Source organism: Phalacrocorax carbo, chromosome 1 (genome assembly GCF_963921805.1).
Source record: "Phalacrocorax carbo chromosome 1, bPhaCar2.1, whole genome shotgun sequence".
NCBI classification, from domain to species: domain Eukaryota; kingdom Metazoa; phylum Chordata; class Aves; order Suliformes; family Phalacrocoracidae; genus Phalacrocorax; species Phalacrocorax carbo.
This window is the reverse complement of record NC_087513.1, coordinates 151136402-151257780: the sequence shown is the minus strand read 5'-3', so window position 1 is coordinate 151257780 and position 121379 is coordinate 151136402. Positions and strand designations below refer to the sequence as shown.

At 42.8% G+C, this 121379-nt stretch overlaps 2 protein-coding genes across 2 annotated transcripts; one reads left to right on the top strand and one right to left on the bottom strand.

The window, feature by feature from the left end:
- The first annotated feature begins 800 nt into the window (after positions 1 to 800).
- On the top strand, positions 801 to 71325 carry TMEM255B (transmembrane protein 255B). Its single transcript, XM_064446145.1, has 9 exons — positions 801 to 810; positions 1963 to 2105; positions 7092 to 7154; positions 25947 to 26036; positions 52387 to 52467; positions 56392 to 56477; positions 59520 to 59679; positions 65895 to 66038; positions 70630 to 71325. Exons 1-9 carry the CDS (start codon positions 801 to 803, stop codon positions 70795 to 70797), a joined length of 945 nt encoding a protein of 314 aa, XP_064302215.1. The 3' UTR covers positions 70798 to 71325.
- Positions 71326 to 74893: 3568 nt separating this feature from the next.
- GAS6 (growth arrest specific 6) lies at positions 74894 to 118200 on the bottom strand. Its single transcript, XM_064439926.1, has 15 exons — positions 118083 to 118200; positions 117439 to 117605; positions 102795 to 102819; positions 101965 to 102027; positions 95437 to 95559; positions 93751 to 93870; positions 91752 to 91877; positions 90562 to 90683; positions 89675 to 89793; positions 89088 to 89277; positions 83515 to 83679; positions 81810 to 81978; positions 79986 to 80158; positions 78945 to 79173; positions 74894 to 75482 (listed from the first exon to the last, which is right to left on the bottom strand). Exons 1-15 carry the CDS (start codon positions 118150 to 118152, stop codon positions 75331 to 75333), a joined length of 2013 nt encoding a protein of 670 aa, XP_064295996.1. The 5' UTR covers positions 118153 to 118200; the 3' UTR covers positions 74894 to 75330.
- Positions 118201 to 121379: the final 3179 nt, after the last annotated feature.

Sequence of the window (121379 nt, the reverse complement as noted above, 5' to 3'; positions counted from 1 at the left end):
AGTCGGTGAATGAGCTCATGGATGGGAATCAGGAAGTCTCGGTCAGTGCAATATTGCCACCGGTGCACTGCTGTGGTGGCGAGCGGCACCTGTTGTTCTTTGACCTTCAGCAACCCCACAACAGAAGGGTCCTTTGAGAGACCAGGCAAGGTACACAGCTGTTTAATTTCCTCCGTCTCCAAGGCAGATACACCAAAAGCCAATTTGTATACTTTTGGGTCCTTGAAATACCCCCTCCTGAGGTAGTCTATGCCAAGGATGCACAGAGCCTCTGGGCCAGTCACAGTGGGGTGCTTTTGCCACTCATTCCCAATTAGGCTCACTTTGGCCTCCAATACAGTTAGCTCTTGGGATCCCCCTGTCACTCCAGCAATGCTGATGGGTTCTGCCCCTATATAGTTTGATGACATTAGGGTGCCCTGTGCACCAGTGTCCACTAGAGCTTTATACTCCTGTGGGTCTGATGTGCCAGGCCATCGGATCCACACAGTCCAGTAAACCTAGTTGTCCCTTTCTTCTACCTGGCTGGAGGCAGGGCCCCTCTAGTCCCGATCATGGCATTTGCAACTCACTCATGTGAATCAAGAGTCTCTCTATTAAGCTCAGAAATAAAACCAGCACTTCTACTCCTCTGTCTGGGGACCTGCTCACTGGAAACTGGAGCAGCAGCTTTCCTGGAAGAACCTCCCTGAGTGATTGTTCTTCCTTGCAGCTCACGTACCCGTGCCTCTAGGGTTGAGGTAGGCTTGCCATCCCACCTCCTCATGTCCTCTCCATGGTCATGCAGGTAGAACCATAGGATGGCCCGTGGTATGTATCCTCTCCTTTGAGCAAAAGGACGCTTATTCCTAACAGCTGGGACACTACTCTGTAGTGGTGGGGAGTACGACATATGTTCTTTGAGTTGCTGGACCTCTCGGGATAGTTTCTCCACAGCAAAGACAAGGGAGGAAGAGATATGTGCTTCATAATCTTGGAGTCTATCAATCACATCCACCACTGTTGGTGCCTCATGAACATCCCATGGGCCAGTCGGGGTCAGCTGTCTTGGCTGTGGCCCCGCCCCTCCCGGCCCCCTGCCCACGTGGCAGAGCATGGGAAGCTGGAAAGGTCCCTGACTGCCACAGGCACTACAGTGACGAGAATTAACTTTCTCAACCAAAACCAGTGCACAGAGTTACAAGTCTGAAGTCTGTTTTCCTCTCCTGGCCATGTGAACTGGTTTCGTTAAAAGAACTTTTAACCCCATACCCTTGGTGAAGAACTGTGGTTGTAGCTCAGATATGCCACCAGAATAACAAGGTTAAGTGGCTTGAAGCAGGCTGAAAGCAGTAGATGCACCTGCTGTTTTTCACTTTGAGGTATCTGAATCCAAATCCCAGTGAGGATGAATGTATTTCACTGAGCAGCTACTGCTTAAATAGGTAGTCCCATATATCATTACCTGATCAACTGTATTACAACTTTGCTTCAGAGATGCAGATTGGTTTGCTTACCACAGCAAATATGAAGAGCACGTTCATTTCCATGATAGCATGCAGAGCTTCCACTAATCTTGTTTAAAATACAGATTTTTATGTTCTGTCCAGGTAGAGTCAAATTGACACTTCATGTAAGTAAGTGTGTAAGACCTGTAGGGTCTGATTTATGGATGTGAGCAACACTTAATTATAAATGTTACTGAAGACGAGGCATAATTATCACTGTCACTGACTTTCAGTTCAGCTTAATAAAAACGCACCTGATACATGTACGAAATGTGTATGCATTAAGCTATGCCGAGCTCTAGCTAACTGTGGTTTCTGATTCCCTCTGATGTCTGTCAGCTCTTCTCCTTAGTGGGAGAACAACAGTGGGTTAACAACAGAAAAGATTGACGAAAGAAAATAATTCATTTCTTTGTATTTGTTGTGCCATGATTGCAATGAAAAGCTGTATTTTTTTCCTTCCCACTCCATACAGGACAATTTGCAAAAAGGAAGAAGACTTCGCTTTGGTTCACAGTCGCTCTGCTGGTAGTGTCTGTTTTCATACTGACCATAGGTCTGGCAGCTACCACAAGAACAGAAAATGTTACCGTGGGAGGCTACTACCCAGGCATCGTTGTGAGTAAAGAAACCTATTTTAGATTATTGGGTACAACCAGATCAATTGTTATCAGCTGGATACGGGAAGCTCTGATTGATTTAAAAAAAAAATAGAAAGAAAAAAGATTCAGTCCTGTTGCACTTCACAGGAGAGAGATACTCCTTTGTTTTGATCTAGTTCTAGTGTGTGACGAGGTAGGGGGGTAAACTCTATTTCTGAAGTGCCCCAAAGGGGAGGCTGTTAGGGGGCAGAAGGGGGTCAAGGTTGCATTGTATGCTGGGCTCAGGGGCCCATGTGAGAACCTGTGCTTTGCTTCCTACTGGTCTCTGTTAAATGGGGGCATATCAATGACTGGACAGTAGCACAGGATAGTTTTAAATGACCTTTTAGAGGTTTACCACATTGATGGCAGAAAGAGCCACTCCACTCTTGTGTCTGTGTGCCAGGAATTCTGCTGGGTCCATCTCAGGGATGGACCTGTGATGGACATTGCAAGAACGCCCTGCAGATGGGCATATGGAAGCTTCTCCCTGGAGTCTACCTAACATCTTGTGCAATCTTGCTGTCAGTCCTCTTGCACAAGATCCCCTTCTGAAATCCTTAGCCTTGTTTTTGCATTCGGAACAGACCACTTAAACATGTTGTTGCACTAGGGACAAGGTTCAAGTTGTGTCTGCTTCACCCTGTGGTGCCTCTGTGACTTCTGGGGAAGGGTAGCCCTGACAGCCAGTTCAAACCCCATGGCCCCTTCTGATCTCAGAAGAAGAGACCAATCTTATCCAAAAGGGTGGAAACCCCTGGAGTCAAAAAGTGTTTTAAGATACCTGGGCTGAGTTTTAAAAACAGACGAGTACGGGCAGCAAATAGATGAAGGCTCCTATGCCCCGTTTGGTCTCCCCAAACCAGCCAAGAAGAGGCAGAGGGTGCAAGGTAAAGAAACAAACTCATGTACTTAGACACCTGCTTAGGTATGTGGCTCCATCACTACCAAAATATGTTGTAAGGCACTGTTATTTCTTGTTCTCTGTGGAATGAAATGCCCAGAGAAGAGGGATATGTATCTTTTAATACTGTGCACATATTTTTGCATTGCCATTAATAATTTGTGAGTTAGAACTGTTCCTCCTAAGCAAGGCCTCTTACATCTTAGTGTCATGCTGAGAACAGGTCTTTCAGAAGGATAATTTTGGGATAATGATTTATAAGGAGTGGTGTTTTAAAAATAGAACAAAAAGTAGTTCCAAGAATAAAACCTTAAAAGAATGAATTTTCCTTTCATTAAGCTAAAATAGATAGATTAATACTGATCAAGGTCTCTTCTTCTTCTGTAATTTGAATTAAAATCTTTTAGAAGACCGTATTAGCTGCATTCATTCCCTTGAAAGAACTTTCATTTTTAAACTGGTGTCTTTAATAAGTGTAATAGGTAATAAACCCACATGCACAAACCAGTTTATTTCAGCATTTAATATCTTTTAGAAATAACACAATGTCTATTCACTCAGCTGAAAAATATGATCTACTAAATAATATTTTTTTTAAATCTTGGAGTCATTAATAGGCAGATAGAATAGCTAGAATTTATCAGAACACTTTGAAAACAAACCTTTTTTTTAATAATTTCCCTCCTCAAAAGATTTTTGGAGGTAATTAATTTTCATGAAATTCAGAATTCTTCTTGTGCACGTGATGGGTTATTGAAATAACTGAGGAAGAGTGATGGGTAATTGTCAGTGTAAACTTCCTCAATACACTAAATATCCCAAACGCTTAGCAAGAGTTAAAGGTGCTACACAAACCTTGCATTATATCATGCCAAAAGCCTGGTCAGAGGTATATGACAGCACTGCTGTGTTCCTGCCTCATTGCTAGAGGTTATTGACTCCAGTGCAGCATTGGCAGATGGTCTATGGGATGGCCTCTCCTCCACCTCCATGCAAAGTCAGCCACCTCTTTCAGAATAGCTGAATAACCCTCAAAAGCTGCCTCTTTTTTCCACTGACAGTAGAGGGACCTTAGAAAACCAATGTAGCACTGGTCCCAAACTTTTAGATGCCTAATGCTAGAGGAGTGAATTTGATACTAATATTTAACTGTTGGGCTCAAAGAAAAAGAAAGATTGTGAGGACAGACGGTGTTAATTACAATTGAAAATGAGGTCTAGTTCTCATAGAATTCAGTAGTAAAATATTAACTTCAGAGCTGGTAGGTGAGATCTCAACCTCTACCAACCTTAGGTAAGGGATTTTGGTCTTAAAAGCCATGTAGAATTAGGCCCTACCTTCCAACCACCTACAAATGTGAATAAGACTATCCACTCACATGGACTGACTTGCATCTAGAAGCATTTGCAGATCAGGGCTTTAGGGCTAGATCCATAGTATCATCTGGGCTTCTGCTTAGTTACCATTGGCTTCAAGAAGAGTTAGGTGTCTTAATTTCTCTGCATATGTGGTCACTTGTTATTTGTTTTGGAAAAAAGCATTTTTCTAAATACATCTTTATAGTGGTAGGTATTATCTGCATTTATGCAACCAGAGTAATTTAACATAAAATTTTTCTGTGTGTAGATGAGTTAGTTTAATGTTACGCTTTGCAAGGTGTCTGCATTTAGTAGATTACTGCGTGATCATCAGTCTGGATTTAGGGCTATCTTTGAGAACAGGCTGCAAAGCCAGAGTTGGAGCTTCTTCTTATCCTAAGTAAGTTTGCAGACAACACCAAGTTGGGTGGGACTGTTCACCTGCTTGAGGGTAGGAACGCTTTGCAGAGGGATCTGGACAGGCCTAGACAGTGGAAATGGCCTCAAGTTGTGCCAGGGGAGGTTTAGACTGGATATTAGGAAAAAATTGTTCACCAGAGGGGTTGTCAAGCATTGGAACAGGCTGCCCAGGGCAGTGGTTGAGTCACCATCCCTAGAGTTATTTAAAAGACATGTAGATGTGGTGCTTAGGGACATGGTTTAGTGGCGGACTTGGCAGTGTTAGGTTAATGGTTAGACTTGATGATCTGAAAGGTTTTTGCCAACCTAAGTGATTCTAAGATTCTATGATTCTTCAACCTCACTTCCTTATAAATATTGTTTATACTTAAATATCAAATGTCACTTCTCTATGACTACCACTTGTATTATTTTCATTTGCTATTTGTGTAATCTTTCAACCAGGAGTCTACAGGGTCTGATTGTCCCAGGCACCATACTGGCCTGGACTCCCAGAGTTCCCAACCCAAATAGCCTATTGTCTAAACAGACAAAAAAAGCAGCACATGTGACCCCAAACCAGTCTCGTGATCTCTGTCTGTGGTTTAATTGCCATTGTTCTGTATTTGCTAATTTTTTCTTCACATAAATAATATTACTCCGCTCTGTGTCCCCTGCATCAGCCATAAATGGGACTTTATGGATTGTTCCCATTGGGATGAAAAATGGGGCTTGGAACCAGGTGTCATTCTGATGTAGTTATCTTAATTTACAAAGTTGCTGTCCCCTGAACAGAGTGTCCTTGCTCACGGTTCCAAGTCTGTCTTCTATTCAGCTGTCAACATGGATGGACTTGCGTACTCTTTCAAAGTCTCTGCTTTTAGTCCTTGTGCCTTCCTTTCACATAAATCTCCCCAAAGCACTCAAAAGCAAATCTCCTTTCCCTACATTTGCTTTCTTGAGAGAGAGTGACAGATTCCTGTTGTGATACTGGGAGAGTAAAGTGCTTGCAGGAGATTTGCTTTCTGCTCTGAGCAGTTGTGCATAACAGCAAGGAGTTCACGGACATTGCTCAGGCCCTTGGCTGGGACGCATAGTCCTTAAAAACTTAACTTGTGCTGGGAGGAGCAGCTCTGAACCAGCTTCAGGGACCTCATTCCAGAAAGGGGCTTAGATTTCTTAGCAGAAATGTCATGCCCTGTCCATGGGGTGGGTTTGGTGGGAGCTGATGGGGTGACTGGGCATGTGTCTAAGCAGGGAGGAGTGTCAGCCATAGTGAAGAGAGGAGCAAGGAGCATGGAAGTGATGCATGACTGAGACTGAGGTGACCACAGGGCAGTGTGTGGCCAGGCAAGGCAAGGAGGGAGCTCTATGGAAAGAGCCTGTTGACACCTGCACTCGAGATCTGGCTGCTTCCTAGTCTGTGGCCAGCTACGTCTCAGGTGTGTGGCACCAAGGAGACCCCTTTTCTCCAAGCCCATGTGAGCCCAGTGGGAGTCCTGACTCCGGGAAAGTCTGATGGAAGGCTGGTCTCACCTGTTGCTGCTTTACCTCGTATTAACCATGAACCCAAGGAGTTTCTACCTCTCAAAACCTTCATGGGCCCATCATAAGGAGGGAGCTTTTCCTGCCATTCTGGTGTTGAAGCAGCACTGGTAGGAACAGTAAGGCCAGCTTACTCCAGCATCCCTTCTTCCTCTCTCTCCTGTGGCTGTTGGTGCTGCAGCTGTAGTGTGTTGAAACTAACTGTGCTGGTCCTTTTGGCATTTTAGCAAGAACTTTTTCTGGGATGTGTGATAGTGTTTAGTGATGGAGTTCATTAAAAACAAACAAACTCAGCCCTAAGTGTTTGAACTGGGGTCTATTGCGTGGCAGCAATACATCCGTTTTTTGAGGAAAACCATTTGTCGGAAGTTGCCTAAAGCTTTGCAGTTTTCCAAAATAATGATGTATGGGCTAAATGTAAGTGTTCTTTTCTCCTACTTTGCTTAATCTTTGCTTTATGCTGTGTAAAACTATATGTGTCTATGGTAAAGTAGCTAGGTTCTAGAAGAGTATGCCTGTACAGGCTTCCAATTACTACATTACAGTTTTGCTCTGAAATATCGAAGAGCTGCAGTTCTGGTCATTCCCCACCACATTATATGATTTATGTCCAGCAGTAGCTTCTACCCTTTCCGTTGACCTACCCCAGTTAGCCCATCTATATGATACATCAGTTCAGATATCACTGTAATGCTTTGGTATGTTGACCAAATAAGCTGACCTCATGTGTTTCTGTTGGTTTTGTTCTTTGTCTTAGCTTGGCTTTGGATCTTTCCTAGGGATTGTTGGCATCCACCTGGTAGAGAACAGAAGACAAATGGTAAGCGACAACCCTTTTTATTTTCATTTTTTCATATCAGAATGTCTTAAAAATGCCAAAAGTAGTGATTTCCAGTTGACTTGAAACTGCTGCATCTGCCTCAAAATGTTAGTCTTTTAGTCTTTTGTTTCACCATTTCTGATAAGTTGCAGAGAAATATGAATTGGTCTGTGACTTTATCTGTACAGGGCAAGGGATGGCTTCACTTCTGACAGAAGCAGTCTGGTTTTTTTTACTGAATTACTTTCCTGCTGGTTTAATGAGTTGAATCAGCCCAGGGAAGGGTCAGATGAGTGCCAGAGTTTGGCCAAGATGACATAACTGGGAAGGGGATGGGAGGAGAGACAAAACGCATAGGTTGTGGCAGCTTAGGCAGCAATGAGCCACACAGTCAGATCAACCATAACAGGTGATCTCATCCTGAACAAGAAGTTTAAGTCAGGAACGCTTTCCTGAAACTATATGTTTTAGAAGAAGGAAAAACCCAGAGCTCTTGCTATCAAGATTCCCTGGCTAGGTCAGACAGGATTTCATGACACTGCATGGTTTGTTTTCAGATTTAGCTTGGTTTTACAAACACCTTGCTTTTATTTATGTGAGGAAGTCATAGAAAGTCTTTGGGGGTAAAGGAAAGTGTGTAGGACTGGATTTGTGGAAAGTCTTACACTTTCCTTGCTCTTGGCAAAAAATAGGTGTATCTTGGTTGAATAACAGCATGCCCAATGTGCACTTTACAGTAGACTGATTATAGTCAAGCATCATGAAATATGATTAATTTAATAATGCAGAGCCTTCACTGGTATAAATAAAGAGTGGTGTTAAGCTCAGAGGAGGAAATGGTGGATTTACTTTGCTTTTTACTAACAAGTAACTACTTTACTTACAAGTAGTCTGTTGTGCTTTCCTCTTCTTCATAAACTTACTTTTGTTGTCACTGTAGGCAAATTTCTTTCATGTCACTGTTTTTACATTGCCTTTAAGTTTCAGTGATGTATTTGGAAGTATTCCCCTGTTTTTAACTTCTGTTTCTAGCTGGGTTTCCCAAAGGAATGAGATTTATAAAGCCATGATGTCTTTCTGTGTCTTTCTCTGTTCCCCATTTCACTTTTTTCAACATGTTGACCAACTTCAGGCAAATCCAGCAGGGAGGTAGAGACTTCAAAGGTGTGCAATTCCTTCAAGTTTTCTGAAAATTCACAAGTGGATAGAGGAGAGGATTATGAATTAGTTCCCCCATGGTGCTACAGGCTGCAATGTCAGCTCACCTCTTATTAAACACTAGAGAATCCAAATGGGACATGACCTGTGAGACAAAAATCTGCACCAGGCCAGGCCTCATTAATTTTGCTACTACCAAACCAGCTTATTTGCTTTGAAGAACTATTGCCCCTGATTTCCACATCAGAGACCAGGATGAACAGCAGGTTCCAAGTTGCAGACTCAATGGTGGGCAGATAAAAATAGCTTTGACTTCCACAGCATTCATGCTACTTTACTAACAGGCATAACATTTTAGGTTGTTTTATCGTTCAGTTTTCCTTTAATCTGCCTCTTAGTTTTCTATTGCTTCTTGTCCTTAGCAGAAAGTAAAATGGCTGAAAAGGACATAAGGTGGGTAAGCAGCAGTTAAACCGTGTAATAGTCAAAGTGTTGCATCATTTACACAAGGACCGTGGAGAAATAGTGTCCAGTATGTTTGGTATTAGTGCCTGTTTGCATTTCCCAGCATGGAACAAGGAAAACTGCTTTCTGCTAATAACACTTAGTGATGATCTGGCTGTTGAAAGATTGGATTTCTGGGGAACAGACCAATAAAACAACTAGGACGTTTAATTATGCTTCTTGCCTTGAGTACCATCCACATTGGGCTAAGACTTTTAACACTCTTTTGCTAAGGCTTAGCTGCTTGTTTTCAGATGTTACAGAAATGAGATTGAAAGGGTTTATGTCATACTACAACTGAGAGCAGTAATTATTCCCTGGGGTGTAACCGAGTATATTCAAATGAAAGGGTTTAGAGCAGCTTTAACAAATTTGCAGCCATCAGTAAGATTGTAAAGACTTACATAAGCACGGATATGTAACAGAAATGTCATATTCCTGTAACTAAAAATTCTGTGCATTGCAGCAGGACAAAAGGGAGTGGGAAGGAAAATAAATTGTTTACTCAATTGCTTCTATTTTAACTGGACCTCCTTTGAGCAGTTACTGCAGTATAATTTGAGTTCAACCCAGTGTAGCTCTGACAGTTGTCTGGCCCCTGTAATGACTCAATACTTAATTTTTTTAAAATTGAAAATTAATATAGATTCAATTACACTAGAAAAAAAACCATCTATTTTAAATTGACCCTTTCTCCATAAATCTTTTCTCTTTTTGTCTTGAAGTTCTATTTCCTTGTGACCTATCCTCTGTAAATCCAGATTTATTCATGGTTGATGAAATGTGAAGTGTAATATAAAATATGTAATGCTTAGAAGAACTAGTCCAGCAAATATCCAGCACTCAATAAATGCAAGCACGGGGTTTGAGAAGGAAAACACAGTTTGGCAGAATGGACAATGGTTTGTTCTTAAAACACAACATTAATAATGTTGCACCTCTTTGACCTTGTCCTTGGCATCCCAGGGCCCACAGTGGGAGTTCAATGTGCTGACCAAGGTATAACCCTTAATTCAAAGGAACTGCTGTCCGCAGAAGCCGGCTCTGCCTCATTGACTAGCATGATTTCACTTCAGCTCTTAGCATTCGTGCTTGGCTCTGCTATTGCAGAACTTTGCAACAGTGGAACAAAATTTCCCTTTGACTAAAGATTTGCACTGATTTGGGGATGTTTTTAACTGGCAAACAGAAGAAATGGAAGAACAATGTGTTGCTGTCCCTTTTTGCCTCTCTCGCCTCCTGCAAAGCAGGTCATAGATCGAAGAACTGAGTATAGCTGTAAGTTGTTTCGTTCCAAAGGCACACTTAGTCCAGCCAGATGGGTGGAAAATATGATACTGCTCAAACCAAATGGATTTGTTTGTAAGACATGAAGGGTCCTTGCTTGTTTGCTCGCTTGCCATCTCCTCACATTACACTACAAAATATTTCCAATTAGAAAACAAGCTGAAATGCTTGCTGAAATTGCAATGCTGAAATTGCATACAGAGGTGGGGAAGGCTGGATCCGTGGGGGGTTCATGGCAGCGGAGCTGAGCTGAGACCAGTAAGCAGTTTTGAGGGTGTGCTGTAAAAGGTTTCATCTCAGATAAATGTGGAGGTGGCATGAGCTAGCACCCAGAAATAAAGCACTCGTTAAATGTGCAATGTTGATAAGACACCATGCATGTTGTTTTAGCTAACCCGATGGATAAACCAAGCACTGGCTCACAGTTTCCACTCACACATCTTTCCAATGCCAGTCTCATCAAGCCATTCACAAGGCTGAAAATGAGCATGCTGAAACTGTGGTGCCTGAAAGAGTGGTGGAGGTGCAAGGGGACCATAATAACTGTCAGGGTTTTGAACATTTGCAGCATCACAGTGATGCCTGTGAGAGCTCCTTGGTAGGGTCGTGGGAGTCACCCTGACAGCAGCGCTGCTGCAGCAGAGCGGCAAAAGCAGGAAGGGCGTGGGAGGAGGTGCAGGAGCATAAAGGACACAGAGAGGATGGGAAAGGGTGAGAGAATCCGGAGTGACCCCTCTTGAGGTGTCAGTGCAAACCTTGGTACTACTTACGATGAAGACAGTTGTCTGCAGCAGGTCTGAGTCTTGCTTGTTTTTTCTTCATGCTAATTTTCTTGCTGACATGTCTAGGACATACTCAGATATAAATCTAATGCTTAGCTGGCTCAACCTGGTCCTTCACTTGTTCAAAGAGATGGTTGTAGTGATTTTAGCTGAGGAGACATTGCTTCTGACAAAAGTGGAATTTGAAAAAATAAGGGAGGTTAAAGCATGGAGTTCTGCACACAAACAGAAAAAGCAAAGCTATTTCTTCAGACTTCTCAAGGGATGCTAAGTTTAGGTGCCTTAATATGCTTGCTTCCTGATATCTGTCAACAATAATTAGATTTCAAATTAAGTGCTGAAAAGTAACTATAGCAGAATTTGGAGAAACAAAGCAATAATTTCCTCTTCTGTTTTTAGTTGATAGGATTCCCTGACAGTGCATGTGTTCCTACCATGTGTTGAGATATGTGTGAGGTAGTGTTTCAGTATTACCTCTGATTATTTTCTTGCCACTAGAATTTGCATCTGTTCCAGAAGAAAAGCTCTTTTCAGAATTATAAGTGCCAAACCTCTTTCACTTTTCAATCCTGATATGTCTTGTAAATCAATTGTGTCCATCAGAAAGTGCCCACTGGACATCTTGTGTAAAGGTGGTGGTTATTCATACATACACCAAAACAAGATATGGATACCTACTCTGCTCTGTTCAAACATACTGTGCTTCATCTACTTTTTCACGCAAAACAAATATATGAATATCCTGGAAGAAACTGGCTTTAGTGCAGATTTTGATCAAAAATGCTAATTGCTGATAGATTCCATATCACATATTAAGCTAATTAAAGCAGCTTGTTTACATAAAGAGAAAAAACATTACCATTCTGTAGACCTCCTGAGACTATCTTTGATGTTCCTGCATAAATAAATGGAAGAAGTCTTTATTGTAGTGCAGGGGAAAAGCAGATAATGTAAAGGCAATGGCTGTCATTACCAACGTATTATTTCTCTGTTGAACTCAAGCTTCAGAGAAAGTCAACAGCAGTTATTTTTTTCAGTGATTATTTTTATGTGCTCATATTTCACAGAGTTCAGGGAAAAACAATTAATGCTGATATAAAAATTATAATAATGGAACAAATTAGCGATCGTCCTTGTCTTGTTTAGCACCTTTATAATCATTAAAACTGAAAAGACCTATTACTGCCTTTTCAGTCATCAATGTGCACTAGATTTTGTGGTGTGATCTAACTGTGCATTTTAGAAACAGACAAGGAGATTTATGTGAAGATACAGGTTGACACTGACAGTTGTATGAGCTCGAGCATGGCTCTTCTTAGGATGTGCATTCCTTTCAAAATACAGCAGCATCTTAGCTGGAAGATGAAGCAGTTTATTCTTTGAGCTTATTCATCTTCCTGCACTTTTGTGCCTAGCTCTTAGACCCCTGGAATGTGGTGCCCTTTGGAGGCATCTCGTTCTCTCCTTAGATTCTGGAAAGAGCCTTGAAGGGTGATTTAGACTAGACTCTGGAGTTTTAGACAGCTAAAATATGGTAAGAAGAACCCCATATTTATATTTCTCTTCTACAATACTGAGGAGATTACGAAAGATATCATACTATAACTCTGCCCGGTTTTGAGTTCAGAGCAGAGCAGCCTATGTATAGACTGTCCAATCTCCTTTTATGCTATAAACGTGGTGCAGTCTTGGGTATTAGCTGCCTTATTTGGCACAAATCAGCTTTGCGACCCCCTTTTAATCCTTTTTGGGAAGGATTTTGAATGGGGTCTATGCATAGTAGGTCTGGGAAATCTGTGTTATTCCTTGTAATGCAGGAGGATATTCAGGAAAGTCCTGGATAGAAGCAAGACAAATACCTGGAGATGTTTTGAAGGCTCAGTTGTTTCAGCTGCGGAGGAGGAGGACAGGTGTATGTCTGTGGGTATGAAAGCACCATCCAAAGTGAAGGCAAGTGAAAACAAAATAAGTAAATTCTATGGCCCATAAAAATGTAAATACTTGAAAAGTTGTTTATAATTTATTTTAGTTAGCATAATATTGAGGGACATTTTGCTGTTATAAGTGTGATGTATTCCATAAATGTGGGACCAAGTAAAATATTTGGGATTTTTTAAAATGCAGTTCTTTGACCTTGTGCATTTAAAGTGAGGATTTCCAATTTCCAATAAATATAAATATCCACTGACACAGAGAGGTCTTCCTTTCTCCTCTTTCCTCCTTCCTCTTTCTTGCCAACTCCTTCTTCTCCTCTTTCTTGCCACAGCCAAAAATAGTTTCCACTGGATTAGTGAGTTAAAAGGTTCATAGCCAAGTGAGCATCAGACACAGCAGAAGTAAGTGGTGGGTGCTGCATGGCTGAGAGTAGAGAAGAGTCTGTAGGAGGAGGGAACAGGACTTGTCCCTTTTGCTAGGAATAAAGTGTTATGTCAGCTCACGATGCTGTGAAACCATCATCCAAGTGCTGTCAGGGAGTTAAATGCCTGAAGTTAAATAGTATAAATTTCCTCACAGTGTCTTGAGAACTTTGACATTCAGGGACTCAAAGACAAAAATAAATGCTCTCATGGTGTGAATTACCAAAGGAAGTGTGGGGGATGTTTCAGCTCTTCTCTGCCTAGTTCCTTATGGATTGGCATTTCATGTCATGTGTCTATAGGTCTATGCTTTCAGATTTTACCAGAGCAGATTCATCACCTAGTCATGCAAATACTTTTTTATATGTAAATATTATAATACATAAATGTACTATGATATTAGAACCATATAATATATAACATGTAATAAATGTTCACATATACATATGTATTTACAGCTGACATGTGCTGGCAAATACCTGGCATAATGACAAAAAAGTCTATGCCACTATGCCACTGACATTGTCTTTATTGTGCAAAGTGCTTTTTGCCCTCTTTATAGATGCCATCTGCCAAGATGTTTTCGCTAGTAAAGCTGTAATGGGAAATACAGTCAGGTCTGTAGCAGTCTTTCTGTTCCATCATCAGGGCTGTGTCTGGCTGACATACCTAGAGAGATGCCACCAAGTATGTCCAGCTACAGCCTAGAGTAGTTCTTTCGCTCTCATACAACCCTATGCTGGTCTGTTGGTTGTATCAGTCCTAGGTCTTGCCCACCCAAGGTCCCCTAGCTTGTGACCCAACACAGCATTAGCTCAGTCTCAGATAACATGTTTTCACTGTTACCATTACTAGAAAGAAACGGAAAATGGATTAAAAAGGGAAAAATTTAGCAAAAGGAAGACTTTGGCTTCTATTTGGAGGAGCTTTCTTGGCAACCAGAATGGCTTCAGTTTGCTCTGGAAGCTTAAATTCTATAAAAACAGAAGGAAGATACATATCTTTATACATATATATATATCTATAGATATATGTGTATGAATATATGCATGCACCAGCACAGCCTATTTTTGACACTCCAGTGTTTAAAGGCTGGCGCTGTTCTTTTGAGTCAGAGACTCAAGCCAGCAATTCAGTTTAAATCCTCCCATTTTATTAAGTAAAGTCTTTTGGGATGTGGTTCCTTTAAAACCTGTGCTTGGAAACAGCACACAGAATTAAATGCATAATGGGACACTTTTTAGCGGCCAGTTTGTTTTCTTGTGCTGTTTATGTAATGAAAGCATTAGTGTCACACAGCTGAAAACAAAAGTAAACTTTATGACCTATGAAATTTGTTTGTGGAACAATAAATAAATCGATTACTCTCCCTAGCAAGCAGGAGCAGGGGATAAAGAGTCTTGATAAGGAATCTGAGAGAAGTGCTCATGTGTGCAAGGTGCAGAAGGTGAGGTGGGGTGTGCCCTATGAAAAGGACAGGCATTTTCCAATTCTCTTTTTGAAGAATGAGATAAAATTAAATGGGTGAGTATCCCTGTTGGCCAGAAAGAATCTTCTACTCTCTACAGGTATAACTTTACTACATGAAAGCTTGTAATTTAATTGTAATGCATTTCTGATAAAGAGTATGTGTGAAACCAATGCAGTTGCTGTAATGTGAAAAGATTTGTAAAGATGCTAACACACTTTGGTGTAAAAAAAGTTCCTGCCGCTAAAACAGTGTCAGCTGTAGTAGTCTTGATCTATGTCAGTTCCACCATTTTTTACCAGGAAGCATAAACTTTGATGGCACATCGTGTGCTATTTATTTCTGGTTTATTGTTCTCATCCTGCTCTGAACAGCTGCCTCTGTTTAAGTGATGAAATGAGCTTGTTCCATTTGAATCAATAAAAGAGCATCCATGAAAGGAAGTATGTGATGGGTTCCTCTAAAGTCAGCACTGCTGATCAGTGAATCTCAATTTATGTTTCACTTTCGTCCCCTTTCTTTTTAATGCTGTATTTAGTTTTTGCTTCTTGACTGTATTTGCTACTCTTAAATCTGTAATAACTTTTAACCATTCTTAGATAAGTGCTTTTGTTGATGTTTGCAAGGGGCAATTCTTACCCATTTGAAGTGCTTATTGGACTAAGGCTTGCTTAGGCTGGGTCCAAAACCATTAACATTCGTCCAGCTGTGAAATCCAGCTGGTTATTTTTTCTTCTCTGTATAATATCACTCCATCTTTATAAAATCCCAGGCATCCTTCTCTCTTTCTACATTATTCCCCTCCCTGCCTTGCAAGCCAGGCAAGTGACTGAAGGAAAGGACTGAAGTAAAGAGAAAGCAAATATCAGGGCAGCCAACATCAAGGGGATGAAAGAAGTATTGACAAGATGTTGGTTTTGGCAGCACAGATACTTCCTTGTTTAGGCTCCTTCTATAGCCAGCAGGAAAAAAAAAAAAGATATGATTGGAAGGTAATTCATCCCATTCTACAGTAGGTGTAGAGGGTATCTGGAAGCGTCTGGCTCTCCGTTGACTAGAGAGGAGTGCAGATAACCACCTGAGACAAATACCTATATTTTAAGTAGCTGGACTTATGTATGATGAAACCTGCCCCTTAGGAGAGTTTACTTAGCAGCTTCACCACATTAAAAAACCCACTCTTGGTACCACCCAGCAGCATGGATAGGAAATACTGCTTCACTTTGATGGAGCACTGCAACGTTTCCCTTTCAGAAATACATATTGAGGCTTCACTCCCTTTTACTTCTACTGAGCAGAGCCTAGCTGATTCCTGAATACAGGCCCATCTGCTTTGTGAAGGCATGCTCTTCCCGTTTTTGGTATCCCCCAGTCTATACTTATATCTGCACAAATTAATCAAGTCAAATGCTCCACTAATTTTGGACTCAAAAGTATTCTGGAATCAGTTTGTGTGATTTGCCATAGAGTATGGCAACACATCCCTATGAAATGAAAAGCTAAAAATCATAGAGACATGAAAAGATGGAAGTGAATGAAAAAGTACGTTGCCAAAAGACAGCTCCTGAAACAAAATAATAATCTGGGGGTGACAACTCTGACAGTAACTTTGGAATAGGGAGACAAGGACTCACAAAACCAGGAGAAGATGGTAGAGAGCAGAGTTGCCTTTAAAAGCACCCTACATCTGAACTGCCCTTGGGAAGCCTCAGTGCCCCCCTACCTACTACTAAGATGAAACAAGGGGAAGGGATTAATCATGTAGCCAGTACCCTATCTGATGGGCTGAAAGAAAAATAGAGCAGCTATTTAAACAAATCTCTTTAAAAGCAGCTAAAACATGGGTGGAGCAGAGCATATGTATTACACCTGCTCAGACAAGAGAGGGTCAATGATTAGGGTGGTTGTTTCAGCTCAGACTAGGAGAAGATACAGCAGTGCTGTCTGAATGAGTTGAGATGTGATGCTGCAAGAAGGAAATCTGTAACTGTCTGTTAACGTCTACTGGGATATGAACAGGGGTCCTCAGATACTGTGGGGGCTTTAATGAGCATTGATAATAAAATTAACCCTGCCCCAGGAAATTTTAAAAAAGGGACTGTTTTGCGTTGCCTTCTGTTTCTTGTCTTGGAAAATGTTCGGTACAGTTCAGTCTTTCTTCCAGCATTGTTTTAGCAATATCTGCTGGACTCCAGTAGCTGGAACTCTCCCAGACTCCCAGGGGACCTGACAGTGCACCATCACTGGTGACAATTTTAACTGAATCAAGACAAGCATTTACTCATCAGTGAATGAATTATCTTGAATTTAATATGTGTTCATTTACACGTATATCAAATTCATTCTAGGATACTAGTGTAGCAGTCACTCCAGTTTTGAAGTCTAAGTGCACAGAAACTGCCTGGTATAGGTTATTTCATTCAGTAGGTAGGTCATTATAGTGAAGATTTGCTCATAAAACAATTTGAAATAATTTCCTGGCTGTTTTAGGTCTGGTTTTGTAGCTAATATTAGATTATGAGAGAAGAAAGAATATATTAATCAGGTAACCCTTCTCAATAACTTTGTTTCATGTTTCATAATGGCTATTGATTTAATTCCTGGCATTCTTACATTGCTTGAAGATAAAAATACAGGAAAATTAATCTTTATTTTTTATAGCATCTTTCACAGAAAGTATATCTCCAAATGCTTTACCAGGTTAAAAGGAAAGATAGGATAAATCACAGAAAGAGTAGGGCAAAGTGGATTGGTATAAATTAAGGATTAATGCACAAGAGAGCATTTCCAGAGGGTGAAGTCAACTGAGAGACCTAGACTGGGGAACTATCAGAGTTAACATACATGGTTTTTATTTGGACAGTAAAATGTTAAGGCAAAATGTTTCCATGCCACTTTTCTAGATGAAGAGTTGCAAAAGAGTTAAGCTGCTGTAATCAACACCTGTGAGGACAGCACAGCCGCTGCTAGCTGTCAGGAGCGGGGGAAGGAGGATGGGAGAGATGCTCTATGCGTGGGTGCCTGGGGAAGCCTTGTGGGGAGCTTAACAGCAAGGGTACTAAGGAGCAGTTTTGAACCATGGGTTTTCAAGTCCTAAAGAGAAATGGCAAGCAAAGATGGCTGCTTGGGAGTGGCTGATTCATATAGGGTGATACCATTATGTCCCTATTGGACAAGGCAGTATGTAAATAGGCCATAAAGGAAACTTTCACAATTCTGAAATAAAAACAAGAATTTAAAACTAATAGAGGCAGGGAGAGAGTAATGAACATGCTGATGGATGCAGAAGTAATAATAGATGGACACTTCTGGAATAGGATGCTGGATTGTAAAAACTATTAAGAAAACCAAAAGTGATGGAGGAAGAAGTTGAGATGCGTTTTTTGTTTAGTTTCAAAACAAAAATATTTGTTTTGAAAAGGTGTAGCGAAGTGAGACTGAACCAAAGCCAGTTAAACATTTAGTTAGTCACAGCTTGTAGGGAAATTTGCTAGGAAGAAATCATTGAACATGTATGGAGATATCCATAGTAGAGTATCTGCAGCAGAGAATCCAGTGCTAATACTAGCAACAGAAAGAAAAGCAGAGAGCATCAGTACTGCCCATTGACTCAGGTAAGTGTATTTGTAAATGTGCACTGACAGCTATGCAGTATTATGCATTTAGGGAGAATGCTATATGGACACCTGCTAATTTGCAGAGTTCCCTCAGGCCTCGGGTACTGAGAGGAACGTGCAGCAGACCAGAAGATGGCTGGTCACCATCTCATGCTTCCCACCATGCAGTGTGGCACTGCTGCCTCCCCCCACCCATGACAGCCTGGGCGCTGGCTGTTGTGTCATGTTGGGTTGCTCAGCTCTGCCCGCTGAGAGATGTCACAGAGCTTGGAGAGATAATGGCCTGTATGGCAGCCAGTACATGCTATATCATTATGTACATTCCTCCATGGGAGCTCGGCTGTGAGCCACCTCGTGTCGTGGGACCCAGCACACCTATCACACAGCCCTGGCGTGTGTCGATAAGCTCAGATGCTAATTTCCCCCAATTCTATAACTGTCATATTGCAAATGCAAATTTGCAAATTGCAAATGTGCCATGGCAAATGGCACAAATAAAGTTCCCAGTAGCTCAAGAAGTCTGTTTACCTGACCAGTAAAGAAACAGCCCCTGTCCTAAAGATCTCCGTGCATGTCTGGAGGAGCTGGAGTAAGCGGACTCAGATGCCTGTGCTCCCTTTCTTGTCTTACTGAGCTGTGCTGCGTAAGCCCTCTCGGGCTGGGGGAGAGCTGGGACTGTTAAGTTGCCCTGTTGCATTTCCTGACCACAGATACTTCTGTGGTCCCTTGTGAGCAGCCTAATTGATGAACTATCTGCAAAAGCTTAGCATCGTCACCACTGGAAGACAAAAAGAGAAAGCAATATGCATTAACTATGCCTACATATGATATAAATTAGCTGTGAGTTTCTAAGGTGCAACAAAAGATATTGTGAATTCTGTCCTTCACCATTCTGCCCTTCATGATATGGGTCAAGAAAAAAAGAAATTCTCTGAATGAAAATGCTGCCTTTATTTTGAAAGTGGATTTCGATCTTGTTTTTTCTCCTTGGCATAATAATTGATACCTCTTCCTCAACATTTGTTTATCTAAATAATTCTGCCCTTTTATGCATGTGAGGTTGCTTACATTTCTCATGGGACCCCTCCCCTGCCTGTGTTACACCAACTGGCCTTTTCGTATTGCTTTTTTTCTTAATTATCCCTGACAATGATGAAAAACGGGAAACTTATTCACAGGCAGTGAAACAAGTGTCTCCTTGACCACAAACAATAAAATAACCCCAGTCTTTATCATTTGTTCATTACAGCTAAAGCCTAGCTTTTATTTTGATAATCCCTAGGAGTGCAAATTACATTAAATAGATTAGACAATATAACTGTTGCTGCCAGCACTTCTATCTCCCTCCCTTCTGTCTTGGCCACATGGTCCCACCCTCTCACTTCCACTGGGTCTAATGCTCATCTCTCCTTACAGTTATCTGATTTAACTCATTTGGGGGGACCGATAGTTTTCTGCCTAGTGGGTGTATTGCCCTGCCTCGCTGTGGGTTTGGCCAAGCACAGGATCTGGTATGCAGGGATGCACCCCTTTGGGGGAAAGAGCAGGAGAAAGGACTGGACAGCAGGGACCAAACTAAGGACAGGAGAGCAAGACACCATTTCAGATGGCAGTGGGCAGTCACATAGGCTCAGGTCTTTGCCCTGCGGTGCTATTAGCAACAGTGAGAGGGAAGAAAACCTGAATCAAAGATCTGTGTTGTTGCTGATAATATTCAACAACGTATGGCTGGACTTGCTGAATCCAACAGTGATGATACCATGGAAAGGCTGTAGGTTTCTAATTTGGTCACTTGATCTAAACACAAGACTTTATCCAAATACCTTACAACATCATGTGTGCAGCATCTCTGTCTGAAGGCCTTCCTGGTAATATAGGTATCTGCTGCAGGCATTGGCTACGTTATTCGGTGTATTACATTCAGGAGCAAGTTATCTGTTTATGCACGGGTTCCCAGTCGTTGTCTTCCTTAGCTGTACCAAAGCTAGTGCTCTTAAAACCAAGAGCATTTATTGTTTACTTTTTCTTCGCTCTTTCATTTGGAAGCCAGCTTAGGAAATAGTTCTTCAGGTGCAGGTTGGCCAGTTATAAAAGTCTTTCATCGTTATGAATTCGTGTCATTGTAACTAGTGCTATACTGGAATAGGCATTAATGAATAACGAACATGACATAATCCTGTCACCTGCACTGTGACAACCTTCCAGCAGAGCCTCAAGTACTGCTGTGCTATTACTGAAGAACCAGCCTTTGTAAAGAATAGGTTGGCAGGCCATAAATTGTAAAGCACATTACCTGGTGTAGTGAGAAACCTCCTAATTAGCCCAGTTGTGAAAACTGACATAGTAGGAGCCTTGCCTGAGCTTAATTTTCATCACAGCAGCAAAACTTCTGTTTCACGGGCAAGGGAAAAAAGTGGCCATGGTGGGAGGGGAAGGGGCCACACAGGAGAGGGCTTTCAAATTAGAGAAAATGAACTCACAATTGAAAGTACTCTTATGCCATCCCACTTCACGGGCAGCATTTAGTTAATAGTAGCATCAGAAATGCAATCCAATGAGTTTGTCTTCGTATCGTGTGCTATTAATCTACAGCCCTGCTGAGGTGCCGTGATAACAGATGCAGCTCCTGGTTGAGATTGCACCAGGTGTGGGAAGTCATTCTCTGTTTTGGATTTGTGACATAGTTTTTGTAAACTTCTGCTCTTACATCCTCATCCTCAGCATACTGAAAAAATGCGGCGGATTTATCTGAGCCTATACTATGTTTAGAGCTTGGAGACAGGGAAACCAAACCAGTAAAAAGGCCCAGAGAATTAAATTGTATTTTGGGGGATGTAATGTTAGGGGCAGCCTGCAACAAACTACCCCATGCATTTCTTTTCCAAATATATTTGCTTGAATCTGTGTGGGGATAAAAAGGGCTTTACAAACCTGTGGCATAACATTTACACAGCCTTTTGCAAAGCCTTCACCTTCCAATACAAAAGGTATTGGATGACAGTGTTTCTCAGTTTACATTGATGAGGGTAGTTGAAATTCTTCCTCTGTCTGGAAGAAAATCCCAGGGGGACTTGATCAGCACAATGCTTGGAGACATCAGAGGCTGTGCAATGTGAAAATATCCATTTAGCATGAACAAAGTGAGTCTGTTTGATGTAATGTAACTTATATCTGATACCAAGGTAATTTAGAAAACAAAAATTCATGCGTTTTCCAAAGTCACAGATCTACTTAGTCTAAATTGAGAGAAGGAGGCATCTCACACAGCACCTGGTACCAGAATTGACTGTCACTGTCTAAGCGGTTATGCTTTTTGACTGAAGACAGGTAAGGGCTAAATTAGAGCCATGGGGAAACCAGGTATGTGCGAGAACAGACACCTGGAGCCTAGCAAGCCTCATAGAGGTGTTTCACAGGGATGTTGGAAACAGCCAACAAGGTTCCCACCTGTAGCAAGCAGATGCTTATGCGTGGGGACCTGAGGTGTGGTGATTATGTGAGAACGTGGCTGCAGCCAGGGTGGCCATGTCAAACTCTCTGTTGGGTCTGGTCTGTGGCCAACTCTGAACTCCAAAACCATGCCTGGGAATCATTGTGGGAGACTGTCAGTTGTAAAGTACGTGTGCCAGGTGTATTTCTGACAGCTGAATAGAGTCCATGACCAACTTCCGTGGCGTGGGTGTCCCCTGGCTCTGTTGCCTTCACTAGGCTCTCTTGCACGGGAGGGTGACACAGTGCAGCCAGTGGTGCTATATGCCTGCTGAAGGACAAGGGGTTGTTTAAGACAGGTGAATTCTGCAATAAAATGCATGCCTCTTCCAAACGAAGGCAGCATGCAAGAATTTAGCAGTCCAGCCTTTCACTAGGTTTGCATTTTTGAGTGGTTTTGTATTTGTGTGACATGACTGAAGATAACAGCTCTCCAGTTAATACTATGTGCAAAAGTCCCTCATTCTTACTGCTCATTTGCTCTGCTTTTGCTAAAACACCTCTGTTAAACAACTGGCTTCTGCTTTTGATTGTTAGGCACACACAGTACAGTTTTCACGGTTTAATAGCTGGCTTCATGGTTCCCTTGTAAATAACCAAACTACTGTATTCTGTACCAGAACCAGGAGTAAACACGTTCTGATAGTAACAGCTGTAGAAGAGCCTGGCTGCAGAGCAATGGAACAGCAAGAGCAAAACTCTTTCTTGAATAACTGTTAAAATATGTTGTTATAAATAATGAATAGTTTTCCTGACAAAACATACTGCTATTAAAAATGTAGATGAGATGATGTGATGGATCAGTATTTTTTAAAAAGTGCTATTTCTTTAACCTATTAGTAAAAATTCTCTATGTTTAAATGAGCTGCACTGCTTTTCTTTCTTGACAGTGCTAGGCTCGTGAACTCACAACTCCAGCAATCACCTGCCACTCAGGAAAATTAACTTTTGAATTTACAACAGCTCTTCATTTGGCTGTATTTGCTGCAATTTTTAGCAGTAATTAATTTTGTACTTTATGTGTTTCTCACATTCTTAATAAGCAATGGGAGGTTTGAGAGAGAATGTAAATCTGTAATTTTATTTTAAGGATTTCTTTGCGTCATTCTTGTATTATTACTCCTTTTATCATTCTAATACATAGAGAAGTCAATTTAAGTCATAAGAAACCCTAAGTGTCACTTTCTTCTACTTCAGCATTGTAATGAATATTACTTCAGTCAAGAAATGGTCCTCTTCCTTTCAAAGGGACCACTCACTGAAATAGTTGCTAGTAGGCATGGATAAGAACAGCAGACTGGCTGATAGCCTTTGACTTGCAAGGTACTCCATGAATGGGTAGATGCTCACCAACATGACTGAGGAGTGAAAAGCCAAGTCCATAGCTCCTGTCTATACTATCATTTACTGTGCACCTTTATATGCGGTCTCTTATAGCTATACGGTGAAACGGACTGGCCAGCGTACTCATTAGGTGATTTAAGCTATCTCCATGAGTGGGAAATGTTGGTTTGGGGGTTGTAGATCATCAGTAAGTTGCTCATGTGTGAAATGAAAAGCCACCTTGAGGTCAGCTTCCAGTAAATTCGTCCTGAGCTCAGGCAATTTGGAAACACCTGGCTAAGCCCACTAATTATTTGATTGACTGCTGTGACTTGAAAAACAAGATAGAGGTATCAGGCAATAATGACTTGAACTGAACTTTTGAATGCTGCTGGTTTTTCAAATAAAAAGGTCAGGGTCTGTAGCAAATGCAGCTGCCACAGAGTAGCACAGGTCACTGGTCTGCAGTGATAATAGCTCTCCATAAGGAGCCCACAACCATCTTGATCTGATGAGTTGCATGCCAAAATCTTTAGACAAACAGATTCAGGAGACATGACCCGCCATACTGGGGAACTGGGGGATGGCAGAGGTTGAAGGGCAATGCAGCCAACAGTGCTTTCCTAAGGTTTCTGCCTCCTTACGGCAGGATGGATCAGGCTGCAGCGGGGGATGCAGCAGGTTCCCATGATCAGCCAGTTCCGTCAGCCTCAGCCACTTCCATGTGCCCCTTTCCTCCCCACGCTGAGGATTCGGATCACACAGCAATCCCTGTGGCAGTGCTGGCTCACCTCTGATTATGTGATCTAAGAGCCATGACCTAATGAGAGATTAAAAGAGTGTATCAGAAAGCATTTGAAAGCTGTGATTCTTCTGCTTTAAAGTTGTACTTTTTGCTGGTTCCCTGAGAGCTCTTATTTCCAAATGTTTGATATTGCTTTCATTTGTGTGTCCAATGCTGTGGGCTTATAAGGCTGTAATTTCTTACCTGCCCAATATGCATGTTTTTGAGGTGGTCACTAATGCTGTGTCCTCTGTTGACACTATTGACATTGTACTGTTCTTAGCCTAAGATAAAGAGTCCATTTTTCAAGTGGGTTTGTGATGCCTTACAAATTTTGCACATGTGAAAACAGTATTTAGGTAATGCGGATATGAATTTTGTATAGGCAAAAGGGATATATGAACTGTATGGATGTAATTTTGGAAATCTATACCTGAGCATTTCTGAAATACATGCTGCGAAGGAGCAATTAATGACCGGTAAATAACAAAGAGATTCCAAATTCTTAACTGAAACCCTGGTCCATGTGCTCTATCAATTAAGGATGCCGTTCTGTCAATTTTCAAGGAAATTTTTTAATCTGTTGCAGTTATTTACTATAACTTAATACTGTTGTAAACTAAAATTAAGCTATTATATAGGATGTTTCTGAGGGTTCCTCTTGTGACATCATGTCAGAAATGCCAGAGAGATGAGAGATGTACATTAAATTATATTAAAAACACAGCTAGAGAGTGCATGCTAGGTTCACCTTATATCCTGCAGGTACCCACTCATCCAAACTCGAGGTGCAGAGTCCTCAAAATCACAAAACCCTCTAATCTCAGTGAGGAAGGAGTGACAGCACCTCTCCCTCATCTGACGGTGTTGGGGCTAATGAGCCCAAGGGGAGCACCTTGCCAGGCGTACACAGGGTTTCTCTTTCAGGACTCACTTCATCTCACCTCGCTCACAGCACTACATCCTTCAGACTTGCCCTCAAAACAAGTCAGTGCCATCACAAGAGTGTGTGCCAGCAGCACGCTGACTGGTCTCTGATGGAGATGCATACCAGTGCTCAGCCTTTCCGAGTCCTGTTGCTCTCTTCAGAGTAAATTGGGCCTTAAGCTTGCAGTATCTGGGATTGCGCTAGCCCTGCAGCTGTTGCTAGAGCTGCAGCGGTAGTCATCCTCTGAGATAAAGCAAGTTCGGCTAGCAGGGGACTCGGCATGCCCAACCTGCACGGCCTTTTTCCCTGAGCCCTCCATACTACTACCACTTGTGCTAGAGCAGTGCTGTAGCGTTACGCCATCCACAGTCCCGTTGATGAAGAATTAATAATGCTTAATGTGTGAAGCATCTTGGGAGGTAAAATGAGATCTGAAGCTATGGCTGGTAGGCTGTCAAAGAGGCTGCTGTGTGCTCCGCAGCTGGGGACGTGTACTGAGCTCTGCTGTGCTCTGCCATGCCCACTCTGAGGCTGGGAGCCCAGTAAGGGCAGGGGCCAAAGCAGCACACCCCAGCCCTTCCAGAGGTACCAGTCCTATGAGTCTCTGATTTTTTGTGGCATAGGTATCACAAGCTATCTGGCATGATAAAAGCTTTCTGAGAGTTCATGGGCTAGTTATTAACTTACTACAATGTCTTTATCTGTATGTGTGAACTACTACCACTGTAGTAAAGCTCTAGAGACTGACGTGAGCCAACAGGAACATGGCTTTTTGCCATGCTCCCTGTGGACACCACTGCTGTTTTACTAAATAAGTTGATTTAGAATAAATCACCATTGAATTTAATAACTCTTATAGATGACCTAATTTTCTCTAGAAAGATTTAAGCTTTCCTAGTAAACTTGATGGTATGTCAACCTAGCATCAAGGATTTCTGCCTTTTTTCTTCTGCGTGTCTGGCATCCTGCCACACTGATCTAAAGTGAGTTACAGCAGGGGGAAACGCCATTTAAGAATACTAGAAAAATTAGTGAAATTGTTTTACTTAAAGAATTCTATTGAAAACATTACTCAATCTGTTTTTCTCTTCTCAGTTAGTAGCCTCCATCGTGTTTATCAGCTTTGGCGTGGTAGCAGCGTTCTGTTGTGCAATAGTTGATGGAGTGTTTGCAGCACGACATATAGTAAGTACAGTAATTTTCTGTCATCTTTCATTTTTGATTACTTATGTCATTTCTAGAATGAAAGCGTTTTCTTTTGGTTTATGTCTAGCAGCATATTAGTTTTTCTGAGAGTTTTTTTTGCTGGAGAAATGTCTTTTAGCAAAAAATCAACAGGAAAGCCCATCATGCCAATACCTGGAGATGGTGCCAACTGCTTATTCATCTCTCAAGGAGTTCCAAATACAGAGGTGATGTAAAATGATGTAATGACAGGCGTGCTAAAATGCATACCTGCTTAGGAAAGAAAACACACTTCAGCACCACCAGCATTTGTTTCCTTTTGCACAAAGGCTTTGTGGGCACAGTAAGGATTTGGAATGCATCAGACGGTGATGAGCACCAGAAGTCTCGATGGGATCTTTAGAGGGAAGTGGATTGCAACAGCACAAAGGGAACATTTTGTTGGAGCAAAGACAGCAGAGGAAATGGCAGGCTTTGATTAGAGGTAGTGTGAAGGGGGAACCTACTGAGTGACAAACAACCCAAAATTCACCATCTGCCTGTCATCAAAAGGTGGGTGGGTCACTTAACCAGAGTGACTAGTGTTTCCAGTGGGTCTTCAAAACCCAGTCCTCCTTCTTCCCCCAAACCTATTGCCATCTCTGCTTCAAAAGAACATTTATAGGCATTTACAGTACTGTAGCAGCAGTAGCGTTACTAGTAGTTCATTACTGTCTGTGAGTGCCTAGGAGTCTTTCTCATGACCTTCTTGTGTAAGCGCTAGACAAACTTAGAACAAAGGGGTTTTTTTATTTTGGCTCACTGAGTTCAAATTAAAATATTAGACAAAAAGGATCGATAGAAGAACAGGGCAAACTGGGTTGTGGGGTCATATGAATTTGCCAGTTGACATGTTAGATATGTGTTTGCTGTTCTATCTTTTGTGATAGAATGCCTAAAAATCAATCTAAATCCAACGTTTTAGCTGAGCTTTGATTTCCCAAAGCATCAGGAAATAATTAGTTATATATTTTAATAGATGCTAGAACTCAGATGTAGTGTGCTGCATAATACAGCAAGTATGATGGTATATGACCCCTTCACTGCTATGAAATATCATGGGCCTGTTCATCTTTATGCTTATGTTCATTGAGGGGCAGCGTAACATCACTGACATCAGTTAATTTTTGGTTAGCAAATGCATCAGAATAACAAGGCTTTGGATCACTTGGAGCATAAAACTGTAAACCGCTTTCTTTTTTACTGTTATTGAAGAGGACTTTAAACCAAATGTGGGCTTCAGAACCTCACATGCATCGCACAAGGAAGGAGACATCTGTTGGTATGAACAGCCGAGTTGTGCAATTTGAGCATGAATAAACAATGGTTTGTAATCACGTTTTGTGCTAAACAGACCCTGCATTTACTCAGATTTGCCCTGCTGTTGGTCTGGATGACACTTAGTATAACTGTCTCTGACTAGCATGAGCCCAGGGAGCTTTTCCATGGGAGCTACTTGAAAGAGGAGAGGAGCAGATTCCTATTTAGGTTTTCTGCTCCTGAAAATTCAGTGGTTGTGCCCCAGACAACCATTGCTACTTATTCAAATACTGGACCTGTCTCCTAATTTCCCAGGAACCATACTTATTTTTGTCCTGCTTGGATGTGACCGTTAGAAAGTGTTCAGATGGCACTTGTACAGTCTTACACCTTATAACTGCAATGCAGCCATGCAGCCACAGTCCCCCCACTGCTGAGGTTAGACATGATCTCACCTTCTCTGAGGCGAGTTACTGTGTCAGAGGGCAGTGTGTAATGCCCCATCTCAAACACAGAGACAGGCATCGCCCCTGTCATCTTTCTACCTGTTCCCTTTGTCAGTTTGCACCCTTGGCTTTAAGTTTCTTTCACATACATTACTTAGCTGTTCTAGAAACAACACTGCTTCCCATCTAAATCAAACAACAATATCGTATTCGAATATTATTGTACCCTTTTATCTGAAGAAACAAGATTTCATATGTAATACCTAGAGTTTATATTCACCTCCTCTTTATTGCAGCACAAATAGCTGCATGTTTGATGTGTCATTATGGACTAAAAGTGATTCAGCTCGTTGCAGTGCTCTCTGGGGAGAAAGTGTGCCAGTGAGTTGTCATAGAAGAGCACGAAGACACAAACTCATTGCACTCAACCAAGAAAGCATCTTACAATCTTGGGTCCAGTTCTGTACCTGGTTAAGTCAGTGACTGGATATGACTGCATAATCTGTGCAGAGCTGGAGGCTAGAAGGGGCTGGTCACCATCCAGCCATCCCTCAGAGTGCTGGAGATGTGCAACCCAATGACAAGAACGTACTTCAGTCATGACATGGCATACTTCATGGAAATCCTTTTCCAGCTGTTTATGCTTGGGCCAAGTTTTATCACATCTGTCTCTTTTGGTCTCCTTCACATATTACAGAACAAAAAAAATGCTTAGTAATACTTTTTGTGGGAAAATTTGCGCATCAACATGGTCACACTCACTTCACCTCATTCTCGTCCTGTGTCTCATAAGAAGCTTAATAGGATCAGGTGAAATAAAGGTTTACATCACCTAATTTCTCTGACTAACACACCTCAGGAAATCTGTAGGGGTGGTAGTTCAAGTACGCTCCCAATATGATTTACAGGAACTGTGGAGCCTTATCAAAAGAAGGTGTGTCATGCAGACTACAGTGTCACTGCCACTGCATTACATCCCCTTTGCATCACAGCTAATTTCCTTCAGGGAGAGCACTAACACCACGTTCAGTCCATTCCCCGTAGGCCAATACCGGCCGTTTTCAGAAATGTGTTGTGCTGTTGCTACTTTGGCCCCTGCCTTATAAGGGATAACTGCTGGAGAATGGCACTAAACTGTCCTTTGTTCAGGGAAAGGACAAACTTATGGTCTGTCAGAGCAGGTGCCCAGGTCTACACTGAAGCCATAAAGTTTTCTTGAGGAGAAGTTGGGCGGTGTTCACTTTTATGTCTCTAGTATCAGGCTGCTGATACCAAGGCTCCAGGTCCTTTTTCTCCTGGAGGGGGAAGTACTAGCTGAAGCCAGGCAGGCTTCAGATTGACAACAAATACAACATCCTCCTTCACATCAGTTTGGAATAAGAAATGTCTCCTGGTTTTCCTTTTATTTTTAACTTCATTCGAGTTGGTAGGGATGTGAAGAAGGCAAATTACATTATTATAGATTTTTCTTAGTGTGTGCCTGCTGTTGAATGGAGACTATTACTGTTGCACATTTTTTTTCTGCTCTTGCAAGACTGTGGCTAGAATAATAAAATACTGTCTCTGCTTTATTTTCTTCCCAAGAAGGCATAAAATTGACAAAAATTCTTCCAGGAAAAGGATGTATTTTAGAAAAGAGATATTTAAATTATTTAAGACTCATTTAAAAACACTTTGCTTAATGGAAAGCTCTAGAGCACAGTACTTATAAAATTAAGAGCACTAAAGGAAAAGTAGCTTGATTTAAAGTAGCAGTAGCTTATTTTAAAAATAATGCAAATGTAATTTACTGTGTAAAGTTAATTTCACCATTGGTCCCTTCAGCTGCACTTTTCACCTTCAAAAAAAAAAAAGGAGCCAGATTCACATGAAACAAAACAAAGCTGGAATTCGTGTACAGTGATGTTATTTCAGAAAAATAATGTGATCATAGGAATCAGTTATCCGAATTTGTGTTTGCTTGAGATGTTTTGCTATTTAGCAGATGAGAATAGCCCAGTTGTGCAACAGCTAATGGAGATCATTTAACAGCCTCCTCTCAGGACACATGGAGACCCCCTGTCCCACCTCGCACACATTCATACCTATTACCCTCCTATCCACGACTGCAAGCCTTGGCCACATAATCCTTAGCTTTGCAGGTATCCCCCAGGCCAGAACCTAAAATAGCCAGCAGCAAGAAATACAGTTATGAAGTGAGGACATTGCCTGCAAGAGCTTCCTTAGAAGGTTAGGAAGACGACAGGTAGCAAAAGCATGGGCAGGTATTTTAAGCTGTGGAGACAAATGCTTTGCATCATCGTTTCACTTGGCCAGCTGGGAGTCATGGAACATTGGTACTGACACATGGCCAGTTGCATTTTCCTGAAGTATGTGATAACAAGAGACTCTGACGTGCCTGAAAGCTCTAGGAGAAACCAAGGGCTCAGGCAGAGGAAGTCCTCTCTGCTTGACTATAAGAACTGCTTTTTGATCTTGTTGAGTGGAATTCACAGATCGCATCTGGACAGATTTATTAGAGGAGATTCACTAAAAAGAAAAAGCAGAGCTGAAGAGCTTGGGATAGTACCAATGAGAACACGAGAAATTGCAGTGAAGGGCTCACTGCAATTTCATACCAGTGAAATTGCAGCTTGGGATGGTTGCCATAATCCTTTCTCTATGGACCTTTTTTGCTTTGTCTTCTCTGTTACAATTCTTCAAGTAGTTCAATACAGCAACAAATATACCCCTAAGCCTTCCTTTCTCCTCACTGAATAAGCCCAGTTCCTTCAACCCATCCTGGTACATCCTGTTCCTCATTCTTCTGATCATTTAGCAGCCCCCTGCTGGTCATATTGTAATTTGTCGAGGTCTTCCTTACATTGGAGAGGGGTTAAAATTGGACACCACACTGAGATGTGGCCTCAGGAGCATTGAGCAAAAAGGAATAATCACTTCCTCCAGCCTTCTGGTGCTGGTTTGCTCATGCAGCCCAGTACACAGTTGATCATCACTTTTGCAAAAGCACCCTGCTTGTCCACAAACACATCCATTTTTTTCTTTGCCAAGCTGCTACCTAGTCAGCTTGAACTGTAGCCTGGGGTTTTTCCAGCCCAGATGCAGAATTTTACATTAATGCTGTAGAAAACTAACAGATACAGTCAAAGAATTTGGATTCACATTCAACTATTTTTAAAGATGCACTAGATTTCTAAATTTCTATAACCAACATAAATTAATTGCCATTTCATTACCATTTTTGGCTTTCTTTTAAGCATGAACTGGGCTGAATTTTCTGTGTTTATAAAGCTTTGATAATGACCCTTACGTACCTCATCATTGATTACGGCTACGGTCTCTTAGCTGAAGTTCTATTTTAATGCAGTTTATGGTCAGGCATGAACTTGCTTTGAAAGGAAGGGATTTTCAAGAGACTCTGATTTTATGTGGTGCAATGAAGTGATAGTATAAATATACAGATCAGAACTGCTGCACATATGCACTGTCCTGTCCCTTTGTGCTCGGAGCTGCGTTCCTCTGCCAGGGAGAGCTGTAATGTCCAGTGAACAGCTCAGCCAAGGGCTGTATAGCTAAAGTGTCTTAGAAGTGCTTCCAAGCAAATTATTTCGGGGGCCTCTTAAAAACAGCCTCCATGTTTTTTATCTGGGTGTGTTGAATGAACACGTCTTTGAATGAATGTTTGGATAGTGTATTGGGTGGTGACCCTCCGAAAGATTATAAACTGCTTACAACTTCTGATTCTGAATGGTGAAGTGACAAATTGGCAGAATAATCAGATGCACTTCAGGTTAGCTTTTACAGGTAGCCAACAACATGGCTTACTTCTTTACTTTATTACTAGCAGTTTGAGAAAATACTATGATGAGGTACTGTATTAAGAGCTGAAAGGTGAAATGGACTATGCTAAGGGAAATCATGTTACAAGAGCCTGAGGAGAGGAGCATCTTACTCTGTTGTTTTCCAATTTCAGACCTCTATTTTTATACACATAGACCCTAATCCATTCAAGAATTTTCTTAAGTGTCCACAAATAAGAAACTGGGAAAGAGGTGGAATGTTAAATGTTAGTAAAACTGGTCCAGAGAAAGGAAAAAATCATTTATCCATAAGATTATTCTGCCCATGATCACTGGGGGTTTGCTCATCTTCACTAGAAAGCACAAACACAAATGGTTGCTTTGTTTATGGAGATCTGGGGACTTTTTTATTCTTACTACAGACTGTCTTGAACCATAGTAGTGAAATGGCAGAGGAATAAGAGATCATCCAAATGTTTTTTGTGATGTAGGATAATTCTGTAAACAGTCATTATACTGAAGGAGTCTGGATCCCAACTGTAGTGCCTCTGAGATAAAAACATGTTGCTGTGTCTTTGAAATCATACACTCTATATACATACATACAATAAGCGATCTCATCTAGATGAATTATTTTAATGTGACTGCAGGTATATAGAGGAGAGGCTTCTTGGTGCCTTAGGCGTGACATCACTCACTGGAAGCAAAGGATCAGATACCATCCTGCCTAAAAGCAGAGACAACATGTTAGATTCTGATTTACAATAGCAGATTCTCACAAACTGTTCTTAATACTTCATATGTACAAGAATTGGAACAGAAAAAGGGTCAGGCTTCTTCACTGGGCTCCCAGTTTACACTTTTTCTGACTTTATGTCTATGTGCCAGCTTTACATTGATGACTGAAGTTATTAAAACTCATGTAGGTGTTAGGAGGATATGTGTATATGGACAAGGAGGGTGCTGTGGAAAGGCAGAGTTGCTTGATCATCATGAGATCTAAAATGCACATCAAACCAGGCAGTGTTAAGTTGTCCCTTGGATCCCTCTCCTCTTCTGCAAAGCCACTTCTGTGTCACACGGACTTAACTTCATTTTCAGCTGATCTAGTTTCTTCCTCTTGATAGTGGTGGCTTAAGGAATTAATTAAAACAGAACATATCATCAGACATTGAGCCCTGAAATGAACCTGTCATTGAAACGGAGGACACTAAAACACTTATCCCTAGCATGGGATCTTCACCCACATGGTTTAAGTGCAGCTTGTGGACTTCTGAAGTGTATCAGCTGGGTAATTACCTATAGATCTGGGAATTTGATACTAACCTTGAGATATTTGTCTTCTCTTTATGTATGTTAACTCAAAAGACTTTAATAAGAGTGGTATTATGTAAACTCACCTTCTGGGAAGCAGAGAGGGGAAAATAGTCTTTCATCTGGGGGATGCTGATGCAAATTGGGCTCTGGTTGGTAGAGCTCAAAAGCTTCTGTACTAAGTAATATCAACATGGCGACACCCATCCAGTAAAAAAAGAACTACATTATAAAACTGCAGTCCCAGCCAACCCTGGCAAAAAATAACGAGTGGGTGTGGGTTTTGGTTCTTTCAGCTTGCCCAAACGATTTAGGTCAGGGCTGTTTTGCATTGTACCTTTCTGTGCTACAGAAACCACATCAGGTTGTGTTGAGTTGAGGTTGAGATCAGGGAGTTGAGTGCTGTTTTTTCCTCACAGAAAGCATGTGTAAAATACTCTTAGTTATGTGGTGTTTTATGCCTTTAGACCAAGACGCTGCAAAATCACCATGACCACTTGGTGCTCTGGCATCCCAACCAAGGAGAGAAGCTCCTGAGGAGAATAGAGAAGCTACATTAGCACTCTGAGGTTTATCAGCCTCAGCAAACATCAGCGCTTTCAGTGTTTTACAGGTTACAAAGTACAGGTCAGCTGCCTGCAGTAAAATACTTGTGGGATTTTAAATAAGGGTGGCTGTCAAAAAGTGGCACCCTCCTTCCCAGGTTTCATGTTTCTGCCTCACCTCTTCTGCTAAGGCGCAGGAACCTTCCTAGGGCAGACTGAAGGGAAGACTCACGCCGTGTGCCTTCCCCCTGCTAGCCTGGCTGCCAGCTGGATTGTCCCATCCACTTTATCTCAGGCAGACACACAACTGTCGGTGCCAGCCCAAGGCAAGACGTGGGGAGGGGTAGCTGGAAGCTGGAGAGAAGGCAGGACCAGTTCTTGGGGCTGCAGTGTTCACTTGGTTCAGCTTCAATCCAGTGTTGAGCTAAGTTAGAAGTGATGAATCCAATGATGACTGAAACAATCAAACATTATGAGACCTCAGCTTGGAACGTCAGTTAGTCAGAGAAGTACAGTCTGAAATGTCATGAAGATTTGATGATTTCCAGTGTAAGCGCAGGACCCCAGGCAGGGATGCCCACTCAGCAGCGAACTGCAGGTTCCCTGCTGCTTCCCCAGACCTTGGACAGAAGAGGCAGGTGCTGCATGTGAGCACTCAAGAATTGATGCCACCATCTGGTGGCTGCATGTGCAACAGCTGAGAATGTCGATCCTCTTCCCATCTTTGAAGCTTCTTGTGCAGATTACAGATACCCAGTCAAGAATTACAACAGGGGTGCCCAGCAGCTTCACTGACAACCACTGCATTTTACTACAGGGTGACTTCATAAGCCCATGGCATGTAACATGACTTGCCGTCACACCCCAAAGCCTTGCACACCTCAAGCCAGATCTCCTAAAAAGCCATTTGAAATGTTCTGAGGAAACCTGTCAGCCCTTCCTTTGAAGATAAAAACCAAATAGTTGTATTCCATGTCTAACGAAGTTGTTACCTTGATGACTGGTGGTAGAAAATGCAACTCAAAGAATAAGTAATTTCTCACTGCGGTTAAGTTAGCTAGCTTCTCTGAAGAACACTAAACGCATTTTACTTTCTCCGTGCTGTTACATGAGGCAAAATTACAGCTAATTACTTTTAATTCAATTTCCGTCCTGTATGACTCATTAATATAATAGCATATACCATAAAGGGTTTTGTTGTGGTTTTTTTTAAGCAGAGTGAGCACTAAATGTTCACAACTGAAAACTATCACTAGCTCAGTAGTGATTTTTATATTGATGGTCCACTGAGGTGAAAAATGTTTTTTTGACAGATTTCTTAAATACAAAGTGCTTAAGTTTGCAAGCAATGCATGTTGAAGCTAATGGACAACTATTCTGCAGGATTAAATACTAGCATTAGACCTTGCATCTGACACTGAGATGGGAAGCACAGACTGCATTCCTACAGAAGCACTTAATTACAAGGGGGGATTAATTCTTTTTTATGGACCTAGTTTAAGGATTGGAGCAAAGGAGGACTCTTGCAACCAGCCTAAGCCAATCTGCTAAAAATTTTCTTTTGTACTACAAGATGACCACATTCACATAGCAGTTATGTTCATGCATCCAAATGCAACTGAGTATAATTTAAATCAAAGGCTGAATACTCTTCTTTGAACATTACAATCCAGATGGTAGAAGAGCTCCTCATACTGGATAGGTCTCCAGCATAATTGAGAGCCCTGGAATGAGTTAGAGATATCTACAGATATCTGGTGCTTCCTGCTAGATCAAAGCCTGGAAGCTCTGCTTTGCTGTTGGTTCTGGCAAAATCACCCACTTTCAGGTGAATATCTCCCCCACGGTAACTACAGTTATATTGGTGCTGTTGTAGGTTATTGTGTTTTTGCCAGAAGAACCTTCCTGGGCCAAAGGAGGGGATTTTGGATACCTTTTTGCCACACTAGTATTTTCAGGAGCAGAGTAGAGAAAAAGGACATCCTAGCTCTAGGATGGAGACACTGTGTTTTGGAAAGCAGCGAGTCTAAGGAGGGATGAAACAGCAATGTGGTAAAAAATCTGAATGTAAAGTAATCTTCTGGGGAGATACTGTAGTTAATTGAGCTAACACAACCAGTGAATTAGTGGACAGTAGTGTCTACTAGCAAGAGGAAGCTGAGTGCTGAGTTACCCATAATGAGAGGTATTTTGTAATGTATTAGTGGCCATGTCTACTCTGCTGCAATTGAATAAACTCAAGCATCAGACCTCTGTCTAATGGTTAGCTGCCACTTCAGCTCAGTTTCAGACCACCGCCACAAGCTCTTCAACACAAATCTGAACTGGAGGGATAACACTAGGCTGTGTGGGTGTGAGCGCTGTGGATGAGACCATGTGGCCTCAAGACTGGAGACTGGCTTTTATTTGCCAATATAGGTGTCGTGTGGGACCATTGCTGGATTACTGACTCCAGCTCTGGTGTTTCTTTGTGCTTTGCAAAGGACATTATCAACTGGGAAGGAGTTCAAAGAAGAAAAATCTGAAATTTGAAGTGGCACCTTTTAGCAACAGTACTCAGAAGTTTGATTTATTTTTTTTGTCAAAGAAAAGGTTGAAAGGTGAATTGATCTTGGCCTCTCTAAAGTATCTACGTAATCAAATGTTGTCTGATAACAGAGGGCTTTTAGTCTCTTGTGCAAAAGCACAAGTAGGTGCAGGGGGCTGAAGTCAATGCCATGAAGCAGACACAGTTTTGACAATGATGAATTATGGGAACAGCTTTGTCAAGAGTATGGATGGTTCTCCGTCACTGAAATATTTGAATCCCAAGCTTCTTTTTACATGCTCTTGTGAACCTTATCCAGAAGTTATGAACTTGATGCAGATGTCTTGGGGTGAAATTATTTAGCCTATGTTATTCAGAAGGTCATTATAGAGCAGGGTCTTCAAAGAAGAGTTCTGTGAACTATTTTATGGTCATGTGGAAACTCTATTGCCTCTCACCAGCAGGTCTCTCAGTGTGGTGCCAGGACCTGTCTCCTGCTGGAAAACATACAGGGGTTTACAAATTAAAAACAGCTGAAAACCATTTATCAAGATTTCTGATCCAGGTTTGCTGGTCTTCAAATCTGTAAAGGAAATGCAATCTTTAACATGAACATAACTGAAATAATATCTCTACTCAAAACACTATTCCTCAGATATTGGATAACATACAAGACAACCCAATGATGAATATATTGGATGCATCTAAGGGCTTGAGAGCAAAACTGTCATTTTGCTAATGTTATCTGGGCTAGAGTGCAGAGAACTTACACTGTATGAGGGACAGGGGATGGCTTCATGGTTTTTGTCCCCAAGAATCTTCAGTCTGATATTCCTCTGTTTCCGGACAGGTACATACTATGCATACAGCCTGAATATATTAACATTACAGAGGAGCTGGTAGGATGGTTTGATTTTGTTGCCAGGTATTTTCCAGTAAGAAAAATAATGGCAACCCTTTTTTTGGAGAATGTCTTACAATCCCCCCACTCCAGTTTGCTGAGCCTCTCACATTGGCAGGGACAAAGCCCTCTGGCTATACAGCTCCTCTTTGTTTGGTGCTTGGTTTTTTGGGGTTTTTTTTCTGGTTTTTTTTTTCCACTTAAATTCCTTTCAGGTTTAGCTGAGTTGCAAATTCTTTAAAATTCATTTTTTCTTCCCTGCTGTGACTTGTTTTCCTGAGGGAAAAGGGTTGGAATTGCACCAGCCAAATACAAATGTCTAAACTATTAGGCACTACACACATTGTGTTTAGATGCCAAAGAGCAATTCACTTGTAGATGGGAAGGAAAAAGAGAGATTCCCTGTTCATTTCCCAACAGCATCTCTCTAGATCTACCACATGGTCTCCTCATGCTGTTCTGCAGCCCCAGGACAGAGGCAGAGAGAAGGCTGTTTCAAGCCTTCCCGGCTTTTCATCTGCACCACTGTGTAGGACAAAAGCCCTAACTCTTGGCAAAACCGACGACTGATCCAGCTTCCCCTAGCCCTGTGACACAAACATTGGTCCATTGGCTTCTCTCCCATGGCTCACATTGAGATCCCTTGTTAATGTCATTAGTTTGGTCTTTCAGGCTGCAGTAATACAGTTCTGAGGTAAAAATTCTTTAAAGATGCAGTAAAGGGCATCTTGCTACACTGCATGCAATGGGGTGGGAGGTAGACTGCTCTTTCATTTTGAATTAGGAGTTTGAACTCTCAGAAGACATAAGGGGAATGACCCACACATCTGAGTATATAAAAGCTAATGGTTAAATGCCACTGCCATTTAATTACATCATCCTGTCTCACAGAGAGCACAATGTCAATGCACAACAGGGCAGAATTTTCAGTGCTTTGGGGTGATAACAAATCTGGCACTTCCAATTTCTTTGGCTCTGAAAATTAAATAATTTTCTTCTAGCTTTGCTTCCAGTGTAATTAGATAGGTGCAGACTCCACTGAGTATACTGTAAATGAACTCCAGAGATATGGAGGGAAATTCTACCCATTTTACTCACCTTAATAATTATATTATTTGTGCAAGACATAATATGAGATGCGAGACAGTGAGCAGGATTTGATCCATGTTTAAAATGGCATTGGTATTCTAGTTGACGTAGATTATAGTCTTCTGCATTTGTACATAGATTATGACCTTCTAAAATCTACATCTGTTTCCATAGATTATAGACTTCTTCATCTGTGTAGCTTCTATACATCCAAAAATCACTTGGGGGGGGGGGAATTTGTTTAGCAATGTAGAATAGAAGCTTGGATCAAGGGAGATTAACTGTCTACTTCCATCTTTAACCTTACTTTACAAAGCACTAGCCATGATGGAATTTATGCAAAGCATACAAAGCAAGTTAATTACAGTTTAATCCTAAAAAAAGGGCTTGCAGTCTGCTCTGAAAAGCATAATCTACTTCCCTCTGATGTGCTGCCAGCAGAAGATAATTTCCTTCATTGTTTCCTATTCTCAGAAATGTTTCTAGACTATCAACAGATGTTTCTGTTCTATGAAAAAAATTGAAAGCTAGTACATGGATACATAGAGGGGAGAGGGAGTAACCACCTGCAGACTTCAGACTACAGCAAAAATATTTGGCATTTTTTTCTATCATTTCTCAAAGGAAAAGCAGTGCTTTGAGTTGCCCTGTGCAGAAACTAGTTGAGTAAAAAAATGGGGAAGGTGCTGTTTATTCACATGGATCTCAATCAGTAAAGCACATAAAAGTCCTTAAATTCTACTAGAGTAAAATTTTAGGATATTTAAGTATGCTGCATTTTGCCCTAGCAAAAGGTTTTAAAAAGCCAGAGGTTTTATTTGTTTCACCTTTAAGAAGAAACCATGATTAGTATGAATAGTAATATCATGTAGCAGGAACTTCTCTCTCTGTGAGCGGATGATTATTCAGTTGCAAATAGTGTCCATGAAAAGTATGTTCCCAGGTATTCAATAAAGTTTTTATTATTATTAATTATGGCTCTGTTAAGAGCTTATTAAAATATGTGTTGCACCAGTGTTGATAGATTATGAAAGTTCACGCTTGTGATATATTTATTTAGCCTTTGATGAGAAATTCCAAGTTTGAAAACATATGTTTTTAAGATATCATAGTCAATGGAATTTTTTACCAAACCTACTTAGGATTTCCTTGTGTGTATGTATCAGTGCAGTTCTCTCCACACTCCCAGCCAGCAGTATATCCAGTGGCTTTTTGCCTCTGGAGTACTGAACACCATGTGTTTGAATATCTCTGATCTTCTGAATTGCATGTGAGCTTCAAAATGACAAGCCAATGGAGATGGGGAAGCGCTTATTGCACCTTAGCAATCAGGGTATGCATGAATCATTTTACTAATTGTTTAGACCATCTTAATTTCATAAATCATGTCTTTCTGTTCTTCCTGGGGATTCTCTCATGGACTTCTTACTGTCTTTGGGGCCTAGTCCTGCAGTTCCTTCCATTTGGATGAGCCCTGTCAGCCTGGCCTCTGTTGTGCTGTGATGTGTGTTGATGAGGGTCTTCCCTTTACAGGGATGATGGGGAGCTTTGATGGCAAATTGCTGGGCATAAACACCTAATTTCTTTGTGTTTTTTACTCAATACCTAGCAAAAAATTTCATACATGAAGTTGTTATTACATTACTTGGATTATAATGGGGATATTTAAAGGTACCTGTCAGTGGTGTGCCATGCCTGGAGAATTATAATCAAAACTGCAACATTAATTAAACCTCCAGCATTTTATTTGTATATGTAGATATTCAATATATATACTGCTCAACTAGATGCATTTCATTCAGCCTCTTTTCCTTCTCTTTAACATAAAATAAATCCAAAAAAGCATTATAAATGTAAACCCCTCATTTCAGTCAGTAGGATACTCAGTTCAGATGTGTAAAGGTTAGTGTGGCAAAATGAGATTTCCTGCAGTAGTATGCTTAGAGACTTATATATTTCTTACATATTCTGATAGCATTAAGGCAAAAGGGAGGAGACGGGTTGTATTTCATGTATTTGAGTTACAGTACCAGAAACAGAATAAACAGTTCTTGCATTCTTGTGGAAAAGTTAATTACTCACATGGCACAACATCATTATAATCAAGACAGAGCAATCAGTTCATATAACAAACCCTATAATCAAGGTAATGTAATCAATGTAAGTAATCATCTGTAATAAGCAATTAAATCTCTAACTGCATCAAGCAATAACTAAAATTACAGTCTTGAATAATATTGGCTAATTGCATCATTAGAAACTTGTGTAAAAGCCAGTGGTAAATCTAAGTTTTTAACTCTGCAAAATAGCTGTTGCAGGTATCATGGGAAGGTCTGCAGCCTCATCCTGAGAGATATTAGCTAGCAAAACTTGACTAAAGAAAAGCAGTCATATTCCAGGCTTGGATTTGCCAGAGGTCTGGGGTATTAAGGCAGGATTAGGCTTCTTCGCTGGTGCCTTGTGTGGCCCCAACTCCCCAGTACAGCCAGAGTAACTGATGACATACTGGTTTCTAGTACAGCAGCCCCGAGCAGACAGGCACGGTGTCACTCAGCAGCTCACCTCTTTTCTTCCTGCCACCACCTACACCTGCATCAGGTAAAAGGCACTGGGGCTGCTGAACCTCCATGGGGATGTGCAGAGGAGTCAGCCCCCACTTCTTTTACTTGTCCCACTGCACTGCGTATGCTGGTGAATGAAGGCTGATGGGCCTCTCCTCCTGCATTCATGCCAGGAAGAGTGCAGCCAAAAGTCACTGAATGAAAAAAGGGTATTTGAAGAGGATTCAACCTCTCTTAATAGAACTATATCCATCTGAGAACAGGCCTGTCTGTCTACATCAAGAATAGACCTGTCTGTGCTCATCGTCTAGCAATGGGGCAGCTACAGCATCTGGAGGCTTTTCATTTGACTGTAGCAGTACTACCAGCCCAGAAATCTCCCCCAAATAAGGGAGAGTGAGACTGAGGCTACCACTACAAAACATTTTAAATAGAAGAAAAATCAATGAGGAAATACAAAGTAAAACAGATTCATGTATGCATGTTCTTCAGCCTTGACAATATACAGGTACTCTGAGTATTTGCTGGTTTGAAAGAGCTGAAACAAATATCTAGTGTTCCCAAGCATTAAGAGAACAGGATTCTGTAGATCTAGTATTTCAAATTAAATAGAAATCCTAAAAAGAGCCCTTGGAAAGCATAGTGTGAAGTAAATCTGGTTTGTGAGGGTGAAGAAGTGTTTAAGCCACACCAGCTGCTTTTCCTATTTTCAGCACTGGAGTTGGGTTATTTCAGCGTTGCAGACGAGACAAACAGGGTCCCTAGGCAGGAGCCCAGCATTTCTGGAGGAAGATTAGCTCATAAGTTAAGTTCATGCAGAGCAGACAGAGAAGCATGAGGAAGGGTAAGTGGTGACTGCAGTCGAGTGAAATTCGCAGCATGACCTCACCCAAAGTATGTAAACAAATACTGTCCTGACTGCCTCCTAAGTATTTACAAAACTGGGAATGTGTTATTTGCACCAGGGGGTCACTAAGGTCTTGTAGTAACAGTCGGGGTATGGCATGGACAGAAGCATTCCATCTCCCTGTCTCACTCTACATCCCTTTGAAGAGTTGCTCAACTGTACATTTGGGAACCCTTGACTTTGAAGGCAGAAGCAGTACATGTAGAAGGTGAATCAACACACACTAGCCAAGTCTGCTGCTTAGGTCAAAAGAACATGTGAAAATCTAATTCTACGGCTTATAGTTTCTTAATATAGTTTGCTAATTATTGGCTTAATTTTGAAAAAATGGAAAAAAATTTGAAAATATTCTATTCCTGATGTTCCAGTCCATTGTAGCCCTTAGCAGTAGGATAACCTCAGGGCTAGGCTGGTGCACCTAAGTAAGACTGTGGGAGTCCAGAAATGGCTTGCTCTTTGTTTTTAGCACTCACCCTTCCAAATCCCAGACAGCATGCACTGTGCACTCCCTGACGTCCCGGGACTTTCTGTATTGTTAGTCATTGTGATGGTCTCAAGAGGACAAAACACAGAAGAAAAAGCAGGAAACAAACACTGGTATCACAGGGGAGGAAAACTGCTGAAATGCAGAAATGGCAAGACTTGGAGGCCCACTTGATAAAATAAAACTAAACTGTCATTTGGATTCAAAAGCTGATGGTGAGCTTGGTGGCAATGAGACAAAAACTGTTAATAAACCCAGGAAAGGCTCTCTTGGTGCATGGTCAAAATGTGAAGCAGGTAGGAATTATCAAATAATCATTTAGATTGGAAAAGGCCTTTCAGGTCATCAAGTCCAACCATAAACTTAACACTGCCACGTCCACCAGTACAGTTCTTTTTCTTCCCATAACTGTACTTTCCCAACTTCCTTTATTCTGAATAAAATTCAGATATTTTTTTTTTACAGTTCCTGTCTTTCAGGCATTTCTCCATAGTGTTTGGGACTTTTATTTTCTATCATCTGGACTTTCTTTCAGGGCCATAGTTTTTTAAAACCTGGGGATTTGTAGCAACCACAGCATCCCAGATTGCTGTCAGCCAAATACTTACAGCCAATTTATTATGTATTTTGAATTTCTTAATAAATGAGAGAGACAGAGATGCAATGGCTCTTTCAAGTACCAGCCCCTTTAGCATCCCTGGCACTGACTGAAAGAGTACTTCTGCTCAACCCAGTGCAGCAAAGACCAGGAGCTGATGCCTGGCACTCCCATAAGAGCAGCCCCTGACGTTGATGGGAGAGAAAAGAGCCCACTGAGCCCCATGGTGGTGGTGGGCAGCCCCAGGGCACTGGCCAGTCCAAGGAGGCACCTTTTCCTGTGGGAGCACATGCTCCCTTGTGCCCACAGGCTCCTGCAGTTAGTCAGTGATGCCTCTCTTCACAGCTGCTCTCTGAAATGCAAAGAGTATTAAAATGATGCCATTACTTACAGAAGTAAATGTCAATGAAGCATGTAAGCAGTAGATTTTAGTAACTACCTGTAAACTATGTGTACAAAAATTTAACATCTCATGAATTATGGGTAAGGCATTCTGTTGTTCTACCAGGAGGTTAAAGATTCTTTATCAAGCATAAGCAAAAACGTAGCTCTGTAAGAAACTAGCCAGCTTAAAATGGTTATTGTAATTAGTTTATTTTCTTTTCCATCAGTTGATATGGGTTCAATATTTAGAAATCTGGAATTGGGGAGTTCGGGGGGGGGGTGTATTATTTCTGCTCCTTTCATAGAATAGTGAAATTATACAAAATAAATTGTTTTCTGAAAGCCTCTTCTGCTCCAGAAATTACAAACTGAAAACTGAATTGCATGTTTACCTGCCAACAAGTAAAAGCCCAAAGCAATTGTCAAAAAACCCCACCCTTGTTTCTGGTTCCAGAAGGTATAATCGTACGCTTTATGTGGGAGTTGCAAGGCTGGGGAGCAGAGAGAAGTATAAGATGGTTTGTTTCTTAAAGTTGATACCCCCTCACCACAGTACTGAGGATACTGACCTGTACCTTAGACTCAGATGTTCCATAATACCCATCTTGTCACAGCCAATATGGAAGCTGTTCATAAAATTTTAAAAATGCACCTTTTTTTTTGTTTATGAGTGAAAGCACAAAAGATGTTTGTATTAATCACTCCTATGTATCCCTGGGATCTCCTAGCAGTGGTCTTCCTCAGGAGACACCCATCTTATTGAGAATGTTTTTGAAAAAGACTGAGAAACAGCTCTTGGTCAGAGACAGGAATGACAAAAGATCTGTAGCATTTCCGCTCATTATTTGTAAAGGGTGGGATCCCATCAGTTTTAGCTCAGGTCTTCAGACAGTGGTCCAGTCTGCCTGCTTTCCCAGACACCTAATATGTTGGCACCTCCTTTCATGAGATTCTTCTGTCTTTTGTGTGAAAACTCTCAGATCCGTATGCTCCCATGTGCTATGTGCTGTGAGACAGTCAATGTGAGGCAGACACAGATACCTATGGTTCCTCTAGCCCTCCAGAAAAGCATAAAATCTATTTGCTAATAACATCTATTTGTTCATATTTGGATGCCTGATTTCAGAAAGTTAGCAGAGGGCCTGATCTTGAAGGGAGTGATAATCTCCAGAACACCCAGCTGTTGGCAGAGGGCTGAGCTGGCACTGAAGGGTTACGTTTCGGTTTGCTTTTAGGATTAAACTTGAAAAATCTTGGCAGCTCCCTCTCCTATTCATTGCTGGCTATGCTGTAGATGGAAAAGACCTACAAAAATATTGTAGGAAGAAAACAGAAAATTAGAAACTTCAAATTAATGAGCCACTAAAAACATTAGCCTGGTTTTGGACTTCTCAATTTTATCTATATTTGTCATTTACATGTGCCCAGGACTGTTCTGTGGTCCCCAGGCCAACTGGCATGGTGGAGCCCACGTCCTTACTCTTAAAGTCTCTTAGAGCCACAGGCAGCATGGCAATGTCCAAATTACTTACTGGGAATGGTTCTTGGCCCATGCTAGTTTCCAAAACATGCCCAGAAATTATTTTGGAAGAGTAGTAGTTTGCCCAGGCCAAGGCCATCGCAGGCACAGTTCTAACAACTTAATGGGCTAGGTGATTGAGTTTCAGGCCTGAGAACATTCCCTGGCACTGATTAATCTACACTTCTATTGATGCAGCCATGGAAGCTAAGATTAAATAAATACTGAAATTGGAAAAAATAGCCTTCGCTATATAATTATCTCAATAAAGTTTTAGCCATGTTTTGTGTCTGTAAAGTATGGCATACATTTCAATCAGTACAGTTTATGCTATATCTCAGTTTTCGGAAAGTGGACTTACACATAAGGGAGATGGAATTTTCCTTATGTTATCCAAAATATATGTGTTCTCCAAGGAAACAAAACCTGGAATAGAAAAACCTACTTTCGATACCCCAGTGAAGAGCCATACAACCTCCTCCCCTACAGACATTGTATCAAATCCACCAAAGATACTGTTCAAAGAATACTTTCCTTACATGAATAACGTATTGCAATGCTCCCACCATCAAAGGTAATGTGGTTTTTTTATTGTATGCTCTTAAAAGAAAGCAACCAACCAAACCAAAACCCTCTATATTTGGACCAAATCTCCTCTTTCTTGGCATAAAGCCTCCCCTCTTAGCCATCTGTTCATCACTCCCTGATTCTAATACATATACAAGCAAAATATTGAAATAAAACCCATGCAAGATCAGGGACTGCTACAGTTCGTTCTGTAGCATTCAAGGCTGAGCAATTCTGATTTGCCTGAAATTAAAGGGAATTACTGGATGTCCGGATTTTGACACCTCTGAAAATTTTAACCCAAAGTCTAGTATGACTAATGTTAGGTCTTGTAGGAGCCATGAGAGTCAAATCTCAGAAGCTTGTGGATGTTCTTCAGTAGCCTGATCTTGATCTCTTTCTGCTGAATTCGGCAGCAAGCCTGCTTTTGACTTCAGTGCATCAAGTTGTCATACTGAGTGCCGCAAGTTCAGAAGTATTTCCCAGCACAGCATATTACATGATCAGATTTTACCAGGATCAGCCATTGTTACTGGAACAGAGCTATGCAATACCTCCCCTAATCTGTAATAGTATTATATGATAAATAGTGCATTCCCCTTCTCTGCTTCTTTGAGTAGCTCTCTTTAACTGGAAATGGGCAGGTGGGAAAGATCTGTTCATTGGAGCTCTGCTCATATACACAGCGCACAAACACCAGTGGGCTGGCAAAAAGAGGAAGAATTCTGTATAAAAATGTAGTTGCATGCTTGAGTTTGTTTACTGATATAAAGAAAAAATGGCTGGGTTTCATTCAACCCTTCTGAGCACTGGAAAATATGATTTCTTAGCTAATTGTGCTTGTTATTGTTGCTGTTATTTGTTATCTGTGTTACCACAGAGCCTAAGAGTGATAGTCATCTTTTCTGCTCTGTGTCTACATAGTCAGGTCTTTCTTATTATATGCTGATGCTATTTTTACTTTATGTATGAATGTGTTTGTGTATAATGGGCAGATACAGTCAGATTGCCATCAGTCTAAGTTTAGAAAATGTTTTTTAATATAACCTTACTTATTTCTATACAATGATAACTGGTGATAGAATATTGTTGCTATATACTTTTAAGCCCCTGATAATAGATGAAATATATATATACACTTACATATATAATATGTGAAAGTAGCTCTGTCTCTACCAGTATTTCTATAAGCAGTAGAATCAAATGGAATCAAGGTCTGGTAGGTATCTTATATTATATTATATATCCTATACACAGCCTGCAGTGAGCAATATAAAAATATAAAGTATTTTCTGAGCAGTCTGTCAGGAATACTTTTATAGCTTTGAAGTATATCTCATTTGTCTTTGTTATCAGAGAGGCCAATAAAATCCAATGGGTGTTAATGCAGTGTGACATACTGTTGGATAATTTTTAAGCTCTTTTTAATGTCTGTGTGGTGCCTTATTCATATAAACACCTTAGTATAAGGTGTTTCATATAAACTCCTGTTTGTCTACCCTAATAGGCGGACAGACCACAACACCTCTGTGGCATGAAAATCTAATTCAAACAGCAGCTTTTACCAGTGCAACCTTTCAACATCCCAATGTACCTCTACTTAAAAGCTGCATGCTTTAGGTGTTGAGTTCTGTGGGTGTCTGGATAAAGTCAATGTTACCTAATCTCTGTTCTTTTTATACACTCAATCATCACTTATTTGATTTAGGGTCGCCAGACTGATTGAACATACAAATGCATTTAGAAGAACAGACTGAATGCAGAAAGCTGGGTTTACTATTGCGGCAGGCTTGCTTTTCAGAATTAGGTGCAAGAAGGAGAGTACTTGTTTGCTGTGATTGTGCATGCAAGCTTATTAACTATATTCACAGTGGTTGCTTCCATGTCACAGCTCTGACCTTTTAGCTGCACAGCAATATGAAGTGAAAATAGTGGGTATGGATTAATCAATCACCTCTCTCCTCAGGGAACAGTGCTGCTTCCAGTCACAAGCGTGCCTGTGCTAAAAGACCAAACCAATAAAAGGACCAATTTCTTTTTTAAGAGGAAGGAGCTGTAAAGGGCAGGAAAGCTGTGTGATCAGGGCCAAGGTGAGGCTCCTCCTGTACTTGATAGAGGCAGGTTAGACAGCTTTCTCACTGCCTTTAACAAGATACAGAGTTGTCCAAGGGGAGGATTAACATTCGGGGCCATACACAACCTCCTGGTGTGGTGTGGTGGTGTCACTCATCAGCATCCTGCAGTAAGGGCATGCATTCCCAGAAGGTAAGGTGAGGGAGCACCTGTCTCCAGGTGCAAAGGTATATTTGCTAGGTTGGCAACCTGTGGTACTTTGAGAGGACTTGTTAGTTTGCTCATATCCTGAAGTAGGCTCTGACCCTCTTCACGAAAACAGAGTTGCTGAGGCTGGGCGGCACCTCTGGAGGTTGTCTAATCCAACCCCGCTGCTCAGAGCACTGCCAACTAGAGCTGTTTGCTCAGAACTGTGTCCACTTGAGCTTTGGGTACCTCCAGGGATGGAGACTCCACAACCACTCTGGGAAACCTTTCCCAGTGTTTAATCACCTATAAAGTAAAAAAGTTTCTTCTTATGTTCGAAGGGAATTTCTTTTATTTCATTTTGTGCCTATTGCCTCTTGCCCTTTTCCTTGGCACCACTGAGAATAGTCTGGCTCCATCTTTACTTCCCCATCAGTTATTGATACACATTGATAAGGTACACCTGAGCCTTCTCTTCTCTAGGCTGAACAGTCCGAGCTCTCAGCTTCTTTTACAACAGATATTCCAGTCTGTTAATTATCTTCATGGTCATTTTCTTCACTCACTGTAGTATGTCCATGTCTTTCTCATACTGGGGAGACCAGAACTGGACCCAGTATTCCAGATATGTCTCACCAGTGCTGAGCAGAGGAAGGATCACCTCCCTGGACCTGCTGGTGATGCTTTTCCTAATACACACAAAGATACTGTGGGCCTTTCTTGTCACAAAGGCGCATTGCTGGCTCATGTTTAACCTGCTGCCCACCAAGACGCCCAGGTCCTTCTCTATAAAGCTGCTTTTCAGATGGTCAGCTGCCAGCCCTTTCTGGAGCATGGGATTATTCCTCCCCAGGTGCAAGATTTAGCATTTCCCTGTGCTGAATTTCTTGAGGTTTCTGTGGGCCATTTCTCCAGCCCAGGTCCTTCTGAATGATAGCACAATCCTCTGGTGTTTCAGCCACTCCTCCCAGTTTTGTATCATCTACAAGCTTGCAGAGGATGCACTCTACCCATCATCCAGTTCAGTAATTAAGGTGTTACACAATATTGTCACCAGTATTGACCCCTGGGGTAGACCACTATTGAATGGCCTCCAGCTGGACTTCATGTCACTCATCTCAACACCATGACCCCAGCAGTTCTGCCAGCATTCAGTCCACCTCACTGCCCATTTATTTAGCCTGTACTCTATCAGCTTGTCTGTGAGAGACTGCCAAAGGCCTTACTGAAGTGAAGAAAAACCACATCCAGAAGCTCCACTCATCCACCAAGCCAGTCACATCCATGTAGAAGGCTAACAGGTTGGTCAGATACGGTTCTCCCTTTGCAAATCCATGTTGACTACTCCCAGTCACCTTCCTGTCCTTGAGATGTTTGGAAATGTTTTCCAGGATTATTTGTGCCATCACCTTCCCACCAGTGTCTCATGCCCTGGATTCTCTTTCTTGACGTTCTTGAAAACAGGAGTGACATTTGCTTTCTTCAAGTACTCAGAAATCTTCCCTGAACACCATGACCTTTCAAAGCTAACTGAGAGTGGCTTTGCGTTGACATTGAGCCTCCTCGTGGGTGCATTCCATCAGGTCCCATGGACTTGTGTATCTCCAGTCTGTTTAAACATTACCTAACCTGGTCCTCCTCCAGCAAGGGTCTTTCTTGCCCCAGATTTTCCCACTGGTCTCGTTTGAAGACTGAGGCATAGAAGGCATTGAGTACTTTGTCCTTTACCATGTATTTTGTTATGAGGTCATCTGCCTCATTCAGTAGTGTGCCCATATTTTTTCTAATCTTTCTTTTGCTGCTAGTACACCTGTAGAAGCCCTTCTTGTTGCCCTTTGCAGCCCTCGCTGAATTGAACTCCAGACGGGTTTGGCTTTCCTAACCCCATCCCTACATCCTCATATAATTTCTCTATTTTCCTCCTTGGTGACTTTCCCCTGATTGCACTCCTTGTACACTTCTTTTTTGTGTCTGAGTTATATCAGGAACCCCTCGTTCATCCAGTCAGGCTTCCTGCTGCCTTTGCTTGATTTCTTGCTTGTTGGGATGAACTGATCTTAATCTTGCAGGAGGTGATCTTTGAATATCAACCACCTCCCCTGGACCCCAGTGCTTTCCAAGACTGTATCCCATGGGATTCTTCCAAGCAGATCCCTGAATAGGCCAGAGTCTCCTTTGCTGAAGTCTGGGGTTGGGATCCTGCTTTTTTCCCTGCTTTCACCTCTCCAGATCCTGAGCTCCACTGTCTCATTATCAGGGCAAGGATGCCCCTGAACTTCACATCTCTGACCAATCCTTCCTTGTTTGTAAGTATGAGGTCCAGCAGAGCTCCTCTCCTTGTCAGCTCCTTCATCGTCCAAGTTAGGAAGTCATTGCTAATGCTCTCCAGAACCCTTCTGGATTACTTGTGCCCTGCTGTGTTGTCCCTGCAGCAGATACATTGTGTCTCCCCCAGATGTCAGGGTAAAGTCCTTTACTACTTTGAAGTAGTAAAGTAATTAAAGTACTCCATGAGCACGTGGGCCTGTGAGTGCAACACTTCTTCCAGTTGTCTGAAAAGTCTCATCTACTTTTTCCTGATCAGGAAGTCTATAGAAGACACCCTTGGTCTGGCCTGTAATACTGACATATAAGCTCTCAGCTGGCTCATCTGCCCCTAGGCAGAGCTCTGTGCATTCTTCCTGCTTTCTGTCATAAAAAAGCAACTCCTTTTTCCATCATCCTACATGTCATTCCTAAAAAGCCTGTATCCATCCAGCGCTCCAGTCCTGTGAGCTATCTTACCACATCTCTGTGATCCCAATGAGATCATTGCCTGTGACTGCACACAAACCTCAAACTGTTTTTCATGCTGTGTGTTAGTGTACAGACAATTCAAAGATTGCTAAGCTTCCCAGAAAAGGGGTGAGAGCTTTCCTTGTGCTGTCCTATGGGTTCTTCCGTATTAATGTGCATACACTTGAAATGGGCCCTATTTAGCTCTGTTATGTTGTTTATGAGATTTCTCTTGTCCACATCACCCTGTTCACTTTACTTCTCTCATTGGTCCACTACTTCCTCACTTGATAGTTGGTCCTCATCTCCCTCCCCTCTTGCTCCTAATTTAAAGCACTCATCACCAGTTATCTAGATTGTAGGCAAAAATGCTTTTGTCCTGATTAGTCAGGTGGATCCCATCTCTTCCACGAAGTCCTTGGTCATGAAAGATACTCTCATGGTCATAAAAGCCAAATTCCTGTTACTGACTCCAGATGCACAGCCAATTCTTGACCTGCTGGATCCATCCAACCCTCCTCAAGCCATTTCTCCTCACCAGCAGGACTGAGAACACTGCTTGGGCTCGGTGCCCTTGACCGTTGCCTCCTTCCAGGATCTTCCAGGATCATACTGAAAGTTGTTATTGTTGTGAATATGGTGGACATCAGTTCTTCATGGATTTGCTCTTCATGACAGAAAAAGCCATTTCTACTGCTCACTCCCCTTTTCTCTCATTTCATCACCATACAACAGATGAAATCAACATTGGAGTATGATATTCTATGAAAGAAGGGCAGCACAGCCTTTGGCTGATCCTATACTTGCTGTGCTAGCAGAGAAACTACCACCCTGTTAGTCCTCCCAACCAGATCTGTCCCTGGAAGTCATGCCTAAAGGCTAATGCTTTCCCAGGCCTATAGAAGAATGCTGCCTTAGTTCAAGACATGGCATGCTGTTCGTGTGGTATTTGCTTTTCCTCTAGAGAAAAAGAGTTACTGAAGCATTTTTTCTTACTTGTGTGATATAAATATTTTTGGATGCAGGAAGCTAACCTTTTCCTAACCCTTGGGAGTTGGTGTCTAAAATTCCTTGCGTTTGCCAGGGTAATCAGAAAGGCAAAGAAGCTAATGGATGAGCTTTATTCATTGACCTATGTGCATTCCTGCCTAGCTCTGCATTTTTACTGATGATGTATTTTGGGTCAGCAGATTTATACAGTTCACACTTCATTATCCAACAAGCATAAGATACTCAAAGTGATCTTAAGTAGTGCAGATCTTTCGCAATTTCAGGGTTATTCCTGGATGGGTCATAAAGCTTTAAAATGCAATGAAAGTTAATCAGCACAGATTTCTGCTAACAACTTAAGTAGTCATTTGCTTGTAAGTTAGCATTCAAAGAGGGGACAGCACATAGTGGGCTTCAATCTTCTCTCTTGGAAGTGGTCCGACTGACACACTGGAGAGCATCTGAGTGCTTTTGAAGGCACAGATCATGACCTAGGACTAGATAAGTGGCAGAAAGTTGAAAAAGACTTCCTTTGCCAATGTAATTAATTCCCACACTTTGCTTTGGAGTAGACATCTGATCACAGAGGACTCTTTTGTCATCAAATCCTCCCTAGGCAATTATGGTCTAGTCCTGAAACTGGCCGAGGTGTGCAGCCTCTAGCCTTAAAGTGGCCGTTCGCCAAGTTTGGAAACACACATCTTCCATCTGGCCAAGGATATTTCATTGTGTTCTTCCTTTATATCAACTTGTGGGAACTGTTACAAGCAAAATATGAAATATGAGCAGTGAATGCAATAAGCATAAATGGAAAATAACGCGAAATCAAACTTAGTGCAAATTATTTCCCCTTTATGCCCTCATTTCTTCATCATTCTTTGTTTTGCTTTTGGGGTTTGAAGTGTACAGTAAGTGGAATGCTTGAAGTATTAGCTATTTTACTTTGTTTTCTGTAGGGACATTGTTGAAATCCTTTAAAAAGCAAGTCTTGTATCTTGAAGACAAACAGCAAAGTAATTCTTTCTGCTAGGTAAGAAACTGTATGAGAAAGAGTGACTGGACCACTCTCATACAGCAGTACGATTTGACGTCAGGGAAGGAGCGGTTAAATGCCAGGGGTGATGTCTTCTTAAAAGAGGTGACTGTACAGTGAAGAATAAATGACACTCACATAGCTTAGTGGCAGAACAAGGAAGGAAGATGTAACCCTGTTGAGAGCCATTCTGGAAAGAAAACCAACATGGGGGTGTGTGAGCTGCTTACCCAAGTGTCTGCATTGGCTACAGCTCCCCAGAGCTGTAAGCATCTGGCATGGGGACATGGGACACGGTACCTTTGCAATTCCTCCAGACCAAGTACTTTCTTGGCTGTTTTTCTCTTTACAGGAGCCCAGACCTTTGTATAACAAAAGGTGCCAGTTTTATTCAAGTGGTATAGGATTCCTGTATGATGCTTACCAGACAGAGGTAAAAAAAACTCATCATATGTTTGTTTCTGCTGTGTTTAGAGGGGCTGGGGAGGAGGGAGGCGGTGTTTGAGAGCATGTCTGTACATGTAGGTCATGGGTTGATAGAAACCCTACTGTTTTTTCTCCCACAAGTGACTCCCTACTTGTCCAAGCCTCTGATGACTACAGATCATTACAACCAGTGAGGTTTTGAGTTATCATCAGTGTTTCTATCCAGTACATTCCTCTGGGACTGGAATGATTCCTAGTCCATCTATACTATATAACTGTCTGGAATGTATTTGTCACATTGGCATCTTTCCCTAAGGAGGTTTTTGTAGACTTCAAGTGGAATAGGAAATATCTACATGAATCCATTTGCATTGTCCAGAAGACTTGAAATCTTCTCTGTATTTATCCAGCACGGGCCAAGAATGTCAGCGGTTTGAATGCCGCTTTTTTATTACCTCAATGATATTAACATGCTCGGAAAAGTGCCCATACCCAAATGGCTAGCCTCCTGAGAAGTCCAGATTTAGTTTCTTTTCCTATTTTTCATTTTATTATTGTGGTAAATTGGTGAGAGTGAAAGGAAATCAAGCAGAGCAGGATTGAAAACAGCTAAACAGCAGTATAACTTACAAAAAGCCAGATGTCCTTCATCACCATTCCTCCCATGTCTAAGAAAAAGTGTACAGGGAATGTTACCGTTAATAATTCCAGACAGCTTAGCAAAGTATATTACCAGGTTAAGCAGCTAATAATGCTTAAATCTTGCTGCTCCGGCACCCTGTTATTGATTCCAGAAGATGCATGACAAAAATATTTCATTAGCGTCTGTGCCTAAAGATCTACCCAGGCAAACTTATGATCTGTGACAATACCCTTTTCTATAAGTTTTAATCCATCCTCTTCTAAAGTGTGTATGCACACTCAGACACAGACATGGCCTGAGAAATGCTTCTGATTACTGTAATAAGCATGTAGCTGGCGTCACACTGACCACAACACCCAGCAGGTGACCCCAGCCTCGGGCTTCTGGCCAGACAGGATTCCCCAGTTCTGCAGATCCTGGGAATGTCTAAAGTTGGGCCACCCAGAGCTCCTTGCTCTATTCTGGCAAAACCCCCATATCTTTTAAGAGCATAGTTAGTTTGTAATAATGTTCTTGTCTGGTTGTCCACTGATCTGGAGTCAGCAAATGCTAATTCAGAGTTAATGATCCATGGCATTTGAACTTGGCTTTCGCTTTTCCAAAGTTAGCCAGCTAGTGAGCATGGGACATGTGCTGCATGCCAGGTGAACACCTAACTAGGAAAGCAGATTGTTTACTGAGTGCAAATTTCCTTTTAATTGCCATCTCTAGTCTGTGAGTGGTCTCTAGCTCATGTAGTTTGCCCTATTTCAGTTCTTCTCTTTGCTCAAAGCAGAAATAATTTGATTTTCTTGAAATTACCATGAGGTGAGAACATCTCTTCAGTTGGTGCTGAGGGGATAGACAGGCACAAACAGCCAGAACATGAAAAAGCTAAATGTCTGGTCACTGAAATGAAATAATAGGTCTTGACATGCAGAATACCCACAAATGGCCCGTATCCACCTCCCTTGCTCACACCGCACAGTAATTTGTTTATTTTGGTTTATTCACTGTTCTCCTAAAAAGGAGTGTCTTGCTCTTTGCCTGTTTTAAAAATGCAGTGATAAAAATAGACAACTACAGTAACTCCCTTGGCCAATAATACAATACGTCTCATAGCCTAGAAGCAGCTAAAAATATGTTTAAGATCTTGTCGATCTCCCTCTTTAATACTTCTAGCTATCTACAATAAAAAGGGCAAACTGGCCTTATTGATGCTCAGAGAGGGGAAAAACACTTTTATTTCCTATCAGCAGTGGTCCCCAAAGCCATGCATCAGAAAAATCCACCTTTTTAGCAGCCCACTCCAATCCCAATCATCCATGTGTAATGGGAAAAGGGTATTTTAACCATGCAGGTCCTAGGCCATTTTGACTGCATACAGGTAGTCAAAACCAAAGTCTTAAGTTACGCTCAGTGCACTAGGGCATCCCCGCAAAATGGCTGTGTATTGCCAATGGCTGCGGATGCATTGGCACACTCTGCTCCAGGATCAGTTTTCTGACTGCTTTGAGAAGTAGCCAGGCGTGATGTTTCAGTCACTTCTGAGATGGATCTTGATTGAGCTGATGCAGTTATTGACGGCAGCACACTCCTCTTCTGCAGTAAATTGCAGCTCACGCTGAAGACAGCTGCAGCTGAATATGACTTAAGGCCAACAAAGCCCTTATGGGAAATTCCAGTAAGTTCTGACACAATAGAACAAGGTTGATGAAGCGAGGTCCTATCTCAGGGTGGGATATTCTTGTGACAAGTGGAATGTGTCTGTATCAGGCTGTGAGCTCCAGTTCCAGATTGCAACTTATACTGAGACTGTCCTTTCATAACCTAACTTTCATTTTGTATTAGAAGAGCTGATTTGTGTAAGACACTAACCACAGGTTCAGCCTTGTCCTGGGCAGCAAAGCAATCCCAAGGCATCATTTTAACTTTAGCTTTGTCACCCAACTTCCACTGCTCAAGCAAATCCTGGTAAAGACAAGCGTGGCAAGTCTGAGACCAGCTGCAAGATGAACTTTCTCTGGTGCTGAGTGTGTGTGTTCAAGGCTTTCCTTTTTGCTGTGAACAAACACGTGGGAGTACAGAGTCGACAGCAGTGGCAGTTTTCACACTGAAGAGGATACACAGATCCAGAACAGGGGAGCTGAGAAACATCTAGTTTAACAACTCCTGTGGAGACTGTCCCTCAGACTAACACATTCGTGGCTAAGCCGAACTGTCTGGCAGAAGCTTTTCAAAAGCAGGCATGTATTCTTAAGCATGCTCCTTCTGTTTTTTCATTATGAGGAATTTTCCATTCAATAATGCATTTTTTTTGCATTTTGTGAACAAAATACTTCTTAGTGGTTACAGTACATTTTTTTTCTATCAGAATAGAAACTATAGAAAGAATGTGTTTTCTGACCTGCTAACTTTTAAAACCTGACAGTTCTCCAGCATTTCAAAGTCAATAAGATTAAAATCTCAGGAAAAACTAGCCTTACATATAAAATATTTCAGTTGGTCTGTAGTGCCAAATAGAAGTGATTAATGTTTACCACACTTAAGGAGTCATTAAAATTATTACTTGTCTGGATGGAGAGTGGCTTACATGTGCCTACCTTTATTGTTCTAACATCTGTCCATCCCTGCAATTGCTGCTCACACAAACAAACCTTTTCAGTTTTCTGTCCAAGAGCCTGCAGTAAATGGCAGTAAAGTGACAGTAAAATTTGCTGGACTGCCTGGATCTTTTCAGAGCGGCTTTGTTTGCGGGTTTGGAGATTGTTCTTCTTGTTGTTGTTCCTAATTATTTTCTTCTTCAAGAGGATGTTACTGAAAGGAGAGAGCTCCCATTTATTAGAAGCTGTTCAGATGAATTGGCTTCCTTGCCCATTTCCCCACTACAATGGACTGGTATTCCTATCCAGTTCAGTGGCTTGCGGTGGTATATCTCTTAGGGCCCATGGTCCCTGCATCACAGCCATAGGGATCTGCATCTCAAGCTGCAAACTCTGGGTCTTGGCAAAATACACCAGGCAGTGCAGCAAAGTGCTTGAAAAGTCAGGCAGCCCTGGCTGCAGGTCAGTGCTGGGGACTCTGGGTTCCATAGTGCAAATGCCCCAAGACTCAGGGACTGATGTCCCAAATGAAACTCCTCAGGGATGCCCTTCTGCCCTGCAGTCATGGATTTTGGAATCTCAGGATCTTTCTGCACAACAGGTAATAAAACCTGACACCGCAGTAGCTGCTTCTTTGCGGTCAATAGGATGATTCTCACAACACTGAAACACTGAGAATAAAAGTCAGTCTCTTCTTTCTTGGCAGGTGACATGCTATACCTTAAACAGCAAGTGCCAGCTGAAAGTAAAGAGTAACACATGCTATTGCTGTGACCTGTACAACTGTGAGAAGTAAGTACCTGTGCGCAGTCAATGGCCTCCGACGAATCCTTGGGTTTTTGTCCCTCCTCTTAAACGATAGGGAGAGGTGCCCTTAGGCCTGGAGAAGCCACACAAGAGGCTTGTATGCTGAGCAATCCAGTTCCTCTGTGGTTCAAATCCTGATGCCAGCAGAGAAGAGGTCAGGGGTTGCATATTAGTGTTGGCATTATTTCAGTTTCTTTTTCTTTAAATATGTCCATAAGCTCTTTGTTGTGTGATCAAAATCAGCCATAGCCCTGTCAAGATTTACTGTTGATCTTGTAATGCAATTTTTCCATTAGATTTAATGAACACTTTTTTTTTCCCCTACCACACTGGGGGAAACAAAATGAATAGCAACATGGGTGTCCATGAGCAGAGATTACGTTGTAGGCCTATGCAGAGCTCTTTTGTTAGCAACAGCCTCTGTAGGCGTGGGATTTTGCTACATTCTCATAGGCTAGATACAGAGGGTCTTGTGAGTGTTTTCTGAAACTGTCCATTTGACTTAACCATTACGAAAGCGTGAAATGTCAGAAGATAGGAGAGAAAAAGTGTAGCTATGCTTACAAAGATCAGCTGAAGGTCAGCACAGGGTTGCCATGCAGCGATTTAACAGGAGTAAAAAAGGTGGTTAGGAAACTATATCACAGCAAAGTCCAAGGGTTTATAATGTGGAAGACAGGTGAAATGAACTCGCACAACTGACTGGCCACCTGGCACACAGAGATTTCAGCTGCAAGCAGCATCATGTCTTGCCACACACAAGAGACTGGGGAGTATTTCACAGAGCAGTTCTTCTGCCTGACTCACCGTCTGCACACCTCACTATCATCTTACCATGCACTCGCAAGCAACCTCTGCAACCTGCTACAGCTCACCCAGTCACTCTTCCTTCTTTCCCTCTATGTATTTCTCATCTTTCTTCCTTCCTACGACTGCTGTTTTATTTTGGTTTTGCCTCCTTTTCACATGCTAGCAGCCCTGAATAACCCCAGTCCCCTGTAAGCTCTGGCTAGCATGCTGCCAGGCGTGAACATTTTAGGTGTAGGGGAATGAGGCTGATACAGTGAGGCTTCTACACACAGCTTCTGCATGAAGGAGTAGCTCTTGCCCAGATCCTGACTCAACTAGAGAAGCAAAATGAACTTTGGCACTAGAGGGAAGTCTTCTATGCAATATGTATTTCTGATGCACGCAAGAGACACAAAGTGAGTGCAGGTCTGTGGAATGGATTTAATCTCCCTGTGAATGATAGAGTCTTTTGCTTCTGTAAGAAGTGTTAAATCTGGGCATGATGGAAGTATACAAAACAAATAACATGGGAAAGGTAGAGTATGCACAACTTTGGTGCCTTTTCTATGATAGACAGATGATGGGACAACATAGTTGCAATGCAGTGTGTTTGTACTGAGAGTGCTTTCTTCCATGGTACACAACTAACTGCTGCAGGTTAACACTGAATTGAATACAGAAAAGAACAGGGGTCTTAAAGGGGTGAAAGCATTCAGAGTTACCAGGTAAAGTGACTGAAACTCTGTTCCTTAAAGCATAAGGTAGAACCAAGGAGAGATCAGGAATACTCCCCATCCAGATGGAGATCCTCAGTGTCATTTTTCTAAGTCATTGGGTTTGTCTAAGCACCTGGGACTGATCACTGCTGTGACAATATTCAGTTATATAATTAAACATGCGTTCTGCCATTGTCAGCAATCCACAGTGGACAGCAAGGTCTTAGGGCACCAGCATGGACTAATCCAGAGTAAAGAAGCAGTCTTGCTGCACTACAGACTCAGCAATTCCTGTTCATGGGATGGTTAGAGAGAAGTAGGAGGAGACGCAGTCACATGAAGTGACTTGGTGTCAACCGTGCACTATACAGGTATGCAGGCAGGATCGCAAGTCAGATTTCCTCAGCCTCCTGGCAGCTGAAGCTAAAGGTTTATTTAGTTAAGCAACATCTGGGCTCATTATAGGGCCCAAGTGAACTCAACAGTAGCAGATCCACAATGCCAAAACCATGACCCACAAAAAATTATTGGACATCTCCAGGTATGACTGTGTTTGGCTTGGTTCTTCCCAGAAATGTTATGGGTTTTTCCACGTTGCTACCTTCCTCTGCAGAGCTTTCCCTAACCACTGTCTCCACTGCTGCCCTGTGTGCTGGGGATGGAGGAACAGAAGAGCGAGCACAAACTGCTCACTTCTGGTTTCCACCATAATCTGATGGCAATTTCCTAACAGTGCAAAAACAGACTTGGCATTTAAAAAATCTTTCCAACTCAAGTAACTGGTTTGGGAGCTCATTAGCGGTCTAGCATTAAGGCAGGTACTGGAAAGAACTTCAGGAAACTTTGGTTACAAATTTTGTAGTAGGACGTTTCTGACTTTGGGCAAGACAGTGAGGATTAACTTCACAACATGCCTGATTTACAATAGCCAGTGCAGTGTAGAAATATGAACAAAGATTTCTGGATAGTACAATCCATAGTGAAAAGGCACATCATTATACTGTACTGAGTTGCATCCGTTAATTTGGAACCACAGACACCATAAACAAATGTAGCCAGCTGGCAAAATCTCCCTTCCTGTGGTTGAATTAATGCTTAAGCAACTTGCCTCCCCCAGTTTCATAGATGCCAGGAGATTTCCAGGTGAGCTAGGAAAAAAAACAATGCTAAGCATACTTTAGCTGGTAGCTAAATGACAAGGGCAGCATCTGTGTGCCAGGACTATGCCTGTGTTCAGAGAACCCGAGTGAAAAAAAGGAAGAGTCCCTGCTGGTGCACACCACCAGTCAGCCAAGATAGGATTGGTATTAGTTGGACTACGTTTTTAATGCTGGCATTAGCAGAGCCAATTTTTTTCTACAGTAGGGCTTTCTCCAATTCATCTGAGCAGTGTTTGGTGGGAGTGTGGATGAACTACTTTGCCAAAAAGGAAAGTAAGCAGGAGGGATTCGGATCCTCTGGGGCTCTGTATTTTGTGCAAAACCATTCTCACCTCAGTGATGTTTTCTGCATTCCCTTTCAGTTCAGAGCAGTCCTCCAGCTACTATGAATTTCTCGGTGTGAGCAGCTGTCAGGACGTGGTTCACCTGTACCGGTTGCTGTGGTCCTCCACAGTCCTCAACATCATCGGGTTGTTTCTGGGGATTATTACCGCAGCCATTCTTGGGGCATTTAAAGACATGGTAAGGCTCACAGTCTTTTGCCTTATGTGAGGGCTTCTGTGCTTGTTAACATTATCAAATGGGTTAAAACCAAGGAAGCAGAAGTGTATGAAAGAGGCACTTTACACATATTTCCTGTGTGATCTGGGAGGCTGGAGTCATATCTTTAGGCTAAGCTGTTGCCAGCTGCTCACAGCTAAGTAGGTCAATCCTGGTCAAATACATGAATGGAAGGGAAAAAACACGCATCTGTGTGAACAGGTGCTGGTGATTTTCTTGGTGGCATCTTTTTTACCTTCTAATTCAGCATTGAACATGTGGGCCAGCACAAGTGTTCAAGGATGCTGGGCTGTAGCTACCACGTAAAATACAAGTCCTAGGTGTGACTATTTAATCTTACGAAGTTCTTTTCCCAAGAATGGGGATTAACTCTGAAGTACCAGTTAAGATTTTATTTAAACGGTTGTATTCAGGTAAAATTAGCCTCCTCTTTTGTTTCACTAAGGTGTGCCACCCTCTAACTGCTCCCTGTGCCACACCACCATGTTTTGCTGATGTGAACCACTTCAGAAGAGGCTGGGTGCTAGGAGGGATGCTATAATACAGTGCTTCATCTGCCTAGATTTTCTGACATGTTAAAGGGTGAAGTAGCTGTTCCTGGGATTATCAATGTCAGCGGTCATGTTTGCTAAAGCAGTGCCTAAAGACCATCCAAGTGGCCCATGATCTACTAGGCACTCAGAAGAGTAGATGGTCCCAGCCCAAAATGCTTCCAAACTAAATGGGCAGAGGCGTGGGGGTGGAGGTGAAATGCAGGAGCCGAAGGGAGGCGTGATAGCAGCACAGATCACCTTAGATCCATGATGTTTCTGGTGACTATTCCAGAGGAGAAAACTAAATAGGAAGACAGGTGAAAGGAAAGAAGAGAGGATGGAGCAGGGAAGAGAAAGCAAGAGAGATGGGTGAGATGTACACCAGGGCGCAAACGAGAAGGAAGGGGCTGCTCAGAGCTGGCACCCAGTGAGCCAAGGACCCAGTCAGACTGGAGGCCATCCCCACACTGCATCCCTTAGCAAGCATGTCCAGGCTATCTATCTACAATATGTGTTGGGTGCTTAAAACCATGTGACAGAGCAGGGCCATATGATTTACTTGAAATTCACCTTTGTTAAGAGTTGCAAGATGTTTGCTGGAAATATTCTTGTCTCTAGCTGAAGAAGTCATTACCCCACTCTACTCAGCGCTTGTTAGGCCACACCTGGAGTACTGCGTACAGTTCTGGTCCCCTCTATACAAAAAGGATGTGGACAGGCTGGAAGGGGTCCAGAGAAGGGCTGCCAAGATGATCAAAGGATTGGGAAGCCTGCCATGTGAGGATAGGCTGGGAGAACAGGATTTGTTCAGCCTTGAGAAAAGGAGGCTCAGAGGGGATCTCATCCCCATGTACCAGTACTTAAGGGGCAGCTACAAAGAAGATGGAGACTCCCTTTTTACAAGGAGTCCCATGGAGAGGACAAGGGGGAATGGACACAAGTTGCTCTTGGGGAGATTCCGACTGGACACGAGAGGGAAATTTTTCATAGTGAGGACAGTCACCATTGGAATAATCTCCCCAGGGAAGTGGTTGACTCGGCCACATTGGACACTTTCAAGAGTCGCCTGGACAGGGTGCTGCGCCATCTCATCTAGACTGTGCTCTTCCTAGAAAGGTCAAACTAGATGATCCCTGAGGTCCCTTCCAGCCTGTGATTCTGTGAGTCTGTGATTCTGTGTGAAGGCAAACAAGCACACTGAGCCTTTGCATGTAAGAAATGTGCAGCTGAACTGTACTTTGTGTGAGGGGATTGTTGCAAGGAATTGATAATAGCAGCCAGCCAGTAAAGAGTTGCGGCTGCCTGGGAGGGAGTGGAAGCAGCTTTCCCAGCTAAATTCATCCCTTCCCTGTGAGAGGAGCAATGACAGAAGGGGAGCAGAAACAACCACAGCGGGAAATGAGGGGAAGAGCAACTACATGAGGAAGGGAGAGCAGGCATCATCTACAGTACGTCCTTGGTAGAGCACTGTAGCTTTCCAGTGCTGCTAAGTATTTTCGCTTGCCTAGGAGATGGGTGCAAGTGCCTCCACCAAGGGCAGCTGTGGGAGTTGCTAGTGCTCCCCTGAGGTGGGGAAGGGTGCAAAGAGGCAGCCTGAGTCCATCTAATCTGGCTTGCGCAAACTAAGGCCTATATGGGATTTGGGCTGATGCTTCATAGCAGGGCAAGCTCCAGCCCAGGCACACCTCTGTGCTGCACAGAGGCCATTGCCGCACTGCTTGTGAGGGATGCCAAGCTGAGGAGACATTCCTAGGAGACCTGGGGTCTCCATGACCTGACACATTCCCTTGCTGGGAGGCAGAGCCTGGGTCAAGGTCTGGGTCCTCTGACTGTGCGGTGTAAAGCTGTGCAAGGAAATTGCAGCATCAGTGGACGTGCAGCTTTCCCCCAGGCTTGGCTGGAGCAAGGCTGTTGGGGATCCAGCTGAAAACCTGATCTGAATAAGCTGTTTAAAGTCTCCTCTGCAGCAGGAACAGGAAATATCCGTCACTAGATTAAGGGTAAAATGAGTTTGTGTCAGTTACCTCAGCACAAGAGCCATGGTATGCTTGTGAAAGTGTTACTAAAGCAGCAATCCAAAATGCAATGACCGCTCCTTGCTCCTGCCTGTGCTTTTTCAGAGTCCTTTTGAGTGACGTACCAGAGCTGGTTTGCTAATCTGCTGCTCGCCTTCGTTACAAAAAGAGTAACTCTTGGGAGAAATGGGGGCCAAGAAAACATCAAGCAGAAGAGGGAGAGAAAGGGGCATGGGACTGAAATAAGAAAAAAAAATCCTTCAAAATGTGTAGGAGACCAATTTTCTTTCTTTCAGGATGTCACCTTCCCACAGAAATGCTCACTGGCATTTTGCAGGGAGAGCTGCAAAGCCCACTGAAACGCCTCAGGGCATTGCTCCGAGGTTGACTTCCAGAAAAGAGGGGGCCAGGCTGACTAGACAAACAAAAACCATCGTGTTTATCTCTGGGGAACACTGGCAGCCAAAACTTGTTACAAAGGGGAGAGTTTGCAAAACAGCGCTGTTGCCTCTAAACCCATCAAATTTCCTGGACAGAAAAAAAACCCCAACCCTAAGGGTTGCTTTGGTTGTTGTGGGTTTTCTTTCCTGTGGCAAATTCCCTGCAGACCCTGGCACGCTCCCCGTGGTTTTGCTGCCTGTCAGAAGGCTGTGCTGGCTCAGTGGGAAACTTTTCATCCTCTCCTGACCCCAAGGGTGTCAGGTCTCAGTGGCCCCTGTGTCACCTGTGGGGCCGTCCTCTGTGATCTGCTGGGTGCTGAGGGAACTGCAGTGGTTATGGCAGTACCTTCCTTTTCAGGTCTACAGTGTGTTTGGATATAGGATGCCAGCTAGGCAGTTAGCTTAAAGTCACATTTAACAAAAAGCAGATTAAGATGTAAACAGAAGTATGTACTTGGAGTATCCAAAATGGTGAAACACCGTGATTATTTCTTACAGAAGGCAGAGGTAAAGAAATGCATGGAAAACTTCACTTGTTGGTACTAAGAGTTAATCTAGGAACTCCCTTCCCTGCCATGGTATTCATCTGATGACTTGTAGATGTTCTCCTGACACACCTTGCCAAGGAATCTGCCTGCCCTGAGTTTACGGTTGCATTAATCAGAACTGCTACCCTGAGGGGGTTGCTGGTTTGTTTTTTTTATTTTCCATTAGTCTTTCTTGGAGTCCTCAAGGAATCTGAACAGAGTAAATATCATTCCCTTATCCCCTCTCCTCTTCCCTCACCCTGACATAAAAAGGAAAACAAAACGAACCCCTAATTACTGAGGTTCATGCCTTAGCACTCATGCAACTAAAGGTGCATCCTGACATTAATGTCATAGTCATAGGTCAGAAATAAGTGATCCGTGTCAGATCAGGGAGCTGACGTGCCTTGCTCTGCAGCCGCACAGTGAGCAGCAGCTTGTGTGGCTGGGTGGGGGGTGGCCAGACAGCCTCTCTGGCCACAGCCTGGTTTCCCCACACTCCCTGACCCGAGGTGCCTTCGTGGCACTGGCAGCGCTCCCTGGCTAGTTCACAGCTCCTTATCTCTTTGACTTGGGTGGTGTTTCAGTTTAAAATGTCTCCACCTACCCTTGTATTCTATGTGACTAATTTAACATAGTGTCATTACTGGAATACTTGATAAAAGCATCTAAACATATTTAATACCTGCAAATCGTTGCTGGCTCCAGGCTGAGACCAGCTAGCCTGATAATAAGGTGCTTTGATCACTGGATTTGGGATGGATGACTCCCCAAAGCTGTCTTCTAAGACTGCTGTGATGTTCATCCTTAGCAATTGGAGAGAGTTGCTGATATGGATGGAGAGAACATAAGAGGACTAGAGAGATTAGAATCATAGAATCATAGAGTGGTTTGGGTTGGAAGGGACCTTTAGAGGTCACCTAGTCCAACCCCCCTGCAGTGAGCAGGGACAGCTTCAACCAGCCCAGGTTGCTCAGAGCCCCATCCAGCCTGGCCTTGAATGTTTCCAGGGATGGGGCATCTACCGCCTCTCTGGGCAACCTGTGCCAGTGTTTCACCACCCTCGTTGCAAAAAAAAATTTTAGGAGGTCCTGGGAGAAGGACAACAGCACCTAAAGGGACCCACACCAGAAAGCTGGTGACAGATGCAGAACAGGCATCTGTGTTTCACATTGGACAAAACAAAGTGTTTCTTGCCACGTTTATGTTCATAGCCAGAAGGATCTGATCACACCAGAGCCTCCCTCCTCCAAGGAAGGAGGACTGGCTGGGGTGAGCTGTGTTGCTGGCACCAAACCTTTGGGTCTAAGGCAAGCTCTTTAGCTGCTTTTTGCTACTCCTGTCTGAAAGGCAGTGTCTCTCCATTTCTCCCCACCATAACCACCCAGCAGGGTGGGTAGAAAGGAGGTGTTCTGAGGAGCGTACCTTGAAGAAGAGACTTGCCTTCTCCCATGAAATGGGCTCTCTGCTTTCTACCCCAGCCTTTCTCTGTGCCAGCTCCTGGGGTGCTAAGCTTGTCCAGAGAGCTAAGGCCTAGATTGTCAGGTAACCTCGTGGTATATGAGTGACCTAGACGATGTTTTCCATGTACAAATAAAACTAATGTGTGTACATTAATTGTCAGTCACAGAGAGATTTGACACTATCTCAAGACAACGCAGTGGTTTATATCTCTTACTGATAAATCTGAAAGGAAATGCCAAAAAAGAAAAAAAAATCCTGGCTGCTGCTTTCACCATTTGTCTGGCAACCACCATATTTTATTATTTCAGTAAAATGAAAATTCCATGCTCTCATGTGGAGGAATCTGCTAATAAAAACAAAGGAGAGAAAAGAAACCACTGGATTTGTCTTGCTTTGCAAAGCAGAGGGACATGAAAATCTTTTACAGATCTCTACTGTCCTTCACAAATGGTTATATAGCACAGGATTTTAGGGTTTAACACAAGCCCCCTTTCATGTTTAGCTTTTGCTTTTTGTTTTGGGTTTTTTTTCCCCCCAAGTTGTATTAGCAGGTTTAATATGAGCTATTACTCCTTCCTGCAAATGTCATCTCACATTACAGTTAAAAGACATACCAATAAAGCCACGGGATACGATGAAGGAATTTATGCAGTAGGAACAATATATGCACGTGGCGGGTACTAATGGACAGCCAGCAGCAAACTCCATTTCACAAGTGAGAGGGAGCTGTGAAAGAAGAGCAGGTGGTCTGGAAAGGGAGATCTTTGTAGATCTGTGTAGGAAAGTGGAGAGAAAAGACATGAGGGCATCAGGTAGTTGCTATTGGAAAGAGTCTGCAGCAAATTGCAAAGGACTGGGTGTTTGGTGCTGGAGTGAGTAAGAGGTGGTCAAAGCTGTAGGCTCTGCTCTTCAGGGTGTCTTGGGTCTGGAGTCCTGCCAGTGCTTCTGTAACTGGTGCTAGGGAAGCACCAGCAGTCTTTCCAAGGGAAGAAGATTAAAATAGCTGTGCTTTTTCTGGTCAAAAAATTCATTCCAGATATCCCTTCTCTCATTCTGTCTGCTTGATTTTTTGTAGTACTGGTATTGTGCTGGAAAACAGAAAGTTGTTAAATTGCCTGTTTGCTTGTGTTAGGACCAGTTCCTGCTCCAGCCCCCTCTGCGCTGTGCTGATATATTCTTGTCTTCTGTGCTCAACAGGTACCTCTGTCCCAAATTGCTTTCAGTGCTGCATCTCCTCCTCAGATCCTGTACAATCCTGCCCAGCAGATCCTGACATACGCTGGGTTCTGTCCTTCTGCAGCAACTATTTCTACGTATCCATCCTACCCGTTACCTCTTCAGGTACAGTACAAAACCAGCACCCATCTTAGTCCATCAGAAAAGCATAAGCTGCTACTCAGGACAAACTCTGCAGTGGTAGATCTTGGCTCCAGGGGGTTTGAAACAAAGCAAGGAAGAGTATAAATAAGGGGTTAGGAACATCAACTGCTGTTACATACAGGGATTCATGTGCCACTTGCAGCCCAGCAAGTCCTCAAATGGCTGCCTGCCACAAGAACCTACAGGGCCTCATCAGAAGATGCAGCCTTTTTCTTTTAGCTTCCTGTAAGCATCTGCTGCAGGCCACCACTGGGAGACGAGTGCTGCTATGGCAGTTGGCAGAGGTTGGTGAGCCTTAAGGACCAGAGGCAGCTGGCCTGGAGATGTAGCTTTGTCCCCTTGTGCGAGGGAATACAACATGACCTGAGTCAACACTGCTTGGTCTCCTTCAGAAGGATGAAGTGCACGTCGTGCTCCAAGCCTGTGCTGCATCCAGCCAGAGCTGGCCTGGAAAGTGCAGGGAGTGTTGCTGAGGATGGTGTTTGTTTTCTTTTTTTTCTGCCCCAGAGTGAGGTGAAGACCACAGGGTGAGCTGCTAAATAACTGAATGTACCAAGACCCTGGAGCAATCATAGGAGTTTTTAGAGTTTTTTAAAGCACAGTGAGACTGTTTTGTTTCATCCAGTGGCTTGTTATACTTTGGCTGTGTAGTGGTAGACCAGTGGGTACCGCAAGTTTTGCAATACTTCTTAATTGAAAACACTGCATGTTTAGCATGAACTAGCCGTGGACTGGCTCCCCACTGCCTCCTGAGCTACATCTATTCAGGGCCAATAAGCTACCAGCCACAAGTACTGGGGCATGATGATCATCTACACCACTGAATTGTTAGCATGCTCCTGGTATGGGTTTGGCCCAGACCACCTAACAGTTTCCCAACAACGCTCAGGAAGGGGCCAGAAGATAGCAAGGGCAGTGGACCATTCCTAGTAGGTACTGTGCATACAGACAGTCACACTGGTTTGGTGGCAAGAGTTCAGCTGTAGGGATGTGATACATGCTGTGCCAGTTGGCTTCACAGCCAGAGAACAGTCCTTGGCACGTCTTATTTATTAACATAAATGGGGCCAGGCACTTTTGGAGGCCATGGGTTGAGAGGAAAAAAAGAACATCTCTTTTTGTTTGCTTTTAGCTGAAAAGCTGTGCTGTTCTGCAGAGTTCAGTTAGCACGTAGCCAAGAGTAGAGAGAGAAGGGGATAAAAACAGACGAAAGAAAGCAATTAAGCTGAAAAGATGCATGTAAGTAGTCATGAGGGTCAGTTGTAACTGTTCACTCCTCTGTCCACTGAGAAACAGAAATACATCATATTTACCCCAAATTCTTAACTGCATTCCAAAATAAACACAATTCTTCTCCTCGATGTCTACTTTTTATAAGTGTATTCGTCTTCTCTCCCCTTCATAACATTCAGAGGCAGACACCACCAGCTGTCCCAAAGCCAGGAGAGGTTAGCAAGAAGCACTGGGGTCCAAAAGGGAAAGTGCTTAATCCTTTTCCTGGAAAAAATGGAAAAAAAGAAGCAAGGCGCCTTCCTGCATGTATGAGCTTATTATGTTGTAGTTTGGTGAGAAGTGATTTCTGCATCAGTATATGAGTTAAAAATCATAATAAACTTACTTAAAGCTACAAATGGTGAATGTTAGAAGCAGGCCTAATTAGGAACAGCCAGAAGCTTGACCATCATCCACTCCCATTACTTGAGAGCTGTGGGCTGAATCCTTGAGGCTTCATGGAGATCTTCATGACCCATCTAAGTGCTCTGAGCAGTGTCCAGCTGCTGGATTCAGGCCTTCACAAGCCCTGCTCAGCTGGTCCTAGTTCTTAAGGGAACTACAGGCCCTGTGGCTGGGATTCATCTGGCCCAAGGCAGGGGCTGTTGGCATGCAGGGACCTAGTGCTGCCTGATAATAAGATCAGGTAGCCACTTGGCCCCTGCTACCACTCTGGGAGGGTCCAGGTCCTGTTGTCTCTGTGTCACAGCTGCGTGGATGTCTGGGCTATCCCATAGCATCCCAGAAGGGCTGGACACCTACATGTGGGCAACTGAATGGAGCTCTAGCTGTCCATAGTGTAGGAGACCCTGCCTGATCCGGTCTACCCTTTAGAGTGTGCAGAGAGAGCCACATATGGATTATCTCAGACTAAAGGCCTTTCCACTGACTAGTGGGTGGGATTCAGTTGCTACATGTCACTGTACTGTGTGCTTAGATATCTATGTTCTTGAGCCTTCAACTGAGACATCAAAATCTGAGATTGAACCCTGTATCCTAGGGCTGTAAGTCCATTGCCTAAAGATATGGCATCTGAGATGGCCTAATGTTCTCAAGACATCCATACAGGGCTGGCTGATGTGGGCCAAGGTCTACGTGAGACTTGCACATATTTCTGGAGCAGCTGGCAGAGGGTGCCTTTGGGCATCTCAAAAGGCATAATGTCTCTGCTTCCACATAGACCAAGCTCCACATAAGGGCCCCAAGACGCACCTCTCTTCTCAGTGTTCCCTTTGGCTCACCAAAGCTTTGGCTAAACACTGTTTCTAAGCCCTTGCATGGCACATTGCCTTGCACCTGCCACCCGTTGAGGCAGGGTCACACACGGTGGTTCAGTACAACAAAAGGAACAAGACCCTCTTCAGCTAAGAGTTTGGGGGGGGGGAATTGAATTGATGCCAGTTAATGAAGTAAAGGAGTTAGCAATAAATTACCAACTCATAACTCTAGTTTGAACTCTCACCTCAACCAGAGGAAATCCACAGCCATTAGCTCAAAGGCTATGGACCTGAGTTCACCTGTGGCTCCCACCATTGAGCAGATTCATTCCTAGTCCTCTGCTGAATCCAGTATCTCACTGAATATCTGCTTGCTGGAGGGGCAGACAAAGTCTTTATAAAAAAAAATCACAACCTGAGCCGGTGGTAAATGCTCCTCAGTTCACCTCATCCTTCCTTGTCCGCAGGCAGAAATCAGCCAAATGCAAAAAAGAAAGGAATGCATTTTGACAAGGATGTAACCAGTATTTTTTTTTTGTTTACTGTGGCATGTGCTAACAAAATCATTCATCCCTTACTGGTACAGTTCAGTCACAACTAGTCTTGGTAACAGGCCTGCCAACTGGTCAGGTAAATGATGAGCTGTGCAGGGACTGGTGGTGATGACAGCAGTAAGGGTTGTGCCAGTCATTCCTGCCAGAGGAGAACTCATTACAGAAGCAATTCCAGGCATCCAGATGGAAACATTTGCTGCAGTTTGAGCAGGGAGGGAAGCAACAACTCCAAAATAAATAAATAATTTTAAAAACCCAAAACCAAAAACCAAACCACCCAAAACCCCAACAACTATGTTTGGAGCTGATCTAGCTACCAGGTCTGTCACTATACCTGCACTGCGTCCTGGAGAGTTAAAGGGCATAATCAACCTTCCCATCAGGACAGCCCCATTCGCACTCACTAAGTCACCCTGTGGTACAAATGCAGGATAACTTCCTCCTTGCCATGGGGGTTTGATGCAGGGCAGCAGTCCCCACTGACCCAAAGCCCCACGGAGAAGGCAGGCACCATGGCATGGGGTCTGCCAGCCCTGGCCGGCTCTGAGATGCCATTATCCACGTGCCAGCCCTGGTATTGGCCTTCTAGATGGCAACTATTAATTTTTTTAGCAAGCAGCAGAGAGCAGCGTTTGCTTGTGCGGCTGTTTGATTTCCCTAGAAAAAGAGCCCCGATTACTACTTTTTGTTTTGTTTTGTTTTTTACATTCTGGGTACTTTAGGTCTGAACCTGAGGAGAGCTGAGCACAACTCTTCTGATGAAGCCCATGGACTGGCATGTGTTGGCATATGAGAGGAGGAGTGAAATCCTGACCCTCTTGAAATCAATCAGTGGCAAGACTTGGTTTAAAATAGTGGTAGCATTTAATCCAGAGCATTAGTCCCTACGTGCATTCTTTTGTTTTAACAAACTCTGCTTGTTCCCGAACATGGGCTGCTTCCTAAGCTCTATCTATTTTTCCTGCCTCTTTCGGCCAAAGCCCCGTTACGGCCGAGACAGCCAAAGCAAAAGACCTACAGGAGACACATGCCTACCTGTAAAATTTTCTCTTAAGAGGAGCCTGCATTTGACACAGGAATAAGACCTTGCATTTATGCAAGTATTATAACTGAGATTAATTACATCCGAGATAATTTAAATTTCACAGTGATGCCTGGAAACAAGCAGCTACATGTAACCAAATCAGCCAGTCAGGTGCAGTGCCTCACCCCAGAAGCCAGAGCGTCTTTTCCTGCAGAAATTCCTGTTTTGCTCTATTGCCCAGCTGCACGTGCAGTGTCTGTTAAAAATTACTTGGGTTACAGATGGAATCTGCCTTGTCTCACTAGGCACCATCATTGTGACACTTCAGCAAGTGCTTTAAAACTGAAGCGATGGTGCTGTAATCCATTAGAAATTTAATCATGGGGCTTATTATATAACACTTACATGGCAAACACTTAATGCAGAGCTGCAAATGGGGTTGTAATCCTTTACTGAAGATAGTATTTTTCTTTGTCTATATACAGCCTGCCAGCAATTTTCCAGGAACATCATCAACTGACATTTCTTTATCAGAAGAAACTCAGCCTCCATCTCAGTCCAGCTCCAGCTATGGTCTTCCCCCCAATGCTCCAGCCCTCTATACACCGACTTACTTCTTGCCTGGAGAAAAGCCTCCGCCATATGCACCATAGAACAAAGAATTTATTTTAGGTAGCTGGTCATTCTTTATTTTGTTTTTAAGAAACGTCTGGAAACCGTGCTGTGCAGGCACTAGACTTCCCAAGGAAACCACCACAGAGTGTGTTATGGCCACTCTGCTTTTACCCACATCTCACTGTGAGCAGCGCAGAACCCTGGAAATGCAAGGGCAGGCACAGCACCAGCGGGGTGACCAGCCCCACCAGTTTGCCTGCAGTCAAATGCAGTGTTGCTTTCTGGCTACCACAAGCATGAGTTTTTTTCCTTCTCCAGCTAATGGAGAATTATTTTTCTTCAAGAGGAGAAATGAAGAAGGCACCCTGGTTACACGTTCTGCTCTCATAGACCAGTATAGACGAGTTTTACCCTGTGTTGTCTGAGTGGGTAGTCTGGAGCTCCAAGTCAATCATTTTGGGTAGGAAGAAACCAGGTGTTTGTTTGCTTGTAGTATTTATTTAATAACCCTTTTTGGTCAAAGTGTTGTACCAATTAAAAAAGTGTGGCAATTATTTTACAATAAAATTGACTGTGTATATTTATACTGTAGCTAAGGCTGTGTATATTTGTAAGGACAGGAAAGCAAAAAGAACAGAGGAAAAAGTACCCTACTGAACAGTTTTCTCAAGTTTCAAACAGAAAGATTAATTTTATTGGGACTATTTTATCCAAATTTTATGCCAGTCTAGTCTGCACAGTGAAATGTCATGTCAGTGTGCTAAAGATGCAATTTCCAGGCAGGTATTTAAGCTGCACTTTAGTGTTCAAATTAATTTCTTTTTACTCACAAGAGGACCACAACCGAAACCACTCTATGTTATACCCCAGTTATTTTTAAACTGACCAAGACTTGATCCAGGTGTTTTACAACACCTGAAACAGAAGAGATGAAGGGTCAGAATTAATTTATTTTTTATTTTCTCCTATTGTATAGAGACAAAAATATGTTGACAAGGCTAAGCAGCAATGCCTGTAGCAGTGCCGTCAACAGGAACAAAGTCTTGTCCCTGTCGTGTGCACCCTGCCCTCTTGCTGTGCATCACATTATCTTGGATTCCTCTTAGCACACTGCTGCCATATTTCAGCACAGGAATAGCTATACCAGCATGAAAACCCATCAGACCGCTTCATCCCTTCACTGCTTTTTGCTCCTGCAGGAAGGGTGGTGGTGCTGCTTGCTCTATAGATCTTGCAGTCTAGACAGCTATGAAGCTATAGAAATTTCCTGTAAGGCCAAAGAGCAAAGCAGGGAAAGGAAGGTATTTCTCATTAACTTTTTAAGCAGCTGCTTCATATTATGAAAGTATTAAAAAAAACCCTATATAAACAAAACCAGCCTACTTGACAGTTTCCTTTGAAAGGAAGTGACACCACCAGACCAGCTGAAAATAGAACAAAGAATGATCAGCCTTTTACATAAAAATTTCCACCTTTGAAGCAATTTGTTAATTTATGTGTTGTACCTCTACGTATAAAAAGCAGATTCAGTACTAATACACGTAAGATCAGAGGCTAATTTATATGGACAGTAAAAACCATGTTTTGTTCATTTAAGAAGAATTTTCTGAGATGCAAAGTTTTAGGCCAGCGATGTTAACATCAGTGACAAGGTGCCTTACGTGTATTGTTGACAGGGTGAGTTATATGAACCTGGCTAAGAGAAACAGAAGTCAGAGAGCAGACCATTATTTTTCCTTTAAACATGAACTTAACATGCCCAAAATACTTAGTTCTTGTGCAAGGCATGCTGCGAAGAGCACAATTACCCTGATCACAAAATGAGTGGAACTACAAATTTGCTTCTTTTTACTCACTGTGAATACTACCAGCGGGACCACCAGGGTTAATTCTGGGGACTCAAAGCCCAGAACAAACTTGCTGCCTATGAGCTGAGCACCTAGACTGCTAAGAGAACAAAAATTAAACCAATATTTATCTTGGGTTGGGTCGAAGCACAGCGACTGAGGAGGAATGAAGGAATGCTTATCCCTTTTTTCCTCTGTTCGATGGTATATAGAAGCAGCTGCCTCTTCCTGCAGCATGGTACTGCGGCAGGGTATTAAAAACAATCAGCTTGACACAAAAGACCCCCACTTTCTGTAATTCTCCAGACTTACAAACTCTGGCTTTGTCTTCTAAGCCACATTTTGGATTTGGGGGCATTGTGGGCTATGCAAAGTATCTTTGCATACATGCACACATATGCACAGTCTGGAAGAAATTTTTGCCCTGAATTAGATTGGTTTAGAAAATGGAATTCCAATCTTTTCTCACAAAATAGTAAGTCTGAAACTGCAGCGTGCCACACTGTACCACAGGATTCACGTTTCCAGGATCCAAAATAATTCTGGCCTCATAAATAGTACCACTTACATTATCACAAAAGTCAGCCATGTTTGTGATTCATTTATGCCACATGGTAGTTATTTGGAAACTACCACAGAAATTATACAAAAATGCCAGACAGAAGACTATTTTGCTACCATGCTTCCTTTGAAAAGAACAAAGTAAAACAGGGTTTGTTTCATCTACTTGGTTCAAAAAATAGTAGGTGTCTTCCAAGTTTGTACTGTTTTCATTAGAGATACTCCAAGTTAAAAAGGTGGGAGATGTATTTTGCCAAAGGACTAAAATAACCGTGAAAAACACACAGGAAACAAAACACTGCAGTGTGGAAGTGCTATTAACTGCAGTATCTTCAGGATTCCCGGCTCTCACTGGAGATACTAATCTAATATTTCTTGGGTTCTCCATCATATCACAAGTTGATCCACAGTCATCAACTCTAACAAAAAACACTCTCAGGAATAATGTCATTTCCCTTGCTCAATAAAAAAGCAAAAACATAGAACTACTGGTTTTTCCTATCCATGCACACTCCACCAATAAGTTATTACTGTCTAGTGAACAACTAGCCTTTCAAACTTGCATCTGGTCACACCTGAGTGTAAAGAGTCTTTTGAGAGGTCCTTCTGCAAGTGTGAGTGAGTAGGCTGGCTGAAAGCGATAAAGCTCTGGCCTTTTCTGCCCTACTGCATTACTGCTGACTGATTTGGCCATGATAAGGAGCTAAGATGTCATGCTGTCTAATGGCTGAGAGAATACCTTCCTCGTCTCTGCTAAATAAAGCAGGGATCCTTACCAGCAAATATTTTTGGGATAGTCTTCCCCCTCTTCCATCCTTTCCTCTGCGACAGCTGCATCTCCATACCTTGGTCACAGATGTTGTCACACGTGTGGACTATTAGGCTGAGCTATCATCTCAGTATTTGACTAGGCAAAACATGACATAGAATGACCAGGGACAATTTATGAAAGACCTTGTAGGATTAGACATTTCCCGTGTTAATCCTCTGAAGCATGGGGTTACCTTAGCCACCCAGTATTCAGATTTCCACCACAGCACATACCTACCTTTCTCAGTTCATTAATCTGATGCAAGAAAAGGACCAAATAAAGCAAGATTTAAGTGCCTCAAAGTAGGCTAGGCAAAGCCCACCCCAACTTCACAAGGAGAGCTTAAAAGCTGAGTGCACTTTATGGCTCTGCAACCTCTCCCGAGTAAACCCCCATGCATCTTCTCACCACACTGCAATTCGGCTTGGCTAACTCTCACAGCCTCAAGTCTCTGCTCCTACTAGGCTCACAGTGAATGAGCCAACCTAAAAATTAAGCAGCAAAAATGTGTCATTGCCAGCTAATATGCTCCAATTCTTGACACCTCATCATTTGCTTCAGTGGTTATTGACACAAAAGCCATATGGCTTTCAGCTTATTGAGTCTTTTCATCTAATTGTTTCCTGCTGACCCAATTTTGTTTTCCATTTTCTGTTGACCAAGAGTTTTTGTAAAGGTCACAGTTGAGTCTTCTATCTGTGGTACCAGAAACGGAAACTCTAGCAATAAGAATAGCAGCAACCATTTGCTCTCCAGCCCAGGAGATATATAATACTGACCTAAGCACTTAAAAACCCCACCCTCCAAACAAAAAAACCAACAAAACAAAAAAACCCCACTAGTGTAGTCTCTACATCAGGAATAGCCTGAGTCGTCACCTCCAAACAACAGAATACAGAATAATCTCAGTACAGATAAATTAAAAACTTGTATGTAAATATTTTATTCTCTCATATTTTGCAAATCAGAAAGCAGTGTTTGGTAATAAAAAATAATTCAGAATCATTATTTTTCTTCCAGTCCACACTCATATATTACCAGGTTTTCCACATTACAGATAAAACTGTCTCTTACAGTCTGAAGATAACATTCACTTTAGGTATATTCTGTACTTTTGGCTTATTTAATATTAGTCTTCTGAACTATTTACAAATATATTACAACCTTTAAACCTCAAAGCAAAGGAGTATTTCAATAATCAATCTGACATAAGGATCAGTAGCTCCTACGTAACTTCAGTGTTTAAGAGAAACTATACACGCAGTGCGGTAGGTCTGAATAATTTATATCTTTAAAAAAAAAGAAAAGCATTGAAAGTTTCTGAATATAAAACTTTCGCCTTGCAGTGGTACCTACTGACCCGCCTCAACTGGAGGACAGGAATGTGAGGTGATGTCACTGTGCTTGTAGAGAGCCTCATCTAAGTCCAGTGCCTTGTTGCTCAGCTTGATGGTCATGCAGCCGTGGTAGGACGCGGTGACTGGAGTGGAAGTCACAGGAACTTCTGTGTGAAAGGGGAGACAAACACCTCTGATGGCCAGTTTTGAATAAATATATGCCCTACCTATGCTCAGATGAACATCACTTCAATGAATTCAAACTCTCCTCTTTTCCGCTCTGATCTCTACCTCCTCCCTGGCCCTCTCATCAGAAGCCAAGAGCACAATCCCAGATTTGGGGAAAACACCATCTGCCCTTCTCCCAGGCTGAACCCTTCCTCAGTTGCTCTGTGTCTCTGCAAGGCCTCCACTCCTGATGAAACTGTGCTACACAACAGCAAGGCTTCACTTCAGTTGCATACTGTAGTCACTCTGCTTTCCACCTCAATGCTTCCCCCCCTTCATCTCTGAACCCTCCACTTTGTCTTTAGTGCAGTTGTTACACGTTCCTCTAACGCTCTCTCTCCCTCTCTTCAAAATGTATGACAAAAGGTTATAGAAAGAACTTCATGACAGGAAGGCTCCTCCTATACGCAGCCTCTACCACTTGCTGCACTTGTCTTTACTGTTCTCTGATTATGCACAAGGAATTTGCTGGCATTCATCAGAAAGGTGCTGGAACACATCACCTGAGTTAGTAAGACTAATTTTTTCTACAGAGATCCACTAGTGACATACTTTTGACCAGTTTACCAGAGGCAGAAAACAAATAGCAAGGAAGAAGACACTAAGTACAGTCCAACAGACTACAGAAAACTAGTCAATCTTATTACTAACTTCTGTAACATCATATAAAAATTGACTTTAAATAAACAAAAAAACCCGCATGTAATAAAGTAATAACATGAAAATTTTGATGATCTGTGTCCCCTACCCTTCCCCAAAGGTTATTAGTTTATTCACAACCCAAAGCTGACCCAATCAAGCTGATTGTGCAATGGAAAGCAATGAACCTCAAAGTCTCAAAGATTATTTAACTTCACAGTGATGCAGGTAGCTAAGTAAACCCCTTATCTTTACACTGAAACAAGGACAACTTGAACAATAGGTTGTCCTGATGACCTGAGATTATATGCAACTCAAGGGATTCTGCCTGAAGGGCCAAAATTGAGGCTGATGTGATCAAACACAGCTCAGACTGAGGACAGACTCTAGGACTGAGAGAAAGAATATTTGTGCCACAAAGAGATACTCTAAATTTTTCAGCTTCCTTGCTGAAGAGCACCATTGCTTGGTAGTCGCTTAAACTAACCATTTTGGCTATTTCTTATTCCTCCCCATTTATCTGTGAGGTCTGCTTAAGAGAAGGAGGCATCTGTGTTGTAGTACCTCATGTGAATGTAAACTAAATTTTGACTCGGAAGAATCTGACAGTGTTGGCTTAATGGCTTGAACACTTGTCTAAGGAATCATGCAGATTGCTGCTACGTGTGCCACAGGGCTGACTGAAGAATAGTGTGGGCTTTGAGATTAATTTGTAAGATGCTATAAAAAATCAATTAAAACCAAATTTTCTTCGTGTTATAATTGCACATCAGGTCAAATATTTAATTTTCTGCTTTCACTAGAAGTGGATCCATCTGAAATGTGGTCCTGGTAAAGACTCCGAAGTCTTCTTTAAAAGCTCCTTCACCTGGAGCCTTTATACAACATACAATGTTGTATAAATATTCTGCCACTATACATTGCCTGGAAAACCACCTATGCAGCGTATAAATTACATAGTTTAGGATTTAGCAGAACTGAAAATACCATAGAAAAGGTAATAAGTGCCTTTATGTTCCCTTTTATCTCTTGAAACTCTAAATAATATTTCTTCCACATCTGCAATATTAGCTGCACTTAGGACGGAACATACTACACATTTTAACCCAGAATTCTTTCTTTAATTGTGGCAAATGGAATAAAGACATTAAGTGTGACCACTATACTTTGTTTTTTTCCAGAGTATGGAAGCAGGGAAAAAAAAAAACCAAGACCCACGTAATGTTTTCAAAATTTAAATGAGCCAAGCACAGATCTGACCATTTGGTATAGTTATTTAACCCAGAGTGATGAATCCAACCAAAGTGCTGAGATGTTTATTCGTTTGGCAAATAACAAGCTTTCTTGATGCAAGTGCTGGGTTCATTTCAATGGCAAAAGCAGACCACAGACAGAAGTTACTGTTGCTGAGCAGAACAGATCAAAGGGGGGAAAGTAGTTAACCTACAGAAGCCAGCTGGGTCTAAAAAGCCATAGCTATGATATCTCGCACTTAGCTCTGGCTAATTAAAAACTGTGCTTCACCCAGCACGGTTAGTCTAAGCTAATCACAGAGAACTTGGGACAGTGACAGAACGTGACTGTTTCCTGAGCTGTGAAAGTCTCTGCTGTGCATGTGAGAGCTACCTGAAAGAAAGCAGGTTACCTGTCTTCCTTGTGCAATGGCCAGCTCGGACAATTCAATCTGACACCAGAAAATGCCACATTTGGGGATTCAGCCTTGTTCCTGCCAGTGTGTGAATATCCCAGAGTGTGTGGCCTCTCCCTTTTAGGTGCAGCTAGGAGCCATTTACATCATCGGCATAAATACTCTGTGAACTCTTCTTCATGGTGGGAACAGTCACAACGCAAGTCCTGGCACACATGGCACCTCAGCCACCCTCTTCCAGCCTCACTGCTTCAGCACATACCAAGAGGCCAACATTGCTGCCCCTCTCTTGTTTGGGCAAGTAAGGGCAAGATTTTGCTTAGCTGCTGGCAATAAAATAAGATGTACTGCTTTTCATCAGAGACATGTTTCCTTAATTGCATTGCTCAGCAGCAGGGACTGATAAACCAGTTCAGCCAGAACAAGAAACGAACCCCCAAACTTGGCCAAAATTCATGATTCAGACGAAAAGTTTGATCTTCCAGGTTCAGAACAGAGGAGCAAACTGACGTCCCACAAGAAGCCCTGTTGTTTCTGCAAAGCCAGCCAAGTATAAAAGGTGGTAGCCCCTTGGTTGTGCCCTAAGTACCCTCTGCTGGGAGAATATCTGATAATTGCATAGTGTTGTGATCAGTTCAAAGAGAACATCAGCCAGGGAGAATCACCACACTGGGCTTCCCAAGCTTCAGTCAAAACAATGTAAGACCTTGGTACTCCCTTCAAGGGGTGCTCACACATGTTCATCACATTAATGAAGCACTGCACGAGCCTGTGGTCCAGCCTCTATGGATTTTACCAGGTCTAGGATAATGACCCTGCTTATAGCTATCCTTCAGATAACGCATTCCTATTGCTGACCAAGCAAAACCTCCTCTTCCTATTTTTGCCTCCAGCTGTCCTCAGAAGGACACAATCATTCCAGAAAAAAAAAATAATTGTCAAGCACACCCTCACATCTGTTGAGATCACATGCCTGCGTTGCAGGCAAAGCCTGCTCAAGCAGAAGCAGAGAAGGCGGCTCCCAGCTTGAATGAACAGAGACAATTTTCCTGACTGCCAGCTCAGCAAGGTGAGTTGGGAGTCTGTAGCCCATGCTACAAAACTGGATGCTCACCTGGCAATCCTCCCACGTACGTCTTCACCATTGACTGCAAAGAGCTCTCCAAGACAGACAGACCGTCCTCTAACTCCGAGGTGCTTAGTTCACTCTCTCCCGCTATTCCATCTACCCTCAGGGATAAGTGATCTTTCTTGAGGAGGATGTCCACAGAGTGTTCCTTCTTATCGCAGAGGTTTATTGCCAGTCTGGACACAACCGTGTTCTCCAAGGCCACAATGATAAACTGGACAGCAGAACAAAGAAGAAAAAAGAGGCAATGAGCAGAAATATACCTAGCCACGCTTATCCAAGACCAGGATGACCCCACTGTGGCCTTGTTTACAAAGATTTTGCAGCGTTACCAGAGAATTAGCCTTATGACGATTGCTGATCGTGTTCTGGGCTCATGTGCATAGATGAAAACCCAATGAACCAGTGGGACTAATTGTTAGTCATTATCACTGTCTTCTCAGAGAGAATTCTTAGTGGGTCTTACAGAAGTTGTTATATTGCACTGGAAATAGACTAGAGCTGCTGTACTATAAATGAAAAGTTGGCTTGTGGGTTTTAGTGAAATCATTCCTGATTCATGCTCATGTAATGCCAGAACCCAGAACTTTATTATGAGTACCATTAAATCAGTCGCTTCAACACTCCATCATAACTGGCCTTTCACAGCACCTGGAGTGACACCTAAGCCTGTCTCTGCTACCTCAGGACTATTACTGATGAGCTCCAGAGAATGGAAACTATTTGCTTATGGCATTAAATAGCTTCTGTGCCAGAAAAATATAACGAAATATGCCTGCATTCAAGAGACCAGTTCCATCTTTTACCTAGACAACATTGGCAAAGAGCTCCCTAGTAGCGTCTGACACATACCCGTAAGAGGCAGAACTTTGGTGTCAGCCAAGCACCTCAGTCTCAGACCATGTTCTGAACTGGTGGGTGCAAATAAGGGGGCAGGAAGCAAACCTGACAACTGTTTTTGAGAATGACTTTCAGTGCCTAGGAAACAGCAAGGAACCTTCTCTAGAAAAATGCTTAAGTCTGTACCTGTTGTTTCAGTTTCTTTGTGGAGTGATAGTCAATCAGGGATAGTGATAAAGGGACAGACGCTTCTTCTGTTACGAGAGCAAACAGCACACCAGTATCTGTCGCTGGCTGAATTGCAGCGTTTACTTCAATTTCCCAGCTTGTCTTGGTGTCATTTCCAGAAGAAGGGTGCACTACAGAAAAAGAAACGCGTAGCATGACAAACGTAGAACTAATAGTACAAAGGGGTAGGCTGTGCAATTTCTGCCCTGAGAACAGAATAGATGGATGAGAATCTGGAGGGACTGCCACAATTCTTTTACTCAAAAAATATTCCAAAGCACCTGAACATAAAATCAGACAAAAAAATGGCATCGGTTTCCTCTTGTTACCTTCTGCATTCTGCTGCCTTTCAGAATGTCAAAGGACAAGGTTAAGCTTTTTTATCACAAAGAGAGATTCAGATTCCTATGGCTCTCAATGCAACCTATTCAAAGAACTGCTGCAAGATAGGGCACCCAATTTTTGCATCGTTCTTGACTGTCCGAAGATTATTGAGGAATCTAAGTCCAAATCTGACATACTGTAAACATTTCTATGAAAGCTTCTGTTAAAGTGAAAAAGGATATAAACAAACTACACCGATCATCTACCTAAATACTTCCTGATCACCAACCTCTCAGAAGCATGGGATGTTTTATCTCACCTGCTGACTGCTGAATTAACCTCCTTGGCATCTTTCTTACTGACCCAGTGCCCCTGTAATTTAAAAGGTGATGTGCTGGCTACAAAGAAAGATTTCAATACTGTTTCTGCAACTTCCCTACACAGTAGTATTAGCTGTGCTGGTTCACCACATCTTGGAATACAATAAATAAGTTCTTTATAAAGCTTACCATTACAAAGCCAAAAAAGGAAGATTTTTGTTTGTAGAGAAAAGAATATAAAAACGCAGGAGCTGAGGACTCATCTCTGCTGAGTGCTGTCATCTGCACTCCAGATGCTGCACTGTCTCCCCTTGGCAGCTTTTGAACCCATGTGGTAAACGAGACAACAGACACCTGATACTCCCTAATTTAAAATGGCACAGCAGAAAAATCCACATAATGGTGCACAGAAGGCTTCTGCAGAGGAGGAATTGCACACAAAACTAAAATAGATGGTTGGCATTTGTATAGGTTTAAAAATACTGACAGTTGATCTCTCATACAAACAAACAGAATAATCCAGAATAAAGAAAAGGTGTCTTTCTGAGTGCTAAATTAGTACGGACAAGTTTGGTTTGAAACTTGTTATTACTGTATCTAGGCCAATTTCATCCAGTTTGTATCAGGGGTATGCTTAGTGTGTTTGTCCCAAGTGTAAAGAATACCACCCAATGATTAAAAGTGAATCCGATCTTGGACATTTTGCTACAGACAATATTGATTTTCTGTCCATCATAAACTCAAGGTATAGCACTATGGCTTGCAGCTCTCCCTGCTTAGCAGAAAACAGTGGATAGTGCTGGAACCACCTATGCCACTGGCAGAGGGACAAGAAGCCTCTAATGCTGAGGGTGAGCTGGAAAGAGCCTGGATGTGAAATCCATTACTCCAAGCTACACAGAGACAACCTAATCCATCCTGGTCATATTCATACTGGCTCTAGCCATCATAAGTAGGCCTTCCTTTGATATGAACCACAAATTTAGCTATTCCTTCTCCATCTGCAATTGCATTGCAGCTGTTGATCTGCATCGATCAACACTGAGTCTGGCACATGTGTAAGTTTTAAACTGTTTATTAACCAAGTATGGTTAATGACAGGACAACAGGTCAGAAACAAAAAACCTAAAGTACTTACTGTAAGTAAGATTAAACACAGCAAAACCTCGTCCAGGATAGAAAGACCCTCGTCCTGCCACAGAAAAGCACTGCATCTTTTCATTCATCTTTATGGTCTCTTGGATAGTGGTGTCCTCCCCATTCAGCCAGTTCCACGCCCGCATGCAACCATCCAGCCGAGGGTTTATCTAGGAAGATAACGCAGTATCTCATGCCTCAAACTACTATTCAGTGAAGAATAACTGATTTCGGGTGCAGAGGAATCCCGAGTTATATTATGATATCAAATAGGGGAGATAATTCTGACGTGTTAAGAACATGCAAAACAATTGGCAGCAACCCCAATCCCACAACCCCAAGCAAATAAGTGGTCAGTATTCCCCAGGAAACTCACCTGAGCTCAGCTTGTCTCCACAGGACAGAAGGGCACTAGCTAATGCAGGTGCTGATTTGGTCGTATTGATTCTGTTAGCTGCTTCTACGTGCTGCACACCATGAGTGCAATTTACTTCTAAAGCTCTGTAGCCAAAGCTTTGTAAGTCCCGTAATTCTGCATTGCAAATGCTGGAGGCCAACTTGAAGTTAAAAAAAAATACCCTTTGTGTCATTGCAAACAGCCTTCATGACACACAAGAGGTTGGACCTGATCATGGTATAGGTTGTTGGGTTCTGGCTTAAGGGAGGGGTGCCAGAGCCACAAGACGGGCACCAGGCTCTGTACACGCCTTGTTCCTTCCAGCTTCTAGTTATGTTACCCCGTACCAAATGTCAGCATTAAAATGTGAGACAGTATGTAAAGAGAAGGGTCCTTGCAAAGCATCTAATCAGCACCATTACGCCCAATTAACGGAGGCAGGGAGAGAATTAAGTGTCTGAGCCAAGACAAAAACCTCAGGAGTTTTTGGCTCTCAATCCTATATTCAGACCACGCCCCGAGCTTAATGTTTCAGACAAGCAGTGGCCCTGAATGGCGTCTTGTGAAGAACAGGAGCCTTCCTCAGCTGCTGCACTCCCAGTCACAGAGCCGCAAGCTTGTCACCCCATTCAGAAATAGAGAGATGCCAATTTGGGTTTCAAGGTGCCAACTCTGTGTGTGGTGGACATTCAAAACATCCCGAGCAGCAGCTATTTCAGAAACACAGCAATCATCCAATCTCACCCAAAGAGTGCCTTAACTTTTATTCATATGCCCTATCTGCTTGAATTAGGAGAAAATAAAGAAAAATAAGCTGTTTTCCCTTGGGTCTTACGAAACTGAAACAGCAAACGCAAGCAGCAAAACTGTGGTACAATATACATGAAGCACAAACTAAGTCAGTGCCCCCAATGTTGTTTCCAGACCTAGTGGGCACAGTGGTACCCTAACACAGCAGTCTTCTCACTGACGCATCATGGCCACTCATGGTCTCCAAGCCAACACAATCACCATTAATTCTGAAGGCTTTGCCCCATGCTCCAGTTTTGCTCTGTCCTAATTCTGCAGGCCAAGGGTGGGCTACATCTCACCCAAACTTACCAATCAAAAAATCAGGAGTCTCACCTTTGCTACTGGCTTAGGCTCCCTCTATAGCCAATGGAGAGAAAGCTGTATCCAGAAGGTGATAATTCCACCTGTTTCAGGGCAGGTTGAACTGCTCTCAGGAAGGACCTACATTACCCCAAGAGAAGAGGAAATCAAGCCCTTCAGGCATGCAAAACAACATGAGCGATCATGCAATACTTACTGGTAGAATAAGGTCCTTTGCTTTGAAAGGAATGCCTCCTACAGTCAAATTCAGCTGATACAGTCCTTTGTCTAGAGTAAACAGATCCCCTGAGACAGCTATTTTCATAACTGCATCCCTGTTGACCTTTATAACCAAACTTCTTTCGAGTTCTTCAACAGAGATCTGAAAAAGTAAAATTGCAAATAAAATAATTCAGTATAAAAAGACTTAATATCTGCAGCCTCAACTAAAGGACAGACACTGCTAGTGAAATCCCCAAGATGAAGAAATATTTTCTGTCCCCAAGCCTCTTTGGATACCTTTTAAGTTACATTCCACCTTGATATGTAAATCTTTACTCTAGACAGCAACCTGGGGTTGCCCCAATGGCGAAGACAGACCAGCTACTTCAAAACAGCTACACAAAAATATGAGTGGATTAACTACATGACATTTGTAGATTGCTCTATGCAAAGCGTAAATGCAATAACGAGTTATTAATGAGAAACTTCCTATTGCAACTGCATGTGAAAGGAAAAGCTGGAAAGACAGATAAGAGGTGTCTTTTGTTAGGCCAATGGAAGAGAAAGCGGAAGCCTTCCAGCCACATTAAGTCTAGTCTTTGAATACTTACCCCTGAAAAAAGAACAATAGAAGATGTCATATTTGAGAGGGTAATAAAAATTTGTAATAGGCAATAGTTTTTCTCTCAAAAGGTATCTGCAAGTTTTACCTCCATGACTCCGAAGAGCTACTTCTAGGAAGATTCTATCACCACTGAAATTTCAAAAAATAAACTCATAATTTTAATTATGACCAGGCTGCACAGAGAAGCATTATAAAGCAGCCAGCTCTGAGGAGGGAGAGGAGGGGGCAAAGCACAAAGCTGACACGTAGCGGGCTGCTGAACAGCAGCACGGATGCTGCGCCTTGCGACCCGGGTCCTGCTACCAACACGGCATTCTGTGGCCATAGCGGAAGACAAGCCCTTTCTTCCTGCAGAGAAGAAAGGAGCACACCTCCTCTATTTCATTATCTTCAACGCAGCACTCCTTCCCACCCTATGACAGATACCCCACCTACCCACCCTTCATCCATAGAGCTCTGTTCCCTGGGACACTCAGATGCTGCCTCCATCAGTGAGCTGCTGTATAGAACCAAATATCTATTTCAGCAGCTGTTTAGACTTGTTCTTCCCTCTCCCTGCTAGTAGGCCATGTCATCAGCATCTTTCTCTTTGCATTTCAAGAGTAGCTGCCCCAAAACGGTTTCCATCGGCAACAGTGAGCTCTCTTTCTGTGGTTGTAAATTAAAGGGTGACAGGGTTGAGCAGGTTTATTCCTGGACACACCATTTGGATTGCAGTCTTCAGTAATGAACACTGAGTGAATTTGATAATTGAAAACATTATTCACGGAATATCAAGCTTTTTTCTTCTCCTGTGGATTCCAGTCCAGTCTGGTTTATATTGCTAAAACACTGTTTACACCTGGTGTGTTGCTCCATGCTGTATCCCACAGGACATGAATTTACTTGTCTGAAGCTTGTTTGTTTATAGTGGCATTCACACCTGCCCACCGTGTTCCACGCAGACACACAAGCCAGTCTCAAACAGGCTTTTTTGGGCACTGGCAGGCTGCAAAGTCCACTCAGTGGGTGGGAACATTAGCCCACAGGTCCTGGCAGCCACAGCCCAACTGGCGTAGCTACACAGGCTATCGAGCTAAAACTCACTTGGATGCCGCTACTCAGGCCAGCAGTCACCGCGGCCCTAACGCACCGGGGTGCAGAGTGCCACAAGGAGCTGGCACAGACCATCTCCCTGCTCCTAGCACAGATCATGGGCAGCCATGGAGCGAACGGGGAAAAGCCAGCTGCAGCGACTCCCATGCTGGTCTTCCTCAGTGAAGAAATCCAGCAGCTTGCAGAGCCACAAAAATTCAGGGCCTTCTAATATTTTATTAGATTTTATAGTAAGTAATAACTTATAAATTTTTAAAAATTAGTCGGAGTTCTTAGCTGGTTGTGATCATTAATGTAAACAAACCCAAATGAGTGCCAACTTCCATAGGAGAAGGGGTTAAAACCCCATGGCAGCTATTAAATTTCAGTTTAAGAAATTACATTCTGCCTATTCCACGATGCCCTCTGGCAGTTTCAACTTCAGTTCCGTATATTCAAAGCTTAATTGCTGGTGCACCACCATCACCTACAAACCAAAAAGGGAAGCATCTCGGTAGTTAGCAGACTGCTCTAATTTACTCCTCCTGTTGCAAGGAGTAGCTCGCTGCTGCCTGCCATAGTGTGCTCGGGGACGATCAGGCAGGCGGTTCTCATAGCTAAGGGTTCCCATATGGTTAGCCATAAGGGCAGTCAGCTTTGTGTTTTGGATTCATGCCCTGGATAACTCATAGTGCAGAGCCAGCCTGTCTGCTCTTTGTTGAAAAGCAAGCGGACAGCACTGAAAAGGGACGGGACTATAGGCAGCTGCAGGGTTAAAGTCAAATATGAATCTGCTTGTGATTGCTTAACCTTCAGGTCTGACATTTAACAGCGCAGGTAGGTTATTATTTTTGCTAACCATACTGTCCTCATGCCAGTACTAAACTAAACATCGAAAATAAGACAAAATGATGACTTTTATTGGAAATGCAAGACAAACAGAAGGCGGGTGTGTTCTCCGCTATCATCAGTTCATACATGCCTCTTCATCCAGCTGAACTGCAGACAAATACCTACGTTAGAAGTTTTTTCCTGAGGCTTGCTTGTTTGTGTTTTCAGTGCTGGGAATGATCATTTAAAAATAGATTAGGAGGGATCAACATCAGAGAAAATACCTAGGCAGAAATACTGGCCTGAAGTTTTGAAAATGCCTTCATGTTTCCATAAAAGTATGCAACTTTTGCTCAAGAGACCAAAAGACATACACTGCTGGTGCTTTTTCTCATGTTTTACTATTAAATAGCCATTGTTTTTTCATTTGCTGAAGGTTAAATGGTAAAATTACTATATTCTCATAACCCCTATAGCGTTCCCACCAGTATCCAAACTCCACCGTTCTAGGTCTAACCAAAACTCTGGGCTTGATCCAGCGCACACTGAAGTCCAGAGTAAAGCTCCCAAATGGCATTTGAGTCTGGACTGTGACCTTGTGACCTCTGAGGATTTTTGGGGTTGTGCTTCACAGCAGGTGAGGCTAAAAAGTGCACACAAGTCTATATTTAAAATTAAATGTGTGGCTACATGTTTTATAAAATGAGACAGATAGAAAGGAATAACCCCTCCTCAGCAGGATTTCCCAAACTAAAAACCACGTCAGACAGAGGAAAAAAGAGAAATGAGGGAGGGGATAAAATGGAAGAACTGATTTACCGTTGTATTGCTCAGCCATATAGATTAAATGGCATTTAGAGAGCCGGGTGACACTGAATGTTAAGCAGAAGGGAGCAAAGCACCTGTAGGGTGGAGGCAAGGGATAAGAAAATTGAGCAGAGAGAAGAGAAATCAACAGCAGTGCAGCAACACAAGCAGCATGCCAAGTCTCAGAGGTGAGTCAACCATGAAGCCAAGAGACTAAAGGCTGCTTCCTCCTGCTGCCATTCATCTGTGGGTAAATCCTTCTGCCTTTGGCCAGTATCAGGCACAGGATTAACTTTGGGAGACAGTCACCAGAACTATGGCCATCCGCCTGCTCCAGGCAAGCAATCCTGTGGCAGCACTGCATGATGCTCTCTCCTCCGCTCATGCTGTACTATGTCTCTGGCAGCTGCCAGGCCCTGCTCAGCCTACGTGCAGGGCAGCACTGCTGGCTGCAGGGGCACCTCTGCCCCCCCTTTGGCGTGGGTCCTGTCTGCCTGCATCACACAGCACCCACAGCTCACTCTGCAATGTCCCAGAAAGTCTTGGGGAAGGGTTTCCAGGGAATTTATACAATCTCTCAGAAAACGCGCAAGGAGTGTGTTGCTGCAGCAACTCAGACAGGCAGTTTCTTGGTTATGATAGTACCTGGGGATAAGAGCCCTGACACTGATGGCTGGCAGGAGACCAATAATTCTTGCCTAAAAATGACACTTTTACCATACTACCTTCTCTCCCTGCAAAAAGCAAGCACAGCCTTTGTTTACCCTGTAACTCCTATGTGTTTGATCATTTTTGTGTTACTTGAAGAAAAAAATACATTTGAGCTGTCTCCCCCCAAAACTAACACGGGAAAGTGTGTAATTACTTCATAATGAGGTCTGGCACTTAACAAGTATGCTCCCATGTTGAATGGTTTAGCTTGATAATGATTGCTTTTTGTGACACCCGGGTCACCCCAGCGGCATCAACTCTGCTTTTCACGTCACCATCCTCTCTGTGCAGGCAATTACAATTGCCTTATTTCAATTTAGCAGAACAGATATTACAGCAAATTCAGTAAGAACCAGTTTCAGGCTATTCCTACCTGTAAAGATACAGTATGTCAGACATTTTAGCTACAGCTTTGCTGAACCTCTACAGCTTTCCATTTGGAATCTAAAATTGTTTCAGTGACAGTAAAGGAACTGAATTAAACATCACCTTATCCGCTGGAAACATTACCAAATGTCAGTAGTTGACAATGAATGCACAGAAGGACTTCTTTATTTATTCATTAAAAAGAATATTTTTCCCACCTTGCTTTTTTCTTTAATGTATAATTCTGAATTTTTTATACTAAAAAAATTTAAAACAGAAATTATTCAGTTACGAGTATCTGTAATTGTCTCATAAGCGAGTTAGCTGAGAACTTCCCACCCACTCCCCAAGAGACACATCAACTTAAAAGTCAAAAGATCTAATTAAGTAAGAAAAAATGAAAGGAAAGGAAAAGGCAGAAGTAAGAAGACATATATAAATTGCTAATGTACTGTAGATCATACTACAGAATGCTTATCACAACCCTTTCACAAACAGTAATACCCATGATGCTTCCAGAATCACCAGGAGATGCTCTGTGAGAGTGTCAAGAACACGAATCCTTATAAGCTCCAAGATGCGGTCATTGCTGGGATTATGTTGTTAGTAAACAATGAGGTTCTAATAGATCCCAATGTCTTTACAAGGGAAATGGTCTATTTTGTCTATAAATAAACCTGAAGACTCTAAAAAAAGGGATACTGTGGCATAAGAGATTTGTCAAGGGCTCAGACAATCTGAGCCCTGTGACTAAACAAACAGATGAATAAACAAAAGCAACCACACACGCACCCCATACACCAAACACCCTTCTAAGAACAGCTAAGAACATTCCCTCTGACTCCCTTCCAACCCTCACCTCGAACTGAGGTGAATTCAGCTTAGCACTGCTGCATCTCAAAGGCACTGCGTCTGCCCTGGTTGTGCAAATTAGTGATGCACTCTAGTTTACAATTGATATAAAGCATAATGCAATTTGTTTGGAAAAATATCCCATTCTCACCTTAGGATGTATAATATACTGGCATGCATTGAATGGATAGATAGGTTGGAAAAGCATCTTCTCAAGAGTACAGGAAGTCTAGCTGCACTTGGCAGAGCCCATCAGGAGCAAGCCAAGAAAGGCTAAGATCTCAGCAGTGGTCTGGACTCACCATTTGCCACATGCCATGGTTGATAAGCGGTCCACTGCTGGTCACGCGGCCTATTCCGTTGTATTTCAGCTGCAGCTCTAGCCGTCCTTTGCGCAAAGCCAAGACTACCCATGTGCTGTCTTGATGGCCTCCAGCAAAGAAAAGGATACCTTCAGGATCAAAGGTTCTAAAGTCGAACTCAGCCACAAGTCTGACCGCACAGGTGCCAAGAAATAAATTAGTTATGCAGAGTTCAAAAACCACAGAGTACTTTCCATACAGATAGCATCAGTTCTAACAGTTATAAAGCTCTGTTAAAACATACTAGCTTTTAATGCACTCCTGAAAGACTTAAGCTGTGAAGATGGATTTTAAAATAGCGTCACGAATAAAGAATACATGACTGTAGTTCAGTAATTGTCCTAGGGGCTCTGTGGTCAAGGCTGCCTTTCTCAGTTACTGGTTTGAATAATGTTTCGCCTTACAGGACTCCATAATCCAAACAATTAAGGATGATCATAGGAATAATTGTTATTGTAACGACTTAAGTCCATCGCATGCATTAAAGCTGGACAGCACATTTGGCTGTCATTCTAAATTGTCCTCACCTTGTTGGTTGTTTCCTTTTGAAGCGCAGCCTGATAACAGGAGTGCCGCTGAACATCCTCCCCAGGTACAAGGATCTAATACTTTTTCCAACAGCAAAAGGCACACATGGTATTATGTTCTATAACCAAAACACATTTTTGAGAGCTTATTCTCTTCACACAGCAGAAAGAGAATCAGAGATTATGCCTCCTCTTCTTTTCTCATGTAGTTGCTATACATATAGCAGACTAGGGCACTTTAAAGTTTATACTCTCAAAATACAGTTGTTTTGGTACTGAGAACATTTCCTCTTTCCTTCCCTCCTCTCTCCTATCTGCCTCAGAGGAATGTTTTCCTGTTGCAAAATGAAATCATGCTCATAAGGTACAGCATAAGGTTTTCTACTGCAACATCGTGCCTGCAACAAAAGATGTGCTAAGAACTTGCTGTTGGTCGGTTGCTGCAGAGGCAGCCGGTGCCACTGAAGCCCATCCACCTCAAATGCCTGGAGGAAGAAAGTGTCAAGTGCCAGTGCTGGTTGTAACTGACACCATACACCCTGAGACCTTCACACCGTCCTACTGGGTCTAACTCAGAAAGCTTGTGCAGCCAGAGGTAACTCATAGCCAAACAGAGGGCTGGCAGGGCTATCACTGGCATGCTCTTTTTGGAACGGGAACAGGAGCATGAGAAGAGAGACTCTGAGTGAACTTCCTCCCAAAAAGGCTAACGAGACCCCTCTTTTCAGGAGGGCTACTGTCCTCAGCTCACGTGGCCTTGCCAATATGATTCTCTCCTGCTGGTCACTCAGCTCAAATGGCTTTGGTTTGGAGCTTCATCAGTTATTCTTAACTGAAATGTAAAATAAAGGCCTGTTCTGCAGTTATGGCAATGTAGACTAACATACCTCACACGTATTCATGTCCCGGGAAAGCTTTACTCCCCCTCTGCCATCACAGTGACAGGTATAACTCCCTGGTGAGTTGACACAGGTCTGTTCACAGAGCTTTTCTTCACATTCATTTATATCTACACAAAATCAGCAGAGAGGAGAAAACAGCAACGGAGTTTGTTTAAACATGCATCATCTTGGGGAAAAAAATGTTATCAGTGCTATTTTGTAGTACCTTTCATCTGAGTGTGGCCAAGTGCTCTGTAGCCAGTACTTACCCTATGCCACATCTTTACAGGAGAGAAGAGTTAGGATTAGTATCTGCACTAATCTATTTTCACAGACAGATTCCAGCTGCTCAAAGATACACAGCAAGTCAGTGGGAAGGCTGGAGGCAGAGCTCCTTGTCTGCTGGTTCAGAGCCCTGGGCTTTAACTTCTAGACAAGACTTCCTCCCTTCAGGCCCCTTCTGCTACACCTGTGATGTCTGACTCCTGCTTGCTTCATTGCTACTCAGCACCTGGATCCTCAACACGCAAGTAAAGGCCGAGTTTCTCATTCATTTTCCTTTTTTTTTTTTTTTCCCTTCAGCTTGTTTTTATCCGCTTTGCAAACAAATGCAGGAAAACAAATTGTGATGGCCTACAGGGATCTCTTCAGGCAGAGATAAACACTTAAAGCCCAGTAGGAGTGCTTGCCGTGTGATTCAAGTCATTATGTTAACTTACACAAAAGGCAGGGAACAGTGCTACTTTTGGAATACTTTCAAAACTTACTCTGTTGAGAAAGCTTGCAGGCAGTGTAGCCAGCAGAACTGTGCATGGTTCCAATGCATATTAAGCTCCTAGTTCAGAGTAATACCACAAGACAGGTTTTGAAAGAACAACAGCTACTGCTCTGTAACTTTTCTTGTCCTACAAAGAGAGACAGCAACATGCAGAGGTGCTTCCGCCAGATCTCGTACTTGTCATAAATTCAAGAAATCTCAGCGCTTTGGTTCGTACAGCTTGATTCAAGTCAAAGATGACTGCAAACTCAGTGAACTCAAAGATGACTGCAAACTGCAAACTCACTCATAACTAGGGAAAGGAAACAGAAGTCCAGTGTGTAAGAAAGAGTAAAACAAACCTTTTACTGAAGCCTGAAATTAAATTTGGGTTTTTTTATAGCTTTAAGTCATGTAATAAATGCTAACAGGAGCTTACCCTGACAAGTCTTTCTCACGTCATCGTATTTGTAGCCTGCATCACAAACACATTCGTATGAGCTTATTAAATTTTTACAGTGAGCTTCTCCACAGATGTCTGCTGATGCTGTGCATTCATCTATGTCTGCAAAACAAGCAATTAAACACCATGACTTCAGATGAGGATAATCACTTCACTGTTCGCACTTTGGAGTGGGCTCAGGGTCAAGAGATCCCTCTATTATTTTGGTAACTGGAAAAATAGTGTCTGCAAGAATCTACCTTCAGGGTTAGCTAGCTATAAGAAGTGACTTCAGGCTTTTAAAACCAGCTGTTGTTTCTTTCTTTAAGCCATTAACCACTACTGGGGAAAAAAAAACAACCGACCAACCAAAAAAAAAAACCAAAAGCAAAGTGAGCCAGGAGGAAAACTGTAAAACAAAACAATTCCCACAAAACCAAAAAGCCCCACTCCACTCAGGGGGCTGAAACTGCGGGTTAAAAAGCGGGAACTGAGGAACAGCACTATGAGAGGAACAGAGCACTATGAACTTTATCAAAACGCAAAAGGAACACGCAGCCTGTGGAGCACCACAGTTTTCTGTTCTCATTCCACAGAGGGGCAAACAATAATTTTTCACGCATTCACAAAACTAAGATCTAAACCTCCTGCTCTGTAGTGGTAAAGGGGAATCGAGGCAGCCCAATTTGTCACAAAGAACAAGCCATGTCTGAGAGATGTTGTGGGGTTTCATCATGAAGGCAGGCAATAGACTGTAACTGAAGGTCCATAAAAACAAACAGGTGTTTTTCTAACATGTTAACTAATACTCAGCAAAATCCTGGTGTTGGCAAAATATTTGCAGTACACTGAGGGTTTAATATTTACTTTTGCTTTCTAGTACATGTTAAAACTGCAACTACAGGTTACACTTTGTGATTTCACCACATATGAGTGAACTGACCCATGTTTATACGCGACATTGACGCTGCTCTGACAGTGTTACGGTATTGTACAAATATACATACATACGAAAACAAATGTCATTGTGAGCCCATTCGCTGTCCACCTGTCCATGCCAACTGGCACCAGAAGACAATTCAAAAGGGAAGTTGGCTCTTCTAAGAAGCTGCTCCCATTAGAAAGGGAGACCATGTCACCTCCATAGTCATCACTAAACAGTGGAAGCGACACAGAAATAAAATCCCGCTCTTTGTCTTTTTGCTGGTAGCATTAATATGTTGTTCAGATCAGGTATGCAAACTGTTTAGAAATCGGTTGTTACATCCATCTGTAAGAGGTATATACACAGACTTGCCTGTTTTTTCATGAGATAGTCATAACTTTAACAGCCACCTGAGATCATTAACGAGTCTGTGCCTCAGCATGCAGTTTCTTAACACTTTTAAAATCTCAGTTGCTTAAGTTTTGGTATGTATAAATTCATTCCGCAGTTTCAGTCAGATACTTTCTGTTCTCAGCTACTGTGTAAAACAGTTGCCAGCCTTCACTAGGGCCTTTCTGCAGCTATTAATATTCAGTTGCAGTGAATTTATCCGTGTCTAGCTGAATTCACTGCACATATCCAAATTTAGAAAAATAAATTAAAATAAGAAACGCACAAAAGAAAAAACGAACGGCTCATATACTACAACACCATGAGACTGGAAAGAATCGCAGCAACGCATCTGGCCAGCCCTTCCTCCTCTCAACGTCAGGCTATGAGGACTGATCAGCTAAACCAATTTAGCACAATCCAAGCCACAAACCCTCTGTGAATCATGCCTGTGTTATGATACTGGAGAGTAGCACGGTGTGACCGCTGACAAGCCCAGGCACGTAGTGCTGGCTGGAGCGCCCCGCACAACCGCAGCAGAGTGCAGCTAACAGGAGCTACCACCAAGCCTCTGCTGCGCTAGGGAATAGGCACGGGCTGCTCATGCAACACAGCTCTGAAATACAGTCACAAGTCACTAAGCATCCGCTGAAGCAAACGGAGAGGCCCAGCACAGCTTACCTTCACACGTTCTGCTGTCTTTAAGAGCGTAACCACTGTAGCATGAGCAACGGTAGCTGCCTAGCTTGTTGAGACAGAGTTGGTTACAGCCGCCATTCTGCGCTCTGCATTCGTTAATATCTACATCAAAAGAAAGTGTTACAGTCGGCTTTTCACCTCTGTAAATAATCTGGAGCGTGAGAGTGGGATAGGTGTTGGAAAACCAAACAAGAAACACTATTACAGCTGCAACACAATGATTACAAAAAGCACAAAGATTTCATTCAAACACTTCAAGTACATTAGCTCAAGTTCATTTAATAAAAAAAAAAAAGACGGAGGAGGAACTGTAACTGAGTGTCTCCTTCACAGCTCTGAGAATGCAGAGGAATATCTTCAGTCACTGTGGAGGTGAAGAAGTTTGTTTGCAGAAGCAAACTAATTATAACTGATGTATGTTGTATCACAACTAACTTTTAAAATTATACTATGACCAGTAAGTTCAGGACGAAAACTTTAAATAAAACAAGAACAATACATCCTTACTGTTACAGAACTCATGAGAGAATACAAAAAAGCTTTAAGTTCACAGCTATTGAGCACTGTGAGCTAAAGAGTGCTCCACTGAAGTTAGCCGCAAAGACTATTAAATTCAGCAGAGCCTGGATTTCACCCTCAATGTGCCCTACCTGGTCATTATGTCCTGCTTGTCTATGGGACTCTGGAGTTAGCTGATGGGTCGAACAGCACATTTCATAGCATTTTATAAGAGAAAGAGGGGATATGCTTCAGACTGATCAGTTGCTGAGCTCTCAAAGCTGATTGTATACTGAGCAGACAACTGTCTCAAATGCTTAAATAAGCTGCTTGTGAGTGATCCTATAATCTCCCCACAATATTTACATCAGAAGGAGAGGCTTTGGCTCTCCTGCTGTCTTGGTTGTCACAACTCTGGACTGGCTGAAGGTGATTTCTGGCAGTTACTTCATATTGGCAGGAAGAAAAGCAGTGGCCCTGACAGGAAGCCTTGCAGGCAGAAAAAAAACAAGAAACCAGAAAACAAGAGGAGGGAAGATAACTTCAGTGTTTCATAAAGGAATACAGAAAGCCCTCTTGCGGCCTGGAACTTCTTGCACAAATAATTTCTGCCTGAATATTGTCTTTGGAGATGGTGGAAATACACAGTGGAATGTAAGTGGACGTGGAATAAGGTCCTACTAGTGAGGAAGCTTTAACAGACTAATTTCATCAGCTTTTACACCATCAGAGTCAGACCCCATCTGCCTGCTGAAACTCACGGTTCCCATTGCAGGGGTGCTAGAAAGGAAGATGGGACAAATTCTCAGGCTCTGCAATCCGTGACCTGTTACACTGGGTTAACAGCAAGACTTGAGGCAGTTCTGCTTGGAAAGCCACTACAACTCTATTTCTGCTGCCCTTTTCGGAGGGGTGGGACAGAAAGTTGGAGTGTAACTTCTTAGATTACCTTCCCACGACCAAGCTAAGATCCATTAAAGGCATATAAAAAGTACCGAAGTGACAGAGTTGTATGATTCACAGAAGGGTAAAAACATGAGCAGTGTGCAATCCAGATTCAATTCTGTGACTTTTGAATTGTGCAGCCCCGTATCAGTGACTGTTTGAGAATATAGCAAAACCCAATGCATCTTTATGTTATAGTTATAAAAGATAACAAAACCCAATTACCTTTTTCACATGTTTTTCCCTGCCAGCCACGCTTGCATTCACAATAGAAGTCCCCCTTTAGATCTTCACATTTGACAGTTCCCTCTTTGTGACAAGGATCAGGAGAACACTGGTTTGGCAAATCTGATTTATATAAGGAATAAAAAAAAACCAAAACAAAGCAGAACATACATTGAAGTCAGTGGCAACCAGATGTTTCACTCTTGTTAAAAGTCAAGAAGCTTAAACAGTAATGGGGAATCATTATCAGAAATACTCACACCTGGCAAAACTGGAAGCTAATTCTTAGTGCTCACGTGGTGAACAAGCTGTGCCAGGAATTTTGCAGAGCACATGCAGTGAAATTAATTTCATTGCAAAAGGGAGTGAGCTACCACCCCCGCATCTGAAGGGCAAGTCCTGAAAGAAACAGCTCAAAGTAGCTCATTTTGAAGAAAGTTAATTCTACTCTCCCTAGTTTTGAGAAAACAGAAAGCAGGCAGCAACTAAACATTCCAGGAAGGATGGATTCTCTTTTCAATTACTTTTGATAGTTCAACTGAGGATCTCACCAGGGTTGATAGTTTTATGGCTAACAAAGGTTTGTATCTGAAATTTTTGTCAGAGCTGTCCATCTTAGGCTTTTCTACTATGTAGAATGAGAATAAAAAAAGAAATACCAATGAGTTAACAGCATAAGAATCACAACCCACTAATCCAGTGTACAGACAGCACAATGTTCCTATCGGGCCAACACAGAGTGAAGTCTGCCACAGATTTTTAAGCCAAGTTCCAATAGTTGGCAATGGATTTTCTCCATAGGATTGTAGCAAGGACTACTGACCATACTTTGGGGAGGATGGGGGGAACAAATTTCAAACTACCATGTAACTGCTCAATGAATGGAAGTCACCTGTCCAAATTCACCTACTCACCTACCTGCAAAACACTCGGGGACTGTGTTTGCAGAGATAGCTAAAGGGAGGATCAGAGAATACCCTTGTCCTCACAAAAAAAAAAAAAAAAAAAAAAAAAGAACTGGTAGTTATCATATAGCAGTAATGTGTTACTCAGGTGTTCTATATCAGTGATATTCAAAAAACATAAATATATTAACCATTTCCACAACCTTAACCAGAAGGAGCAGTGCAGAAGCTCATTCTGTAGACTGCAAAGCTCACCTAGTCAGAGGGCCGTTCTGTTTATATACCACCTCCCAGCAGTGGGCTTCAGGAGAGACAGGGCACTTCTGCAGACCTTGTATGTTTGGGTGAACTTCAGTCACACTCCAGTCTGCCATGGATGCCACCTGCTACAGAGAGCATTTGAACCTGACCAGAGCCATAGAAAACCTGAAGGAATGTATATTCACAATGGGACCAACCTACACTGCGGCAGTTAAACGGTCAGTCCCACTGTCCTCTGTGCTCTCCAGCACAGGGAATGCATTGGAAAAGGAAGTCCTGTGACATGAAGGCATGATGTCTAGGCTTCTCTTCTGATGAGCGTACATGGCAGTTTCTTACACCTGACCAGCTATGCCAGATGGGGGGGTGGCAAAGCTACAAAGCAATGAATCTACCCAACCCTTTTGGTGCACGATACAGGAACTGTTGGCAACTGCTGCAGCTATCAGGCTTTAAAGGAAGAACTACTATCATTAACACTGCCTTCTGCAATCCTACAGTCTTGGCAGCACATCCTTACTACTCAGCAGAAACCCAGTTCGGTCCAGACAAAAGGAAGAGTTTATGAAAAGCGAAAAGCGGACAAGACAGATACATTTAGAGCACCTGTTTAGCAACATCCTTCTGAAGACCAAGTTTGGTCTGTGGTACTAGATTTGCGGTGCAAAAAGTGCTCAGTGGGTACACATTAAGCAAGCAGCAGCAAAGACCCCTTTTCATACACTGGTTCTCCTGAGACCAATGTTCAGTAGACCAACATCCCATTCAGACTCTTCATGACATTCTGAAACATGACCTGTGAATTGATGGGCATACGGGGTGGGAGGGAGGCATGCAAGGAGACAAATTGTAGCCCCATCAGGCTTCTCAAATTGAGAAAAGTTAAGAATTGGATTAACTCCTACTTTTGTCAGGATTATACTTCTTCTACATTTGTCTTCTTAACATCCTCATTGTGACCCTAAAAGTCACCTTCATGACAGGCTGCTTTGAAATAACTTTAACATTTCTGTGAGTGCAGGCAGAAGCAACTCCCTTTGATGCCTTACAAAATGCTGAACGGCATTTTTATTTGCATGGACTGCTGTAGATTTGGATCTCAGTAATCACAGACTGGCTGATGTTGGCAGGCACCTCTGGAGGTCATCTGGTCCACCCCGCTGCTCAGGCAGGGCCACTGAAAGCCAGTTGCCCAGGACCGTGCCCAGATGGCTTCTGAGTATCTCCAAGGATGGAGACTCCACAACCTCTTTGGACAACCTCTGTCAGTGTTCAGTCACCCTCACTGTGAAAAAGTGTTTCCTGACGATCAGGCAGAACCTCCTGTGTTTCAGGCTATGCCCACTGCCTTTTAGACTTCCAGTTTGCCTTTTAGACAGCCATTAAGATTGGTGCTATGTTAGGCATTAAAATTAGGCAAAAGAATACATTACAATGTTGGATAGCATTTGTTTTACAGTCATCAAGAAAAAATAGTCAGATTCTTGGGCTGCACTGCACACCGAATTACCTGAAGACTGAAATTAGCTGCACACAATGTTGCAGTTTATCCAGATTACCATGGAGTACTAATTTAATATTTGCTTTCTATCTATCACATTGTGCAACAGAAAAGTTTTCACCGCTCCTTTCTCTGTAGGGTATTTGATTGAGCTTTGGACATAAGGACTGTCTAGTGCAAGTTCAACAACTATGACAAACATACCTGTCTGCTATGCATATGTTTATAATGAAGATTCCACTGTTCTTCTGAAGCAGACTAACAGACGCTAGAAATCAGCAGATGATTGGTAATGGCTGTCATTAAATATAGTGGGCTGAATCAAGCAGGACAAAATAGATGAAGCGAAGGAAAGAGCTCTATAAAAGGCGGTAAGGGACCACAACTGAATAAATTTGCATTTCAAGTTGTGATTTCATCCCCTTCTACCAAAACGCAGTGGTTCCATCTACTCTCTGACTTCAGGCCCTCCCCTGCAACCAGCACAGCTTCAACCTCTAGCTAGGTCTATGCCATTGAACAGATAAGAATTTATCCTGAGCCTCAGCAAGTTGTTCTATCATGGACAAGGGAGCAGAGAGCCAGAGGACTGACCAGGAACAGAGTGTGACTTGGCCAAAGAAATGCCAATTTCCAGTATATCATCTTGATGCTCAGAAGCTAGTACCTGGGAAAACTCTACAGGAAAAGCACACAAATTGCGTACAAAAAGTACACAATCCTAAGAGCCTCACAGAAATAACCATTCACTCACTGCAAACAAGGCCTAATTATCTTTCTTCCTCACCACTCCAGCTCGGCAGAGCTGGGGCAAAGCCACAGCCAAGGTAGAGGCCAGGCCACGCAAAAGAAAAACAGCCACACAGGCTGTCTGCCACATCCACCCACCAGAATACCTCCCGATAAATCACTGCTGAGCCGAAACACTGCTGGAGGTGGAGGAGTCAGGGAAGAAGAGGCCAGGTTAAGGAAGAGATGAGCCATGGCAGAGCAGTCCTGATCAGCATGTTTCTTTTCCTTGGCAGACCGACCAGAATTTGTATACAGTAAACAGAACGGTTTAGGTAGAGTAAGCCAAGCCTGATTTTTTGAAGTGGCACAAACTAAGCCTCCTGGACACGGCAGTGTTTTCAAAGTGACTTGTTAAGCAAAACAAGTCAAAAGGGTTATGTGTGACTTCTCTGGTGTATCCTCTAGCTTCTGGTTCTTTCCCTCAAAATGGAATCTGATGTGCGTTGCAGAGCCAGATGGAAATAGCACTGCCCAGCAGAATACCACCCTATCAATAGCAACCCATGGTAAGTAGCAGGAACAACCATGGACATTGCTACCACATCAGCACTGTGCTGAAGGTTTGCTCCTCTTATCCTGAGAGTTTGAGAACACGAGACACAGTATTATACTCTCCTGGTGGCTTCACAGTAGGAAGAGAAAATGGAGCTTTTGTTTCTAATTCATTTACATGACAGATTTTAGTAAAGCTTTTAGCAGTAATGAAGAGCATGACCTTTTTGTGTGCTTTGAGCTACGTCTGATAGCACATAAATAGCTCATAAATGCAGACAGAGAATAGAACTACCAGTTCCATTTTTGAAGGCCATATGGAAACAAGACTTTACCTAAGTACACTGACTGATGCTTCTAGTTCATTACTCTGTACGGTGAATTTATTTTTTGATATTCATAAAACGGTGTGAATTAAAACGTCATTGGGAAAATGCTCACTATTAAAAAGCAGACTCACACAACCTAACAAAAATCCCATTGTGTTTTTTAAGGCCACATGCAGCTGCATTTCAAGAAAAACCAATAGAGTTTTCCAAACTCTTGTAGAACCAAATCCCTAATTCCTAGGTGATCTACAGGATCTCTTTTAGAAAAAGATCCAGATCTGCAGACAAAAGCACAGGTATCTATGTGTAAAGCAAGCATCTATCTGCAAAGCAATTATCTTAAATGCTCATCACAGTCAGTGGAGATCTAGTCAGTACAACAAACAGAGTCTGTAGAGTGATTCAGCACTCCCCAGAGCAAGAGGCAGTTTGGGCAGTCGAACCTCTCTAGAACCACTGATGGCAGATTAACTCTCCACTGTGCTGGGAATACTGCTCATGTAGGCACCTATGCTGGAAACACCTGCATCTACCTCGCTGAATCCAGAGCTGAACCCTACCTGTATCCCTGATCTAAAGATCTTATGAAACTGAGAATCCTCAAATGCCCCCCTCTGCTGTCCAACTACTTTCACAGTTAAAATTTGCACCTTATTTCCAGTATAAACTAGTGTAGTTAATCACCCTCCGGTCCTTCGGTTGTGCAATGTCTTTGTATGCCAGATTAAAGGAGCCTTCCACTACCTTGTTTTGAGAGGAGAAAGGCTGTTGAGAAACAAAATTTAAATGCATTTTGCAGGCACAACCCCACAGAGCTACGTCGGCTTTTGGCAGTATCTGTGAAAAATTAAGAGGCACATTGGAATTGGCCAAGCACAAAGCCTGTCATCCTTCCAAGCGCATTTCAGGCTCCCTCTCCCTTACTTCTTCTGTGAATTGACAATGGCTAGCCAAAACTCAGCCATTTAAAAATATTTTAATATTTTAATGGAGGAAAATATTATAATTTTATTTCCAAACCACTGCCTCTGCAATGGGCAAAAATCCCTAAAAACAATTATTCACCTTTTTTTTTTTTTCAGATTTTTTCATCACTACCCTTTAGACTTGCATTTCTACAACACTATTAGCTGTTTGGAACAGGTGTTCCCAGTTGATACTACCATTTTCAGCAGGAACTCCCACCTCTTTGCTGTGCCACACACGTGAGCAAAAGGAAGCGTTCAGCCTCATGTCCCACTTTCAACCAGCTGGCACACTGCAGCGGACATGGGTACCACAGGTAGGAGAACTCCCAGTTCAGAGGACTCCAACACCCGAAGCGATACTGCTGCATTATATCAGGGCACATCTTGACATACTGCCTCTTAACTTTGGAATTCACCCTTCAAAAAAGGTTGCTGTAATGCAATTTATAAACATGAAAGCTCGACTAAATCCTGATCCTGCTTTGGTAGCACTGGTATGAACTCATGACTAATCAAACTTGATCACAGTAGGAGACTGAATCACAGGGGGGAAAATGAAAATAAATATACACACACACACGTGATTTTCTCTCCATTTGGACTGATCTGCTCCCAGAACATATTTAGAATATTTATGCAGCTTTATATCTTTAGCACTGCTAAGCTTCAAGAGGGTACTGGAAAGGTATTAGAAGAGTTAATTAAATTCTGATCTCTAGTGTTAGGGGTGAACAAATACCCCTTCCCCTCCTACACAGATATTGGGTTGACTGCCAAGTCAATTTAAATTTTTAGAGGTTGCAATATTTAAAGCACGGTCACGCGATGAGTGAAACTGATCTTAACGTAAAGAAGTCCGACAGAAGTCTGAGTTTGACTATAAGCTTTTTTAAGGTCCCCTAACAGGGGCAAGCCAAAGTTAGCATTCAAGAAAAAAAAATAAAAGGCCAAGCATAGCGTACAACCTTCTGGTAAATCCTATTTCTCATCCCCCTTGCTTCTCAGATTATTCAGACCTTGGGAAACTGGTGGGAAAGAAATGGCTTGCATCATAAAATACCAGAGCACTGAAAGACAACAGCAAGATGGCAATAGGTGATAAAAGGGAAAAGGCCTTGTTTTGTTGCTCAGATACGACAAGCGATATGGAGTCTCAAGCCTAGAGAATAGGAAGGCCAGTACTAAAATGCTATAAAAAAATGGAGACGGCTGAGCTGGTTCCATTCCGTCAGGTAGCATGAGAGACATTTAACTACAATATACAAAACAAAAATGCTTACTATGAACGCATGTAAGGAAATCTGGACTTCTTGTATACGGCGACCCATATTTCTGAATACAAGCTGAAGAACAGAAAATGAAATTGTTATTATTACAATGATGACATGGCAGATATTCAAAGCATGTAAAATCATACCTGGCCTACTGATTCATTAAGCAATGATCTGGAGGGTGGATGCAAAATCTATGCAATATTATAACCTCCCAGATGCCTTAAAATTTTTAAGTTCATCAAAATTTTTTTGCTCTGATGTACAGTAAAGTTATAAGCCATCTGAAGAGGATGATCACTTTACCAGATGCTACCATGACTCTAAAAGCATGTTAGTAGCTACTCAGATTTGCCCTACTAAATCTTTTTTAAAAATCTAAAAAGCACATGGAGTTTTGTAAAACCATTGGCATTTGTGATCTTAAGAAGGACATATTAAACACCAACAGAAAATAATATGATGCCATAACTATGATACAGTCAATATAATAAGCCAGTGGATCAATCAATAAAGGCACTTTTATTTTTTTAATAAGGAAATTAGTTAATAGCTAAATTAATTAAGAAGGGGGAAATTACACAACACCAAAGATACACAACACCAACATTTTAACATGCAGAAAATACATTAAAGGATCTCTATATGTAAATCTATACATAAGTAAAAGACAAAATCACATAAGGAATGTACAGTCTATCTTAAAAGTTAGAAACGCATATTTACTGCAATCAGATTTCCATCACTTTCCTTAGCAGAGACTTCAGCTGTGACAAGCTCCAGTGTTAGGCACCACACACCAGCACTGCCACTAAGTAAAGGTAAAAGCTGCGACTCACCCAAGTATTTCGGGTAAAAATATTCCTGTATGAGGGGGAGGAAAAAAAAAATCATCAAAGATTTATTAAGTAATATTTGCTTCTATTGTCATACTATTTAAGAGCTGCTGTTAGCTTGGTGATCTTGCACAGCAGTTGATTAACAAGGTTGAAACAGAAACATCCTCATTTCTTCTTATTCAGAGCCAGAAGCAGCACTGTGTCATACATGCATTTTGTTCTTTTGAAAAGGAAAGAAACATTAGCTCCAGTCTCAATGGTTTTTTTGACAACAGCTGACCTGGTAAGTGGCAGTGACTGAGCATGAAGCCACTTACCCACTATCCAAGAGGTAAAGGTGCTGATGGTGGCATGAAGTAGGGGAAGGAAGAAGAATCTAGGGACAAAACCCCAGATGGAAAGTATAGAAACATTTGGTCACCCAGTGCCTCCTCGGAGGCGCTCTCCCGATGCAGAACTCTGGCAGCACCCTAACACCACAGCCGCTAAAATAAAAGGGCACCTTTTGCTCTTAGAACAATGAGGACCGTACCCCTCCAACAGCACCCATTGCCATATGGCCAACTCCATCACATAGTGGAGACTGTCCACTCAAAGAAGGGAATGCTGCCAGTTTGCAAGGGAGGGCAAAATTGACTTTCATTGACCTAAAACTGGACGGCAAAAAGCATTCCCACTCCTCTCATAATATATGGCCATGCGTCACTGTTCCCTACCTTGTGTCAACAAAGTGTAGCCATACGGTGAGAGCAGCAGTTTGCTGATGTGATGTGGATCTAACTTTGCATGTTAGAAAAAATTCAGTCTGGTGAGACCTTGCCAGTTGCACGATTGCTTACACCAACACAGAGAAACAGCAGGAAAATACAGCTGTGCTGCATGGAAGAGCGGGAGATTGGCCTAAACTGATCATTAAACCACATTCTTAAAAAAATACAAAAATTCATGGCCAGGAAAAAAGGATTTCTTTCCAACATCACTTCATACTGGATTTCATAATGTGTATGTCACTAGTTCAAGTGCTGTTAAAATTGTAATTAGGGTGTGCAATGCGGATTATATCAGTGCTTAACTTTTTTATTAAAATAAACCATTTCTCATCTAATTATGAAAGTATATGCACAGTACAATTCTCTTTCATACAACAGGAGGAATTTTCATATAAAACTGCATCTGCAGTGAGATAGGGACAGTAAATATCCTGCATTTGACAAAATTAATTTGGTCTATACAATGTGCAAGATTAGAAACTATTTTCTGCTTGTATTACAGATGTTTGGATAAACTCATGGATATATACAGGCATGTACATACAAAAGAGACAGGCACGCACCATGATTCTAGTTGACCTGTCTAATGCAATGAATTCACTGACAAGGTCATGTAAACTCAAAGTTTTGTGTTGCTGTCATTCACCAGAAAAATCAATTGCTTCTGGCAAATGTGCCCCAGTTCCTGAAATGCACCATGTAAATATTCAGCCTAAATAATGACAGCATCAGTAAAGAAGTAGAAAAGCAGCTTACACTTATTCCCATTTTCAATTCTGACATGAGGGTAATAGGTTTGGCACCTTTTGGGGTTGAGCTTTGCAATATCTCTTTGGGTTAACAAACTGAGTGAGGAGCTCAGAATTCAATACAGTCCCCTCTCCCTCTTTTTTTTTTTTTTTAAGGTTTACTTTTGGAAATTACAAGTCAAACAAATACAGTCAAAATAAAAGTAAAGTAAAGATGAGTGCCCAGCTGTGCTATAACCACAAACTGAACTTCAGCCAGCACTTGAGGAGAAAAAGGTAGCAGCATGTGATGAAATACTCCAATCATTTTTTTTCGTTATTTCCCCTTTAGTCAATACACGTTACAAGAATGTGCATCTGTATGTTACCACCAACAGGATAATCCAGACACTGGCAAAAGCAACAATTTCTGCACTCAGAGGACAAGAAACGGGAGCTTTCATATTCATGGCCACCAGCCTAATTGCTCCAAGTCAGTGATGGCAAAGGCATAAAACTTCACTTTCTCCTTGACCTCTGATGAATGAGCTGAGTGCTAGAGAAGTTGTACAGAGTTTACTTTTGAATGAAAGATTAAGGTAACTAGTTCCTTTCATTGCACAGATAACCCTCCCAATGAAAACTGACTGTATATTGATTCAATGCCAGTTGAACAGCAGAAGAGTGAAACTCCAAGACACTGTACCACAAGCTTCATTTCACGAGGTACATAATGGGGTTAAGTGATTTAAACAGGAGGCTATTAATAGAAAATTAACCCTTCTTTCCCTGTCTTCCTCATTTGCTTATGTTATACAAAACTACTTGCTGATGAATAGTGCTGCTCCAGGTCTACAGGATCTGCTGATAAAATCATTCTAAACTAAAGCAAGGTGATTGCAGGTTCTAACGTTACTTATTCTTGTATGATTCTTTTCCTTTTTCTCCATAATCAATTTTCCTTACAACAGGCTTCTGGAAATACAGTGACAATCTCAATTCAGCCAAAAGATTAATCAAGAACGTTGGACAAATGATCTTCCACCTTGAGAAAGGGAACTTGCTTAAAGTGAAAGTAGCGGTCCCTTTTCAAAAAACACTGATGAGAAATTTTCCCAGTTAAAAATTCAAGTTGTTCCTAACCTGCACAGAAAGGCAGCCAGACATGAATTATTTCTAGTGTGAGTGCTCAACTCTACAATGCCTTTTCAGTCTTCTGCACTGTACTAAGTCTTAATGACCCACAGATTTCAGGGAAGATGACAGCCCTGTACAGGGTCTGCCTGTATAGTATAGTCCTATAACAGCCCTACCCTGTTAAAAGTCTGAGACTCATCTTCCCTCCACCAGAAGTCTTCAACTGTATTTTCAGGATCCAACAAAAATGCCGGGAGAGGTGCTTTGAGGCTTGCTAACAAGGAATTAGCAGAGATTCTCTGTTACTATTTTGCTGATTTCTCAGCTAGTCACCTTAAATTTCAGCCTCACCAAATATCTCACCATCCAGAAAGCCACCGAGTATTCACTGGTTCAGGATCAAAAAGTATGGGGGTTATTTAACTGTGACCACCGTGGTAACAAAAGTCACCATAGAATTAGTGTTAAATTTTCAGCCTGGACTCTGGTAAAAGGTTAACATCTAAATGTTGTCAGTACTTCCCCTTTGGATTTGCTTTCCTAACTACTGCTGAAAATAAAAGCAGGAGCAATGGGCTTTTTTACATAAAAAGGTATAAACAAATGCATATTGGACATAAGCATCCTCTTGATAGGCTGCTGTACAGACACTGACTCAGCAGGCTTTCTAACTAATCTGTCCAGTAGTAATGTCCCCATACATGCAAGAGGAAGACAATACCTTGCAGAATCACCAATCTCTACAAGAGACCAACCTTCACAAACCTGGTTTCAACAGTTCCAACTTCTGCGTCTGCTCCTACCAAGAAAACCTTTATGTATTTCCAACCATCCTTCTTGTGACCAAACACACTTTCTGTCTGCCTGGTTCCCACGTATCAACCAGTACAACCAGGACACCAGAAGCTTCAATAGTCAAGGGCCTGGCACCAGGGCACCGCAGCCTGCAGACCAGCATGTAGTATGAGCTACACACCACGTGTCATGTGCCACCAGAAGTACAGCTCAGCAGAAAACTCAGGTAAAGAGCGAGAAATATGAGACTGGGAAGACCCTCAGATCTACAAATCTCCACCCTTTCAGTGAAGTGAAAAGTACGGCATAAGGCCAATCCCTCTAGGTAGGTCCTGGCTTGGTTACTTCAGCTCAGTTCAAGAGACCTCCTTCTTGCTGTCCACAAGACAGAGCTGTGCTTTGACAGAAAAGATTTACGCTCTCCAGCCCTCGCCCCTTCCACACAAACACATATACATGCTAGAAGAAAGTCTTTCAATGTATTAAACACAATTATTGCTTTCTACAACAGTAGTGCAAGACCTGAGTGTATGCTTTTATCTCAGGGTAGAGTGACACTAAACACTTTTCCATGGGGTTAGGAAGTTGCTTTCCCACCTACATCCAGAGCTTATTCCTACCCTTATAACATAGCCAATACAACACTTAGTGTGGGTATCTAAAATGAAAAGAGACTGTAAGTTTAAGAGCGTCCTCAGAATAACCCAACCCAAACCACACTTGCCAAACTCCAGGTTGTTCATTTTTCCATTTGGTTTTTTTCTTCCAAATGTTAATGGTTGCAGTGAAATAGGTAAGAATAGTCTCTGTGAAGCCACCCCCACAATACCCTGCATTGAAACGACTGAGGAGAACAGCAACATGAAGGTAAGAATTCATAGCAGGGCTGTGGAGTCAAAGGTGCAGAAGTACTTACATTAGCTTCCCTGCCAAAGGAAGCCTACAATGTGACTGGGGTGACCTCTATTTTCACCTCTATGGCCAAACTCTCCCTTAGTGGTAAAACCCAGAAGTTAGTGAAATTATACTGGGTATGCATTAGTCCCGCTGCATTTTTAGAGAAGATGGAAGAACACCAAATCAGAACAGGCGTTAACATGAGTCACTGTACAAAAATAGCCCTTCTGAAAACATAACAATGACCCTGTCTACACCAGGAAAATGTTCTCACTGTTGCTTAAAGTAATTGGCAACACTGGAAACCTCAGCCAAAAGGGCCTGCCAAATGCTTCTGTTTGTTTTGCTTGAGCTCTAGGTCAGGTAAGCCTGATCAGCACCGAATCTAATCAAAATCATGCTAGAGCTCTAGTGGCAGCAGATAAAAGACAGTCTACAGAAGGACTGTTTGTGTTCCTGGGCAACTGGCTCTTGGTGGCCCTGCCTGAGCAGGGGGGTTGGACCAGATCACCTTCAGGGGTGCTCTCCAAACTCAACCACCCTGCGATTCTGTGACTGCAACACTGCTAACACTGAAAGACCTCACAGACTTGTATTAGCAATGGTAATTTCTAAAAAAGCACTTTCTTAGTTACCTAGTTACCTCTTAGAGAGCAGTGACAGCTCCCACATTATGCCCTTTTCTCTTTTCCGTATAATGACTCTCCCTTTGCCTATTTCTATCAGGACTGAATGTTTGTCTTGGGCATGGCCGGACCTCCTTGTTTATAAATGTACTTCATGTTTCCACACCGCAGGCGTGCACTACCCTTGCAAAGAAATGGCCACTACCAACCATGATTAGCTATAATTCAGTGTTTGACTTGAGTTTGCTTTTATACCGACAGCTGTTTAACTGTTATAACCTGAGAATGCAAACCTCATTAATGCTCAAGAGCTCTCTGCATTTTTTTAAACTCAGCCCTAGGCTTTTGATGCATAGCAAATCTCATGCTGAATGATGAGGCCTTCCTCCCACCCAATGTAATTAAACAGTCCTACAGTTTAGATTTTTAAATATATAGAACCTATAGTTGTAGATTTACACTCAAATCAGTGCCACGTCACCTGCACAAGCTTTTCTTCTCTTTGTGAGGAACCCTACACTCAGCCAGGTTAGTTTGCTTCCTACTTTGCTTTGGGGCAACATGCATTCTCTGTGCAAGGAGCAAAGAGAACTTCTCTCCAGAATTTGGCAAGTGAGGCTTTAGAGAAGCAAGCAGGTCTTGTTACAATCCAAAACCAGCCTCGAGGTCTCATCTCCTACCACCAGAGTTACTGTTGTTTAGGGTAGCTTTTAGATTTTGCCTTCGTTTGCAGAGTATCCGTTTCACTGTCCAGCTAGTCTGCTGCACAAAGACTACAACTGCCCCTTTGACCAATTTGTTCATCTTTCCAAACAAGAAGCATTCAGGACCACCATTTTTTGCATCACCTGTTGCATAGAGACTAGGCATCTCTGCAGAATCCTGGAGACTGGAAACAAAAAACATCTATTGTCATAGCTTCCCCCACCCTCTTCTGAGAGGCAGGACTATTTCCCAACAGTGTACTGAGGTGCCACTTCAGCAAAAGATGTTGCTCTGCAATGAGGAAAAACCCACCAATGATTAGAATGCACAATTACAGGGAAAAAAATAATGAAAGGAAAGGAAAGAAAAGAAGGAGAAAAAAGAAGTTCCTGTATGTCACAGCTAAGCAAAACACAGATACTTCACATTTCTGGAGATAAAGGGGGCACAGCGACATGATTTCTATATGCAGCCTGAGGCAGGGTTTGATTGGACAGCAACGGTGTGAAATGGATGCAACTGATGCCAAGGGCCAAATATTCCAACAAAAATAATTTGTAGAGTGATTCCAATGAGTTGGTTGCATGTGCTTTTAAGTTACTCTTAATGCAATCCAATCACAAATGCCTTGAGGATGCTTCAGGATTGAAAGGGTGCTTTCCCTCCAGTTCTTATTTGAAAAGAGGATCCCAATTTGATAACAGATCTTCACTGGGTGTTACTTGTTTGAATCCTTACTTGTTGCAATAGCTGCAGTATCTGTACGTGTGGTTAAACTAACACTAAGAAACGTAAGACAAATTAAGCAAACAAGGATCTGACAAAACACCTAGCATATGTAAAAGGCTGCCTACTTTCAACATCCTATATTGTGCCACCTCTCCGCAATTATTTAAGCCTACTTAAAATAGAACACATTATATATCGCACCCAACACGATACAAAAGTTTGCGATTTCTTTTATAGGCTCTGTAACATTTTAACCACTGAAGTGAAAAAATACTGTATTTTTCCCCCTCCTGTAATCTAATTATATTGTTTCTTAGGATTTTGCCTACCTGCAGAGGTTGCAACTCACAGTTACAGCCACTTTAAGGCATCACTGGATTTAGCCTCAGAGGGGACAGGCAAGTGAGGAATAGGGAAGTGACATCTGAGACAACACTAGGGCCTTGTGACAGAATCTGATCTCATACTTCCCTGTTCATTTTACTGAACATTTATTCCCTTATACATTTATTATTTTAATAACTAAGTAACTTCTGCTTTTTTGTTCCTGTCCTAATTGTTTTCTGGAATTGAACTAGAACTCCCTGTTCCAGAAGTCGGTCAAATGCGGTAGCTCTCCAGATGCACATGATTTTGTACAGTGCAAGCACAACCCATTCTCCTTTTATCTCTTCATTTATGCACCCTTCTGGTGTGCAGAGTGACGACAACACCAGCACTTCACTCCCTTCCTGGGTATCCTCCTTGCTTTCCACCCTTGCTCTGCTCTTCCTCTGGGTCCCACTGCTGATGCTCAAAGAATCAGGAAGAAAACCCAAATCAATAAATAAGGAAACTCCCCCACAGACACGTGCATGTGTGGAGAGCCTCTAGAACAGCAGGTCATAACAAAACTGTGATGAAGGTACAGATATGGAAAGGAGACCTGCTGAAAAGCTTACATCAGATTCTCCAAGACCTGGTTATTCATCCCCTTCTTTGACAGCATGAGCTGTGATCACCCTTTCTGCTTCTCCTCTTGCACCTGGCCTTCCCATCCTAAACCTACACTGTCATTTGCAATGTGTTGGTGCAACCCTTTGTGAAGCTGCACGGTGAACTGGAGCAGAGAACTGATCCAGCTGCAAAATGATCATTTTTCTCTGCAGGCTGCTTTTCTTTAGATCAGTTCCCTAAATCGGTCCATGCAGTTGCACAAATTGCTGTGCAGGCAGTGTAAACAGAATAAGCAAAGGGTTTGCTTACACCAACTAGATCAGCTGAGCTCCCAAATGTGAAACCAAAGTCTAGCCTAAAAATATTGTAAGTGGAGGCGAAGTAAACCTCCCTACTATATTTCTTGTCAGTTTCTTCTAAATCTCTGATGCTGTTTCCTTGATCTTCATACTTATTGGAAAGTAATTGCTTGTAATTCATTAAGTTCACTTAGAGTTTGGAGCACACATGAACCACAATTGCAATTTTTACAGATTCAATGCTTCTCTTACCCGATTCTCATGCAGCTGTACTAACAAACTGTATTAATTCCCAGTAGGCTGCTCCTCTTTTTTTTTTTTAATTTAAAAAGAACATGAATGAGCCCATAGCCACAAAACTGTTTTCTTATGTTTAATTGGCTTTTTCCCCTCTCATCTATTTGTTAAAACCTATTGCGTTCCTCTAAAAAACTGACTTAACCTACCTTTATCTGCTTTTTCCATTATCTTCCATCCTGACGCAAACAGTATAATCCCCCTGTTTCAATTTACCATTCTCAACATCTTTTTCCATCCTATCTTCAAACAGCCCCTCAGTATAATATTCACCACTTTTGTTTTCTCTTGTTCCTCCCCTCCTGCTGCACCGGAGATTTAACAAGTAGTATTTTCATGATGTGCTGTTTCAATATTTCCAGGTCTATTCTAAACTTCTGGGCTAAACCCACACGAGGAGAAACAGATAAAGATCAAGTGTGCCTGAGTCCAGCAGAGTTGATGGAGCTGTGTCTGTTTCCACCAACAGCAAACTTTGCCCACCCTTCTCAATAACTTTTGATAAAGCAGCATTTAGCTAATAAATGTATGACTTGCCTTCTAAGGCAGGCGGGAGTATTTTTGTCACCCTCCTGCTACTGAACTCCACCACCAGAAACAAATTCCCTGTCTGTACCGCCAAGTAGATAGATGCATCCTCCTCCCCAGTCCCAATCTGTTTACCTCCCAGATCAGTTAGACTCACTGGATTTTGGTCCAACGGCCTCTCATCCTGTGTTTCCTTTATAAGAAACTAGAGGGAGAAGGAAGAAAAGGAAGGGAGAAAGCTGGTGCTTACCCAGATCTCATTCCAACAGAGAGTGGGGATACTACCGTGGCATATATCATAGAATCAGAGAATCATAGAATCATTTAGGTTGGAAAAGACCTTTAAGATCATGAAGCCCAACTGTTAACCCAGCACTGCCAAGGCCACCACTAAACCATGCCCCTAAGCACCACATCCAAATGTCTTTTAAATACCTCCAGGGATGGTGACTCAGCCACTTCCTTAGGCAGCCTGGTCCACTGCTTGACAACCCTTTCTGTGAAGGCATTTTTCCTAATTTCCAATGAAACCTCCCCTGACGAAACTTGAGGCCATTTCCTCTCATCCTGTTGCTTGTTACTTGGGAGAAGAGACTGACACCCACCTCACTACAACCTCCTTTCAGGTAGTTGCAGAGAGCAGTAAGGTGGCACTCAAAATTTTCTACTTCCTTCTTCTCTCCTTCAAGCCATTCCTGGACAAAAGTCTAAATCTCCCTGTATTCTCTTTCATGAAATCTATTGAGCAGGTACCACTGTGCCTGGGAATCCAATTCTTCCATATACTCAGTCCAAGCAGGTTAAATCATCAGCACAGAGCTCTCCAGTAACTCTTTCCTCTCTCAGATGAATTCTGCACCAAGAAGAGATACAGAAATTTATGCCAGCTATAGATCTAGCCCTTGTTCAACGCTGCCAAAATGACATAACAAATGGGTATATTAAGAATTTTCATAGCAAGTAAATCTATATTTTTGCCTGGATCTAGAAAGGAATATTCTATACAGGGTTGATGACATCTGTGTTTAAAGAGTATATCAGTATTTTTAATGTCTAGACTACATAACATGCACTAAATTACTCAAAGAAATTTTATACCGCTTAACTCTCCCAGCAACTCCTCTTATCCCCCTACATGCCTTCGTACTTTTCTGATTAGTATTTACAAATACGTATCTACCTTGCTATTCTTAGAAATAAGACCTAAATATTGTCTGCCAAGGACCCCTCCTAAAATCTCAGAGTAAAGTTTGGATGACTCTAGTCCAGGCATTCACCTCATCTTTGTTATCACAACAATCTCATGTAATGGAAGAAATAAAGAAATTAAACCAATGAGCCAGTAACACTGTGAAACACAACCAAACTGACCATTGTCACACCCTATTTATTACTTCATCTGCATTTCAGCTTCTCGATAAGCCCAGCCTAGCAAAAAGAATGCTGACGTTGCTGGATGTTTTGTTAGGATCAGTAATTTTCAAGACATGACTGCAAAAAGCCCCGAAAAGCCTGGTCAGGTCTCCCTGCTGCCCTTGCTATGAGTTGACTAGAGACCTCCTGAGTCCCTCTCAGCCTGAGTTACCCTGTGATTCTCTGCCAGTGTTTGTGTATCTGAGAAGCCATAGATTTTAACAGGAGTTTGGATCCAAGGTGCTCAAAAAGCAAGAGAACCCTTCGTGTGCATCCTGTGAATCAGATGTTCCTTCTGCACATGTCTGAAAAAAAGCTGGCTTTCCATGGTTCTCTATTGAGGGATGAATCCATAAACAGTAAACACAGGTGGCCAGGCTGACCGACGTCAGCGTTTTTGGTGGGCCTAACACCTTTCAAAGTATTCAGCATGGCAATTTCAACGGTGACCTGCAGGAAGACCAGTAATTCTTCAACCACAACAACAGCAAGCAAGATGTGCAGTGCCAGATGCTGCACTGATAAACTATGGTGCCAAATGATGAGGTTGCATCCAAACACCTTCCCTATGCTGAGCCTTTCAAAATAGAGAAGCTCCTTGCACAAGGACACATTTTTGCTGTATTTATTCTTTAGTGAAATCCAATGTTTCCAAGAGCACCAGAAACCACGGTCCTTTCTGCCCTCTAATTTACATGCTTGAATGACCACATTTTAGAACAGGTCAACCAAATTCCAGAGCAGTTTATCAGTCAGTTAACAAGCTGTAATACCTTGACGGCATACCAAGGTCAAATATTTCTGCAGTGCTGCTTTTTATAAGGCCTCATCAACATTTTAAATAAGATAATGTTCTTATCTTTATATCCAAGGTATTTTGCAACTTCATCCCTTCTATCACACCTACCATATCTTTTTAATAGATCATATTTAGAAACAGTCCTTATACCTCCCATGAACATGTTTTCCATCCTTATTTTTTTCCCACCATATTATCTTTTCATTTTTCTGTTTGGTACCTCTCACATAAATGTAATTATAAAACAGGAACCACCCCAGAACTCTGCAGTAATATCTAATGATGTTATAATCAGCTTCATAAAAAAAGATAGGCCGCGGCTCACACTTGTTTTTACCATGTATAGTCATACAAATAGCACAAACTGAGTTTTGGTCCGCCTCCTAAAAAAAAAAGAAACAATCTAAAAATGTTTCAATTGATCTTCCTTCCTCCAGTCTGGGCGAGCTGATATTTATATTTTCCGTAACATAAAAGACAAAAGCTGCAGTGGCCTGCAAATGAATGGCTATTTAGCCCTGCCTAATACACTATTCTTAGCAGTTGATGTAAGTAATCACACATGTGGCAACACCCGCATTCAGGTTTCAGAGAATGTGTATCTTCTGCTGATGGCTTGCAGGTGTTGCTTTGGAAAGCTGATCACCGAAGCAAGGGAAGGCACAGAAAAAGGGTATAGACCAGTCAATAGGAATGAAAAGTCACTTACCTATACCAGAGCGCTCTTTTTCCGTGCCTTCCATTGCTGCAGTAGGTATCTTTCCGTGAAATGTTATTCTTGGCTAGCTGTTGTAATTGGCCGGATCAAGCTATGTTTTAACCTGGGAAGCATCATGTAACCTACACTGCAGCCTTGCTTCATTCTACCTGAACTTCTGAGGCTGCCTGATTGAACAAGTTAATGTGATTTCATATGACAGCTTTAAGTCATAGGTTTTGAAATTAGGCCGTGAAACTCTTCACACAACTGCAAAAGAATTAAGAATGGCAAGGTTTGTAAGGAAGACTCATACATTTCATTAGATCATCTGATGGGGGACAGGGAAGAGAGACAACGCTTTTGTGCTCCCATAGCAAGCCTTTCTTGAGGTCGAACAGAGAAGCAGCAAGCTATTAACTAAGCTCATATTAACTTTCAGTTGTCAAGGCCGCAAGACCATTGCTCCCATGGGACAGTAAACAGCCAAATGCCTACATTCGTGCTCATCCGGTGCTTTAAAGCATGAAACCCAGGAGATGTGGACAGACCTGAAAGGCCAGATCAGCAGCACGCTTGCCTACGACAAGGTTAGCCATGGGGCTCAACGCAGGGCAAAAAGTGCCGTAGCTATTCTTTCTGCTATGACCTAAGTAGTACCAGGTTCAGCAGGCAGAGACAAAAATGCCAGCCTTCCTCAACTGCAAGGAAACATCAGCTGTCAACAATAATACGTACGTTTCCCAAGTCAATAAGAAGTCCTCACTTTACTAGCATGGACCAGCTGCAGCCTGACAATACGCTGAAGCGTGACTGCAGTTACTGTAATTCTTCAAACTGCTAGGTGTTCTTTATCAACAGTTTTCATCTTTCCTGTCTCAGCGAGCTTCCTTCTTCTGTCAGTCACCAAGACAGGACATACTAGGCAGCATCAGTGAAATGACAGCATGATAACTCCCTGGTGTTTAAGAAACACGTCCATAACCTCAGGTGCGTATTAGAGAGAAATGAAAAGATCAAGTCAGATGGAAATGCAGATGAGGAAAATACTCTGCCCATCAAATCTGCAGATACTGCCAGAGGAGTAGTCTCTTACGCCTTACAAAGCACTGAAGGCTTCCAATGTGTCGAGTAATAACAGCCCACATACATGACCTCTGTCACCATGCATTAGAAAACTGCTACTGAACAGCAGCTGCTGCTTTCCTGTCACCCACTGACTGCAAAATGGATAGGAAGGGCCATAAAGCTCCCTGACAGGCGGTGGCACACTTGCTTCCCAGTCAAATTGAAGCAAAGTAACAGCAAGGAGCAGGACATACTGCATGTAACAAGCAAGTTCACAACTCTTGGGAGTTTTGTGCCTCAGAAAAGGTCCGATCTTATGTCACTGCAGACCTAAAGGTATAAAATATAGTACTTTGGTGTAGAAGCACATGTAAAATAAGCAAGGGGGCACAGACACGAGAAGCTTGTCTAGCCTTAGGGATATTTCTTCAGGCGTTTTCAGAACTAGACAGAGACCTAGCAGCAGTAAGGAAGGGAATGCAGCAAAAATATCAAAATCATTTGCAATGACAGAAAGTTTACATTGTCCTGCAAAACACGCTTAAATGGCATGACTGGATCTTATAGAATTTCTATTACAAATGAAAAGATTTTAAAATAAAATTATTTCACTATTTTCATTACAGTAGAACTGTATTTTTTTTTCAATATACGAAATAAGTACCGAATATTGTTAAAAACTCCTGACACATTTACACAGTCTACCACACTCTAAACTGATCTATTAATGCATCACCGTTGACTGCTTTCTTGGCCAGAAGCCAGATAGCCAAACGGGTGGCCTCAGGTCACCAATTCCATTTGGGATATTTTTCCTGCATATGCTGCTATATAGTGAATTTTCATAATGTGCTTGAAGTTATGTTATTCAACGTGAATATGGAAATAGTTGTGCCAGCCACTCCCACCACTTTACAGTTATTCATATGCTGTATTAGCTCAGTTCTACAGAACAGAAGCAAAGGCTGCTGCAAGCAGATGTGACTACATGCACGCATAAGAGGTGTACCGTTAAACGCTGCCTGGGCAAGCGCTCCACATTAAGCTCTAAATTAAAGGGTGTCAAAAAGAAAAGCCAGCATCACAATGGCTTTGCCATACTTACTGCTGCCTTGTGACAACAAGCTACCGCGCTGTATATCCAGTGCTAATGAAGCACACATGTCAAGACTTGTCTGACTGAAACATAAAACATCTCCTCAGATGAGTCCCTCCCTTGCCTGTGGTGTGTGTGTCTCTGTGTGTACACACTGTCTCTTTCTCCCTCTCTCTCTCTGTCCTATCTTCTCCCTAGAGCATCATACAATTAACAGGAACACACTGTGCAATATCAACCTTCAGTCTGAACACTGAGAAAATCCACTTCCCAGTGCTAAATCAATGCCAGAAAATCTCTGCAACGAGAACAGCCTATCCAAAACAGTGTAGAGAGGAGGTGTAAAGTAATTGAAAGAGAAAGCCAAGCTTAGTAAAGCAACGCAACTGATCCACATACTGTCCAAAGTGAGAAGAGGACTGAAGTGAAAGTCAGCCTTGAGAAGACTCTCAAGAAAAGTCAGCTCTGTGTGCGGTGCGCAGGCTGCAACCCTGTGAATCCACGCTTCGTGTTGGAAGCACAGCAGTACCATGTACCCACACACGTGCTCTCCTGCTGTCTGCATGTAGTGACAGGTCCTGAACCTACTGATTCCAAAACACTAACCAAGCTGAATATGGCCCAAAAAGGATAAAGTGTGTTTATGACATACTATTTCTGAGAAGCCTCTATTCTGACACATGCCACAACATCAAGGGAATTATAAATACAGCTGGGATGGGAGGGTGAAGGAAAGAGGGACAATGGGGTGTCCAGACGGAGAAGCCACAGCATTATGGCGCACTGGTCTTGCTTCAAGGATTTACACCACAGGTGAATAGGGCCCTTCCACTCTTCGGTGACAGCAGCCGTGCCGGCAGGCACCAGGCTGGGCGCTCACCCAGACCATCCCCACTGAGGCATTTCTAACTGGATGCGGCCCTTGTGCAGGCTGAGCGCTAGTTATGCCATGTGGCTTCGGGTCTTTCACCTAATGGTTCTGGTACCTCCTCCTCCTCCTCCTCCCAAGGGCTTCCCCAGCTGTGCAGGCAGCTGGCATCCAGCTGCAGATGGATGGAGGGCGACCAGGAGGGGAGAGCCGCACAACCCACCGAAATCTCTCTGCGGCGGCTTTGCCCCCTTACCGTCTCGGGGTCGTTCTCAAACACCTCCCGGGCCTCTTCCTTGCTGCAGTGCTCCTCCACGCACTCCCTCTCCAGGTGCCCTTGCTTGGTCTCCTCGAAGATCTGGTAGGCTCGCCGATGCCTCTGCCGCAGGAACTGGGCAGCCTCCGGGGCGCGCAGCAGCACGGCTGGGCCGCCGGTCGCCGGCGGGGGTGGGCGAGGAGGAGGAGGAGGAGAGGAGCAGGAGGAAGGGGAGGCAGCGGTGAACAGCTGAGCCCGCCTGGCCGCTATGTACCGACCCCCCCCCCCAAACACACAAACACCCCCCGCACACCAAACCGCCCCGCCGGGGGGCACCAAGCGCCCTCCCTGCCCGGCGCCCCGCCCGTGGGTCCGGGCGGCCTCGGCGCGGCCCCTCCGCAGCGGCGACCCCGCCGCCGCCACCGCCGCACCGGCATCCCCCGCTGCTACCGCCGCCGCCGCCGCCTTTCCCCACCGCAGCCCGGCCGTGAAGCTGCGCATCCCGCACCCCGTTCCAACCCAGCAGCTCCGCACCGCCCCCCCCCCCCCCACCTCCGGCCCCCCTCAGACACACACGGGGCGGTGGGGGATGCTCGGCGGCGTGTGCGGGCGGAACGGACCCCCGCCACCCCCGCGGTACTCACTCTGCGAGGTGTCCGCCGCCAGCAGGACGAGCAGCAGGGCGGCCCCGAGGGGAGCCGCGGGATGCGGCATGATGCGGCGGCGGCGGCGGCGGCGGCTGGGGCCGTGCCGTGCCGTGCCGGGCCGGGCCGGGGGGTGGGGGGGCCGGGGGGCCGGGCGCTGGCGGAGCGGAGCGGGGCGGGCGGGCGGGGAGCGGCGCTGCTACTGCGGGAGCGCGGCGCCGGGGAGCCCAGCGGGGGAGCCGCGGAGCCGCTCGCCAGCCCTACCCAAAGGCTCGCCAAGTCACAGCGCCGGGCCGCGGCCGGGGGACGCACATCGCGGCGGGGCACCTGCGGGAAAGGCCGTGCCGAGCTGCGGAGAGGGGGGTGTTGGGGGGTGGGCTGGGGGGTCGGGCCGGTGGGCGGACAGCGGGGCCCGGGGAGCTGGTGGGAAGGCTGCTCCCCCCCCCCTCCCCCGGCCGGCCGCCCCCCACCGCGGGCGCATCTCTGTAACAGCTCCGGGGCTCATCGTGAGGGAGAAGCTGGCACGAAACCCAGCCCAGCCCTGCCTTGAATTAGAAACCTGGGTTCTCCCCACACCCCAAGACGTTTTTCACAAAAAAAAACCCCGTTCTTTTCACATTTTCTTAGCAACCAAACTTGCAGTCGATAGCAGTATTTTAGGATAAACTCCTCGGGAAAGAGATGAATGGGGTTTGTAGCGATACGTTGCGTGCTGTCCCTTACTGTCCCTCGCCGTCCGTAGTTACACAGGGCACGTCTGATGTAGGAAACGCTGTTAGCTGCAACCCAGAGCTGTAGGGCCAGAGCGCAGAGCTGCACTTTGGACTGCCTATTGCCACTGCTTTAAAACCACCCCTGTTATCTCACCGCCCTGCAGATGGGTAAATGGGACAGATAACACCAAACCTATACATTCTTCAAGATACCCCTAATGGTATAACTTGTGTGGAAACAATAACTTGTCTAATGTAATCTTAGTATTTAGGTGTCTCCACAGTGAATTACTGCAAATACAATGTAATTCATGTAAACTATGGGTTTACATTACATATAGCTGAAGTGAAGTACAGGAAAACATAAAAGCCAGCTTACTCCTTCAAAGCAAGCATTCCCAGGCAGGTATCTTCTGCCTGATAATAGCCAGTAGTCAACATAAGGTTAAAAGTTATAAAAATATATAAACCACCATGGCATGGTCTTTTCTTTCTGTTTTCAGCTTCTGAAGTGCGGAGGAAGAGCTCTCTAATGTCAGAACTGTGTCCACTATCACACTAACAGCCACAAATGTACCTCTTCTCCATGAATTTGTCTAATACTTTTTTGACCCATTGGTACTTTTGGCCTCCAGCAGAGGCGGCAAGGTCCCAGAAGTGCACAAAGGCTAGAAAAGAACTTTTTCCGACCAGTTTTAAATCCAGTGCTTAATAATTTTATAGGGTACCTTGAATTTCTGTCTTCCAAGAAACAGTTTTCACCATGTCATTTTATAGACCTCTCTCACATACTTTCAGAACCATCCCTTTTCCTAAGCTGTGGAGCTTTGGTCTCTTACTTGTTTCCAAAACCCTTTAAGCCAGTATTGCTCGAAGAAGCAGTCCCACCAGTCCCCGTTGCTTGTTCCTGTCCCTTGGTCACGTCTGCATCTTGTGCTGGCATGCAACAAACCTGATCAGAGTAACCCAACAAAAATGATTAATTTTAATTCAGATCAGTTCCCCCACTGGCTTGCTGCACAGCTGCACAAACACCAAAAGGGAGAGGCTTTCAGAGGTGGCAGTGAGTAGCCACAAGCGAAGGGAGCATGGGCCTGCTAATTTCAGCAGCAGAGCCGGCCAAAATCGCTTGTGAAGCTACAGCTGCAGGCAGAGGTTTCCTAGGATCAGCTGCCACATTCCTCCCTCCATCATGTGTCCCCCTGCCGGTGTGTGGAGGTGTGGCTGTGCTGAACACTCACCTGGCAGGAAACTCTTCGCTTTTTTCAGTGCATGTATGTTTTCTACCAGATTACTGTGCTGACCCAGCTCAGTGACGGGGCGAAGAAGCGTAAGATGAGGAGTGGGACTGCAGCAGCAAGTCCGTAGGCTGCTGTGGGACTGCAGCCTGTGCCCCTCATGTAGAAGCTGTTCCCCATCTTTGTTTTCATCCTTCTCTGTATCTTTTCTGTTTATACTTCTTTTCAGATGAAGTGGACAAAACTACATGCAGTATTCAAGGTGTGGGTTTGCAGTGGCACTGTCCTGCTTTTTTCTTTTATCTTTTTCTTACTATTTCCAAACATTGAATGGGTTCCTTTTGACTTCCTGGCCTGTTATTTTCAAAAAGCTTGGAACAAAAGGTCTGAGACCTGTTTCCTGAGTGGAGTTGCTATTTTACCAGTGGATACATATGGTGAGGGTTGCCTTCCATGGGTGCATCTCTTTGCATGTCCGTATGTTAAATTTCACTTGTCGTTTATCACCCTGTCACACTAAAAGTGCTATCAAGCAATACAACTGAGCTTATCTAACAGCTTCTTGCTACCAAAAGAGGTGGTCCCACTCTTCCCTCCCTCTATGCTTTTACCCCATCCCTGGATGCACAATTCTCCCTCCTCAATTTTTGTATGGTTTTGACACTGATATGACCTCTCAGCAAGATAATTCAGCTTACTAGGCCAACAAAAAAGTTTTTCTTTTTTCTAAACATCTTCTGAAATTCTCAATTGCCAGTTTAAGATTTGACTGTTCAGACAAATTTTTGTATTACCCGCAACCTGTTCTCATGTCATTAAACTTCTTCAAAAAATTTCTAAGGATGTTGAACAGCAGAGGTTGTTGTGGGTTCTGGAAACTGTTTTATATTGTGTGATCTAATGATGAGTTTTGGGCTGGTTTAGACAACTTTTTGTCCTTTTCCTTTTATTCCATACAAGTACGCTTTGAGAGCCTATGGTGAAAGACCAGGTCAAAAGCTTTTTGAAAATTCAGGTATGTAATATTATCAGAACCATACTTATCTACATAAAACTCGCTCCTTGAACATCTAAGGGGTTTGCAAAACATTACATCCTACTTGATATACAATGCTGATTCTTCTCCAACATGTCATTCTGTCTACTAATTCTGTTCTTTATTATAGTTTCCAGTAAGTTGCCTGGCACAGACATCAAACACTGATTTGGGTGAGCCCGGAAGTCCTTTCAACTGTCACATTTTCCACCTTCCCATTCTTCTGGCACTGTAGCATTTAAGGCAGGTTTAAGCAATGAGCTGCATAAAGCAAGAGTTTCATTTTATTCAAAATTCATGGCTTTGTACC

Coding starts and splice junctions, on each gene's coding strand:
- TMEM255B (XM_064446145.1), top strand. Junction 7,155..25,946: donor TAGAGAACAGAAGACAAATG/GTAAGCGACAAC, acceptor TTCTCTTCTCAG/TTAGTAGCCTCCATCGTGTT. Junction 52,468..56,391: donor ATGATGCTTACCAGACAGAG/GTAAAAAAAACT, acceptor CTTTCTTGGCAG/GTGACATGCTATACCTTAAA.
- GAS6 (XM_064439926.1), bottom strand. CDS start 118,152: ATGCCGCATCCCGCGGCTCCCCTCGGGGCCGCCCTGCTGCTCGTCCTG. Junction 93,871..95,436: donor GGGAAAAACATGTGAAAAAG/GTAATTGGGTTT, acceptor CTTTTGATGTAG/ATATTAACGAATGCAGAGCG. Junction 79,174..79,985: donor CAAAGAAACTGAAACAACAG/GTACAGACTTAA, acceptor TCTGCTGTCCAG/TTTATCATTGTGGCCTTGGA.